The sequence below is a fragment of the Bos grunniens genome, chromosome 3, assembly GCF_055505025.1.
Source record: "Bos grunniens cultivar Pamir isolate PY7600 chromosome 3, Bosgru_T2T1.0, whole genome shotgun sequence".
Classification (NCBI taxonomy): domain Eukaryota; kingdom Metazoa; phylum Chordata; class Mammalia; order Artiodactyla; family Bovidae; genus Bos; species Bos grunniens.
The window spans coordinates 111,212,663-111,356,841 of NC_141167.1; the positions used below are offsets into that span (position 1 = coordinate 111,212,663).

Sequence of the window (144,179 nt, forward strand, 5' to 3'; positions counted from 1 at the left end):
GTTAGTAGAACAAACGGAGAAGGCAATGGCACCCCACTCCAGTACTCTTGCCTGGAAAATCCCATGGATGGAGGAGCCTGGTGGGCTGCATTCCATGGGGTCGCTAAGAGTTGGACACGACTGAGCGACTCCACTTTCACTTTTCACTTTCATGCATTGGAGAAGGAAATGGCAACCCACTCCAGTGTTCTTGCCTGGAGAATCCCAGGGATGGGGGAGCCTGGTGGGCTGCCATCTCTGGGGTCGAACAGAGTCGGACACGACTGAAGCGACTTAGCAGCGGCTGCAGCAGCAGTAGGACAAAAATGACCTTCACCAGTTCACATTAGCCTATTTGACCTGCATGGCTCCTGAGATTGTTTATTCATATCTCCCTAGAAGAGGGTACAACTTCATACCAAATCTTAGAAAAGTAGACCTAACTCACTATCATACTACACGCCTCATCATTCTCTTCCAGTCCATCCCGAGAATGGTTGTAGACCTTGTATGACTGGGAAAGTGCCTTCATGAAGTCCAGTGAGACAGCCAGGGATCCTGCACAGTTTGCTCTCCAGTTTCTTGTGCCATGGTATAACACTTTTCAGTCTCCTCTTTCAGGTAGGATAACAGAAATGCCACTCATCAAAATGTCAGTGCCTGTATCTTTATTGATATTCAAAGCTGAATTGGCAGCCATATCTTCTTCCTAGGATTGTAGAAGTCAGATCTGTAGGCACAAGATAAGCAACTCTATCCTTGACCTTTGAATTGGCTACAAAGCCACCAACCAGACCCAGTAGCCCAAAGAATGACATTTATTAGGCAAAACTGCTGTTGTGCAAGATCCCCTTTTATAGAAAGGTTGTTGTTGTTCAGTTGCTAAGTCGTGTCCAACTAAGTTTGTGACCCCATGGATTGCAGCACACCAGGCTCCTCTGTCCTTTGCTATCTCCCAGAGTTTGTTCTAATTCATGTCTTTTGAGTCAAAAAGGTGGGTGTCCATTACACTCGGCCCCACATGATATTCTGGGAACCTAAATGCAATGGCAGGGTAAAACTGTGGATTTCAGGATGTTATGCATGAATCTGAAACAGAGAGACCCAAAAGACAGGATAGCAAGATAAACTCAAATCAAAGCTAAGAAAACATTTCAGACAGTCAGTATGAAGAACTACACTGAGAAGGAGCCCAGGTTTGAGGCAACAGAAAGGCCATAAAGAAAAAACACATATGAGCCCAAATGGTTTCAAGTGGAGAGAGGAAAACTAAGCCTGGAAGAAGACAGTGGCCTGAGTTCATAGAACCCCTGTGGCCTTGGATTTGATAGGAAAGAGTCCAGTGAAGTGACCAATCCTGCTTACAAAAGGCCTGTGTACCTCAGGTCTTTCGGAGCCACTTGGCACAAGGTGTGCTTCTGAAACTGTTGTTACATCCCTTTGACACTGCAGGAAAAAAAAAAAAAAAAACTTTAGATGGAAGAGGTATTATTTTTTTTTAAGAAATTATATAGAGAGAAATACAGACAATTGAGTACAAATACAGAGTACAGACAATTGAAAAATTGGGTTCCACTCTCAAGTTGCTTTTTGTGTGTGACTTCAGCAAGAGTTGCTTCTTTGGCTCAGATGGTAAAGCGTCTGTCTGCAATGCAGCAGACCCGGGTTCGATCCCTGGGTTGGGAAGATCCCTTGGAGAAGGAAATGGCAGCCCACTCCAGTATTCTTGCCTGGAAAATCCCATGGACGGCAGAGCCTGGTAGACTACTGTCCATGGGGTCGCAAAGAGTCAGACACGACTGAGCGACTTCACTCAATGAATAAATAGCTAGAAATGGCAATAGCTTGGACAGACGATAGTTAGAAATTTTGCAGTCAAGGGAAGAACAGAAATAGATCAATACATCTTGGGAGGCTTAGTAGATAGCAGAAAAATATGCTTTATATGGAGGTGACAGATGTGTGTGTGTGTGTGTGTGTGTGTTAGGCTGAAGGCCAAGTGTCAAAAGAAGTTTCATGTAAGAGTCAGAATAAACAGATCAGATCAGAATTCTGAAGGTACTGGCAAAGGATGTGCTCTGGAGCTAAGGAGACATTTAGCCTTAAAGAAGAAGAGAAATGCCTCATCTTATGAGGCGGAAGATGTACACGAAGTTCATGCATTTTGTATACGCAATGTTTATTCCAAACAGAAGCACTAGTTACCCAGTAAAATATGGTTTCTCCAGGTGGATCATAATTCAAGTAAAGTGTAATTATTGATCTCCTTCCCTAAATCAATTGAAAGCTCGCTCTTTGCACAATGGAAAAAAACAAAAAATGGAGGATGCAGAAGGTCAGGAGCAACCATTCAGGATAAGGATGCCTGAAATAAAATGGCTCAGAAGCAAGTAAAAGAAAACAAAATTGATTGACATATACACACTACTATATATACAATAGATAATTAATAAGAACGTACTATATAGCACAGGGAACTCTACTCAATACTCTGTAATGACCTATATCAGAATCTAAAACAGACTGGATTCACTTTTCTGTACACCTGAAACCTATACATTATAAATCAACTATACACCAATAAAAATTAATTAAAATAAAAAGAAAAATTGATGTCACATTTATCCTGCCAGAATTCTAGATTGGAATGATATTTTGAGCACAGATTCAAATTCCACCACCCACGTTTTTTATATGAAATATTTTATACAGAATGTTTCCAATATAAATTTGAAAGGTTAATATCATGAACACTTGTATACACCACTCAGATTCAAGAAATGTTAACAATTTGCTTGAATTATAAGCATTATGTTGGTGTTTGTTTGTCTGTATAAATTTATTGTCAAGCTACTTGAAACTGGGTTTGATATTTAGCCATTAAATACTTCAGCATACATTTCCTATAAGAAAAATGTCTTCAACAGAGCTTCAATACTTTTATCATCACCTAGGAATATTATATAAAAAAAAAAATACCCTGTTATCATGCAACTATCAGGCCATATGGTCAAATTTCCCAAACTCACCAACAGATGCTTTTATAGTTTTTTTTTAAACTAGAAAAACTTTTGAAACTTTTATAGTTTTTTTTCTTTTCTTGAAACTAGTGAGGTTTTTGAAACTAGAATCCAATCAAGGTTATGCACTACATTTGTCTTATATCTTTTGTCATTTTTAAGCCAGAACAGCCACACAAACATACTGTTTTTTTTTAATCCCTGTGACATGGGCATTTTGAAGAAGTTAGAACAATCACCTTATAAAATTACCACACTCCTGATGCACTGTCTCCTGCAACATTACTTAACATGCTCCTATGTCTCCTGTATTCCCTGTATATTGAAACTAAACTAAAGTCTTGATTAAATACAGATGAAACATTTCAGGCAAGGATATTTCAAAGGCAGTGCTATTGCTTCCAACTGCATCACACCAGGAGCACACAATGTCAAGCCATCCACTATCAGTGACATAGCGTTTGATTCCACCAGTTCTCTCCAAAGCTACAGTGAACCCCCTGCAAGCAGGAAGTAATCCACAAGATGCTACTTAGCCTCATCCAAATATTCTATTTCCGAATAAACTTTCACCTAATGGTTCCATATTCATTGATAATAACTGCTGGAATTTATGATTTCAGGATGGCAAAACAGTGGTGTCTAGTAGTATCATTCCTTCAACATTTATTAGTTGGCAATCTGGAGTACTCACTTCACTTTAAAAGGCAATGTGGCTAGCCACCAGTATTCCACTTTTAATCTTCCTTCTGAGTATATGATGGGTGGATTAGTCAGCTTTTGCTTCAGCAACAAACAAGCCCAAATCTTATTGACTCACAACAACAAACATCCCTTATGAATCTGTGATTTGCCTGTGGCTCAGCTGTAGCTCTTCTGGGCTTTGCTCCAGGCTCCAGATCAGTGTAGTGTGTCTCTCAAACCAGGAGTCTGAAAAAGAAGCAACAGCTCCTGGGGGCCTGCTCTTCTCTTCTTGGATGTTCTGAGTGCTAAAGAGACAAAGGATGAGATGCTTTGTAAAGCCACTGCTCCAGGCCAGTGTGCTGTCACTTCTGCCCACGTGGCATCAGTTGGAGCAAGTCACAAAGTCAGTAGGGTGAAGTTTACTGTGTTCCTGGGGAAAAGGGAAGAAGAAAGTTATTTCCTAAAAAATCTACACAAGCTGCCATTGTGGGATTGCACTTGTCTACCCTCCTAAATTTGGACATGACCATATAACTTGCTTGGGTCATGAAAATATGAGTAGACATATGGTGTATTTTCTAGCACATTCCTTTCCACTGCCACAATAGCATTCTAAATCATTGAGTCTCTGTCATTTTGTATCCCTAAGTGAGGAAGATGTGGATCAGAACAGCTGCTAATCCAAGACGGACGAGGGGTGAAAATGAAAAATAAACACTCTTGTTTCAAGCCACTAAGATTTTGAGGTTGTGGCATAATCCACCTACCCAGACTAACACAGAGTAAAGCTTAAATATTTCCTTTTAATTACTAATTTTCATAATAAGAAGTTGGTGTCCTAAGAATCTCCACTGTAGTAAATAAGCTTTTATTTCCCCTTTTTCTTTTTTTCTTTTATCTTTTTTTGAGTGTCATTACAAACTCAGACATTGATATAATTCAAGCATTATTCTTTTGAGGTTAGTATTGTCCCAAACTTGTCCAGTGAGAGCTGTTCCCTTTTAACAAGACCCCTATTACTCTTTAGAATTTCTTTCCATTATGATGGCATAAGAAATCTTAACCTCACTTTAAATTTCTCCTGCTTCAAAGCTAGAACTTGTCATTTCTCTAAGGAGCCTTGCTTCTTTTTAGTGAACATCGTATTTTAGAAAATAGTACTTGAATGTAGCTGTGCTCATTGCTACTGGAGTACATTGGTTTCTAAACTCTTTTGTTGAATAGAGCATATTCTCAAATTTTTGTTCTCTCCCTGTCTCTCCACACACACATATATATGTATATAGACATAGATATATAATAGACTTATAGATTATACACTACTGCTACTGCTGCTAAGTCGCTTCAGTCGTGTCCGACTCTGTGCGACCCCATAGACAGCAGCCCACCAGGCTCCCCCATCCCTGGAATTCTCCAGGCAAGAACACTGGAGTGGGTTGCCATTTCCTTCTCCAATGCATGAGAGTGAAAAGTGAAAATGAAGTCGCTCAGTCATGTCCAACTCTTCGAGATCCCATGGACTGCAGCCTACCAGGCTCCTCCATCCATGGGATTTTCTAGGCAAGAGTACTGGAGTGGGGTGCCATTGCCTTCTCCAGATTATACACAGATAAATATAAACTGCTGTTGTCATTGTTCAGTCCTTCAGTCCAGTCCAATTCTTTGCAACCCAAGGACTGTGGCACGCCAGGCTTTCCTGTCCTTCAGTATCCCCTGGAGTTTTCTAAAACTCATGTCCACTGAGATGCCATCCAACCATCTCATCCTCTGTTGTCCCCTTCTCCTCATGCCCTCAATTTTTCTCAGCATCAGGGTCTTTTCCAATGAGCTGGCTCTTCATATCAGGCGGCCAAAGTATTAGAGCTCCAGCATCAGCCCTTCCAGTGAATATTCAGGTATGATTTCCTTTAGTATGGACTGGTTTGATCACCTTGATGTCCAAGGGACTCTCAAGAATCTTCTCCAGCACCACATTTCAAAAGCATCAAAGTGATGTCTGCTTTTTCATATGCTGTTTTGGTTTGTCATAGATTTTCTCCCAAGGAGCAAGCATCTTTTAATTTCACACAGATTATATTGTATGCAACACATGCTATATTTTATATAGACTATGTATAAATCATATATAACCTTGTGCTCTTATTGATATTTCCAACTTAGATTAGATATTGTAGGGTTTTCTCCATTACCTTCTTTGTTACTATATTTTGTCTTTTCTCAGACACTGAAAAACTGTGATCCTAATATCATCAACAGTTTTGTTGATTTGCTTTTTTTTTTTTTTTTGGCCATAGCATGCAGCTTGTGGGATTTTAGTTCTCCAACCAGGGATGGGATCAAACCAGGCTCTCATCAGTGAAAGCACACAGTCCTAACTACCAGACTGCCAGGGAATTCCCTGCTTATTTGCTTTATTCTATGACACACATATGATAATTTCAAAATTACAACATCAACAATAAAAACACTGAGTGAAATTTAGGATTCCCTTGAGTTCTTTTTGTCCTCAGAAAACCTGTCACCAAAAGATGGACTCTGTGAGCCAGAGTCCTGTGTGCAAAAGACATTTGAAATATTTCCTTTTGGTGTATAGTTATATGTGATCTATTAGACATGCAATTTGGTTAACTGGTTACAGGTTTTAGTTGAGCAGACAGGATACCTGTGACTTGTCTTGCACAAGGATCCTGGAGCATCTTGATCTGCTGCCTCTCTCCTTCTTTCTGATCACCTGCATCATTATCACAGCTATTGGCCAGTCTTTTAATCCTGAACTAAACTGTCCTCTCCTGCCATGAAGCTAGCATTGAAAAACATTAGGTATTTAGTGCGTATATCCTGTGCTTAGTTGCTTAAGTCATGTCCAACTCTTTGTGACCCCATGGACTGTAGCCCACCAGGCTCCTCTGTCCATTGGGATTCTCCACACAACAATACTGGAGTGGGTTGCCATACCCTCCTCCATATTTAGTACCCATACACCAATGTAATGTCTCTGGTTTTTAATATGCTGTCTAGATTGGTCATAACTTTCTTTCCAAGGAGTCAGCGTCTTTTAATTTCATGGCTGCAGTCACCATCTGCAGTGATTTTGGAGCCCAGAAAAATAAAGTCAGCCACTGTGGTCATGTATGGATGTGAGAGGTGGACTGTGAAGAAAGCTGAGCACTGAAGAATTGATGTTTTTGAACTGTGGCATTGAATAAGATTCTTGAGAGTCCCTTGGATTGCAAGGAGATCCAACCAGTCCATCCTAAAGGAGATCAGTCCTGGGTGTTCATTGGAAGGACTGATGTCGAAGCTGAAACTCGAATACTTTGGCCACCTGATGCCAAGAGCTGACTCATTTGAAAAGACCCTGATGCTGGGAAAGATTGAGGGCAGGAGGAGAAGGGGACGACAGAGGATGAGATGGTTGGATGGCATCACCGACTCGATGGACATGGGTTTGGGTAGACTCCAGGAGTTGGTGATGGACAGGGAGGCCTGTTGTGCTGTGGTTCATGGGGTCACAAAGAGTCAACACAACTGAGCAACTGAACTGATACTTATACTGATACACCAATGTAAAAGAAAACCCTTCATTGTTAGAACTCTTGAGCCAGATCTGAAAGACAGGGCTGCCATGGGTAGGATTGCCAGGGAAGAGGACATGACCACAGGGACGACAGAGAGAATCAGTGGGGAAAAGATGAAGGGAGAAAGCAACAGGTCAAGACAGAAGGTGTACCCTGGAGCCAGAGAGCCACAACTACTGAGCCCACATGCTGCAACTGCTGAAGCACGTGTGCCTAGAACCTGTGCTTCACAGCAAGAGAAGCCACCACAATGAAAAGCCTGCACACCACAACTAGAGAAAGCGTGCACACAACAAAGACCCAGCATGATCAAAAAAAGAAAAAAAGAAGATTGGAATGAGCTCCAACTTGAGAGGAAAAGGACACCAGTGTTGTGAGGATCCTCCAAATAAGGCTGAAAAAACCTGAGTCAGGACTTTCATGTCTGCAGGAAGAATTAGCTGCCTTCCAGTCCAACAAAAGCTCAAATCGGAGGAAATGCACTTAACCCACAACAGAAAACAATAGCAAAAACTGATGTTTATTTAGGAGACACTGTTCTGATGATTTACGCCTCTTGGTACATTTAATCCCTCTGACAACCAGTGGTAGGTCATATGATTATCCTCATTTTACTAATGAGGGAAATGAGGCAAAGAGAGGTTTCTGTAACTCACTTAGAGTCACAGAGATAGTGAGTGGCAGAGTCAGGATTCAAACAACAGAGCCTGGTCCAAACTCCAGCACATCATAAGAATCTCTTCCTCCAAAGCCAGGTGTTTGGCTCTTGGAAAGTTAAGGGATTATTCAAGGCCAGTGAGATTCTATACTGGCTGTATGAACTGGTGATAGAAACTATAAAGTGAGCCCTGCAATCATGGTTTCATTCCAGTTAAGCCACTTAATCCCTAAGTGACTATGGAGTAAGTTTCTTGTTTAGAAACCACAGTTATACCCAACATCATGACTAAAATAACAGGTTAGGACAACTGTTTTAAGTATAGATTGTACTTGGTCAAATTGCAAGTGTACCTGTGAGCACAAGCTGTATAAGTGGGAAAATTATGAGATCTCAGACATGAGTTTGGTGTGATTTTGTAGCCTCCTTTTTTGTCTGTTTCCTAGGTTTCGTTTACTTGCTCTGCATGTGTAACTTTATCCTCCTTCAACACATGGGCTCTCAGTTTCTTTTATATCCAAGTATTTGAACTTGGGTTCCAGGCTCACAACATGGTTTCAGGTTTTAAACAACTCTCTGATCTCCCTATGCTGGCTTTATAAACCCAATAATGACCACAGGGTGCTCCACTGATGACTCTTAAATCTCAAGTGCACTCTGCCACATGAGAAGTTAAGAAATAAAAATGAAACAAATCCCATGGATGTAAAGTGGTGAGAAACTACCCTTCCTCTAGACTCCCAATTTAAAGTCATGCCATTGAAACTTATGGTCTTTACTGTGTATACCTTTTTTATATCCAACACAAGAGTGTAAGGTAATAGCCTGCAAACATCTGTTCTTGGCTCCCATCCAACATCTGGGCTATCACCATGCATTTGAGTCAGGCAGAGAAAAAAAAAAACAAACAAACGAGTGAATGAATGCATGCAAGAATGAAATAACCACTGTTTTGTTCTTGCTCTTTGCTGATGTCATTATTCATCTGAAGATGATGGCAGTGAGAGGGTATCAGGAAAGAAGGCCTGGGGTCTCCAAACGAAGGAAATAGGCTGCAAGCATCAGACATTTTTTATTTCTCCCTTAAGCAGCAGGAGGAAATGAACTACAAGTGTCAGATTTTTTCCTTCTCTATACAGAATTAAAAGGAGGTTTCTTTTAAAATTCTGTGTTGCCATGATGACACCTGGTTCCACCTGAACTTAACTTTTCTCAAACCTTGAGCTAACCAATACATTTTTCTTATGGAAATGTTTTCCTTAAGCTATGTTAATGAACTATGTAGTTACCCTAAACTCTGTCTTTCTTCAAGTCGGTTCCGCTTAAGACTCAGAACCGATAAGGGCTCAACAAACCAGTATGTTTTACTCATACATTGTTCTCCTACTCTGTTTCTTAATGAAACTATATATTTACTTGGAAACCTGCCTTTCTTCAAGATTCATGTCAATTGTTTTATGGCCCGGGATGATTCATCTTGTGCCAATGTTATCTCCAAATGCATGTTATGGGTGAGGGGCCTGGTGCCACTCTGAGTTTTGAGACATTTCCTTTCTCTAATTAGCAGCTTGCTGATAGGTATATGACATACTGCCAAAGGCTAGCAGGGGGACACTCTTCCTGCCCCCTTCTGGTGTCTATGTCAGAAGCTTTGTCTATCTCTTTTATACTTTAATAAAACTTTATCACACAAAAGCTCTGAGTGATCAAGCCTTGTCACTGGCCCTGGATTGAATTCCTCTCCTCTGGAGGCCAAGAATCCCAGTATCTTTCACGGCTCAGCAACAACCTTTCAGCAGGAAGGGTAGAAAGGACCTAGGGAAGAAAGGGAAAGGGCTAAATATCAAGAGAAAAGACTACCTGATCACAATTTGTAGAGAACAGAATAGTCTGGGAAGGTTTGCTATATCAACAGCTGTATTAATCCAGGTAATACCAGAAAACCCAAAAGTCCCAGTGGATTATTTGCTTACATTCCAGTATGACGTAGGTGTTCCTGATAGGGCAGCTCTCCTTCAAGCAGTGACTCAGATGCCCAGTTTCTTTCCATTTTTAATGATAGTTCCCTCCTCAAGACTTGATTTCCAGTATTATCACTGGCATCAGTTTTCAGTAAGCAGACAAGAAGAAAAGGGAGTGGAGAAATCATTTGCTTCTTAACTAGCTCAGCCTGTACGTGACACACATCACACCCATACAACCTGCCATTGGCACCCAGCCCCACCTAGATACAAGGCAGTTTGGAAAGTCTCCTGGAAGACTCCTAGAATACAGGTTACAAGATATAAGGCTCCTGGAAGGGAAGCATGCATTCTTTGTGGGACATTAGCTATCTATGCCATAAGAACTCCAGGAGGGTTAGTCAGGATCCTGTATTGAGAATATTTGCTTAGGGGAAAAGATGGCACTGGGAAAGAATTCAAAGGAAAAAAAAATCACAGGCTGCCATCTCTCAAAACCCCTAGATATGGGCAAAACAAACTATCCTGAGTCAAAATTGTGAAGACAATTACAAAAGACCACTCCTCTCTTCATTAATGCCTTGCCCACCTCTGATGTTCAGACAGGCATTCATTCAGTACTTTTGTGGTGACCCAAAGCTCTTCAGCAATTCTGCTCCATTCTCTCAAGACATTGCTAGGATGGCCAGCTAATCAAGTGCTAAGAGGTACACAATTGAATTAAATTTCATCTTTAATGTAATTGTATTTTTAAATATTTCTTATTTTCATAACCTAAGGTCGCAAAGAGTCGGACACGACTGAGCGACTGAACTGAACTGAACTGAAGGACCTTAGAAACTTTGGACCTCATAAAATGATTTAATCACACTATTACAGTTCAATTTAGGCAAAACTTGACAGGCAGCTAGTCTTTTGGAAGCCCCTAATCATAATACCCAGCCTGCTCTATTAGTGAAGCCAACTCATTAATAAAATAGTAATAAATAATAATAAAATACTAAAACTAATAAAATCTCCATCATTATCATAGTTCCTAATGCTTTACAAAGCCATTTAATATGCATGTATAAATCAAAATAACAGTATGGAAAAGGAAAAACATGCCATCTCCGTTTTACTGATGAGGAAACGAGACTCAGAAAAGCTCAATCACACAGATTACACGGATTTCAAATTACTGAGCAGACTAAAAGCTAAACCCAAGACTAGTTCTGATTCCTAGTTCAGGGCTCTTCCATCATTCTGAGAAAATGAGCCTGTTTGAGATATTCAATATATTGTGCAAATATTGTGATGTTCAATACTTCTTGGGTATTAAAAGGTCTCAGCCTTTCAAATTATCTCCCAGCAGAAATTGGCCTGTTTACCTGTTTTTCAACCTAGTCATACAGTTGAGATGCATTTTCTTATTTTCTCTTTGACATGTATCACCTCTCCATTAATATTCTGATTGTCCTCTTTGTCCATCTTGAGTTTCCACCCATGGTCAATTATCTGTGAGAAAACATGTTTGTACTTTGGTTAAAATGCCATGATTGACATTATTACTTACTTCTCAATCCACAGAAAATGTTCCACAGTATTGCATTCTTCCCAGTCACCCTTGCCAACCTACATCCCGGGGAAGTAATGCACTCTTTCCCTCCTTTTTATTTTTCAGTCACGAAAGCTGATTGAACAAGCACTAAACTAACAGTGTTGGGTGGTGCCAGGAAAGCAAGTGGAGACCTGTGACCTGACCCATACGGTTAAAAGAGGACCGAAGTGATAAGCCAGGGTTCCCTGGCAGCTCAGTGGAAAGAATCTGCCTGAAATGCAGGAGATGCAGGGTATTCAGGTTCAATCCCTGGGTTGAGAAGATCCCTTGGAGGAGGAAATGGCAACCCACCCAATATCCTTGCCTGGAGAATCCCATGGACAGAGGAGCCTGGTGAGCCACAGACCATAGGGTCACAAACAGTCAGACGAGACTGAAGTGACTGAGCACACATGCCTGTAGTGATAAGCCACAAATGGGAGTAAATTTCTCCTCATATCCCCATGCAAATCCAGTCTGCTATACAGCAGGACTTGTGTGTATTTGACAGTAACTATGTTTCGGAGAAGGTGATGGCACCCCACTCCAGTACTCTTGCCTGGAAAATCCCATGGATGGAGGAGCCTGGTGGGCTGCAGTCCATGGGGTCGTGAAGAGTCAGACACAACTGAGCAACTTCACTTTCACTTTTCACTTTCATGCATTGGAGAAGGAAATGGCAACCCATGCCAATGTTCTTGCCTGGAGAATCCCAGGGATAGGGGAGCCTGGTGGGCTGCCGCCTATGGGGTCGCACAGAGTCAGATACGACTGAAGCGACTTAGCAGCATGTTTAGGAGGGGCTTCCCTGGTGGCTCAGCAGTAAAGAATCCACCCGCAACATAGGAGATGTAGGAGACTCAGGTTTGATCCCTGGGTTGAGAAAATCCTCTGTAGAAGGACATGGCAACCGACCCCAATATTCTTGCCTGGAGAATCCCATGAACAGAGGAGCCTGGGAGGCTACCGTCCATGGGGTCACAAAGAGTCAGATACAACTGAAGTGACTGAGCATGCATACATGCATGGACATGCTTAGGAGAAAATCTGCCCCACTTATACCATTTTCCCAGACTCTCTACTTTGTTCAAGATACTCCATTAAATCCTCATCCCTTATCTTTGCCTCTTTTCCACATCCCTAATTCCTTTAAATAATTGCCTCACAATCTCTGTTCTTCCTTATCTTTACTCTCCTTTGTCCGTTTTGTTCTCCAGATTATTTTCTAATTAGTTGTGCTTGAGCCTGATATTTCTGCTCAATGCTTCCTCTCAAAATATACCATATTAAGTCTCTAGAAGATTTTTCTCTAATATCCAGCTGCTCTAAAATTGCAGATGAGCTTATAGGACTGCAGTTAGCAAACTACAGGCCAAATCCAGCCTGTGATCCATTTTTGTAAGGCTACCAAACTAAGAATGGTTTTTATACATTTAAAGATTGTAAATCCACACAGAGCTTCATATTCCACAGAGACAGAAGGGAATCACAAAACTTAAAATAGTTATTATCTGACCTACAGAAAAAGTTTGGCAGCTACTGTTCTAGACTATGAAAAACTTCTAGTCTCTCACTCATTGCTATTCTCAGTAATCTTGATGATTTTTTGAGATTGTCTACCCAGTTTTCAAGTAGAGGACACAGGATTACTGGGCAACCAACTGCAAAAAGGAACCAGAACCTGAGGTCCCTGATATTGTTATTCATGTCCATGACCATTATTAGAAGAGTTTAGAATTTCTTTTTATCTCAATTAATTTTGGGGGGGTATTTGGGGTTTCCCAGATGATGCAGTGGTAAAGAATCTACCTGCCAATGCAGGGGACCCAAGAGATTCAGGTTCAATCCCTGGGTTGGGAAAATCTCCTGGAGTAGGAAGTGGAAATCCATTCTAGTATTCCTGCCTGGAAAATTTCATGGACAGAGGAGCCTAGCAGGCTACAGTCCATGGGGCTGCAAAGAGCTGAACACAACTAAACACACACACACAGACACGCACATATGCACACACGCTGGGGTCATAGAGAACAACTCCTCGATCGTGGTCTTCACATTCCCAGTGGATGAGGGCTACCCTCGAGAACCAACATCTTTCTCTCCAACCAGGGGAGTCAGGGAGAAACGGGTAAGGTGGACCAGCACACAAAACAGCAAGTTGGCTGTCCCGGAGGAGAAAGGCCTGAATCAGTTAGCCTCCTAGGTGGTAGGGGCTGGGTCTCCCCGAGCCACACCAAGATAGAGGCTGATTTGACTCTTTCCCACATTTGAATTACACCTCCTGCCTCTGCTTCTGATCCCCTGTTAGCAGGGTGAGGTGTCACTAGAGAAGTAATGAACCTGGGAGGCTGCAATAGCAGTTTTCCCTGGGTACTGATGGGCGTACCCGTCGTGCTGCCAAGCCTGACTGCTTTCCTGAGACAGATACCAGCGCTAAGGTGTGTGTGAGTTTGTAACAGCAGATCTGAAGAAGACCTCCACTAAAAACTCACTTTTATGAGGGGAAACATGCTCTTGGTTGGCAAAATAGGATGAAATCAAAATAACAGACAAACAACACACTGGAACAAGTTTTATAGTCAAGACCTACCTAACTGTAGGTACACACCAGCTGTAGAACAAGCTAAACTCACATGTTTAGCCACAGGCTGTGAGAGTAGATTTAGAAGACACTTGTAAAAATAGTAGCAACAAGATCAGTAGTAAGATAGAGGGAGAAAGATCTTTTGTCGGCTCAGAATATTGCTCTCACTAGAATGTGAAATGTCCATAGGGTGATTTTCATTTTTTAATAAATGTTCATTAAACCTATGTGAACTGCTAATTTTCAATCTAAAGCTCAGACAGGAGAAGACACTTGTTCAGGACCATATGGTTATAAAGGACAAGACACAGAAGAGAAGAACAGGGAGAGAACAGGGAGGAAAAACACAGATGCAGTTAAACAGGTGTGACTTCAGCTTTCTAGTCTACCACTTAGAAGAGACCTAATTTGGGGTGAGTTACTCACCTCCCTGAGCCTCAGTTTTCTCATCTCTAAAGTTGGAACAATATCTAATTTTCAGGGATTTTGAGAGGACTCAAGTTCATTTTTCTAATGTGATTAGTTAATGGCTGATCCCCTAGAAGGGAAAAGGATGCAGAGAGGAAGCTGTGTGGGTACCAGGTACTCTTACTCCAGGAAACACAGGGCAAAGTGACCTTAGTGTCAGGGTACCAGAATTTCAGGCAGGATGATACTTGCATTTCCATATCCTTTGGGGATGAAAGGTTAGAAAAACTTGCAGTTCTCACTAACGCATCCAACAGTGACCATGGAAATTCCTAGCTGCAAAAAGCATTTCAACTCTGGGGCCAAAATTTCCAACAAAAATGTTTGCACAGCAACCCCCACCCCTTCACTGTGTGTTGGACATTCCAGATCCTCAAATACGTGTGCAGGGCAATGCCCCCTTCTTTTCCTGCCTCGAACTTTGAATCTCCTGTTTTCTGACATTCTCAGCCTCCTAGGAGACCCCTAACCACATCCATGTGTTAAAAGATAATCCTGTCTGAGAATGAAGGTTAGGGAAGAAAAAAATGAAACAAAGGAACATGTACCACCAACATTTCACCCGCCTGAGTGTCTACCCATTTCCTGCACTGGGGCTATCTCTACAGAGAGGACCAACTAATAACGTTGCCTCCAGGTTTGCAAAATCTCTGTTATTATTCATATTTGGATATAATCCTTATTGTCTTTGTTGAAAAGACAACATAAAATTGATAAGAATCACTTTGGAAAGCAAAAAAGTATACCCTGATGAGACTGACTAGGGATATAGTCTATGACTCTGCAATCTTATTCTTAAGTATATAATCTGAAAACTCTTGCACCATGAGATATAAGAATATTCTAGCACAACTGGTTATAACAGAAAAACCTGGAAACAAATTACATGTTGTCAAAGGCAGGCTGTATTAATAAATCGCGGTATTTCCGTATCATGGAGCACTACACATCTATGGACATAAATAAACTGTTGTACCTCTAAGGACGTGGATAAATCTCAAAAAGTACAATGATGACGGAACCAAAGTAACACAAAATAGTGTGTTTCCATATAGTTTAAAAGTAAATGAAGCTAGGGGATGACAGAGGATGAGATGGTTGGATGGTGTCACTGACTCAATGGATATGAATTTGAGCAAACTTCGAGAAACAATGAAAGACAGGGGAGCCTGGTGTGCTGCAGTCTATGAGGTCACAAAAAGTTGGACACAACTTGGCGACTGAACAACAACAACATATTATTATTTAGCAATAAAGAAAACTAAGGGGGTGATTTGTTACCTCTGGAAGTAGGAGAGGGATACCATTGAGGCTTCCCTCGTAGCTCAGTCAGTAAAGTATCTGTATGCAGTGCAGGAGACCCAGGTTCAATTCTTGGGTCAGGAAGATCCCCTGGAGAAGGAATGGCAACCCACTTCAATATTCTTGCCTGGAGAATCCCATGGACAGAGGAGCTTGGCAGACTAGTCTATGGGGTCATCAAAGTCGGAAACGACTGAGCAAGTAATCTCTCACCATTGAGGAGGTTCGCCCAAGCGTCTTCAGAGGAACTGGCAATGTTCTCTTTTTAAGTTGGCTAGTTGGAACTTGAGTGCTTATTTTATGATTGTAATTATGCATCTTAAACTGTTCATATATTCTATATACATCCTTGGCTATGAATAATTTATTTCACAATAAAAAATTAATGTAACCCAAATGTGCATGGGCTATCCCTTGGGTAGCCTCTGCTGTTACTCCACACTGAGCCCAGGAAGCAGCAGTGTCAACTTTGACAAGTAGCACAAATTTTATTAAATGTTCTGTGGAAGATAGATATGAGTGTTAAGTATTATGCAGCACATGGCAAAACTTAATCTTTCCTTTTTATCATTTCCATTTTTCTTTTCTCCTGCACAAATGCTTTCTCTTTCTCATACACCTGTCTCCTCCAAAGCCTTTAAGAAGCCCCATCTAGAAACTGTGACAATCAATTCTTCCCACCACACACAGCCAGGTGTCCTGGCCAGCCTTCACCCCTGCAGCATGATTGAGGGGCAATGATTGATACGGAATTTTGAATCTCATCAAAAAACTATTAACTAACACACAAACTAATTTCAGAAAAGGAAAAGCATAGATGAAGAGGAATCTGTCCCTGCAAAAAAAAAAAAAAAAGAGCTAAAAATCCAAAGAGCAGTGACCTTCCAGGTTTCTATGAAATATTGCCAATTCCAGTTGAGTATCTTGTGTGCTTAGTTGCTTCAGTTGTGTCTGACTCTTTGTGACCCTATGGACTGTAGCCCACCGGGCTCCTTGGTCCCTGGGATTTTTCTGGCAACAATACTGGAGTGGGTTGCCATACCTTCCTCCTGGGGATCTTACCAACCCAGGGATCGAACCCATGTCTTCTGCATCTCCTGCATGGTAAGCAGATTCTTTACCACTGACCCACCAGGGAGGCCCTTGTCTATCTTAAGAACTGGCAAAATTAGTTTCATGCCATGAGAAACAGAATAGGTCTAAGCACTTGTTCACTCATTACTCATGGTTTCACCTCACTCTGCAGTCTAGAAGAATAGAAGCCACTGGAGGTGAAGCCCCACATCTTACCTACGAACCCACCTATTCACTGGCCTTCATCACATCCTTCTTCCCTCTCGAAGCTCATCTTTCCCCTTTGGCACTGGGTGCCATTGTTTCTTAAATCCTAGAAGACATCAAGCCTTAACATTATATTTTCTCTTCAGAAACTCCAACTTTTCCCTCACTCCTGGATTATCTTCACTGGCAAAAAAAAACATAATCACAGTCTCTTCTTAAGAATATAACAATAATCCTTCACTGATCCACACCTCTCCATAACTCCTGGTCCATCTCTCAGAGCTCTTTTATAGACAAACTTTTTGAAAAGTTTGATTCTGGACACACACTGCCTCGATTCCTGAATTCTCACTCAAATTTGTGCTACTGAAATCTAAATTCAGCTCTCACTTCTCAATTAAACAGTTCTTGCCAAAGTACCCATGACCTCCATGTTGTAAAACGTTCAGTGGACATTTCTTAGTCATCCTACTGAACTTCTGAGCAATGGTATTTCCTCTTCCTTGAAACTCTTTTTTGCTTCCTAAAATTACTTTCTCTTTTACTGGCTGTTTCTCTCAGTTTCTTTGAATGGTTCCTCCTTTACTCAAATGCCGAATCAGGGAGGTCCAAAGAATTGATCTGAGCCCTCTTTGTTCTTCTCTCTACATTTTCTTCTCTAAATAGCCTCATCAATTTCCACAGATCTATGTAGGATCTTTATGTGGAGGCCTCTTAAATTTACAAGTGAAGTCTTTGAGCTCTTCTGAGCTTAAAACTCATATCCAACTACCTGCTTCTTTTACCTACTAGCCTTCTCTTGGAAAATTTACACATATCTCAAATGTAAATAGAACACTTATCTTCCTCTTGAGCCTGCTTTTTTATTGAAATATAGTTGACTTACATTTTTTAAAAGTTTTATTGGTATTTAGTTGCTTTACAATGTTGTGTCACTTTCTGCCACAGAGAAAAGTGATTAATTTATATGTATACAGATATCCTTCTTTTTTGGAGTTCCTTTCTATTTAGGTCACCATAGAGCACTGAATAGAGTTTCCTGTGCTATATAGTAGGTCCTCATTATTGTTGTTCTGTCACTCAGTCATGTCCAACTCTTTGTGACCTCATGGACTGCAGCACGCCAGGCTTCCCTGTCCTTCAACATCTCCTGGAGCTTGCTCAAACTCATGTCCGTTGAGTTGGTGATGCCATCCAACCATCTCGTCCTCTGTCGTCTTCATTAGTTATTTATTTTATACATAGCAGTGTATATATCGGAGAAGGCAATGGCACCCCACTCCAGTACTCTTGACTGGAAAATTCCATGGATGGAGGAGCCTGGTGGGCTGCAGTCCATGGGGTCGCTAAGAGTCAGGCAGGACTGAGTGACTTCACTTTCACTTTTCACTTTCATGCATTGGAGAAGGAAATGACAACCCACTCCAGTGTTCTTACCTGGAGAATCCCAGGGACACTGGAGCCTAGTGGGCTGCCGTCTATGGGGTCGCACAGAGTCCGACACGACTGAAGCGACTTAGCAGCAGCAGCAGCAGTGTATATATCTCAATCCCGATCTCCCAGTTCATCCCACCCCTCCCTTCCCCACCTCGGTATCCATTCATTTGTTCTTTCCATCTGTCTCTATTTCTGCTGTGCAAATAAGTTCATCTGTACATTTTTCTAGACTCCATATGTAAGCAATATTATATGATGTTTGCTTTTCCCTTTATGACTTACTTCACTCTGTATGACAGTCTCTAAGTCTATCCATGTCTCTTTAAATAGCACTATTTCATTCATCTTCATGGTTGAGTAATATTCCATTGTATATATGGACCACATCTTCTTTATCCATTCCTCTGTTGATGGACATTTAGATTGCTTCCATGTCCTGGCTGTTGTAAATAGTGTTGCAAAGAACATTGGGGTGCATATGTCATTTTTGAATTATGGTTTCCTCCCTGTATATGTGCCCAGAAGTGGGGTTCCTGGATCATATAAGAGTTCTATTTTTAGTTTTTTGCTGCTGCTGCTGCTAAGTCGCTTCAGTCGTGTCCAACTCTGTGTGACCCCTTGAGGAACCTCCAAATTGTCCTCCATAGTGACTGAACCAACCAATTTACATTCCCATCAACAGTGTAGGAGGGTTCCCTTTTCTCAACATACTCTCCAGCATTTATTGTTTGTAGATTTTTAATAATGGCCATTCTGACCAGGGTGAAGTGGTATCTCATTGTCGTTTTGATTCGCATTTCTCTAATAGTGATGTTTAGCATATTTTCATGCATTTGTTGGCCATCTGTAGGTCTTCTTTGGAGAGATGTCTATTTAAATCTTCCACTCATTTTTGACTGGAATATATATATATATATATATATATATACACTTGCGTGAACTGTTTGTATATTTTGGAGATTAATCCCTTTTTGGTTGCTTCATTTGCAAATATTTTCTCCCATTCGGAAGTTTGTTTTTTTTTCATTTTGTTTATGGTTTCCTTTGCTATGCAAAAGCTTTTAAGTTTAATTTGGCCCCTTTTGTTTATTTTTGTTTTTATTTTCAATACTCTAGGAGGTGAATCAAAAAAGATCTTGCTGTGATTTATGTCAAAGAGTGTTCTGCCTACATGTTCCTCTAAGACTTTTATAGTGTCTGGTCTCACACTTAGGTCATTATTTCATTTTGGGTTTGTTTTTGTGCATGATGTTAGGGAATGTTCTAATTTCATTCTTTTATATGTAGCTGTCCAGTTTTTCCAACACCACTTATTGAAGAGGATGTCTTTTCAACATTGTATATTCTTGCCTCCTTTGTCATAGATTAGGTGACCAAAGGCTGATTTATAGTGTCGTGCTAATTTTTGCTATACAGCAAAGTGATTCAGTTATACATACACATATGCTCTTTTTTCATATTCTTTTCCATTATGATTTATCATCAGATATTAATATAGTTCCCTATGCTGTACAGTAGGATCTTGAGCCTGTTTCTTTCTCTTTCTTCCAAATCTTCCCAAATCAGTACACAGCAATCCATTACTTCAGTAAGAGGCATCCTTGATTCCTTTCTTTCCTTCATCATTCTTATCTAAATTATCAAAAACATGACCAATTTTTATCTTTAACATATAATCTCAAGCCTACATTCTTCTGTCTTTACTGCCCTTGCATGACTCCAAGACAGTACCATCCCCTTCACTGATGGTGCTCCTGCAGCACTTCCTCACTCGTCTCCCAAGTCCTCCCTTCCGAACTCTTAACTATGGGTAACATCTCTGAGTGATCCCACTCCTACGTCTTTCCAGGATGCCTGGCTCATTCTACTCCATCCACATTTAACTGAGCTCCTCCTCTTGCTGTTTCCTCTGCCTGAAGTATTTGCCTCCCTATTTCTCTCCTGCATCACCAACTGGGAGAGGCTTGTTACTCATTTTACCCAGAGTACCTTCACCCATCAGCCTCTGTCTGTCTCTCATTTATTCCCTTTGTGACATAGTAATTACAAATAGTGGCCACCTTATTTACTTTTCTTCTACTGCTTTCCTCTTTGTCAGTCTCTCCTACCTGAATACACACTTCACAAGTATCAGGACCTCCTATGTTTTGTTTATCTGTATGCTCCTAGTTGCTAGCCTAGTGACTGATATAAAATAGTTGCCAGACATAGCAAAGGGAGCAAGATAATGACAAATTCATCAAAAGTACACAATTAAATGACTTCAGTATAAATGAATTTATCGCCTCATGTGTCAGCCATTGTGTCAGGGAGACAGAAATAAAAGACAAGTAAATATGCCACGGGGAACGCCACGACAGACGTACACACAGGAGGTGACAGGCAGACAAAGGGAGGGCACCTGATCTAGATGAGAGTGGGTGGGAAGGGAAGCCAAGAAAAGCTACCTAAAGGGGTCTGACATTTCAGAGGTTGTTTCAAGTCATCGAGAGAGGAAATGGAGGAAGGGCATTCCAAGTGGAGTAAAGATAAAGTGTGCCAATCTGAGAGGATTCTTCTCTATCTAATTCCTCCAGCAGAAGCACGTACACTGAGGGCTGAACTTCCACTCTCTTTTCCTTAACCCCAAACTAGCCAAATGTACTATGCTTCAAAATGTCCTCTCATCCCAACCCTCTGCTTCCAGGAAGGACTGTATTTATTATTTTCAGATACACCTACTTAAAAGGAAATATTCAGCCCGCCTATAAAATGCACAGATTTCAAGCAAAGGTAACAACTTGGAATTCATTATTTGCAGGCAAGTTTGCTACACTGACCTAAATGAGAGACTCGCCTGAGATGACTCCTGCCTGTCACAGTATCTCTTAATCCACACTCAGAGAAGACAGAGAACAACCCAGAACTAGTTCTTGTTGCCCAGGGAGATTTTGGAACCATGTGTTAATGGTTTATGTGGGAAAAGAAGGAGAAGTTTCTGTGGTTGTGCTGTTGAAAGTTTTGTCGAGACTTTTATGTGTTTTTTTTGTTGTTTTTTTTTTAAGAGGACTTCCCTGGTGGTGCAGTGGATAAAAATCTGTCTGCCAATGCAGGGACACAAGTTCAATCCCTAGTCCAGGAAGATTCCACATGCCATGGAGCAACTAAACTTAACAGCCACAACTACTGAAGCCCATGCACCTAGAGCCTGTGCCCTTCACCAAAAGAAGCCACCGCAATGAAAAGCCAGTGCACTGCAACAAAGAGTAGCCCCAACTTGTAGAAACTAGAGAAAGCCCACATGCAGCAACGAAGACCTAGTGTAATCAAGAATAAATAAGTGTTTTAAAAATAATAATAATAATAAATAAATAAATAAAAATTTTAAGCAGGTAAATAGTGAGTATTAGCCAGAATTTGAGTATAATCATTAGTTACTAAGATCTGTGGATTCACAGGAGTCATTTCTGAGTTATGTTTAATTAAGGAGAATTTTAACATGATGTTTTTTTCCACCCTTCTACCAGGATATCCCTGGTGGCTCACATGGTATAGAATCTGCCTACAATGCAAGAGACCCAAGTTCAATTCCTGGGTCGGAAAGATCCCCTGGAGAAGAGAATGGCTACCCACTCCAATATTCTTGCCTGGAGAATTCCATAGACAGAGGCACCTGATGGGCTATAGTCCATGGAGTCACAAAGAGTTGGACATGACTGAGCGACTAACACTTTATTCCCACCCTAAGGGTTTGAAATTATACTGCAAAACACAAAAGTTAAAATTAGAGGGATCTTTAGTAATAATCTTTTTTACCCCTTCATTTAAAATCAGGGAGACTAAGATCAGTAGAGTAAGACTATTCATGTAATCAATGTGTTTGTGGAGGTCAATTTTATGTATCCACTTGAGTGGGGCAGGGAGTGCTCAGATCTTTGGTCAAACATCACTTCTGGGTGTATCTGTGAAGGTATTTCTGGATAAGATTAACATTTGAATCTGTAGCCTGAGTAAAGCAAATTGCCCCTCCCCATGTGATGGGCTCCATCCAATCTGTTAACAACCTGAGTTGAATAAAAGGCTAAGAAACAATTCTTCTTCCCTGCCTGACTGTCCTCAAGCTAGAACATCAGTCTTCTGCCTTGGAATGGAACTATATTATCTATTCTCTTTGGTCTGAATTTCTCAGCCTCCATAATCACATAAGTTCCTAATAATAAATCAATCAATAACTCTCTCTCTCCCTCCCTCTCTGTAAACACACACACACACTTTCTCTCTCTCTCTCTCTCTATTGGTTCTGTTCCTCTTAGAATCTTCACTAACACAGCATCCAGTGTCACTCCAAGGGAATGGCACCCACCTCAATAGCCTCTTCTAACCACTGAGTCCCAGGTCAAACATCACACCATCAGCAGCATTTGCCACCCAGGGCCTGTCGTTTTTCTGTATGACTCTGTGTTCACATGGAGGGCCTGTCCTGAATCTTGCCTTCTCTTTTTTAAAAAAATAATTGAAGTATAGTTGATTTATAACATTATATCAGTTTCAGGTGTGCAATATAATCATTCAGTATTTTTATAGATTATACTGAGAAGGCAATGACAACCCACTCCAGTACTCTTGCCTGGAAAATCCCATGGATGGAGGAGCTTGGTAGGCTGCAGTCCATGGGGTTGTTAAGAGTCGGACACGACTGAGCGACTTCACTTTCACTTTTCACTTTCATGCATTGGAAAAGGAAATGGCAACCCACTCCAGTGTTCTTGCCTGGAGAATCCCAGGGATGGCAGGGCCTGGTGGGCTGCTGTCTATGGTGTCGCACAGAGTTGGACACGACTGAGTGACTTGGCAGTAGCAGCAGCAGCAGGCTTATGATAAAACACTGGCTATATTCCCCGTGATGCACAACATATCCTTAAAACGTACTTATTTTATACACAGTAGTTTGTACCCCATAATCCCCTACTCCTCTATCACCTTTCTCCCTGGTAACCAGTGTTCTCTATAACCTTGAATCTGTTTCTGTTTTGTTATATCCCTGCCTTCTCTCTTGACTTGTCCATTTCCATTAACCTTCTTTTGCCTCTACTGCAACCAGATTCTTTTCCTCATGTAAAACAATACAATCAAATACTCCACACTCTGAGAATAACCTTGTAGCACTATAGATAGTTCACTGAATTGCTCTTAGGGTTTCACCTGCTTTTTGACCCATCTATTAGTTCTCCTCGGATATTGTTTCCATACACACCCAGCTTAGCTCCTATAGACAGAGCTCCCCCACCCCCCGCCCCGCCAGTACCCTAACCCTCCTCCTCTGTCCTGCTTCCCCCCCATCCATGCCCCTCCCTCTTGACTGTAACTCCTGTCATTTCATCTGTCAGCTTTCTCCATGCGTGCACCTGGCTGCAAATTGCTGTTAGAGAAAATCACACAGCTATAAATTAATGATAACAAACTTTATCTGCATTCTTCATGCTGCTCCACAAACGTATTGTGTTTCCTATTCAGTCGACTCTCCACATTTCAATAATAATCACTGCCAGATTTCTTCACTCCTCAGATACTTGACCCCTCTACTTCTGAGTTCACTCTCAGAACAGTACTCATACTCTACTCCATAGAATACAGGGATCCATCAGACAGAAACTCCTTCATCTTTCTAACTGTAGTGGGTTGAATAGTACCCCCTCCCCCACCAAAATATGTCCAGATCCTAACCCTCAAAATCTGTGAACTTATTTGGAAAAAGAATCATTGCAGATGTAATTAAGAGTCTCAAGATGAGATCATCCTGGGTTTGAGGTGAGCCCTACATTCAACGACAGGTCTCTTAATAAGAGAAAGGCAGAAAGAGTTCTGAGATACAGAGAAGCCAACTAAGTGAAGATAGAGGCAGAGAACCCCAGACAAGGGACCCCTTCAGAGGGAGGGAGAGCAGATGCTGCTGCTGCTAAGTCGATTCAGTCGTGTCCGATTCTGTGTGACCCCATAGACGGCAGCCCACCAGGCTCCCCCGTCCCTGGGATTCTCCAGGCAAGAACACTGAAGTGGGTTGCCATTTCCTTCTCCAATGCATGAAAGTGAAAAGTGAAAAGTGAAGTCACCCAGTTGTGTCCGACTCTTTGCGACCCCATGGACTGCAGCCCACCAGGCTCCTCCGTCCATGGGATTTTCCAGGCAAGAGTACTAGAGTGGGTTGCCATTGTCTTCTCTGACACCACCCAGAGTTGGGTAATTTATTATGGCATCCCTAAGAAATTAATAATGCCAACCAATCTGACACCTATCTCCATCCAGACCAGCCCCCCCCCCCCCCAGACCTCTTACAAGAGCAAGGGTGGACACCTCCCATTTATGTCTCCAGGTAGGCTGCGGATCCCACAACAGGGCCTTGTGCTCAAGGGTATACATCTCAAGTCACATACCCTGATATGAATCCCAGCCCCACCATGTACCGTGTGGCCTTGCTACCTATCTGTGCCTCAGTGTCCACATCTCGAAGATGAATCTCGAATTACAGAACTTCTCAGAGAGGCTGCATGCGAGTCAAATGAGATAATGCTCCTAGAACAGTTTCTGTACACAAAAAAAGGGGCACGGCAAATTATTTATCTATTTATTATCTCTGGCTGCCTTCTTAGGGACTAAACTATCAAGTGAATACTTCCTCTCTTGGTTCCTTCAGCCTTTCTTTCTTTATGGGATAATGTCTGCGAGCACTGAAACATTCTCAACCCTTTTCTTTCCAAAGAACAAGCAACAACAGTATTTCTCCCTAACCATACCTCTCCTGCCAATTCCCACTGAGTCCCTAAACTCCAGTTTACAACAGATATTTTCATTTTCTGCACTCACTGCTCCCACTTCCTTGTCCCTTACTTGTGTGTGAACTCACTGAAATTGACTGTGTCCCTTCACTGGACCTGCACTGGACAAGGCCACGTACGTGTCACTAAATCCTAAAGAAAAACATCAGTTGTTATCAGCAATTTTGGCCACTGCTGCACATCTTTTTTTCTTTTTTTTTTAAGCTTCTTACCATTGGCTCTGGCACTGGCCCTCCTGGTTGTCTCCCAGCCTCTCTGGCTGGTCTTCTGTGCTGGCTTCCCCCTCTTTTTTTTATTTTTATTTTTATTTTTTTTAATGTAAATTTATTTATTTTAATTGGAGGTTAATTACTTTACAATATTGTATTGGTTTTGCCATACATCAACATGAATCCGCCACAGGTATACACGTGTTCCCCATCTTGAACCCACCTCCCTCCTCCCTCCCCGTACCATCCCTCTTGCCTTAAAAGATGTGTTCCTCAAGGTTTCTTAGTCATTCTTATTTTATGTTTGGTGAGGTATTGACCACTTCCAAAACATCAATTTACTCTCAACAGGCTGATCATCCTGACTTGTATCTCCAGCCCAGATTCCTCCCCAGTGCTCCAGGCTCATATATCTAATTATTCACTAGACATATCTACCAATACACCTTAGACACCTCAAATTCAACATGTCCAAGGGGGAATACTCACCTTCTCTGGCCTTGAGAATCTACATCTTGTCTAGTACTTGCTGTCTCACTAAGGGGCACCTCCTTTTGTTCAAGCCAGAAAGCTGGGAGCCATTCTGGACTTGTCTCTTCCTTTGATGCCTTACAACCAATTTCCACCAAGTCTTATCTGTTCAACATCTTAAATATCTCTCAGATTCACTCACTTGTCTCCTTCTCTACTGTCTTAATGTAAGCCAATGCCACATCACACATATCTCGAAACTTATGTCCCATCAGGGTTTTCCCTCCAGACCTTCTCCAAACTTCAGCTAGAATAATCTTTCCAAAATAACAAATCTGAGTGTGGCCACCCCTGCTGCCATTCATACACAAACTGTTAAAATTTTTCATTGCTGGTATCTGTTCTTATAATAAAATCCAAACTTCATAGAAAGATTTATCAGCCCCTCCATAATCTGGCTCTCAGCATTTGGCTCCTATCCCATAGCCTTCCTGGCGTTTTGTTGCTCTCCCTTTCCTCCATGGCTTCATACCACTTCTTCAAGGGAGACTTCCATGACTCTCAGCCTTCCAGATATTCCATGACATTCTCTGAATTTCTTTTAGCAGAGGGCTCACCAGAACATGTTGGGATGCTATAATCAATGTCTGCCTTCCACATTGTACAGTGAGCTCTCTAAGGATCGGACTCATGTCTGTCCTGCTCCCCAACATCCCCCCATTGCTTCCCCAAGTTCCTGGCACACAGTAAGCACTTAATGAGGACTGGCTGAGTAAATGAACAAATGCTGCTTTTCTTGTGAATAACTCAGTACTTTATACTGGCATTTCTCTAAATTCCCTGTGAATCGCGATTATTTGTATATGAAAAAAATGACCGTAATTAAGAGTTGACTGAATTAAAGGAGAAGAAGCAACTAAGAGTGATTTATCCATCGCTGGAAGGGTGGGGAGAAAAGGGACCGCTCTTGCATTGTTAGTGGAAATGCAAATTGATACACTGGAGTACAGTGGATACAGTGGAGTACAGTATGGAGACTCCTTTAAAAACTAGGAATAATACTACCGTATGACCCAGAAATCCCACTACTGGGCATACACTCTCAGTTCAGTTCAGTCACTCAGTCGTGTCCGACTCTTTTGACCCCATGAATTGCAGCACGCCAGGCCTCCTTGTCCATCACCAACTCCCGGAGTTCACTCAAACTCACGTCCATCAAGTCGGTGATGCCATCCAGCCATCTCATCCTCTGTCGTCCCCTTCTCCTCCTGCCCTCAATCCCTCCCAGCATCAGTCTTTTCCAATGAGTCAACGCTTCGCGTGAGGAGGCCAAAGTACTGGAGTTTCAGCTTTAGCATCAGTCCTTCCAAAAAACACCCAGGACTGATCTCCTTTAGGATGGACTGGTTGGATCTCCTTGCAGTCCAAGGGACTCTCAAGAGTCTTCTCCAACACCACAGTTCAAAAGCATCAATTCTTTGGCGCTCAGCTTTCTTCACAGTCCAACTCTCACATCCATACATACACTCTCAGTAAACCATAACTGAAAAAGACACATGTACCCCAATGTTCACTGAAGCACTAGTTCATTGCAGCTATTTACAATAGTGAGGACATGGAAGCAACCTAGATGTTCTTCGACAGAAGAATGGATAAAGAAGGTGTAGTACACATACACAATGGAATATCACTCAGCTATAAAAAGGAACACATTTGAGTCAGTGCTAATGAGGTGGATGAACCTAGGGCCTATTATACAGAGTGAAGTAAGTCAGAAAAAGAAAGACAAATATAGTATACTAATGCATATATATGGAATCTAGAAAGATGGCACAGATGAACCTGTTTGCAGGGCAGCAAAGGAGACTCAGACGTAAAGAACAGACTTTTGTTCACAGTGGAGGAGGGAGAGGATGGGATGACTTGAGAGAGTAGTACTGAAACATATACATTTCCAGAGATATGGATATGATATCCATAAATATGATTTCCGTAAAACAGATAACCAGTGGGAATTTGCTGTATGATGCAAAGAACCCAAAGCCAGCTCTGTGAGAACCTAGAGGGGTGGGATGGAGAGAGAGGAGGTTTAAGAAGGAAGGGACATGTGCATGCCTGCGGCTGATTCCTGTTGATCTATGACAGAAACCATCATAAGACTGTAAAATAATTATCCTCCATTTTAAAATGAAATAGAAATTAAAAAAAAAAAACTAATAAAAAAAGAGTGATTTATCCCAGAACTCTCCCATAGAGTAATTTAATTCAAAGGAAAAGAATTATTTGACAAAAACCTAGAAACTGGAAGCAGTTTAACAGTGTTACCTAAAGATCTTGGATAAAAGTTTTGAATGATAATGTATTCAGATTAAGATAGACAATGAAAAGGATACTTTATAGCAGGCTGGTTTCCTGAGGGGCCACTTTGGAAACTATGGAGAAATACATATTTTACTTTAAAAACCTAGAAGAGAAGAATTTGTTATAGGATACTATAGACAACATCTGAATTTGAAGGATTACTAAATAAGACATCTCTTAATCTGGATAAAATTGGACTCTATCTCCTATGCTTTATACACCTTTAACCAATAATCTGCTCCTCACTCATGCCGTTTCAGATAAGTCTGACATTTTATTTCTCTTCTTTTGTATATGGATCATGGATGAGATTTACAGACAACACATGCGCTGAAATGGGATAGATGTGATCTTTGACCAAAATCAAGTCAGAAAAGAACAAAGTTTAATGTCTGTGACTTGATACACAAATAAAAAAGTAAAAGAGTATCTACTAAATGAAGCCCACATGTCATAAGGGAAATGCTGTATGCAAGAACACTGACTTCAGAGAAAAAAAAGAGTTTAGATTTTGCATCGGAAAACCCAGGCTGGTACTGTTAAGTAAGATTTCCAGCAGGTGGCGCCCTGAACCAATTAATGTGAAACACAAGCCCCAATGTGCTGTTAGATACACCTATGCTGTGTGTCTCTCAGTCTTTTCAACCCCATGGACCGTAGCCCGCCTGGCTCCTCTGTGTCCATGAGGATTCTCCAGGCAAGAATACTGGAGTGGGTTGCCATTCCCTTCTCCAGGTTAGACACACGTACATTTTAAGAATTAAAATCACTTACATACTCAAGAGATTGTGGAGTTCCATGCACTCTGTGGAACACGTAAACACATTGTACCTGAACACATTCTTCCACGGGGGACTAGAGTAACAGCATATTATGAAGGCTCACATTAACAAGCCAGACATACAAATATACATATATATGTATGTGAACTTGGATCTGTTTCTTAGAGCCAGTCTGTCTCCTCCAAATTGGTCCTTTAATACCATCTAGTAAATATTCCACCCTCCTGTGCTATATCATCATTCTCTCTCTCTCCACAATCACCAACCCAGATGTCTATGGTCTCTTTAAACACCAACATCCTCTTTTTCCCAATTAGTCTCAGAAGATGGCATGATCACTTCCTTCAAAAGAAGGACAAGGAAGAGGGAGAGGAGGAGGAGGAGCCAGCTCCATCAGCAGGTGGAACTGTCTTATCTTCCAGATGCCAACAAGCAAATCTGCATCTGCACCCATTCTATCACCTTGCCCTGCTTCCTTCCTTCAGCAAGACAGAAGGCAGCTCTACAGGCACCAAAGCGACTCCCTTTTAGCATGCTCTACATCCTATGCCCCTCCTACTTTCTCAGAAACCCTAAGCATCATTTTCTTCTCTATTTCTTTCTCTTGACTATTCGGATTCTCCTTCTCAGTGATTTCCTCCCCAGAGGTTTTTCAAACAGCTCAAGTCTCTCCCACTGACACAGATAAAATGGGTGGACATATAGGTACAGGTTCGACCGTGAGTTAATCATTGCTGAAACCAAGTGATGGGCACATGAGGGTTCATAATACTACTCTGTTGAATTTATTTACATTTGAAAATTTCCAAAGTGAAAAGTTTTAAAAAGAAAAAACAAAAAACACATTCTTGTTTGGCTCTTCCTGTCTTCCAGCTCACCAGCCTTCCTTCATCCCTTCTCAGCCAGACGTCTAAGAGTGGCCTTTCTGTGTTCTCTCCTCATCCTCCCCTCCCTTCTCTCTGCACCCCAATCTGGTTTCTTGCCCTTTTACTCCATAGAAAGTGAAAAAAACCTACCACCAGCTTTCACATATCTTACTCTAACGGATAAGTTTAGTTCTGCTTATTCTTGGCTCTGCGGTGGCACGTGGTACTCAATCAAGTCCCTTCTTAAATGCTCCCTTCCTTTGAATTCAGAAATGATATTCTGGTTTCCCTGCCACTTCCCTTGCCATTGCTTCTCTCTTTTTCTACTGTGCCATTAAACAGTAGAGTTTTTCTTAGCTCATTCTTAGGTCCTTCTCACTCTACTCTTTCTCTTGTGTGATCTCATTCACACTTTTGGCTTCAAATTCCACCAACATGCAGATGACTCCCAAAATTAAATCATTGATTCAGACCCTGACCCAGCTCTTAGCTTCAAAGCACCTCAAAGTTAGAAGCTCAGAGCTGAGCTCACCTACCCTGAACCTGGCCTTCTTGCAGGGTTTTCCTATCTTGGTCAATAGTAGGCAAGCCAGAAATCTTGGAGTCCCCTTTGACAGCTCCTTCCTCTTTGTACCATTGCCAATCTACTACCAAATCCTGCACATTTTTGCTCATAAACATCTCTAAAACCCATCTGCTGCTGCTGCTGCTGCTGCTGCTAAGTCGCTTCAGTCGTGTCCAACTCTGTGCAACCCCATAGACGGCAGCCCACCAGGCTCCCCCGTCCCTGGGATTCTCCAGGCAAGAACACTGGAGTGGGTTGCCATTTCCTTCTCCAATGCATGAAAGTGGAAAGTGAAAAGTGAAAGTGAAGTCGTTCAGTCGTGCCCGACTCTTAGCAACCCCATGGACTGCAGCCTACCAGGCTCCTCCGTCCATGCGATTTTCCAGGCAAGAGCACTGGAGTGGGGTGCCATTGCCTTCTCCCCATCTACTTGTCTCTAACTACACCGCCACCACCATCGCCCAATCCAAGCTAACCTCACTTCTCCCAACGACTACTGAACTGCTATTCAGCTCCAGTGTCTGTCTTGGCACCTTTCCATCCTGTCCTCTGAACAGCAGCTGGAGCAATCATTCTAAAATGCAAAGCTAATCACGTTATTCTTTGGCTTAAAACCCTTCAGTGGTTTCGCCTTGTTTTTCGGATAAAAACAAAACCCCTACAGTCATGACAAAGCCCTGTGGGTCAGCTTCCTGTCTCTCTCCAATTTCATTTCATGCCTCTTTCTGCCTGCCTCTCTGAAGTCAAACCACACTTGCTTTTTAGCCATTTATTCTCTCTCCCACCATGAGACCTCTGTGCTCCCTGTTCCTCTGTCTGGAAAGCTCTTTCCTTCATTCTCTGCCTGGTTATTTCCTACTGATCTTCAGAGTCAAGTCAAGAGACATTTCCTGGAAGAAGCTTTCCTTGGCCCCTCCAAGGAGGTCAGCTCCCTCTATCATAAACTTCCTCCCCTCTATCGTCTACCTCTTCATTCGTAGTTGCAATTCTACAATGTATTTGCGTGATAATCTGTGCCTCTCTTTGTTCATCTTTGTATCCCACCAGCACCTAGCTCAATGCTTAGCACACAGTAGGTGCTAAGTAAGTATTTGTTGAATGAGTAACTGAATGAATGTCCATTCTCGGTCAGGTTTCTGTATACTTAAGCTGTCTCCAGGCTACCTCCCCCAGCATCTCTGAGTGAATACTCAGGGGTCACAAGCTCATTTTTAATATTAAGATATTTCTGTGCTTTTATAACTAGTATATACCAGATACTCATATGTGGGACATGCCAGGCACTATTTTTACTATAAAGTTTGCAGCCAGATAATTATTTGTGTACCTAAAAATGCAGGTATAATGAAGTAAAACCCCAAAACTGTACTAAAATATAGAATAAAGCATAAGACTTCAAAGAAATATTGTACTTGTCAAAAACCACTTTAGTCTCTGCTTCCTGACATCTGGGGGTAAAAAAATCACTCTCCTCCACTGTTAGGGGCACAGTTAAGTAAAAAAAATGTTAAAGTACTGTTGGAAGTTTGTGCATAATTAGAAAAGAAAATAAGCTGCATATTCCTTCAAAATACGTATAATTGGTTCTAAATTGTCTGCTATTTTGGATGGCACCATGCTGCTGCTGCTGCTGTTAAGTCGCTTCAGTCATGTCCAACTCTGTGCAACCCCATAGACAGCAGCCCACCAGGCTCCCCCGTCCCTGGGATTCTCCAGGCAAGAACACTGGAGTGGGTTGCCATTTCCTTCTCCAATGCATGAAAGTGAAAAGTGAAAGTGAAGTCGCTCAGTCGTGTCTGACTCTATCGACCCCATGGACTGCAGCCTACCAGGCTCCTCCATCCATGGGATTTCCTAGGCAAAAGTACTGGAGTGGGGTGCCATTGCCTTCTCCATGGCCCTCCTCAAAAGTGGACTATAGATGTAGCAAAAGGAAGATTATTAGGGGCTGTTAGTGATTCGTAGATGATGCTCCTCCAAAACTCAGGACTGGGCTGGGTCCATGGCAGGCAACTCCCAGGAAGTGCCCTGGCCAGGAACACAGCAGCCAACCTCTGGGCTCTTACCTCCTCCCAGCTCCCCAGGAATCTGTCTGTTCTCTGGACACCCTGGTGCTCATACCTGGCTTTAAAACCCAGCATTTCTCCTAGTTAAAAAGACTTCACGTGACCCTCTCCATGGGGCCTGTGAAACCTTGTTCCCAGAACTGGACTAATGATTCCTGCAGGCTTCTATGCTCAGAGCCCCAGAGAGAAGTCCAGAGCTTCCTAGTGAGCACGGGAGACAGTCTCTTGGTGATGACTACTGTAAGATGCATCATGCATTTCTTACTCCCTCTAGCACTCCACTGTGCCCAAGCATTTTCAAGGTATGGAGACATGTGGTCCATGGCTAAGTCCCCCAGAGCCTCACACACGATCTCCAAGAAACTAGCTTGAAACATTAAATCTGAAGAAGGCTGGTTGGACAAACCATCCGTAAACAAAGGAAGCTAGTGTTTGTTTCTGCACTTATTATGGATCTACCTATCCAGACCCTTTTCCATTTTACCTTATTTAATTCTAGATATTAGTTGGATCTTCTAGAAGAGGAAACCAAGGCTCAAGAAACCTAGTGCATGCCCAAAGATACACAAATAGACAGCAAGACCGCTGATGCAGACCCAGGCCCGTGTCGTCCCCTAACAGTTGTTTCCTCTGCTATGCTTGTGTCTTCAGCTTCTTGTATCATAAGACTCTGTGTCTCGCCCACTGTCCATTCTCTCAGTAGAACCATCACAGGACAACATTACATTACAGAAGCAAAAAGATACATCTTCCAAGGAGGACACAAAGAAGTTTAAAGATGTTCTGTTCCATTACAATTTATAGGAACTGAAAAAAGACATAAACACTGAAATCATGTTTAGGAGAGTAGGTTCCACTTCCTATCGCTTTTAAATGCAAACAAAAATGAACAGCTTTGCTAGTAAGTGGAATCATTGTAAGGACAATAAACTAACTAGTTCCTAGACAAACTATAAATGATCCATGCCAGGCTAGCTTTCCAGAAATGACAGATCACTTTTGTAGGTGGACATTCTTATAAAACCCTCCATTTCTAGTGGTGTCACTTGGGAACCACACCCAGCTGCTTCTAAAAGGTGTTGTGTCCAGCAGACCAGAAAACGTTCCCTTCTCCCCAACACAGGCTATTCTTTACCAATGGTCAAAATTAACCCTTCAACACATAAATCAGATTCCACCACTCCTCTGCTCAAACCCACCAATGACTTTTCATTATCATGAAGGAAAGCTTGATCTACAAGACTTACCACTTGGTCTGCAATAGCTAAGAGTCGGACACGACTGAGCGACTTCACTTTCACTTTTCACTTTCATGAAGCATTAGAGAAGGAAATGGCAGCCCACTCCAGTGTTCTTGCCTGGAAAATCCCAGGGACGGGGGAGCCTGATGGGCTGCTGTCTATGGGGTTGCACAGAGTCGGACACAACTGAAGCGACTTAGCAGCAGCAGCAGCAGCAGCAGTGATTTGAAAATTTGGTGGAGTATTTTTTTTTTTTTTTTTTTTGCTTTGTTTCTGTAATGATTGGGTACCACTGAGTCTGGGTGAACTCCGGGAGTTGGTGATGGACAGGGAGGCCTGGTGTGCTGCGATTCATGGGGTCGAAAAGAGTCGGATACGACTGAGCAACTGAACTGAACTGAACTAGCTACAGAGAGGAAGGGAACCTGGGATTCGTGTGTCCTGCAATATGTAGATGCATCTCACACAAAGAAGACCTGCCCCATATGGTGCACTTCTTTTGAATGACCTACGGAAAGGCTAGTTGCTGGTGTCTGGACCTAAAGTCTATCTCATTTTTCCATATAAATACAGCTTTCTGCATGGTTTCAAATTTCCTAAAATATTCAGGAATGCAAAATGGTTCCTGCTTTGCAAGAATATTTAATTTATTTTGATCATAAATTTATCAGCAAGTGTGTACCAGTTTGGGAAATCACAACACTGCTGATGGTTGATATTCTTTGTGATATTTATAATAGACCTGCACTTTTTTTTTGCATATCTGCATCTATAGTTATTGCATTGGAGGTGATTCTTCATATAGATATAAGACTGCTAGTGTGGCATTTATGTATTAAAATACATAGTGTTTATTACATTTCCTTACATTTCAAAAAAAGGAATTTTATTGATTTGTTTTAATTATACTTATAAGTTGTATTACCTATAAATTCACTGCAGGATAGTAAAGGAAAAGTGAGGAGATGCCAGACTTAACACACCAGGCAGAGCTGGCTGTGATGGGGTGAGTACATCATCCTGTATGACATGCCCCGTATTTTTTTTTTTTAACCACACTACCGTGGCATGTGGGATCTTAGTTCCCCAATCAGGGATTGAACCCACGCCCCTTTATTAGAAGCATGGAATCTTAGCCACTGCACTGCTAGGGAAGTTCCAACATGTCCCATATTAATCTCTGAGCTTGACTCTCTTCATCACCGTCTCCACTCCAGCCACACTAACCTTTGTGCTTTCCCTCAGTCTTCAAGCTCATGCCCACCTCAGGCTCTCTGCTCTTGCTTTGTTTCTCTGTTTGGAATGCCCATCATCTGCATTTCATCGAGCTCTCTTGCTTCATTTACTCTCCACTCACATGCCACCTCCTGGGAAAGTCTTCCGTGACCACCAGGCTTCACATCACTCTTTTATCATCGATTCCTCCAGCAGGTATCTCTACCTACAATTCTACCATAATATTATTTACCTACTTATTCTTTGTCTCTGTCACAGAAATATGCACTCCATGAGGGAAGTGGGAGATGCTATTTTGGATCCCTGTGCCTGGAAAGTGGCATAAAGTGGGTGCTTGATAAATATTTGTAAAGTGGATGAATTCATGCAAGAAGACATTGCCTGTGTTCCTGATCCCTAGGAGCTATGGCTCTTTCTCTTTTTTATCTACATAATTTATAGCCAATCTAAGTCAGCATTAATTCTTTCAAACATATCCATCAAATGCTGACCATATTTCAAGTGGTGAGAATACAATAATAAATAAGATATATCCTGTCTGCACGCTTTGTAATTAATGGCCATTTTCAGCACCTGCGAAGCATTTGAGTCCTACAGTGAAGTGACTTTATTAAAAAAAAAAAATCTACCCATTTCTATTTTATATTCTGAGTACCTTTAAAATGTAATAATTATGATATTCATAAATTTAAAAAATTCTCTCTCTTGTGTTAAGAAAAATGTTGCTAGCACATATATAGGAATTTTTTACCAATTTGGAAAATCTTACCACTGGTCCTGGTGATGTTCTTCTACAAGTTCCCAAAACATCACCCCTCAGAGGCTGAGGGAGCTAAAAGCTGGGTGATGCCTAAATAAGTGGAAGCTTTTAGTTCCCTTCAGTGGTGTAGCCAGTGGGGACCTCTACCTACCTGGCTGAGATGAAGTCACCTACGTAAGGCACACAGGGGCCATGTGCCCTCTGAAGGACTCCACCAGCTAGAAAGCCCATTCCGTCCTCTCTGTTAGGGCAGCACAGGTCAGTACCAGCCCCAGCTGGTGGCATACAGCCACCCTGGAGGTCCCAGGCAACAGCTGATCATTCAGAGCCTTTCATTCCCCTACTCTCTGGCCAGGCACCTTTTCTGCATGCTGAGGAGTGAGACAAAAGCAACCCCCAAACTAACAAAACCTATACACTTGCACGCAGCTCTACAGAGCTATATAGAGCTGTACAATGGACTTTCTCATTCATTTTCATATTTGGAAGATGGACAGTACAATTTTGTTTTAATAAATAAGCAAGTTAAAGATCAGAGAGGCTTGGAAACTTGGCAAAGCTGCAACTTAAACCAGGATCTCCTGATTCCAAGTTAGAAAATGGAAACCATTGTCTAGCTACAATCAGGTTCGGGGGATTATCTGTGGAGTTAAATTCTCACTGATATAGAACTTGACCTGAGGAGCTGGCTACATTGCACCCTGATCAAGCACTTGAACGAATCTCAGTTCACTGCCTACTTGGGCACACATCCCATCCCAGCTCCCACGATTTCATAAAGACTACATTTCATAAAGAATACATTCATAGAGAGCTTCCAGAATTGAGAAAAGCTTAGAGTGAGCCATGATGAATGTATACCCTTGTCCCGAACTTTCACAGTGCTAGAAACTGTTGGCATTCAGCAGCACCATTATAATAGATGATGCAGGGGAGTGAGGGGTGGACTAGAAAGATGTAGGTAGTATTCTGGCTGAAAACTCTGAAATGCCTCTTCTGTAAACTCCTTCCCTACAATCCCCCATGCTCCTATCCACACACACAGACCAATTTTTCCTTTCAGGCCTGACCTTAAAGCAAAAAGATGTAGGATAAACTGAGCTAAAAATAAAAGGCTCCAGAAGGGCTGTCCAGGGATTTCAGGTCCAAAGGCCATATCCATTGGGCTGTCAGGAAAGAGTTAATATCAGAACTGGTGTTCCATCAAAGTAACTCAGGAAGGTAAAACTGTATTGGTTCTTATTGCAAGATTCCTAAGTCCCTTTAAAAGTACCAGACTAACTTCAAAAGAATTTCAGGAGTTTCAGCTTGCTGCAAACGCACACAAGTCCCCAAGCTAAAAAAAAAATTGATGGATTCATTTTGATATTTGGCAAAACTAATACAATTATGTAAAGTTTAAAAATAAAATTAAATTAAAAAAAAAATATATATATATATATATCGGTCTCCTTCCAGAGTCCTCCTGTCTGCCGTATCAATTCCCCACTTCTTAGCATGGATTGGATTCTCCTATCTCACCCCATCCCAGCTTCTTCAGAGCACAAGTGACAGCTGGCCGTGTCCTCTGGTCACCTGTCCAGAGCCCTGGGTTGGAGAGATGCTGACTCCCCAGCAGTCAGGAGGAGAGGTGAGTCTCCTCAGGTTTCCTGAGTTCACCTGAGGTGGAGGTCAGTTCCCGGCTCAGGCGGTTCCCTCTAGCTAATAGACTAGAGGCTGCAATATGAAATGAAGAGAGCCAAACCAGCCCAAAATAGAAAACCAATTCGACCAAGCTCCCAATCTTCCTGACTGTGGCCCATTAGATGAAGTAGGGAAAGAGAGCTGAAGTGGATGCAGGATGAGAGAGCTGGTGAGAAAACTGCTTGCTGGAAACCAAGAATTATGAAAAGAACATTCTGATACAAACCTCAAAGCCTGTCTGGCAAGCAGGAAAGGCTGCAAACTTTGCAGTCAAGACCACTGAAGTGTAAGACCTTGAATTTCTGGGGACAAGTTCGTCTCCTGCTGATAATTAGCATGCTGCTGTGTAGTTTATTCCACTGAGATGAAGAACAATGATTACATCTCACCTTGTAGAGGAGGAAGTGAGTGATGAGCCTTAGCACACACACACAAAAGCCTATCCTTTGGAATACAAAAGGATAGCCGACAAAGACAGCACAGGTCCTCACCCTCTACAGGACCCCATCCACCTCCTGACCCATCTTGGTCAAGGTGAGTGTTACCTTCAAGGACAACTGGACTTTTCCTTATCAGCATATGGGATGATCTGCCTTTTCATGTGCTCAGAGGTAAAGGAATGGAGCCATAGTGGTTTCAAAACCTATGGCCAGGCATCCCAGTCACTCTTTGCCAGTGATTTTTCTGCGAAGCAAAGGATTCAAAGGCTGTGTCAGGCTGAGCGGAGAGATGTAGCAGGCATCTGAGCCTTCGCTAGACAATAGAAAATTAATAAGGGAGGAACAGGGAAAGAACAAAGAGCGAGGAGACAGAAAAAGAGGGGAGGTCCAGGATTCCCAAGGAAAGGGGTTTTCTTTCTCTTCCCAGAGCCCCCAGGGAGGAATAAATATAACTATCAACCTAGCATGACAGCATATAAAATAAAAGAGGTACCTGCCAGGTGACCATCTCTGCCGGGACTCGAACCCGGAACCTCTGGATTAGAAGTCCAGCGCGCTCGTCCATTGCGCCACAGAGACCTCACCACACACACAGCATCAGCACCAGAACTGAAAAAGCACATACCTTCTGCATCACCGAGCCATCTCAGCATCCTGCTCTCTGAGCGGTGGGGGGACAGGGACAGCTGGAAAATCTGGAGTGGAGATCCACCAGCAGGCTCCATCAAAGCTTTTCTCAGTACCCTGGGTCCTGGGGTCCGCAGAGGATCGGAGGAATGTGAAAGTGGTCATTTCCCCAGTCCCAGAATCTCTGATGGAGTAGGACAGAGCGTGAGTCTTTGCTCTTCGGTTCCTCTCCATCCCTAAGGGAGGCAGGGAGACCGTCTTTCTATTCTCATGCTAATTAAGCAGAGTGCACCCAGTCCAGGAGAGAAACCCGAAGCCTTCTCTACCTCCACCCCTCTCCCTCACTGTGGTTTCATCCCAGTCCAGCTATTCTCAGACAGGGGCTGGGCAAAGCTGGGAGATTTAGGAAAACCCTCGATCCCTGAGACAAAGAAGCTTGCCTCCGTAAAGAAACAGTGTGAACGGCAGCAAAGACTGGCAGGGAAACTGGGCTCCAGAAGACGGTACAATCCTCAGCTTTGAGAGCTGTATCTATGGAGCCTGGGAAGAGGGAACGGGAGTCTGATATGATGCTCCTTCAGCATCCTCTAGAACTAAGGATGGGAGTGGAGACGGAGCAGCGGTCTGTGCGTTTGAGAGAGAGACAGAACAGACAGAGAGGGAAGGTGGGAAGAAGGGCACACGGGGGGAGGGTGAGTGTGGCAGCTCTGTAATGAAACACAGATGGTCTTCAAGCAACCCTCCACCAATACCTGCCTCCCTTCCCCCACCTTCCCCAGCTCCAAGTCTGCTTTTCTTTCCTCCAGGTCTGTCTTACTTAAAGAATGAGGATTTCTCAGCTGCTTGGGCTTGCTAGGTGACCCTAGACAATCAAACTGACCATCACTCCATAACCTTACATAAAGACTTCCATACCTACCCCAGATCAAATAAAACAGTTCCTATTTTTAAAAGCCTCCTAGAGAAAACAATGCCACAATCACTGTTTCCACTATGCCAGTCCTTCTGAAAGTCTAATCTAAGTCCTTCTAATCTCAACTTCAGCTCATTTTATCCTATTTGATTACCAGACACATCAGGGGACAACTGGCCTCTGTGTTTCCAATGACAGTACATTGATTGAAAGACTCTGATTCAGTGTTCATGACCCCACTCCCACTCAAAAGGTTACAACTAGAGTAAAGTGCTGGCTCAGAATCCCCTTCTCCCCAACCTCAGTGTGTGCTTCTAGGGCTACAGCTCTGGTCACTGCCCCCTGCCTCCAATTATAGCTCAAGATACAGGCGATGGCCAAGTGAAAAACAGCATGACAATATGAAGGGCTTCAATCAGAAGATCTTAAAGGGCCCTTCTAAGACTGTATCCTAGAGTAATAGCTCATACTTCCCTACCCGTTCCTCTAGCCCCAGTGATGGGATCAGGGAGCAAGGTGATTCAGTCAGGCTAGGATGCAAAGGGAAGAGTCTAACACCTGGGGAAAAGCAGCCACTCCAATCAAGCTTGCCTTTTGTCTAGGGCCTAAAGAGAGGAGCTCAGAAAAGTAAAACAGCTTACGCATATTACAAACCTAAAGCAAGGAGGCACAGGCTGCACCAGTCTTAATACGTTCACCCTAGACAGCTCCAAGAATCTGACACATAGAACTTGGTGCTGGCCAGAGACTGTACTACTTTGAGCGGCCAGGAACAAGGTCCTAGTCAGGGAACTCATGAGGAGGCCCAAGTACTTGTAACGCGAACCTCGATGCTCAGGCCAGCCATGAGCCCCACAGACACGAGGAAAATGAAAGCCTAGGTTATCGGGATACTTCCCACCAGACTCAGTCAGTGCTCTCTGAGACACGACACATCCTCTGCTCTTCAGAGATTGAGCCCCATACCCAAGAAATCTACCAGTCCCGAGATCTGCCCAAATCTTCACTACCTTAAGAGATCATGTGTTCCCCACAACCTGAGTGAACAGCCCCAGTTCTCCAACTTCCTCCAGACCTTCAGTCACCGTTTGATATGTTCGCACTTGGGGCTAGGGCATACATGGATGAGAGATAATAATGACATGGTCCCATCCTCAAGGATCCCATAGGTAGATTCTAATCTAGGAACTACTCTGAAAGACGGACGGGAAAAGATGGAATTGGTCTTGCTGTTTGTTGCTGTTCAGTTGCTAAATCCTGTCTGACTCTTTTGTGACTCCATGGACTGTAGCCCACCAGGCTCCTCTGTCCGTGGAATTTCCCAGGCGACAATACTGGAATGGGTTGCCATTTCCTTCAAACCTGTGTATCTTGCTTGGCAGGCAGATTTTTTACCACTGAGCCACCTGGAAGGATGGAATTAGTCTTATTGCCCAGCAAATAAGGTGCTGATTTTCCAGGTTCACACAAACCAAACAGCCAGCTTCAGTAGCAAGTTATGTAGTTTGCTAGCTTCAAAACTCTGAGAATGTGACTTAACTTCTCAATCTTCCATTTCCTCATTGTAAACTGGGGGCAATAAAAAACGCTATTGAGAAAGATGAGCTGAGACTTCAAGATGTTGTCGCCCTCCTTCCTCTGTCCCATGAGTTATACTTCTTGACTATCTTGCCTGAGTTACCTCCTTCCTCATGAACACCCTTCCTTTATCCCTCCATTACTCCCCACCTCAACCTCTCCCTTCTAGCAAAGAAACACCCCTCCCCAACAAGAGTCTCTCCAGGACTCTTTACACTTATATTCTATATCAACAAAAATATGCTGGACTTTGTCCAAGGGCTTTTATCAAATAAGAAACATTTCTCTGACGTCTATTATTTCACTTTAAATCCATCAATCAGATAAAGCTTCTTGATAAGTGTGATTAATGTCTCTCAATTAGGTTTTTAATTTGAAAATAAGGAGGGAAACAATCAAAGAAAGTGGTAGTTTTTAAAGGGGAAGGAAAGATAAGGTTAAGCCATCAAAATGATTAAAGACAGTACATCTTTTTCTTCTCTAAGCTAAGTATGTCATTTGTGTTTATGTAAACCCTTAAGAAGATGAGTACATTCTCCTTCCAAAAAAAAATTTTGTACTGATTGAATTCTCCAAAGATCTATGACTCAAGCATTACTCATACCTCTAATTGAATGCCACCCTCTGACCCCACAGACACACTGGTGATGCTCATACCTTATTTCATTCATAAAGTGTTGCTGGGATACACGTGATAAATGCCAGAAACTTCTCCCGCTGGCCCAGAAACAAATACAATTAAATCCCACATTCTATCTTGGCCCTGCTTACAGCTTCCGTATACCTATACCAACAAATCCATGTTCTAAATGCTAAAGGATATTAGATGGAGGACAGTGTAACCGTTTGGAGAGTACAGCCTTTACACACTATACTTTCATCTAGTCCCTGCTGCTGCTGCTGCTGCTAAGTCACTTCAGTCGTGTCCGACTCTGTGTGACCCCACAGACGGCAGCCCACCAGGCTCCCCCGTCCCTGGGATTCTCTACTGTCCCGAATCTTATCCATTCATATGAACATGGGCACATTCTCCCAAAGTGGTTTCCATGTACCATTTTCCAATGTCCCCAACAACTATCTTATTTTCTCACCCCTAAGAGTCAGCCCATCTCATTCCTCTTGTCAGCACCTCCAGGGAGGTTGAGAAAGGTTTGCAAGGTCAGGACTGTGGGGCTAGGCCCTACTCTGCAGAAGTTACAGGTGCTCAGTTCGTAATTCCCTACTCTTTACACAAGGCAATGGGGACATACCCATAAAGCAAAAGGCCTTTGGTTCTTCTCCAGACACTGCATCTTTTTTGGGCCTTGCTCCTTGTCATTTGTCTATTTCTCTCATGCATTTTTCTAACCCATGATAATAAAGTTTGTATGTTCCTAAAGCCTTCTATTTCCTTCCTTCTTCAGTCAAGACTTCCCTGGTGGCTCAGATGGTAAAGGATCTGTCTGTAATGCAGGAGACCTGGGTTCAATCCCTGGGTTGGGAAGATCATGACTGAGGAACTTCTATTTTTTTACTTTCAGTCAAGGAGCTTGACTGTAGATTGCTTTTTCCCTCCTCATCTTTTCCCTGTCCTTTTAAGTAGAAAGAAGTGAGATAATCCAGGTAATAACTGAGCTTGTAATCAAGCCAAAGGAGCACAAATAGAGAGCCAATTTTGCTTTAATCACAACAACCGACTTTCAGACACCATTCCGGGTCTAACTCAGTCCCACTTGGGATATCCAGCCCTTTCAAGCTTCCTGGAAAGTAGACCTAGAACCAATCTATTTCAAAAATGGGCTAGACTTCCAAAGGGTACTCAAGGTCACAGTGGAGATACTGAGGTCAATCTCTTGTGGGGGGTCGGGGGAGGTGGTCTGAGGAATGCTGAAGAATCTGGACATAGAATCTCCCCTTCCTGGTTGCTTCTACCTCCCATCATTTTCAGCTGACTAGAAAATTCCAGAGAGTATATCTCCAAGGATATGAAATGTTCTGTTTGGTCAAAAAGTATGAGGAAGCTAGCTGTTGCTGCTGCTGCTGCTAAGTCGCTTCAGTCGTATCCGACTCTGTGCGACCCCATAGACGGCAGCCCACCAGGCTCCCGAGTCCCTGGGATTCTCCAGGCAAGAACACTGGAGTGGGTTGCCATTTCCTTCTCCAATGCATGACAAAGTGAAAAGTAAAAGTGAAGTCGTGTCCGACTCCTAGCGACCCCATGAACTGCAGCCACGAACTGCAGCCTACCAGGCTCCTCCGGCTATGGGATTTTCCAGGCAAGAGTACTGGAGTGGGTTGCCATTGCCTTCTCCGAGCAGTGTCTAACAAAACAAGAGGAAGTGGGCTGACACATCCCACCAGATCTTTCTGGGAATTTGCTGGAAAATGTTCTCAGCTTTACCCAGGTTTTCCTCCTAAATGTGTAATTTCTGGTATTTCCTCTCTAGTTCAACACTCTTCTCTTTAAAATCCAGGCTCTCTCGTGATTTCCCTGGCAGTCCTGGAGTTAAGACTCCTCACTTCCAGTGCAGGGGGTGCGGGCTAGATCCCTCAGGGAACTAAGATCCCACATGCCTCCATTACTAACTCTAAGTCGTCCCCTTCTCATGCGTTCAGTACTAACTTCCCTGTCATGTCTTCCCACTGTTTCTTCTCCTCACCATCTCCACCAGTTTCTCCTTCTTCCTCAGGGCACATCCACCTTAGTCATTTCCTGATTTAAACGCCCTTTCCCCTCTGTGCACACCGCTCCTCACTCAGGTTCATTTCACTACTTCCCACATTCTGCAGCTGCCATTCCCTAATCCTTTCCCACCCAGTCACCATCCTCTGCAAGGCACAATTTCTTGGCCCTTTCCCTATCTGTTCTCATCTCCCCTTGGATCCATCTACTCTAAGACTGTTGCCCAAGCTCACTGTTCCTGGTCTCTCCCATATTCAGCCCATTGCTCCTCTCTGTCTTCGCCCTCCATAACCACTATCCCAAAGGTTTTTTGAGTTTCCCAGCCTCTCATGCTCCTTGACTCTCACTGTCTCAGTAGACTGTCACTTGGCTCCAGAGTCTTGATTTTGTCTTTCCTTCATCCCCAGGCTCTCTTTTTCCTTCCTCCAGATTTCATGTCCCAGATCTCTTTCTTTTCCACCCATCTTCCTAGCCCAGACTTTTTCTCCTTCTTAAATCTTCAGTTTATAGTTCTTGTTCTGAATCTCTCTACCCAGTCCACACAGATCAAGATTTCTGAGGGTTGTCCAGAGTGACCTGCTGGTCCTTCCCTTCCTTTCCATTTTCGCCTCTAGACATCCTGGAATCTTCCTGTCTCCACGACACACCTGTGTCTCTTCTAGTTCTTAGATCGCGGCTCTGTGCACCACTGGCTTTAAAACCAGGAGGCCCCAAATAGGGCCCTGCTAATCCCCATGGCATTTAGTTACCAGAGGACAGGCTGGCAACTAGGCTTCTTAATCTTCATAGTGACAAGGGGCCCTTGATTCTTAAAAGGTCAAATGCTCTAGGCTAGAGGTCAAAGAATTAGAAGATGCATCCTTAAAATGCCAATTACTCTGTAGTCATTGGCCAAGGGATTCAAGAACATTGGTTTTGCCTAATATTAGGAGTAAACTGGGCTTTCTTTTTCTTTTGCCTACCTCAGCTCCACTTCCCATTCAGCCAGGAAGAAACCTTGAGGTGAACACAGCAAAGTAGACTCATAATGGCCAGACAAGAACGGTACTCATCTTTTACAATACATCAGTTTAATTAAACCAAAAAGTACATCCATGAAAGTTTCAATTCCAGGAACTAAATTTGTCCTTATTAAGGACCTTCTGCTTGACAAGCGATTGTTGTTGTAGTTGTTGTTGTTCAGTCACTAAGTGGAAGTGGAGTCGCTCAGTTGCGTCCGACTCTTTGCAACCCCGTGGACTGTAGCCCACCAGGCTCCTCCATCCATGGGATTCTCCAAGCAAGAATACTGGAGTGGGTTGCCATTTCCTTCTCCAGGGGATCTTCCTGACCCAGGGATCGAACCCAGGTCTCCCACATTGCAGGCAGATGCTGTAACCTCTGAGCCACCAGGGAAACCCTGTTTAGTCACTAAGTTGTGTCCAACTCTTTGTGACCCCATGAACTGTAGCATACTAGGCTTCCCTGTCCTTCACTATCTCTTGGAGTTTGCTCAAGTTCATGTTCATTGAGTCAGTGATGCCCGTGACAAGCCATAGCAACATCTATACTATACAGTCTATCCTTACATGACAGTCCATTACTACCTGCACACTGGAAACAGGGTCATGGGAAAGCATTTTACCTTGAGTAAACCAGTTGGTCTCCTCCAGTTTCAGTTTCTCCTCCTTTAAAAAGCGGCAGCTGAATTTCCAAGGTCCTTCCTCGTGCTAACTATCTATGATTCTAAGAGTCATTATTAACAATAGACATAATGATGATAAAAGGATTTTGAACTTCTTATCTCATTTTAGCATCAGAACAGCCCTACATTATGGAAAAAGTGATTATCCTTATGCTCCTTTTACAAAAGAAAAACCTTGATGAAAGACACCAAGCGACATACCCAAAGTCACTTAGCTCAGAAGTGGTGGGGCTGGGGAGCTGTGTTCCGACCTCTGCCACCACTCCACAGGAGGCATCCACTGACAGGCACAGGGTGCCCGTATGATTTGTCCCAGGAAGTGAGATTCTGAGAATTTTTCTCACATTTGTGTTCAGAGGGGGACAGCCTAAGGAAGGACAGGAGGGCCTGGAAATGGCCCCAGGGTAGAGGAGGAGATAGAGGTAGAGGAAGAAGCTATGGCGTTTAGAAGACAGACAGCAGCATGGGGTAAGGCAGCTCTATGTAGGCCCTCCTTTAGTGACTTACTCCCCTTTCAGTTACCTTAAGAAAAACACAGGAAACGTTTATCTGCCGTCCAGATAAATAAAATAACTTGCTTGAGATCAGTCAGTTCGTCATTCACAAAGCTGACACTTAGTTTCAGGTTTCTGACTCCTGCTTTGGTGCCTTTTTTTAAAAAATCAATCATCAAGACATCTTTTAATGAAATACATCAACTAACAGGTAGGTGAAAGCACATTTTAACAGATTCAATCCTTAGATAAAACATAGCACTCATTCATCTCATATAAATGCAAAATTTTAAAAACACTTTTTTTTCCCAGGACTTCTCTGGTGGTCCAGTGGCTATGACTTTGTGCCACAATGCAAGAGGAGCACAGGTTCAATCCCTGGTTGAGGAATTACATCCCACATGCCAAAACTAACACCTGGCACAGCCAAATAAAAAAATTTAAAAAAAATTTTTTTTTCCTTGTAATGAGAACTCTTAGGATGTACTCTTAACTTTCATACATAACAAAGAGCAGTGTTAAATTTCAGTGCCATTTTTATTCCTTTATGGTATCACTGCGGAGAAGACGATGGCACCCCACTCCAGTGCTCTTGCCTGGAAAATCCCATGGATGGAGGAGCCTGGTAGGCTGCAGTCCATGGGGTCGCTAAGAGTCAGACATGACTGAGCGACTTCACTTTCACTTTTCACTTTCATGCACTGGAGAAGGAAATGGCAACCCACTCCAGTGTTCTTGCCTGGAGAATCCCAGGGATGGGGGAGCCTGGTGGGCTGCCATCTATGGGGTTGCACAGAGTTGGACACGACTGAAGCGACTTAGCAGCAGCAGCAGCTGCATGGTATCACTGAATAACTCTTGAATCTTCAACACAGTGGTTATGCATTGGGTATGGGGAAAGGAAGGGAGAGGAAGACCAAGATGCTAAAATCAGTTAAGTATTCAGACTAAACTGATAAATTAGAAAATCAAAAGCATTGAATAAACTCTTCCCAGGACCACTGAAGGCTCCAAATGGAAAATGAGTTTAAAATAATTGCCTCATTTTTAACCTTATGCATCAGTTGAATTTTTACCACATGCTCTTATGACACTAATAAATTTTTTAAAATAGTTTGAAATTAAATTGATAATGCTAAGTGAGTACATGCTAGCTCTTTATTTTCTATATTTCTGGAGTCTATAATTTTTGTCAACCCTCTCCATCTGTAATTACATAGATTCATAAACTCGTGACCATAGAAATTAAATTACTTATCCAAAATTACAAAAATAGACTAACCATTACGGTGCAATTGGAAAACTACAGACTTTAAAGTCGGGGTTGACCAAGGTTTGAATCTCAGTTCTCCAACTTACTATGTGATGATGGGCACCACGGGGCACCTAAATGAACCTCTCTGAGGTTTGAATTACTCTTCTGATTTCTACAATGCACACAAATAATAATGCCTTTAAGGAGTAAATGAGATAAAGGATGAGAAAATCCTCAGCAGACTACTGCCAGGCAGCCTCCATTTTTATAGAGAAGAGCTTAGGCTCAGGCTTTCTTCTCTTACCCCCTACCCATTCCTCAATTGACTTCAACCAGGATAATGCAAAAATGCCCTGCCAAATTCGACAGTCTCACTTCACCTTTCTGCAGCATTTCACACCACTGACCACACCTCTGTTCTCTCAAAAATGTTTGCTCCTCTGGTTTCTGTGACAGACATTGCTCTCTTCTAATTTGCCACCCACTTCTCAGTGCCCCCCACCCCCGCACTTTCTTTTTCAGCCTCCTTCAAGAGGCCCTCCTCTTCCTTCTTAGATATCAGTGTTCTACAGAGGACTGTTTATCAGACAGCCAGTCAGAATGTTTAGCAGCATTTGCATAGTATTAAATAGAAAAGAAATGATAGGCTAGGCTAAGACAGGATGACACAAAAAAATACATCAGAGGGCATCACTGTCTAAAAGGACTATATACTGTTTCATAAAATGTTTTGTTTGAGTTACATGTACATGGATTTGTGAGAGTGTATGTGTTCTGGGGCATAATAAAAACTAATTTTTTTTCTGTGGGTTGTGGTCAAAAATACTGCCCTAAAGTATGCCTTTTTCTCTCCTCATATTTTCACCATGAATGATCTTAAACACCCCCACACCATATACTACCAACTATGAGCTAAAAATGCCCATACCCGTATCTGAAAGCCAGACATCTCACTTGAAAGCCAGGTTGATATATTTGGCTGCCCTGAAATAGCCATCCCTATGTGACTCGCAGGAATCTCAATTGTAAAATGTACAAATCTGAGCTTATAGTTCCCCATCAATCTTCTGCTCTTCCTGTTCCACCTATCTAGCTAATGGTAGTGCCGACTCATTTATTAATTTATTTATTCCACAGGCCCATAAATACGTATCATATACCAGGAAATGTGCTAGGCATTTGAGACACAGAGATCATGAAGATACTGTATCTGCTCTGGATTATGGTGAGAAACAGAAAATAAACAGAATCATAAAACAAAACAAGCTGAATGATTGTGAGGTAGGTCCAGTGTGCTATAATATCCAAAAATATGGGCAAACTAATCCAGGCTGCGAGGCCTGAGTTTCCCAGAGCTGCAGACCTAACCTGAGTTCTAAAGTAAGAACTGTTGTTAATCAGAGCAAAAGAGGTTGGGGCGGGGAGAGTGTATGGTTGTGTGTGTGCTGGGGAAACACGGAAAGGAAGCCACACTAAAGACTTTGGAGGGGAGAGGACAAGCAAATAGATAGCTCTGTGTGCGATACTGCAAGATACGAGGGGTTGCTCAAGTCCAAAGGCTCAGGCAGGGAATGACAAAGAATATGGCTGGAAAGACCACATCTTAGAGACCGTTATATGTCATGTTAAAGGGCTTCGATTTTCATCCTGCAGCAGATGCAGAGGCAGTGAAAGGTTTTAAGTAAGGGAGAAACTATGATTTGATTTGCATTTTTGATAGATCACTCTGGATGTTGCATGGTAGATAACTTCAAGAGGTCACAGCGAGGAGGCTTTGGCAGTCATCAAGGTAAGTTATGATGAGATCTGGACCCCAGAAATAGAACTGATTACACAACAGCAATTGGAAAGAAGATTGATTTGATATATCCTGGGGAGAAGGAACAGACCATCCAGTCACTTAAGCTGGAAACATGGAGCCTGTCAACGCTCTTTTCCTCACCTTTATCTTCCAAATTTAATCAGCTACTGAGTTCTACCAATTCTGCCTCTTCACTAGCTCTCAAATCCATCCCTTACTCTCCATTCTCACTGCTTTTAGTTCCTTTGTTTTCCTCTTTTTAAACCGCGGTGATTTGAAAATGTTAGTAACCCCTCACTTGTCTACCTGTAACCATCCCTTTTCCCCTTCCACCCATCTGCCATGCCACCAACAAGAGCAATTGTGATTTTTCTGGAAGGTGAAACCCCTCAGTGTTCCCCTGTGGCCTAGTTCAGTTCAGTTCAGTTCAGTCACTCAGTCGTGTCCAACTCTGCGACCCCATGGACTCAGCATGCCAGGCTTCCCTGTCCCTCACCAACTCCCGGTGCTTGCTCAAACTCATGTCCATCAAGTCGGTGATGCCATCCAGCCATCTCATCCTCTGTCGTCCCCTTCTCCTCCTGCCCTCAATCTTTCCCAGCAGCAGGATCTTTCCAATGAGTCAGTCCTTCACATCAGGTGGCCAAACTATTGGAGTTTCAGCTTCTGCACCAGTCCTTCCAACGAACAGTCAGGACTGATCTCCTTTAGGATGGACTGGTTGGATCTCCTTGCAGTCCAAGGGACTCTCAAGAATCTTCTCCAACACCACAGTTCGAAAGCATCAGTTCTTCAGTGCTCAGCTTTCTTTATAGTCCAACTCTCACATCCATACATGACCACTGGAAAAACCATAGCCTTGACTAGATGGACCTTTTTTGGCAAAGTAATAATGTCTCTGCTTTTTAATATGCTGTCTAGTTGGTCATAGCTTTTCTTCCAAGGAGCAAGCGTCTTTTAATTTCATGGCTGTAGTCACCATCTGCAGTGATTTTGGAGCCCCAAAAAATAAAGTCTGTCACTGTTTCCATTGTTTCCTCATCTATTTTCCATGAAGTGATTGGGACTGGATGCCATGATCTTAGTTTTCTGAACGTTGAGTTTTAAGCCAACTTTTTCACTCTCTTCTATCACTTTCATCAAGAGGCTCTTGAGTTCCTCTTCGCTTTCTGCCATAAGGGTGGTGTCATCTGCATATCTGAGGTTACTGATATTTTTCCCGCCACCTAAAATCTGATCCCTGCCACTTTTTTCAATTCACTTACTAATATTCTCTCCCCCTAACCCCATTCCATGCCATGCCAAAGTACTTACAGTTCTCTATAATAGAAACCGAAAAAAGCTACCACCAACAACAAAAAAGCTGTTCTAGTCCCATGCTAATACGCTTTGAGATGCAATGCTTCCCCTTTCTAAAAGGCCCTTCCCTTCTCCCCACCCTCACATCTTCCTGGAGGATTGTTTCCCTCCTGGAAAATTCAGCTCAGCCATCTCATTTTCTATCACATTTCCCTGACTTCCCCCACAACCCTACGCAGACTGGATTCCTGTGCAGATGGCTATTGGAGCACCGAGGACACTGTACTGCAATCAATTTTGTTCATGTCTGTCTCCTAAATCAGATGGTGAGCAACTGAGTTCCTTCTACCTCATCAGTCTGAGCAGTGTCTGGCACATGAGAGTTGCTCAATTTATATTTGTTGGGGGGAAAAAAACTGAATAGACAAACAAATTGACTAGAACAGGTTCTCTGCCCCCCTTACCCAGAGATTGTTCCATGGTATCACAATCATTTATTTTTATAATGGAAATATTAGAAGGAAATCCTTAAAATGAGACCTAAGAACTGGAGACGTTTCCTGCTGTTCTACCTCAAAGGGTAGTTGGAGCATTCATCTTCCTCCAGAGTGCCCGTGTTTACATCCAGTCTACTGACTACTGCCCAGTAGATGGTTCCCATAAGCTTAAAGAACATAATTTAAAACAAAACTAATCTTCCTCCCTTCCAAAATACTTCACCCCACAGAAACAGTCTCCTATCTCCACTACTCGTTCCACGCTGCAGCATTTTCTAAGTCCATCAGTCAAAACCCCAAACTGAGAGTGGCCCCTGCCTTCTGACTCCCGGCCCTCCCATCACCAACACCAAACTCAGAGTCTTCTTTCCATTTCCAATACCATCGCCCAACTCAGGACTGTCTGATTTTGTTCCTGGATTTCTAAATCAGCTTTGAAGGACCTTCTTTAGAATAAGCTCTAAAAATAATTCAGAATCTGAAATCTCACTCCCATCCTCCCAAATAATAATTCTCCAAGTTTAATGTGTGTTTGAATAGGAGGGGCACTCATCGAGTGAGTACTATGTGCCAGGCACCATTCAAAGCACTCTAAGTAGATTAATTTATTTAAGCCTCACATCACACAACCCTAGGGGATATGTACTACTATTATCTGTATTTTCCATTCAAGGAGAATAAGATATTGAGAGGTTAAGCAACCTGCCCAAGGACACACAGCCAGTAAGTACCTATTCATCTACATCAACACACATTTTCACATGTTATATGTGAAATATAACATACACAAACATGCCTTTTTAGTTTTTTCTCTTACCTTACACAATAGGGATAACAATATGTGTATTATATTTGCATTTCCTCTTAACAATACATCTTGGTTATCTTTCCTTGTTGGTACATATAAATTCACCTCCTTCTTTTTAACTATTAAATGTTATTACAACATATGACTATAGCATAATTTATTTGACCAATTCACTGTTGATGGATATTCAGATTATTTTCCATTTTTCACTACTGTAAACAATGATGTGATTCTTGTACATAAATCATGGCACTCATGTGAATAGATCTATAGCACAGGTTGGTGGAAATAGCACTACTGGTATTTCCATTTTTAATTTTGATACATCCTGCCAATATATCTACAAAAAAGACTGCACCAATTTACATTCTTACTAACAATAAATAAAGGTGCCTGTTTTCCCAAATGCTTGCCAACACTGGATATTATCCATCATTTTAATTTTTAAAAATCTTGGATTTCTTTGTTGCTTTACCTTGTATTTCTCAAAATTCACATGGAGCAGATCTTTTCAGATGTTTATTGGACAACCATACCTTTTCTAAAAATTCCTACTCATACCCTTTGTGTAATTTTCTATCGAATTGTCTTTTACATTATTTATTGAATATTCTGCATATTAGCAATTTAAAACTTGGCTATGTTATAATTAAATTATCACAATCTGTAACTTACTTTTAAATTTTGCCTTAATGGCATCTACAAAACAATCAATTTTTACAAATCGTACAGTAACCTTCTGTACAGCACAGGGAACTCTGCTCAATACTCTGTAATATTGAGAAATGGGAAAAGACCCTGAAAAATAATAGATATATGTACGCTGCTGCTGCTGCTGCTGCTAAGTCGCTTCAGTCGTGTCCGACTCTGTGTGATCCCGTAGACGGCAGCCCACCAGGCTCCCCCGTCCCTGGGATTCTCCAGGCAAGAACACTGGAGTGGGTTGCCATTTCTTTCTCCAATGCATGAAAGTGAAAAGGGAAAGTGAAGTCACTCAGTCGTGTCCGACTCTTAGCGACCCCATGGACTGCAGCACGCCAGGCTCCTCCGTCCATGGGATTTTCCAGGCAAGAGTACTGGAGTGGGGTGCCGTTGCCTTCTCCAAGATACATGTTTACGTATAACTGAATCACTTAGCTATACACCTGAAACTAACACAACATTGTAAGCCAACTACAGCCAATATAAAATAAAAATGTAAACGAAGAGGGAAAAAGAGAAAATAAAAATCATGTAAACTAGCCAGCCCTTCCTTTTAGAGATTGTGAGTTTGGGGGTCTCACATAGGAAGGTCTTTCCCACTCTGAGATTAAACATACTTTCTATAGTTTTTAACAATTTCTTTTAGTTTTGTTTTATTTATAAAATTTAGCTTGTCAGTCCATCTGAAACTTATTTTTGTATATGGAATAAGGAAGGGCTTGAGCCCACCCCAACTGTCAAATAGATATCAAACTATTGTAATGCCATCCATTAAGTAGTTGAATCTGGGGCACTAATCAGAAGTATAGTGTACGACATAGTGTATTATTCCTCATACACTAAATTCTCAATTGGTTTGTGACTACTACACTCTCTCTTGTTCCTTGAAACTATCTACATATTTCTATGTCAATGCCTCAACATTTTCACTGATACATTTTTTTTCACTTTTTTTTTTTTTAATTTATTTTTAATTGGGGGAGAATTGCTTTACAACGTTCTGTTGGTTTCTGCCGAACAACACCACGAATGGGCCATAATCACACAGGTACCACCTCCCTCTTGTGCCCCCCTCCCCTCGCCTCACCCACCCCTCTAGGTCGGATATAGAGAACAGACTTGTGGGCACAGTGGAGCAAGCAGGATGAAAGGAGAAAGTAGCACTGACTTACATCCACTACCATGTGTAAAACAGATAGCTCCTGAGAAGTTACTGCTGCAATTTTAAAGTAACTTAGGGACAGTGGGAAAACTCACTATCACCTCTCCACATGTTTTTTAAACACTGTGGCTATTCTTGACTTTATTTTCCAATGGATTGTTAGAACTGACTGATCAAGTTCCATAAAACAAAACATTGGAAATTAGCATGGGATTGCACTGAATTTGCAGATTCAGAGGGGGAAAAGAGTTAACGTCTTTGCTGCACTGAATCTGAGGATTAAGAGCAATTCATTCACATAACATTCTGCTTCAAAAAATTTTGCCACTGACATTGGGATAAAGGTAAAACTCTTCAGTATCTGATTTTCATATCCTATCCTCTCAAATTTGGCTTAAAGTCACCTCACTGAATTTATTTCCCTTTACTCTTATCCACAAAGTTTCTCAAAGTAATCCTTCATTACCTTTGCTAGGCATGCTTTGCAATTAGAAGAGAGAGAAAGCAGATATATCTTTTGTCCACACACCTTCCCTCTGAAGCACTGGCTTTGTGGGTCTATCTGCAGTCCACCATCACCCTTCAGCAAAGCAAGCATAGGTGTATTCTCTCTTATTAAAAAGCTCCAATGTTGAGGGCAAAAGGAGGGGATTTCTATGATTAAGTAACCTATGACAACATACTGCTCCTTCAGCATTCCTAGACCAGAAAATTTGGTGTCGAACAGGACAACAGATAACGAGATCCAGAACTTGAAGAGGTCTCGTGTGCATACATACTAAGTTGCTTCAGTCATGTCCAACTCTTTGTGACCCTACGGACTGTAGCCTGCCAGGCTCCTCTGTCCATGGGATTCTCCATGGACATGTTCACTCGTTCAGACAACAGAAAATGAAATGGTCAGATGGCATCACCGACTCAATGGACATGAGTTTGAGCAAATTCCTGGGGATGGTGAAGGACAAGGAAGCCTGGTGTGCTGCACTCCATGGGGTCAAAAAGAGTCGGACACAACTTAGCGACTGAACACATCTATGGAGACATGTTCCCATGTCCACAGAGAATCCCATGGATAGAGGAGCCTGGCATGCCACAGTCCATACAGTTCATACAGATTAGTCCATATAGTTCCCCTGATCCTCCAGGGGAACCTTCCTGACCCATGAATCGAACCTGCATCTCTTATGTCTCCTGCATTTGCAAGTGGGTTCTTTACCACTAGCACCACCTGAGAAGCCCTTGAAGAGGTCTTACTGGCCCCCAAACTTGTAACATTCAGGATACATTTCTCTCAAAATCTCTGACAAGAGTAGATGAATATTAAAAAGCATCAGAAGAGGTTAGAAGAACTAAGATAGTAGTACCTGAAGAGAAAAGACTGAAGATAAACTGAAAAATGCTTCAGAGGAGGTGGGAGGGAGCCAGTTCAGCCAAGAATCTGGCAAGAGCCTGCATTACAACAAAGCAGCCACAGAGAGGGAGCAGAGGACCAGGAATGGCGAGGGGTCCGGGTGACCACACGAGGGCAGCAGACAGCAAGCTAAACAGAAATGCTCTGGGTAAGCATGAACAGGTTATTGGAACCAAACGAGTCCGTATGGCCAAAGTTATGGTTTTTCCAGTAGTCACGTACTTATGTGAGGGTTGGAACACAAAGAAGACTGAGTGCCAAAGAATTGTGGTGCTGGAGAAGACTCTTGAGAGTTCTTTGGAGTGCAAGATCAAACCAGTCAATCCTAAAGGAAATCAACCCTGAATATTCATTGGAAGGACTGATGCTGAAGCTCCAATACTTTGGCCAGTGAAGAGCTGAATCACTGGAAAAGACCCTGATGCTGGGAAATATTGAAGGCAGGAGGAGAAGGGGATGACAGAGGATAAGATGGTCAGAGGGCAAGATGGTCAGAGGGCATTACCGAGTCAATCAATGGACATGAGTTTAAGCAAATTCCTGGAGATGATGAAGGACATGGAAGCCTGGTGTGCTGCAGTCCATGGGGTCAAAAAGATTTCGAGAACAACTTAGCGACTGATCAACAACCTAGACCCAAAAAGCGCTTTCTATTCAGACAATGGGCGCAGAGAAAGATTGTACTGCACACCAGCACACCAGTACACCAGCACACCAGTAGAACAGAGAAATATTCCACACATATCTGCTCTAAGGTGAAGGGACACAGAGAGAGGTAACTAACATGGGTTGAGTTCTTAGCTAAGAGTTTTGCATAAATGTCTTCATTTAATCTTCACGACAAGATGGAAAATAACAAAGTGGGACACTTCACAAGTGAAAAGATTGATCTCAAATAAAGGAAGTGGCACAGTTGATATTCAAGCCCAGGAAAGTCCAACTTCAAAAGCCATGCTTTGCCCTGCACTACGCTATAAGAAGTCAAGAACGGCTCCTTGCAGCTGGACCCAGAGCCTGTTTAACTTCCTTAGAAGAGGACACACAGCCACTCCTGGCCTCCTTCGTCCATACCACACTAACCAGGGTTTCAGGTGGTGAGAGGTAGTGGGGCACTAGTCCACAAAGAAGCCTTCAGACTGGACTCTCTGCTGGCAAATCTCATCAAGTGTCACCCGGCAAGGGAATGCTACTGGACAGGTAGCAAGCTCCAGAATTTCAGGGCATAGAAAGGTCTTAGGACCAACATGGATCACAAGTGATCATGAGTCAGCCAAGGAAGACAGCTTAAAAATCAAGGAGAGCAGAACAATATACAAGAGAGCCTGGAACTGTGTCTCATGTTCAACTCATAACCATCAGCCATGGCCTCTCTTACCTCCTGGGACCTGTTCTGAACTCAACTATCTAAGAGGAAAGAATCAGGGAAGAGGTTCTGAAATGATAAAGGAATTGGCAGAAGGTTAAGAATTAAGACATTTTACCTGACATATAGGAGGTTGAGGAGCAATTTAATAACAGTGTTGCAGCCTCTAGAGAGATGTGTCCTAAAGGCTAGGAAAGAGAAAGAGGTCTTCTTTCATGAACCAGAGGGAAAAGCCTTATGATAGTAGGAGGTTTTTGGTTGTAAAATCAATGTGTCAAATGAAAGAATGTGGACACTCTTCCAGATGTGATGAAGGAGAGAGTCCTCTTCCATGAATTCGTTCAAACAACATTTAATAAGCACCGATTCTGTGGCAGCAACCTAATGTGCACCATCCTTTCGGTTTCTGCCAACACAACTTGGCAGATAAATTGACAGGGTTTCTTTCCTCATGAAGCTTGTATCTACTGGGAGAAGGAATACAGACAACAAATAAACCAAAGATAAATTATTTTTAAAAATAGCAGAAAATGCTAACTGATCAGAGAAGGAATCCACTTCAGTAGTCTTGCCTGGAAAATCCCATGGACAGAGGAACCTGGCAGGCTACAGTCCAAAGGGTTGCAAAGAGTCGGACATGACTGACAACTGAGCAGAGAAGCTAATGGATTACAAGGGAATGGGAAGGCTTCTCTGAGGAGGAGACATTCAAACTGAGACGTGCAAGCAAGAGCAGCTTTGCATAGAGCAGAGAGGGAAGTTTAAGATCAGGAGGACCAGCCAGTGCAAAGGATTAGGGTGGGCATGAGCTTGGTTGTTAGAGGTACAAAAAGGACAAGCTGGGAGTGACAATGTGGCCAAAAGGTAAGATGAGGTCAGAGACATAGGCAAGGGCCAGATTGCCGAGGGTTTTACAAACAAGGTCAGCCATCACCAAGAGGAAGAGTCGAGGAAATTATCTGTTGAAAGATTCAGAGATATGTTTTGGTTTTAAAACTTAACACAATAGACTATTTACAGATATAGTTCTCTCAGTAATTAGTGAGTTCCTTGTAAGGATCCTCAAGCTGTGGGGTGCTGTTTCTCAGGAATGTCAGGACGGAGGCGTCATCTGGGAGCACTTAGTAGCAGTGAGGTCAGGAATTTTTATTATTACCCTATGGAATGAGAAACTCCAGGATACCTGTATTATTTTTAACCAGTGCCCCCACCTCAGGGCTTCCTTGATATCAGGACTTCTCTGGTCACTCAGTTGGTAAAGAATCCATCTGCAATGCAGGAGATCCCAGTTCGATTCCTGGGTTGGGAAGATCTGCTGGAGAAGACATAGGCTACCCACTCCAGTATTCTTGGGAGTACCAGCTCAGCTGGTAAAGAATCCGCCTGCTATGCAGGAGACCTGGGTTGGATCCCTGGGTTGGGAAGATCCCCTGGAGAAGGGAAAGGCTACCCACTTTAGTATTCTGGCCTGGAGAATTCCATGGACTGTATAGTCCATAGGGTCACAAAGAGTCGGACAAGACTGTGTGACTCTCACTTCACTTTCCACACAAGTCTTATGATCAGGAACAGGTGGATGTATCGGTTTCTCTGCATGACCAAGAACTCCATCAGTTAATGTGTAACTTGTAGGAAATTACCAAATTTCCTGAGCCTCATTCTTCACCTGTTAAAATGGGAATGTGAATACCTACAAGATACAGGGCTATACATGAAGACTGAGTGATGTAAGCACATGCAAAGTGCCAGGCACGCAGGAAGCGCTCCATGGATATCGAAGGACGGTGTGACCAGTCACCCTTCAGTATCCACAGGGACTGGTTCAAGGCCCCCACCCCCGCCCCAGGATACCAAACCTGCAGATGCTTACATGCCTCACAGCTGGCCCTCCGCATGGTCAGGTTCCGTATCCCCCTATACAGAGGGCTAACTGTATGTTTGTTGGGAAAACTCCACATGTAAGTGGACCAGGGCAGTTCAAATTTGTGTTGTTCAAGGGTCAACTGTATATGAACTCCATGCATGAATGAAAAGCTAAATATATACATCCAATTCGTTCTCTGCAATCCTGTTTTGAGCCTGCAGAGAGCTCTCTTACCACCGGCAGAGAGCCCGGATCTCAGAGAACAGAGGTGAGATCTGGTACCAAAACCCAATCTCCACCCGCTGCCTCCTACTTAGCCTTTCCTCTTCCCTCCTGCTCAACTAGCCTAGCTATTCAGACTCATGACTACCCCATCCCTTCCCAGCCCTTCCTTCCCCTAAAATGGGAAACAGCACGCTCAACTTTCCTTCCTCTCCAGCCTGGCCTGGAGATGACCCCAGCTGCTTGCTGGGGAGATGGTCTGAGTAATGGTTGCCCTTAAATGGAGGCTGTTTCTGCCAGGAACTGTGTGGAGACCAACCTCATCCCAGTTTGTCTGGATTTTTCAATTTTAGCACTGAAAAGTCCTAGAAAATGCCTCTGGCAAGCTGGGACAGCTGGTCAGGGTACCTAGCCCCTTCTGCATACAACTTAACGTTGCTTGGCACCACTGCTTGGGTCTGTATGCTCCACAGCATTGTCTATGCATTGTCTATATACTGACGTCTGGGTCCAACTACAGTAGCCTGGGGTTATCTCCAAACTACCCCTAGGATGGGACAAGACCACCCTCAGTGGGTCCTACTCAACGTCATGGAGCTGGATTGGTGGTCCCCAGAATGGTCAGGCTTCTGAGTCAAATGCTGTGTAGTCTGCAGTCCACCCATCCACTACGGCTGGAGTTACCACCCTATAATGCAAATCCGGCCCTGACATTTCCCTGCTAAAACCCTACAGTGACTCTTTGTCATTGGGATCAAGAGCAAACTCCAGCAAAAACTCCCTTCACAATCTAGCCACAACAGACGATTCTGTTTCTTGCTTTTGGATATGCTGTTCCCTTTTGTAATACCTTTCATTCCTTTTACAGTTGGCCAACTCCCTAGTCATTTATTAAGGTTTTCTATAAATTTAAGCCCTGCCTCCTCCCCGATTCTAAGATGCCTTAAATATCACTGCACTGTCGCATTTATCACATGGTAGAGTGATTCTGCATTTGCCTATCTTTCCTACTGGACTATCAGTTCCTTGAAGGTAGGTTTCCTGACTTATCTTTGTATTCTCTAGAGGCCAGCACTAGACATGGCATTTTTAAAATATTCACTCTTACTAATGATTCTAATAAGTAAGCCATTAGTGTCAGTTCAGTTGCATCCATAAGTATTATCCTATCCCTGACCCTTGCATTATTCCTCTTAGACAAGATGAGGCTCAAAACCAGGGTGGGAATTGGAGATGGGGTAAGAGCATCCACTGATCATTTTGTTTTGTAATTATAAAAATGAAACCTGGGTTTATAGACTTCTTTTTATAGACCACAACGGAACAGCTGGGTCAAAACAGCCACTTTCAACTAGCACCGTGTACTGCACATAAAAACTCAATAAACTAGAAACGCATGAACTAATGATAAAAGAGTTCCATTCTGGACAAATGATTTTTTTGTCTTCTTATACTTAAGTGTGACTATAAAATGACAAAACCCTTATTTGATTTTGTTTGTACTAACAAATAGACCAGAATGCCACTGCTTAGAAATTTTCTAGGACTCTGGGAACTGCCTTCAGAACCAACATATTAGTCAACCTCTAAGCCATTACTATTACTTAATAGGCAACTCTCATCTTTCTTTGTATTACCCAACATGAACTGTCACTTATCCATAAGACTTGGATCCCAAAGGCCTTTGGCTATTTTCAAAATTAAAAGCTAACCTCCAAGGATGGAAATTTTCCACAACTGAAGATATGCAAAAGGAAATGGCAGGCTCTAAGTCAATTCCAAGAATTACAAAATGTTATCTTAAATAAGTGGATGAAAATACGTGTATTAGAGTCATGCACCTAATTTGGGACACACTGCATCTATATGAACACATACAAACTCAGAGAGTATACCAACGAAGTCAGATTATATACATGTTTGTGTTTCTGAAAAAAAAAAATTGATCAAGCCTGTGTGTTTGTAAATATATCACTGCAGCTTAATTCAGTAGAATTAACTGAGAATCAGCTATTTTTCTCTTTCTAAGCTAAGCACTGGGAATAATAAGATTCATGAAATATCATTCTTGCCCTCCGTGAGCTCACAAAAGAGAAAACATGTAGACAAACTATCACAACACAGGGAAAAAGGTGTAACAGCCGAAGGATATATTCAATATGATGGTAGCACCTAGCGAGGAGTGATTAACTCTGTATAGGAGGCTTCACAGAGTCAACGACACCTAATCAAAGTTTGGATGAATAAACACAAGCACAAGTCTCACCAGGCTTAATGAGATGGGCAATCCAGGTATAGAAAATGGTATGCCTAAGGACATGGAGGCATGAAACAACGCAGAGAGCTCGGGAAATTACAAGCCCTTTGATATTGCTGGGACCCAGGATGTAAGGGGAGGGGTGCAGAGATCTTTTGTTGGAGAGGCCACAGATATCCATGTAACCAAATGTGTATTTTCGTTTGTGGATGATTATGTGTGCCTACTGTCTTTCCCATACACATCAATCGGCCTGTAGCCGAAGCAACAGCGGCACACATACTCATTACCTGATTTTATTTTTGCCTGAATTTATCACATAAAACTTCCCAGGTCTCCACTCATATTTGTTCCATTCCCCTATTATGCTCTCCCCTTTCGCTCACTTCCCCCCATTTGCTAGCTACCTTGCTCCTTTTCCCCTTGTACAGTCGCCTCCCATATCCATCTGAGTCCATCTGTAGTCTTATAGGTCATCCTCCTTTCTAATATCAAGCAACTCCCCTTTTCTCCTTTAGAACAAAGCTCATATGACCTCCTCTCTAACAAGCCTCCTTGTCTAAGTCTAGTAGTTAAAAATTGATGCTGTATAGTAAGACGAATCTGTCTTGGAAACCTCTGTCTCTCATTCTACATCTTTGTGATTTTGGCTTCTCTGGGCCTTGCTGTCCTCATCTGTAAAATAGGGGTAAAGGCATACCGCATGGGGGAACTTGTGAGTGTTAAAAAGGACAAGAAAGAGTTTAGCATGGAACCTGGCAGGTCACTGTTAAGTCTTAGTTGATACAGTAATGTCCGACTCCGTGTGACCCCATGAACAGCAGCCCACCAGGCTCCTCCGTCCATAGGATTCTCCAGGCAAGAATACTGGAGTGGGGTGTCATTTCCTTCTCCATACTTACTATAGCGTTGGCCCCAACGTTCATTTGGGTTTTTTGTAACATTTCATGGAAAACCCCAACAAACTTTTGGGCCAATCAATATATTTCCAGGAAGTCACAGATCATTAGCCTTTAACAATTATTGTTCACGATAAATTCAAATTGTCTAGAGAGCTTCATGTCTAAGTCACATGCATATATATGGTGATTTCACTGGTAGGTGTTTATTTTGACTTTAAGTGCTTCATTGTGGGAGGTTGGACTGCTGTGCTGCAAAACTCCAATGGGAACAATGCCCCCAGGGGTGGCTCAATATGGAAAGTCTGGGGAGGAGAAAAGCCTTTTCCTTTTACTTTGCTCCTTTTAGTTTGATTATTTTAACTCTATAAACACATGACTTTAATGTTTTAAAGTGGCAATGGGATTTCTGGGCAGGGAAAATTTGGGCTTTTTGTTGGCTTGTTTGGTTTCTATTTTGTACCACTATTTATTTTTTTTAAGCTTAACTAATAATATACTCTCAAGACATTCAGTAATTTAGAAGTTATTCAAGTCAAAATTAGTTAGGATTTTAGGAAAAGCCCAATCAGAAAGTATTTGTTAGCAGAAAGAGAAATGAACACCAACAGTGGGTTTGGATTCACTGTTTACAAATTACATAATCTCATTAAACCTTTGTTTCCTCATATCTGTAATGCAGCTAATAATCTCAGCCACATTAGGGTATTTCAGGTATTAAATGACATACCGTGCAAGTAAAGAGCCCAGTGCAAAGTCTGGCGTACAACAGATTCTCAAAAAAATGGTGTGTGTTAGTTGTTCAGTTGTGTTCGACTCTTTGCGACCCCATAGACTATAGCCCACCAGGGTCCTCTGTCCATGGGGATTCTCAGGCAAGAATACTGCCATGCCCTCCTCCAGGGGATCTTCCCAACCCAGGGATTGAACCCAGGTCTTCTGCATTGCAAGCAGATTCTTTACCAGCCGAGCTACCAGGAAAGCTTCCCCCAATCCCCACCCCCCAAAAAATGGTACCTATGATCATTTTTTATTATGAACAAGTTGCTGTCCCAAATTGGTTGCTTACAACAGGTTAGAATTAAGATGCTGCTTAAAATTAACAATTAAATTGGAGTTGGTATTGGGATTAGTAGTTAGAGTCTATAAAAGATTAGGGTTAGGGTTGAAATTGGAATTCAATTAAGGTTAGAATTAAAACACATACAAAGGTTTTTATTAAGGATAGGGTTAATTAAGACTGGATAATAGAAATAAGAAGCAGTATGAGGAATCCTGGTTTGCTTGTGTGGGAGACTAAAGAGGAAAGCAAATGTGGAAGCCTGTGCAGAATTTACTGATAAAGAAAAAGTCATACAGAGGCCAAGGGTTAGAGGGCAAAGCAGAACTGAGCCAGAGTTCGAAGTTTTTCTTCTGCAGGTGCTCTCGCTTCCCTCCTAGATGAATATGTAGTGTTCACCCCACTCAGGCCAAGTCCCTGCCCTCCTCCATCCCCAAGAGGAGCCACGTGGGGAAAGGAATGCCCAGGGCCCACACAGCTGCATCCAGCCCAGAACCAGTGCCAGAGCCACATTCCTCACCCCCAGCCACCCAGGCTATTGCTGAGTGGACAAGGGCACCCAGGAGCCAGCACTTGCCTTCTCTCCACTCCCCTTCTCTGCTCCCCCCAGTTCTCACTGTGCTGACCAGTTCTTGAATCTCATAGACAACCCACTCCAGACTCTGTGCAAGTCTCTGGGAAACACTGATTGTATATCATAGCATTTTACAGGGAAAAGTAACCATAGAGATCACAATCCAACATGGATACTTTTATTTTACCTGTTTTCGGGCTGAGGATAATCCTTGTAGTTCAGGCTTTCTTTGTAAAACTCTATTCCTAGTGAATGGGCTGCCTGTAAGAGGCTGGGTGCCCAGGGACAAAGAGCATTAGAGTGGTTAGAGGTAAGGAGCTATTCCAAATGGATCCATCTGCCTCTGCAGGAGACATGACCCTTTCACTCTGAGACAGCCAGGAGTGAGAATTCCTCAAAGTGGACACTCCCAGAGAAAAACGATTCTCCTTATCCCTCCTGCTCCCATGGGTATATCTGCCTTATTTATCCAATACTGTAACCCCTCTACTCCACAGCTGTGTGAACACAGAAGTCACCTAAGTCCTCTGTGTTTCGTTTTCTTTATCTGTTCAACAAGGGGTATTCATTAGGTAATCTTGAAGGTCCCTTACAAATTCTAATACTCTTTTATCCTGTATTTCTAAAAGCCAATGACTGCTTCCTATTCCCAGACCCTAAAGTGCTGCCAAGATGATGCTGATGATGCAGAAAAGAGAGAAGGAACTAGTAGGAAAAGAGCATTCCAGAGTCTCATTTGCTCATGCTTAATACTCTCCACAAAAGCTCTCCCCCTCTCCTCCCACCCTTGGTTCTCTTCCCTTGCAGTTACAGTAGAGGGTGGGGCCAGACCAGCAGAGTCATTAGAGAATTAAAGGACAGGCAGAAGCGGATCAGCAGAGCAGCAGATGGAAAAGGTGATTAGTTACAGAAGCTTGGGACCTAATCCTACCTCCTAGCGTCCCAATCCCACCCATCCCCACTCTCATTCCCCTCAACGCTAACCTGTCCTCTCTTAATCCCACTTAGATGATCTTTAAAACTTCTAGCTCCAAAGATAACACTCTTTATCCATCAAGACTCTTTAACTAGGATAGCATGATTCTTCTCTGAAGCTTCATTCTCCCTTTGAAAACACACCCACTCATTCCTTTTTGCTGCATGACTAAGTTCACGCCAACCTAATCCCACCTTAGTCAGAAGGTCCATTTTCCCCTGTATCTTCCCTCCTGCCTATCCCATAGCACAGCCTCTCCTCTTTCTTATACCAGGTGTCCTTATTGTATCTTTCAAGCACACTTCTCCTTCCATCTCTGACTCAGAGATTTCAAGGCATCAGAGAACCCCCAGGGAGACAGAGAACCCCAATGCAGCAGGACAGTTTGGAGTCACTGAGATGAGTCAAGGTAGGCAAGTCAGACAACCCAAGGTGGTCAAAAACTGTCTTATAAATAATTTTTAATAACCACCCAGACACTCAAGAAATGTTCAAGAGGTAGGCAGAGCTCTTCTCCCAGAAACCATGGGTAAACTCCACAAACAGAAGAAAAACAGAGGGGCAGCTTTCTGGCTATCCTTAAGGGTCTTCCTGGAGAATATTCTCTCTTGTCCTCTCCACCAGTGACTAACATATATATCGAGCTTTACTGATTACTGGAGAAGGCAATGGCACCCCACTCCAGTACTCTTGCCTGGAAAATCCCATGGACGGAGGAGCCTGATAGGCTGCAGTCTATGGGGTCTTGAAGAGTCAGACATGACTGAGCAACTTCACTTTCACTTTATTGATTACAGGGTACCTTCCACATCCTTGTTCCCTGGTGGCTCAGAGGTTAAAGCTTCTACCTGCAATGCGGGAGACCCAGGTTCGATCACTGGCTCGGGAAGATTCCCTAGAGAAAGAAATGGCAACCCACTCCAGTATTCTTGGCTGGAGAATCCCATGGACGGAGCAGCCTGGTGGGCTACAGTCCATGGGGTCCCAAAGAGTCGGACACGACTGAGCGACTTCACTTTCTTTCCACATCCTTGTCCTTGAGTTACTAGGGGACAGAGACATTAAGTCCATCACAGACAGCTGCAAAAGCTGTCTGAGAGGGGGAAAGATTACTCAAACACTGAAGATTAGTATGGTGATGCATAGTCAGTGCAGAGAGGGGATGGACCCAGAAGTTAGAAGACAGGCACCCAAATCTCTGATCTAGGGACAAAACTGGCCTTCCAGGATTGGCTGTTGTTTTGTTGCTAGGTTGTGTCCAACTCTTTGTGACCCCATGAGCTGCCCTGTCCTTCACCGTCTCCCAGAGTTTGCTCAAACTCACGTCCATTGAGTCAGTGATGCCATCCAACCATCTCATCCTCAGTCATCCCCTTCTCCTCTTGCCCTCAATTATTCCCAGCATCAGGGTCTTTCCCAGCAAGTCAGCTCTTCAAATCAGGTGGCCAAAGTATTGGCACTTCAGTGCCAATATCCAATGAATATTCAGGGTTGATTTCCTTTAGGATTGACTGGTTTGATCTTGTAGTCCAAGGGACTCTCAAGAGTCTTCTCCAAGACTACAATTCAAAAGCATCAATTCTTTGGTGTTCAGCCGTTTTTATAGTCCAACTTTCACATCTGTACATACTACCCAAGACTAGAGGGCATTTCAAAAATTATATTATTCCATGTCCTGGCCAACACTTGTGTTTTCTACTATTGTCAGTCTAATCTTGGATAGATCAGTTCATACCCTTTGAATCTCACTTGCACCTGTGTAATAAGGATTGTATCAAATATTTTCTAAAAAATACTCATATACATAAAATTCTTTGATTCAGAGATTCTAAAATTTAGGAGTGTATACCTAAGAGGTAAGTTGGAGCAAAACTGACTCAGGAGGATCTCTTTCTGAGATCTACTAAGACTCTTCCAGAGATCTTCAATCACAATTTTTAAAAAAAAAAGCAAGCCCCAGGGGCTTGGAATTCTTGAGCCAAGAGCAAGTACAGACACCCTACTGCTCTCATTCATCTAGCATCTGGCCTCAGGGGCAAGAAGCCACATAAGGTCCTTAAGAGAGTAGCTTCCTGAGAATCTGTAGATCACACCATTCACCTAGAATCTTACTCACTAAAACTTGAAAAAGGAAGGACAAGATCCTCTGAAATATAAAGAAGAAACATACTGGGAAAGGTTGGGAGTAAAGTCGGGGAATAGAAAGGATTAAGGGGGAAAACCACTGAGACGCGTTGTAGGCTGCTCAGTTCGGCAGAATCTGAAGGGAAACCGCTGATGTTAGACTGGGAGTAATTTCTTTGAGGGATTGAGGGAAGTGTTGATTCCCATGGCCTGGGGGCTTGCTGGAAGATGCCTTTCAAAGGAAATTGCCTGGGGCCACAAATTGTTGCTGGACGTCTAAGTAGGGGCTCTTTCGTCAGAGGAACTAGGGATGTTAGTGCTTTGGAAAAAGACCAGGGTAACCGGTTACCCATTGCAGAGATGTCCCTGGGCACACTGTTGATAGGGGCACCCTAGGGGCATCCCACTCCTGGGGATCCCCAGTTGCCAAAGGAAAGAGGGCGGGGCCGAGAAGCTCTCGGGCTAGTGGGCACGCCCTAGCCCAGGCCTGCAGTGGCAGCTCCCGCCAGCTGGCCCCAGGCCCTGCCCGACTCCCCTCCCTCCACCTCAAGTCTAGGAGGGGTGGGCGCCGGGTCCCACTGCTGAGCCAGCTCGCTCCCTCTGCTCCACGCCCGAGCCGGGCTGGTGGAGCTCCCGGGGGAGAAGGTGGAAGGCACCACGACGGCGCGGAGGGGGTGCGGCAGGCGGGGGGAGTGGGGAATGCGGCAGCCGGTCCCCCCCGCGACCAGCCCAGCCCCCCGTCACCCCCCCTCCACCTCCAACCGAATGGTTTGCTCCGAGCGCCCTATTTAATCCCCGCGACTGCAGCAGCGCCGGCTCCCTCCCGGTCCCCGCCTCGGCCCCGGGCTCCGAAGCGGCTCGGGGGCGCCCTTTCGGTCAGTGGCGTCGTCTACCCCCCTCCCCAGCTCCAGCCCCTAGGGACCCAGGCTCGCCAGCGCCCTGCCAGGGAGCCGGCCGGGAAGCGCGATGGGGGCCCCTTCCGCCCTGCCCCTGCTCCTGCTTTTCGCCTGCTGCTGGGCGCCCGGCGGGGCCAACCTCTCCCAGGACGGTGAGTGAGGGAGGGGGCGGCGCCAGGGGAGGTGGGGAGGGGCCGGGGCGGGGGCTCCGACCGGCGGAGGGGGCGGAGGGAGCCCGTTGGCTTTGTTTGGAAGCGGGGGTTCGAGTCGCCAGCCGCTCCTGATACCCTGTGTCTGTCTCCGAGCATCCGTGTCTCTGTGGATCGTGGGGTGTGCCGCGTATGCCCCCTCCTTGTACACCGTCGAGTGTGTCTGCGTGTGAAGTCGCAGATTTGGGTCTGTTACAAGCCGCCCGGGGTCTGGTTGTGTTGCTGTCCGTGTGCGTCTGGGTGTGCGCGTCTGTGTTGGTGTCTGGCTGCGTTTCTGTGTCAGTATCTGTGTGTATGTCTGTGTCAGTGTGTGTTGGGGGCGGAGTGAGATTTGTCGCTGTTTCAGTCAGGGCGTGTGTCGGCTGTTTGTGTATGTATGTCTGGAGGGGTTGGGTAGCCAGTGCGGTCCCCTGAACTGCTGTATGCAAACATTCCTGCTCCCCCGACCGTCCCCCCACCCGCGGCGGAGCTCCGAGTGGGCAGGGAAGGGGGCCTGGGTGAGGCTGTGGAGGGGGGCGTGGGCAAAGAAGTGGGGGGCTTCTCTCCGGAGCAAAACAACAACACTGGGCGGAGAGGGCCCCCGGATGGCAGTGTCCCTAACGGTGGCAGAAGCTGGGAAAAGAAACCCAGACGGGAGCGGAGGAGGGGGAGTAGCGGGAGGGAGATTGGGCAAAAGGAAGACTGAAGATATTTGGGGAGGAGGATGCATAGAAAACCCAAAGCTTTCCTGGGCTGAGAATTGATTTTCCAAATTTGAGGTAAGGTGTCTCGCCTAGCCCCCTCTGCTTCAGTCAGGAACTCAAACCTTCTTGGGTTAGTCATGGTAGAGAGCTGAAGGAAGAGAGTGGGGGGAGAACGGAGGCGGGGCCAGGGGTGAGGGGGCTAGGGACCCCCCTCCCGCCCTGGACCGGGCTATGTAGGTCAGCGCTGTGGGGGCACCTCAGCTTTCTTAAAGGTTGCTGACGCTTAATGGGATGGCAGGGGACAGTTTGTAGGGAGACCGGGAAGAGAGGCACAGCTCAGAGCCTCAGGTCCTTGGAGGAGGGAGGGCAGGCGGTGAAGGGACTAAAGGAATGCATCCTCCAGTCTCCGCCGCCCCTGGCAGAGGCGGACTGGGCTGGGGGAGGGGAAGGGGGACCGGGACCTCTGCGGAGCCAAGGGATGTGGGGAGAGTGAGGGGGAGGGTGGTGGCCTATGCCCGGCCAGATGCCAACGAAAAACAGAAAGAACCGCAGGGGAGGAGAAAGGGGAGGCGGCTCCTGGGCGATGGACCCAGTGGCCAGCAGGGATGGGCACAGGGCGGGGCGGGGGTGGAGAAGGGAGGGGTTGAAACTGGGGAGGATGATGTAGAGAATTTCATCTGAAGGAAACAGGCGAAGAGCCAGGGTGCTGGAGGAATACTTGCTCCATCTCGCCTGACCTGCTCCCCAAGTCCTATCTCCATCATGAAGAAGGAGCTTCTGGTGTTATGGGGACACTGGGCAGCTTGCGAGCTGGCTCCTTCTACTCTGTATCCATTCACACTCCCCAAGGGAGTTGCTACCCAAGTCACCACAGGGCAGAGGCCCCATCTCTCCCCTATGTGGAACCCCCCTTCCCCTGGACAGCTGTACTGATGACCCTACTCACTGAGGAGGTGAAGAGAGTCCTGCAGGAGGGCAGGCTAAGTGCAAGGCAAAGGAGAGGTTGCTGGGTGCGGTGCACATACCCAAATAAGGACTCTCTACTAGGCCTTGACTTTCACCTGAAGCCCCTGGCCTTCCCATTCTGCTAGCTGTGTTTAAGAGAGACAAGCGTGACCCAAACTACCTCTGTTTGGCAATGGGAACTGATGGGGCAGGCTGGAACCTCAACAGAACAAAGTCATCCCAGAAAGCTGTGAGCTCTTCAACTCTAGGATATAAACAAACACTGGAGAAGAGAGTAATCTGTGTACTAGCCAGGTCTTTCTTCACCAACTGGACTCTTCTTTCTTAGTCCTGAATTTGGGGGCTCAGCCCCTACTCAGGCTTAAGATTTAGAGGAAAAGAAATGCTTTATCCTTCTAAATATGTATATACCTCTATAGCAGTGGCTTGACGGAAGAGTGGAAGCCAATAAATTTTGAATGGAGAAAGAATGTCTGGAGGAGGGATTGAGAATTTAGAGATGGGTTAGAAGATCTGTTCCCAAAAAAAGAGTCAAATCAAGCATCATTGTCGTTCTAGAGCATCGTCTGTCCTGACAGTGGACATATGTCTGGTTGTAATGTCTCAGGATGCACTGATGCAGAAGAGACATGACCATGTACCATCTTCTATCTAATTCTACTTCCTAGCTTCGGGATCAGAACAGCCCCACTCTGATGTGGGAGGCAGGTCTACAGATTTAATACTCAAGGGTGGCGGTCCTGATGACCATTCTGCCCAGGCTCACACAGAAGGTGTGTCTAGGACCCCTGACTTGGGGTTCCTGAGGGCCCTGGGCAGGGAGCTCAGTGGCAGCACACACAGCTCCCTGGAGTACAGCATACACTTTTTAAGATTTCATCAGACTGAACAGGGATTGAGGCTGGAGAAGGGCAAACAATAGTTATCTGAACCTGACGATTAGTGCTGTGGTTCGAAACTCAGGAATGGTTTAGACATTCTGAGTGAGCCACCTGCCCCTTCCTTCTCACATTTTTTCACTAGTGTTGGCAGAAGTTGGGAGTTCCAGGTTTGGGGGATTACAAGGCCCGTGAACTTAATGTATCCTGTGGTTGTCTCTGGTGAGCTGTTCGACATTCAACACTGTGACCAACGTCCCTTGGTTCTCCTTTTTCAAATTTTTTCCAGCACTCTGTGAGTTGATCTGGTACAGAAACTGACAGGTGGGCAGCTTCCCTTTCCTTCAGATCAAGATACAGCAGTTTAACCTTGGAGTGTACTGCCTCACACATGAACATCTTTCCCTTCCCAATGACCTTCTGTCCACTGCCGTCCATTCTGCAGCCCCCTGGCCAGCTGCCCAGTGTAGAGATCATGCCCAATGTGCCGGAGAAGTCCAGCAGGCATTTGCTCTAGAGCTGCCCACGGATCTGCTTGGCAGACCTACTGCACCCAGTTTCTTTTCCTGGTTGCAGCTGTAGCTGTTCTCGTTCTGTTCTCTTCCCAGTTGCAGCTGGGAATCCTTGGGAAGGAGATGCTCTCCCTTCAGATGTGGCATTTTCTGGCACAGAGAAGCTGGAAGCATCAGAGAGACGCTGGTAGCGTAGAGTTTAGTTAATTCCATACAGAACCAGTCTGTCTGATGTGGGACCCAAGCTGTACATATCAACTGCCTATTCCGGCAGTTACACCAAAGACTCTGTCCTGAGCTCTCCCTGGGGCTCGGCGGCACTGCTGGGCTCAGTAGTTTCTTCTGGCACAGTGGTTTTCTCACTTTTATCTTTAAACATGTGAAGGTTCTTTACCAAATAAATAAAACAGATCAAAGGAAAATTACTCTTTTTGAAACAGAGAAGTAAGACCTGAAACCCTCTCGCCCTTCTTCTTGACTTCCCTATACTTCCCCTAATCCTTAAGGCACAGAGGTTCTGCTACATACAGTTTGAAATCCTCTACCCTAGACTGACAATAAATGAGACAGTTCACTATCCTTAGGTTCTTGTTCTCTCTCTTCCTCTCTCTCCTCTTCCAACTGAGCAAGAAAGGAGGTCCAAATCTAATTTCAACAGTGCCTTGTTGGAGACAGTCACTATTTACTTGAAGAATGACTCATAGTTCTGCAGCCATAAAATTCCACAGATGGCATCTTTTTGGTGTTCTGGTCACTCTGAAACAGCAGACCAGGTCGTTGTACCATTGCTCTGAAAATTCTTACAAGTGATTTTGGTACCCCTTGCCATCGCTGCTTTCTTGGAGTCCAAATAATATATACTGGAATCAAAAGCTTCTTGTCCTTAGGTCACAAAAAATAACCTAAGGAAAAAACCCTCACAGTTATCATCAGAGAAATTATACCCCGGGGGATGAAGCTAGTCACATTCTTTGTTGTTTCCTACTCCAACAGAACCAACTCAACAATCCCTTTTTTGTCATCTATTTCTCAGTAATGGAATTTTACTGAAGAATGGTAATCTAGGCTCCAGGTTTTCCATGAATGCAAGCTGTAGAATGCACCAGTTCCTAACTGACTACTGAATGAAAAAGCCAGGGTATTTGAAAGTTTTGGTAATTATATCTCTCCTTTCATCTTTTATGCTACAAGTTAACACTTCCTGTTTCATCACTGGCTATAGGTCTTTGCACTGGAACATTTTGTTTCCTGGATGAGGTCATGTCCTAGAGACCCATCCATAAACTCTGAGAATAGCAATCCTCATGAGAATGCTTATAAGAGATAAGAGAGAAACAAACCACTAGGAAAAAAAAAAGCCTGGAAAAGCAAGCCATCAGAAAAAGATTCAGGTCCCTAATAACTCAGTCAAATTAAGAGCAAATACTCCATCTAACTGAAAAATAGGGAAGAACCAGTCTGGAGTCAAAGACCTGCCTCTTCCTCTAGAAGCAGCAGTAGAGATGATTTTTTATCAGCTCAGAACCAGCTGATGCTCAGGGATTTTACAACCCAAGTAGAAACCCAATCCAACCCTGTTACAACAAGGAGATCCATCCATTCTAGCACCGAGATAAGAGTCTTGAACACATGAAACGGCTGAGTTTTGTTTTGTTTTGTTTTTTTTTTTACAAAATATAAGCTCATTAAAGCTATATATTCTTCACTGAAGCAATAAGCACTGAAAGAGAGCTATCTGTCCCTTTACCAAAATTTCCCTAAGTCTAAAGAGAGTGGCCAAATTTCCCAACTAACACAAAGACCTCTCAGTCCTGAGGACAATACCCTTTTTACAAGGCATAATCCATTATGCTTTTCCATGTATGATCAGGATTGGACTGGTCACATCAATTTGGGGTGCCTTAGAGCGTTTGACTGATACATGCCATGCCCTTTGTTTGTTGTTTAGTCTGTAAGTCCTGTCCCACTCTTCTGCGACCCCATGGACTGCAGCCCACCAGGCTCCTCTGTCCATGGGATTTTCCAGGCAAGAATACTGGAGTGGGTTGCCATTTCCTTCTCCGGGTCCCATACCATACCTAACGATAATACACATTTTGGCTTCCTTATGTCTAGTGTCTCTGAGGAGACACAGGCTTTGTGGCACTGTTTCCCACATTTAAAGATACTCTAAATGTCATTCATAATTGGTTGCAGCAAATCAAAACTCTCTCCACTACCACTGATTCTTATGTAATTTCTATAATTACTGAGGCTTATGTTGACAAACTCAGTCCAGTGGCGGTCCTCACTTTTTTAGCACCATCTCTGGGTTGCATGTGTGGTAGGTTCAAACAAAGTACTTGAAAAGGCCTTTGAGAGCAAATGATGGGTGTGGCGTGATCCTAGCAGAAACCCTGATGTCTGCTCTTTCTCGTTTGATTGTTTGCGAGCTGGCTGCCTTAACCCATGAGGCGGGTTTTACTGTTCTTTGTGGAACAAACTACAGGTGCTTTGAGCTCTCCATGGTGCTAGCCCCTGACGGGGACACTCCAGGCTCTTCTTGCTGCTCTCCGTGGTCCTGCTCCCCATCCAAATTCCTAATCTCTTTATTTTCCACAGTGCAGCCCTCAAAACGGGGATGGGATTTCCCTCCTCCTACCACAAACACACACATGATCTTGGCTATGATTCCTGACTGGCTCTACCAGCAAGAGGGGAACCAGACCAGATCTGGAGAGTCTCCATAACCGCCTAATCACCTGTAGGAAGGGGACAGAAAAAACAAATAATTCTGAGGCGGAAAAGTGTTATTTGCAATGTTCAGGAGATGAGGGCCTACAGTCACCTCAAATGGCCTCAAAAGAACCAGATGTTTTGCCATACATGGACTCATAGATTTAAAACAGAACTACAAACAGTCATGGCTTAGATTAGACAGCATTGCTCATGTACAGTTACCCCATATACACCATACATGTAGAATGCGAAATGCATCCTACTCAGTTTATGAGCACACACCTCTTAACACCACTCTGAGCCTGACAACCAACCCAAACTGTCCTGTCATGATACTCATTGTCCCTTTCCCCTTGGCCTTAGCAGTAAACACAAAGACAATATCTAGGTTGGCTCCTCAGAATAGATAATAGAAGAATGCAATATGGGAGAGGCATAGAAAATAAATACCAAATCCATGACTCATGTTCCTCATCATTATAACCATCTCGGATAGACTAAATGGCCTTAATGTAACCATCTTATCCCAGAGTCCAAGTCCTTGGCCATATCTCAGAAGATGCATCTTTAAACTGGACTCTGCTACTCTTTTGGGTGATCTGCCAATAAGCTGATGACGTCAAGTGCAGCAAGGAGCCAAGAATGCTCAGCCCCTGCCAGTCTGAGACTAGACAGCCTGTTCCTCCCATCACATCAGAGCTGTACAAGCTTCTCTTCCCCTCAATGATGGTTTCCCCCATCAGTTTTGCATAATAGTTCATATAATAGTTAACACTTATGAATGACCTATACAGAGTGAAGCTGGAGAGACAGGTTTCCAGAATTAATTTCCAGTACCCCCCTTCCATTTCCTTATTTGAAACAAGGAGAAATTTCATTCCTCAAGGACAGGTAATGGAAGTGATTTATCTCCATGAGTGAGCTTTCAAGAAGACAGAATTAGGGTTATGGTAACAGCTGGAGTATCTCGCATCTACTCATCTCCCTGAGCCCCCTGTTCTCATAAAGAGCAGACATGTTTCTGAAAGGATTCTGATGCAGAGATTCCAGCTTTTTTTCAATATGTGTATCATTCTGTGTGAGCGCTTACCTCTGGGGTTCTTTAACCCTCTCATCTCTCTCCATCTTTCGCCCAGAGGTCTCCAGGAGAATGGTAAGAAAGCTAAATAACATAAAGAACTAAAATGTTATTTTCTCTCAGGACTCATTTTTCCTTACCCCAGCTAGACCTACACTAATTGTGTATTGATTGCTAATTATAAGCACCTTTGGCTCATTTACTTCCAGTTCAGGGTCAAGAAAGGTCAGATGTATCACCTCGCCCTAGGGGGGAAAAAAAAAGAAATGAAGGCTGGTATCTCAGCCATTCATCTCTAATTTAACCACTACTTAGCCCTCTACTTCCTTCACACAGCTACAGATATCAGCAAGGTAGAATGGAAAACTAGTCCTTCCAACACCAGGTTTTACTGGGAATATGCAGATCCTTGCTTCTTGCCTTCATTTGTTCTTCTGGGATCTAGCTCTTTACTTCCAATTTGGATTCTAGAATTCCAGCCAAAGCCTCAGAGTGAAAAAGCTTCAGAAGGTGAACTGGTTTATTGAGTTTCTAACTTAAATACCCAACCCTCCTTGGAAACCCAGCAAGAGTCTAACAAATACCTAGATGACAAGTTACTTGAGACTTAGCCTAGCCTGGGTCAGTCTTTGAAGAGCAAAGTTTTTTCATTATCATAAGATGAGAGGACTGTTTTACCATCTGCTCCTAATCATTTGTCCCTCAGCAAATGTAAACAAACCAGTGAGACAACTGGACTCACTTGTTCTTACTAGTTCTTATTCTAGTTCTTAAGGATGAGATCTTTCCAAACACATATATTTCCTCCACTCATCTCATCCTATAATCTCAAACAAATATAAAAACCACCATCACTAGCCCATGGGCCTCACACATTCTCATTTATCCTCAATTGCTGCTTCATGCCAGCTCTCTTCTGGTTTCCAAGCCCTGGAGTCCAGTGTCAGTGACAGATGGACTAAGCTCAGCCCTGGGGAGAAGAGGATTCTGGCCCTCTCCTGGGGAGTCTGAGCAGGATTCTGAATTCTGCTTTGAGGAGAATCTCTGAGTTTAAACCATATGGTTTGCTGGACGTAAGGGGTTCTGATTAATAATGGGCTTGTGAAAAGGGCTCTGTATCTGGGTCATAAGAAAAGCTGTGTTTATGACAGAAAAAAAGGAAAACAGAGATACAAAGAGTGAAAACTAGTCATCGTGTGTGTGTTGAGGGACACATGCTGAAGGGGAAAGAGAGTAACCAGGTTGAAATATATATGCATCGGAATATACATGCATCTTGGGGAACAGAATCGAATGTACATCCACATTAAAGATGAGACACTCAATGATAGTTTAAGGAAAGGAGGAGAACTTTGGGATGGCAGAATTAATGGCCATTTCAGGGACTGTGATGTCTGTGGGCTTGGAGGAATGTATCTGTCTCACAAAAGAGCTAAATTCCCAGGAAGGCACAAAATAAGGCTAATTGAATAATGTGCCACTTGCTGCAAAATACATTTTTAGGTGAGATAAGTGAAGGGAAGAGACTAAATCTCAGCTGGGATTGGCGGAAGAGGGGGACCCAGAGCAGTGTGGGTGTGCAGAGCAGAGCAGTTTTCTCTCCATGTGATGCTCCTAATCACTGCCCTGAACCTGTCATCCACACCCTGACTCTGATCACCCAGTGAAGGGAAACAGTAAAAACAAGTCAGTAAAATGAGAGCCGGCAGAGAGCCAGAATGCTCTTTTGCCTGACTTCTAACAAATTAAAACTTTTTCACAGCATTGTTATCCCACCACACCAAGCCATCAGCCTAAACTATCTACAGTGCGACATTAACAACAAAGGAGAATAAGATACAGCCTGTTGAGAAGGGAACTCATTCATCTGTTCAAACAGGTTTTGTGGCTCTGGACAATTAGGAGCCAGGCTTTGGCACCTGGATGAATATTCCTTAGGGAATCTATTCTTTACTTCTCCCCAATGTTCCTGGGCTTTTCTGCCCATTCCCAGTTCCTATTTTCTCATGGCTAAACATATTTTCCCAGAGAAGGCAATGGCACCCCACTCCAGTACTCTTGCCTGGAAAATCCCATGGATGGAGGAGCCTGGTAGGCTGCAGTCCATGGGATCGCTAAGAGTCGGACACGACTGAGCGACTTCACTTTCACTTTTCACTTTCATGCATTGGAGAAGGAAATGGCAACCCACTCCAGTGTTCTTGCCTGGAGAATCCCAGGGACGGGGGAGCCTGGTGAGCTGCCGTCTATGGGGTTACACAGAGTCGGGCACGACTGAAGCAACTTAGCAGCAGCAGCAGCAAACATATTTTCCAACAAGTTAAACTTAATTATGCTTTCATTTACTCCACACTGACTCTGTTATGTTTCCTTTCCTAAGTACTTTCCTAAGATGGGGCGATTTTTCCCCAATTCTATTACAGATGTGTGAGAGCAATTACATACACTTAGAGAAAGGGTATAAAGTGCCTGCACTTGGCTCAAGGGACATCTAAGAGTTCAAAATCTGGCCTCCTGACTCTCTGTTGCGTTAGAACACAGACCCAGGTCATATCTGTCCTGCTTTCTGAGGATGTGAACATGGTGAGAAGGGAATGAGGAGATGGGGGTGAAAGGATGCTTCTAAAATGGTTCAAGGCTGTCAGCAACTGGAGTGATTGCATGCCCGACCTTAGGGGCTTGCTTGAGAAATAAATGGTGAGAGTCAACCCCCTGCACAGAACCTGTGCTCCCAGCAGCTCTTACAAAGCCATCCGCTCTGCTGTGTCTCATCAACCCTACCCAGCCTCTTAGTACAGAACTAGATGCTTGTCTGGAACACACAGCCCAGTCCTGGAAGGCAGGAGCTAAGGCAAAGGAGGGGCTCTTTTGGGATTAGATCCCCTTCCTTTTTTGTCTCCCAACTGCAGTTCTTGCTACAACACCGTGTTGGCTCCAGAGGGGCTTGTTTGTGTTGGGGGCCAGCCCGGGGCTCCCTCCCAGTGCTAATGCACTGAGAACACTGACTCAATAGCAAATCAAAGCAACAGCTGTCCCCACCTCCTTCTCTGCCACCCACTTCCCAGTCTCTGCTCCTCAGAATCTTAACTAAGTCTCTGAGGGCCCCCCCTCAGCCTACTGCAAGCCCACTTCTGCCTCCAGATTTTTTCTGTCACTAGCTCAAGAATAGGATAAGCTCCTCTGCGGCTTTCTCCCTTCTAGTCTCTGTCTCCCACATCACAATCAGGTTAGCATCCACCAGCTCTCCACACAGATGCTAACACTCACACAGCCCACCCTCCTCATCACCCTTTTAATTCCTAAGGGCACGGAAGCGGCTTCAGCCCCATAGCCTCCTCTAAGAATCGGAATCTGCCAGGAAGATGGTGACATTTGTAGGGGGACATTATCCGCACCTTCTGCTTCCTCATTTCACCCCAACTTCTCTAACCTGCCCAGCATTTAGCAGACTGACTTCCCTGGAGGTCCAGAGTCCTAGGGTTCCTCACAGCAATGCAGAGGGAGATGGGAAGCAGGAAGAGTGGATGTCACTGGAAGTAAAGTCACACTAAATGGTAACTTCCAAATTAGCTAGTGCACAGGACTGACAATGAGAACAGAAGACTGGGGTTATAAACCCAGCTACCACTAACTGTCTGTGTGACCACACTTAGAAGTTTCTAAGCCTCTGTGAACCTTGGTTTTTCGTCTTTAAAACAGAAAGTGTGCACTAGACACTACTTGGGATTTTTATCAGCTCTAAAAGAACCAGTACTTTGGCCACCTCATGCAAAGAGTTGACTCATTGGAAAAGACTCTGATGCTGGGAGGGATTGGGGTCAGGAGGAGAAGGGGACGACAGAGGATGAGATGGCTGGATGGCATCACCGACTCAATGGACATGAGTTTGAGTGAACTCTGGGAGTTGGTGATGGACAGGGAGGCCTGGCGTGCTGCAATTCATGGGGTCGCAAAGAGTCGGACACGACTGAGCTACTGAACTGAACTGAACTGAACTGAAAAGAACCATAGTGAAAGTGAAAGTCACGAAGAATCATAGTGAAAGTGAAAGTCACTCAGTTGTGTCTGACTCTTTGCATCTCCATGGACTGTAAGCTGCCAGGCTCCTCTGTCCGTGGAATTTTCCAGGCAAGAATACTGGAGTGGGTAGCCATTCTCTTCTCTAGGAGGTCTTCCCAACCCAGACATTGAATCTAGGTCCCCCACATTGCAGGTGGATTCTTTACCATCTAAGCCACTAGGGAAACCTAAGAATCATAGACGGGAAAATATTTTGGGAAGAATGAGATGCAAGAAAAGAAGGTGAGGAATTACTGAACTTTGGTAGTGGAGTCAGAAAAGACATCAGTTACATTCTCCTCTGGAAGACTCAAAACTATCTTGGGAATAACCACTTCTGGCCAGTAGGGGTCAGTAGAAAATGACCAGAACATGCAAATTGATTGCAGGGCTTTAGCGAACAGACATAGATACTCATGGCATCTTAAAACGTGGGGTTTTTAAAAAAAAAAAAAAAAAAAAACACTTGGATACGGGAAAACATTTGGGATAACTGTTTTTTGTTTGTTTGTTTTTTAGTGAAAAGAGGGTTAACAACACAATATGCTTTTTGTTTTAACCTCAACCTCACGCCCTCTGCAGGCAAGCTAGTCAACTAGCCAACTACCCTAAAGATCCCCTCCTCCTCATTCAGCCTGGAAAAGCTAAGTGCCACACCATTTCAACACCAGGAAACAAAAGCCTTTCATTTCTAATAACTGCTTAGGATGCAGCCAAAAGGTGTCTGCCAGCCTACAATAATAAGCCTGTTTGAGCCCAGAGTCGTCCCTTCCAAAGCTAAGTCTCTTGGATCACCTAACAGAATAAGACCCCTCGTTCTGTAAAGATCCCTTGTTCTCTTGGCTACACTTTACCAAGCTATGGTGGCTAATCAGCATGTTAGAGACTCCTTACAGCGAAGGTGCTCTTCCCCATCCTGTTCACCATCCAGTTTGACTTATATCCTGTACGCCCCCTGCCCCAGGGAGAGTAAAGCCACTCCCAAAGAGTAGTGACTTCTTTGGGCCAAGAGGCTGTTGGGAGCCAGAGAGAAAGTAGATAAACAAGACTCCAGGAGGGAAAGCCAGACAACAATAGAAATAATGGAGGGAGGGAGGGAACACTGAGAAGCTAAGGTCTCAGCAGCCCAGCCAGAGAGAGGGTGGCGGGGGCAGTGAGCCGGAGAGGAGGCCGATCAGGAGGCAGGCAGCTGAAGCGTGACTGAGCTCTGAGGCTCTGAAGTGGATGTGAGCTGGAGCATACCTGAGCTGAGTGAGGAGATCCATTAGGGGATCATGTTGCCTGTGAGGGGACAGGAGCCTGCCCTGAGGAGCCACAGGAAGGGAAGGAAGTACACTTGAAAAAACATACAAGCCATGATGACAAAATAACTCTTACCTCTATGGCCCCAGCTTTCTTTCATCTGACTGCTCTGTAATATTGGGAATAGAAGCGAACTGGGGACTTGGGGAAGACAAAGTTAAAAAGGAATGTAGAGCAGGAAGTGAGAGAGAACATTTTGACACTCATGCCCTCAAAGTCTTCGACTAGAAAATTACACAGTGACTTCTGCAGAAGTAACAGAATTCCTGGCAACCCAAGAGCAAGCATGAGAAATGAAGTTTAGAGTTCTTTGTGATCAGGATGTTATGCTCTAAAGCTACGCAGGTCAAAGTAACTCCCTTCCCAAATCTTGGAGTTATGGATTAAATCGGGCCTCAGATGAGATTGGTCCACTTTCTTCCAAATGCAGAAGCAGACATTCACTATTAAAGAAAAATATGGCTCTGGGCATAAGGAAAGGATGCAGGCACTGAGTTCTAGTTCTGACCTTGTCATGGCCACTCCTTTCAGTGTGACAGAAATACATGTAAGAATCCACTACATAGCTAGGGTCAGGGAAGAATCAAGAGTGAGATCACCTGGCTGGGGAGCCCAGCAATGGGGGTGGGGAAATCCTAAAAGTGGGTCCCTTCAGCATTCTGGGCCACAGCCCCCAGGGTGTTTTTCCCTTGGAGATAACACTCCTCCACCCACCTGCCACGGTAGTCGTGAGGAATAACAAGTAGGCTGGGATGAAGAATATTTTTAACTCTGGAGTTAGAGAAATGCTGAATCATCACCATTACCATCACCATCACCATTAACTCCTACTCAAGGAGCTGGCGTTCTCTATAATCTGGGAAGTGGAGCTCTGGACCCAAGCACTGCAAGGCCAGCACCTGGTTATGCAGGGGAGCTCTGTTCCCTTGTCCCACTGTCCCAAATGTGCACCTGTGACTTTATATATGGCCCTAAGGCCCATGCAGTGTGGATTCCCAAAACAGACAGGGCAGGGAAAATACATCAACCAAGCAATAAACTTTAAGCACATAAACTTCCCTACTATCATCACTTAAATTGGAAACATAATACATTTTTATTCATTTCAGTTACTCATGTATTTATTCAATAAATATTTATTGAGTACTTAACTATGTGTAAGGCCCTGTACTATGGGTGAAAGACAAAATCACAGGTGTCAATGTATGCTTTAAAAGGCACATTAGTAAGTCTCCAGTTCCCACCTCTGCTCCTCTTAATATGAACAGTCATTCAGAAGGAATCAGAGTGAAAGGGCTACTTTGTCCTTTAAAATGCTGGGAGTCCTGAAGATACTGGATCTCATGGGTAAATAGGCCAAGCATTAGGAACAGCCCCAGACAACTGAGAGCAAACCAGAAGGCAATCTTAGTTCATAGCCTAGAGCCAGAGTGCTACGAAAATGTGAAGGGATTCTATTTTAACCAGACACATCTATTGCTTGCTTAACTAAAGAATCATCCCAGCTCCTTGAGGCGAGCCCCCAAAGGTATGGATGAAGATGCACTAAGGAATCCAATTGAAAATATAACTCAGTCAGTATAAATCATACCAACACCACAAGCTCCCACTTCCAACTTGCCACACTGTTAATTTTTATCGTATTGCAGGTGACTGTTGTGAATATTGTTTAGGTGAACAAACCTTGGCTAGCAATGCAGGAAGGAATATTTCCAACTATACCTTCTGCTCCCCACCACACACACAAAGCACATGCTTCTACAATGGGAGGCAGTGTAGTGAAGATGTGCAAAAAAATGTCTGGGCTTTGTGGTCAGAGATATCTAAGTTTAAAGGCTGCCCTATCTCAGTACTTATTGGATCTATCATATGGAAAAGTTACTTAAATTTTCTGAGTCTTAGTTAACTCATCCTTAACATAATGCATACTGCTGCTGCTGCTAAGTCGCTTCAGTCGTGTCCAACTCTGTGCGACCCCATAGATGGCAGCCCACCAGGCTCCCCCATCCCTGGGATTCTCCAGGCAAGAACACTGGAGTGGGTTACCAGTTCCTTCTCCAATTCAGGAAAGTGAAAAGTGAAAGTGAAGTCGCTGAGTCTTGTCCGACTCTTAGCGACCCCATGGACTGTGGCCCACCAGACTCCTCGTCTATGGGAGTTTTCCAGGCAAGAGTGCTGGAGTGGGGTGCCATTGCCTTCTCCAATAATGCATACTAATGTCTATTAAAGGGTTATTCAGGCTTCTCTGGTGGCTCAGGCAGTAAAGAATCTGCCTGCAAAGTGGGAGACCTGGGTTCGATCCCTGGGTCAGGAAGATCCCCTAGAGGAGGAAATGGCAACCCACTCCAGTATTCTTGCCTGGAAAATACCATGGACAGAGGAGCCTGGCAGGCTACAATCCATGGGGTCCCAAAGAGTTGGGCACGACTGAGTGACTAACACATACACACAGGTTATTTTGGAATCATGAAAACAGAGCACTTGGCTTGGATCATGACACATAGAAGGTAATCAATAAATAGAGATCCACCCCCTCTCCCCCATCTTGTAACCTTCTAGAGCTTCAGCCTCTGCAATATCGACCATCTTCCTTGGTTCATTTCTTCCTAGCCTGTTTGATTTGCTCTTTCCTCTTCACAGGCATATGTTGAACTTAGTTACCCCAACTGAAGATGTTCAACATCTTTGATTCATTTATTAAGGAAATATTTATTAAGTACCTTCTAAGTGCAATATGCTGTAATAGGGCTGGTACCAAATATAGAGATGAATCAGGTATCAACACTACCTGCAGAATTATTATAATTTAGAAGGGAAGCCAAACTTTTAGCTCAAAGTAAAGATTGATGCGTAATTTAAGAAAAGCAGATAAAATGTAACAACAACAACAACAAAATCAGAAATGATTTCCACCTGAGGCAATCAGGGAAACCTTCTTGAAGGAAGTGCCACAAACAAATAGGCTTCTAAGGATGGTTAGAGCTTAGATGTGTGCAGATGGGTGAAGGGCATTATCAACAGAGTGACTGTGGGAAAGTGAACTTTGCTGTAAAGCAAAGGGTTTACAGAAAGAATTCCAAATAGCATCATATGTCTGGGATATGGGCTGAGTGAAGTAAAGAAAAGACAAAGCTGAAAGGCATATTGGCATCAAACCGCAGGATCTTGTAAGCTAGGCTAACAAATCTGGATGTTATGTGCAGACGATGGGAAGTCAGCGAAGGTTTCTAAGCAGGGAAACAACATGACCTATATGACTGGAGCTCTCTCTATCAGTTTTTCTACGTGAGTAACCTGGGCCTCCCCTTTCTAATGGGCTTATGGTCTCAAAGTCTACATTTCCTTCCAGTGACCCTGCCTGAAGAGAACTGTCACTATTTCCACTTCAAAGTGCATGCCACCTTTTCAGAGCACTCTCTTAAGTTCTTTCCAGACTGAACCCATTGAGGGAATTTATGCTGATGTCATAAACGATTGGCAAGATCTAAATCCAAAGAACAAGGCTTTCACAATCCAGGTTATAATTTCTGCCACTTATCCATGTTTCTATGAATAACATTATATAATCACTCATCTGCTCCCAGGAGAGTGGCTATTCAGAATTTATCATTACAGGTGTACAGTTTTATAAAAACAGCAAGAAAACTTTCAGGCATATTAACAGACAATTCTCAAGAGGAGACAGGGGATCATAAGTACTTTGGAGAATTAAAGGGGAAAATATCACCCCTCGCAGGAAAAAAAAAAAGAGCTATTTCTTAATCAGTTTCTTAAAACATAGCAAACCAGACTGAGTTCCTTATAAACCTACAGAGACAATATATCAAGCATATCCCCAACATACCATTTATTAGAGATTATTTGTTTAGTTATCAGACCCCTCAACTAAACAATTCAGTCTGGTTTGAATGACCAACATCATCGTTTCACTTATTCATCCTATGCAGGAAAAAAAAAAAAAAAATGCCAGCAAAATGCAGGAAGAGGAAAGGGATGAATGTAATGTAAGCAAGGAAAAAAGCAACGGAGGAGAAGGCCGAAAACAGCACAAATGAAATAAGGAGCAATAGAATGAAGACTAAATCCATGCTGTTTGGACAGAAGACATGCTCTGCCTGAGTGAGAATGGACATAGCAGAGTGCCAATTGTGACTGAATGAATTACTAGAGGCAATTAAATGTACTGAGGGCCCATGATAGGCTAAGTACTGAAGACACAAAGATGAAAAAGGGAAGGCTCTTGCCCTCTTTACCAACTCAAAGTTTAGATAAGGAGGCTGATAACTAAAGAAAATTGCAATACAGTGGGCTGAAACGTTGTAAGAAAGAGAAGCTGCTGAAAAAGCTTTAAGAGCACCAACCAGCAGGAGACAGAGGACCCTTGAAAGGGGCCCTATTTGTGTGCCTGTAGGTGGGTCACTGAGCCTCTTCAGACCTCTAGAAAGAGACCCTATCTGGCGGCCTCTCTCTCAAGGTTGTTTTGACATGAATTCATGGTTGGAAGTCCACTCTGAAAACTCAAAGTCTTTATGCCAAAGTAAGAGAAGGCTATTTTCTCCATTGCAAAGGTCTGTTTAGTGCTTACTTTGTATACTGGGTACCAATACTGTGGGGTTGAGCACTGACCCCTCTCTGGCTTTCCTTGTCCCTGCACCATGCCAAGCTTTAGCACAACCAATCTGGGTTCCCACTGAAGGACCCACAAACAGACTACTTGGAAAATACCATGAAACACTCACCAACTTCCAGTTGCCTCCATGCTTGAGGTCCACAGAAGACAGCAGGGTGAGAGCCTGGACCCCAGGGTGAGGCTCTGAGCACCCTCGGCGACCTCATCCTGGCCGCCTTTCTCCCATCCTCATCTTTTCTGCCTCTCCTCGTCAGCACTTTCCTTGTCCCCTCTCCTGTCGACTTCTACCTGCTACAGATACTTTTTTCTCTGTTGTACCCCTCTCCCCATTTGGGCATCAGTGCTTCTCCTTTTCCGGAGTAGAGTCAAGTCTCCAAACTCCTGCAGGATGTCTGAGAAAGACTGAAGAGCAACGGCGTCTCCGAAGCTGTCTTTAGAGCCCTCTCCGGAGGCTAGGACGCCTTCTAACACCCTCTCCCTTCCCCCATCTGTCTCCCTTCTCCCCTCCCCCACGCCCTCCGGGCCCTCACCCTCCTTTCCCTTTGATTCGGCAGATCTCTCCCTCGTTCCCTTTCTTCTCGTGGACCCTAAGCCCATTTCCCACTTCTCTTTTTGGCCTGCCACCCATGCCACCCCGTACCCTCCCCACCCCACCCCCACCCATCTTCCTTGGTCCCACCACCCTCTTCTCGTCCTTTCCTCTCCCAACCCCCACCTCCGCTGGCTCCGGAGCCGGCGCGAGGAGGTGACGATTGGCGAAGTTCTGCCGGGACTCCGGCCCCGGGACAAGGAGCAGCTCCGCACTCTGCTCAGCAGCCGATGACGTCACGGAGTTTTGCGTACGTGATTGGCTACTTCCGACGGGCGATCCTGGAAAGATTCTGCGAATTGATTTCTTTGTCCCTCTGCCTCTCAGGTTGAGTTGGGGGAATAGGCCACGGACACTGTACACTACTTCACAAAAGGGTTTAGGAAGAGAGCCGTGACTCAGGCCTTGGGCGTGTGTTGTGCCAGATGAGGGAGCAGAGTCAGTGATATAAAGTGGTGGGTGGGACTGAGGGCGGAGGAGAACTTGAGAATCTAAACTCTGGATAGAAGGTAACAATCTGGGAAGGCGTGGGGCAACTTGCAGCGCCAACTGTGGTCTCTTGTCTTCAGTGCTGAGGGTTTTACCTTGAAACAGAGCTTGGGCTTTGGAAGCAGGCATTTAATTTCTAGTCTTGGTTCTTCTGTTTGTAGGACCTTGGGCAAGTCACGTCATTCTGTCTCCTCTCTGTGAGGTAGAAATGATAATACCAATATGCTTATTTAAGTCGTTTATTTAAAGGATTAAATGGAATTTTCTAATTATTAAACCTGCCATTGTTTTAGTAGAGAATATGGTGTAGCAGAAAGAATCCTAGATCAGAAATGAAGGGTCTTTGTTATCTTCCATGTTTCTGTATGACCTTCACCAACTCACTTCTAACCCTTGTGGGCCTCATTGTCTTCTTCTGTGAACTGGAAGAACTGGACCCGACGATCTCTAAGCTCACTGTTGGTTCTAACCTTATATGATTGACTGCTAAAGCTTAGCATCCTCCTTAATTCACCCTTTCAAACAAGGACTTCACTTCCTTTCTCAAGACTCTAGTTAATTTCTCCCCTTTGTGAGAAGACCACCTTCTCTTAGGTACCCTGGTGAACGTGCTTTTCATAGGGGCCAGTCCTCTCCCCCATCCCCAGCGATGAAAGTACAGATCTCAAACTATAGCAGCTTACATGTAGGGCTCATCCTTGATGGAGACTCTCTCCCCAGGCTACTGGCAAGAGCAGAATTTGGAGCTGGGAGCTCTGGCTCCACTCGACGAGGCCATCAGCTCCACAGTCTGGAGCAGCCCTGACATGCTGGCCAGTCAAGGTGAGAATCAAGGCCCCCTCATCTCAATGTCCCTCAGTTCCCTCAGCCATTCTCAAATCATCTCTCACTCATGTTGCTTCCACCCCGTGTGCTCACTCCCCTCATTACCACACAACTCTTCCTCCTCTCCATCTGACATTTTAGTACTTAGTTCTACACCACCAACTTCTCTGGCACCTACTCTTCCTTCCCTCACTCCAGTACAGAGACCTCTGTTTCCCCTACACCTTTTTCCAAAAATCAAATGATTCTGGGAGGAGTGTATTATGCAGAATAAAGAGGTTCTGGAAGGACACGATTGAGGTAGAACTCTTCAAAAGGAAAGGGACAATGGGATTACTAGTCAAAAATCACTATATGGTGAGCAGTAAATGAAAGACTTTCCAACCCTTCCGTTGAAATATTTAAGGAATATGTCACTTCCACATTTATTCAGCCCACTCAGTCTCTGGCTCGCTAATATCAGAGTTGTAGTTTTAGTTCTCAAGTTAGGCGATTACCTGAGGAGCATTCCAGAGAAAAGAGCACTGCCTTGCGAGTCAGGAGGATTCTAGTCCTAACTGGAACCATCGATCAGCGGCATGATCTGAAGCAATCACTTCACCTACATTGCCTCATTGTCTCCATCTGTAAAATGAGGGGATTGGATACCATGAGCCTTAAGATCCCTGTCCGTCCTAATTTTTATGATTCTAAATGCTAAAACTGCCAGCCAGGCTTTGGGCTCCCTTCTGGAGACAGCCACCCAGAGCTGTTGGTGCTTGGTGTCAACGCTGGCAGGTGCCACTTCACTCCTCAGGGCCCCCTCTGTGCCAGGAGTGCTCATTGAATATTCCTTGAAAATGCAACTCTGGGGACCAAGAAAGATAGGAGAAAGCAGATAAAGTAGGGATAAGGTTGGTGCCATAGGGAGTGTGGGGATTTTTTTTAATTGCTCAATTAGGGAGTGTAGGAAGTATGTTTCTTTGTTTCTGAATCAGAGATGACATTGCTAGTTAAATAACTTAGCAGGATAGAAGAAATTGTGTGGATGTTTCAGAAATCAGAGCTGGAAGGTCAGAGCTATTGGGTCCTAGGAAGTCATTCCTGAAGATGAGGGAATCAATATTGGGAATCAGTCCATGCTGGGGAGCACATGGGACAATATTGGGTGAAGGAAGGAAGTGTCACACAGGCTGAGGGGCTCATAGCTCGAACTGATTGGAAGGTATATTTGGATTCAAAGGCCTCATCCGTATATTATCTTATTATCTTCTTTTGTTTAACTTGACTAAGGAGAGAGGGATTAGAAACCATGTCCCTCCATCATTAAAGGGAAAGCTTTAATCCATTCTTTAAAATAACATCAGGATGGTGAGTTGGGTTTGTATGTTGATTTGGGAAGTGGGTAGCACTGATACCGAGAGGAATATGTTAAGGGAGCTGATGACTAAAGGGAAGTATTGTTGGAGGAATTGAGAAGTCTGTGTCCAAATGTTCCTGTTTTGTTTTTTTTTTTTTTTAATCTTTTTTGTTTGTTTATTTTGCAGTTTTATCAGCTACCTCTTGTGTAAATGAATGTGTAACCCAAGGGCCGACTTGGCCTTTTCTTCACCTTTAGTTTGGGGATTATTAGTTACAATTGCTTCTCCTGTTCCTGCTCTCCTATTTAGGTGGTGGCAGGAAGGTAAAAGAGAATGACAGATTTGTATGTGTGTTTTCAAAGGTGAATGGTAGCACTCTATCAGAAAAGACACATGTGGAATGATATGTGTAGATTTTGAGTGCCTTTATTCCTCTCCATGTTTGTGGCCCTGTCAGTTCATTCAGCAAATATTCAACAAGTGACTGTTTTTCTGTGCATTCAAAGCAAGAGGAAATAAGGTCTGTCTTCCCCTACCCCCACCCTCACCCCTATTCCTTCCCCCGTGATGTGTCAAAAAGAATACAGAGATGTGGGCCTTGGATGGTCATAATTAGATGAGGTGGACTTTAGCCCAGAAATTGGTGGAGGGGTCAGCACTGTGTCTGGAAACTAACCCTCTTCTACTCCTGCAGACAGTCAGCCCTGGACATCTGATGAGACAGTGGTGGCTGGTGGCACCGTGGTGCTGAAGTGCCAAGTGAAAGACCATGAGGACTCATCCCTACAGTGGTCTAACCCTGCCCAGCAGACTCTCTACTTTGGGGAGAAGAGAGGTAGCGTCCTATGAGTTATCTCCCTCCCATGGGCTAAGGAACAGGGCTGCAGAGCTGAGAGGAGATGTCCCTGCAGTCCAGAGGCTGAGAAACATGAAGGGAAGCTATTTGGGGAATCAACAGGCCATGGGCTCCTCCACTGGTTCCAGAGAAACTTCATTATCGTGGCTCTGACCCAGGTCATGCATGGTCCTATAGGGTCCTGCCCAAACTAAAGGGCACCCCAAAGAAGCCCGGAGAGACAGCTGATGACAGTGTTGCCCCAAGGTAGCCCACACATCCAATCTACTTTTCTGAGTATCTCTGAGGCTACTGAGCCCAAGGGCCTAGGAAAGGGACTGAATATCCTAAAGACTGCTCAAACTCAGGAGCAGTTTTGTTTTGTTTTGTTTTTTTCCCCTGCCCCAAACCATGCTAGACCCTTTCTCAGAAAAAAAAACAAAAAAAACTGGCCTGGGATTGGAAGATAAAGATGAAAAGTGCCAGTAAAAGTCTTGCTTCCAATTCTCACGATTTCCCCCAGCCCTTCGAGATAATCGGATTCAGCTGGTTAAGTCTACACCCCATGAGCTCAGCATCAGCATCAGCAACGTGGCCCTGGCCGATGAGGGCGAATACACTTGCTCCATCTTCACTATGCCCGTGAGAACTGCCAAGTCCCTCGTCACCGTGCTCGGTGAGGCTCCCAAACCCCGATGTCTCCACGGCGTGCTTCCTTGCAAACAGATCTCCCTGGGTGGGCCTCTAAAGCAGCCTAGAGCCAAGCAAGTCTCCAGGCATGTTGGGAAAGTTCAGCCTGTATTAATATTGCAATGTAATGAAATGCAAAGTGTGCTGAGTATAATTCTCATCTTTTCTCCTTTACTTACTGTTTGCTCTGGGACAAATCTTTAACGCCCTTTGAGCCTGAATTTCCTAACTTGTAACAAAAGGATGCTAGTGTCTATTCCACTTACCTCCGAAAACTGTGTGATGTGACACAAACCTGAGAAATATGTTCAGTGTATGATTTTGATTTCCAAGACAAGCACCCTCATTGTCTGCATGCTCTCATCTTGACCCCACGTTTCAATTTCCTTCTTTGCTTCCCTGAGCCTCACACTATGTCTGTGGCCACCCAGTTGTGCTTTAGTGCATTGGGTCATGTATCATCTCAGGTACAGTAAATCTCCCACCACTGTATCTTTTCCCTCTGGGGTGGCCTTTCCTCCTGGTCCTCAGGAAGTAGATCAAAGAGGAAGATTATTTCTCTAGCCTTCTACCCATCAGGAACCAAAATAGAACCCAGATATCCTAACCCTCTGAGAGTCCATCCCAGCAGGGAGAGCTGAGGGTGCCTCTCCTTCCTATCCTGGCCACCCCCTGTTCGTGGCAGGAATCCCACAGAAGCCTATAATCAGTGGCTACAAGTCATCATTACGGGAAAAGGATAAAACCACCTTAAGCTGTCAGTCTTCTGGGAGCAAACCTGCAGCCCAGCTCACCTGGAGGAAGGGTGACCAAGAGCTCCATGGTAAGTTCCTCCTGCCTTGGGGGCAATAGGCGGAGGTGGTGCTGGGGCAGCAGGGAGGAGAGAGGGAGAGAGGGGTACATGTCTGTCTGTCTGTATGTGTGCACATAAGCCACGGTGTAGAAGAAGAGAAGGGAATGATAGATACTCTGTGTACACTTGTGTTCGAATGTGTGTGTGTGTGTTGGGGCCTCCATCCTCCCTGTGTGTACATATCCATTTCACAACTTCCTAAGTCTGTCTAAGTCGAGATGCACCATCTGTATGTCTATGGTGGGGCCCACACAATCCCTGCATGGTAGGGCCCACTCTGTGTCTATGTGTGTGTGTGCATGTGTCTGTTTCTGCTCTCTAGGGGAATCTACCCGAATACAGGAAGATCCCAATGGCAAAACCTTCACCGTCAGCAGCTCAGTCACCTTCCAGGTCACCCGGGAGGATGATGGCGCAGACATCGTGTGCTCTGTGAACCATGAATCTCTAAAGGGAGCTGACAGATCCACTGCTCAACGCATAGAAGTTTTATGTATGTCATGGGCTTGTGGGTGAAGAGGATCTGGTATAAGATGGGAAGTAGGGAAAAGAAAGGGCTTCCCCGGGTGGCGCTGGTGGCAAAGAACCCACCTGCCAGTGCAGAAGACTTAAGAGACGTGGGTTCAATCCCTGGGTTGGGAAGATCCCCTGGAGGAGGCAACCCACTCCATGGGGTTTCCATGGACTGAAAAGCCTGGCCGGCTACAGTCCATAGCGTCGCACAGAGTCAGACATGACTGGAGTGACTTAGCACATATGCACAGAGAAAAGAAAAGAGTGGGTGACTGTATATGAAGAACCAGGCACAGATAAGTAAATAGGGGGAAAAAATAAGACAAGATGTGCCAGTGGTAGGCCAACAGTCAGCAAACTTTTTCCAGCAATGGTCAACATTTTAGGTTTCGAGGGCCATGTGGCCTCTGTCTCAACTAATTAACTCTGTTGTTGCTGCAGGAAAATAGCCATAGATCATATGTAAATAGTGAACATAGCTGTGTTCCAATAAGACTTTATTTACAGAAAGCAGTAGCTGGAGGGATTTGGCCCAATAGGTAAATTTACCATCTCCTGGGTTAGGCCAGTGTTATGCATCTAAATTGTAAATTATAGCAGTAACTGTAGCAAATCAGGAGTCAGGAGACACAGATTCTCATCTGCCCCTCCACCACTTCCTAGCCGAGTGATGTTAGGGAACTTAACCCATTGAGCTTGGTTCTTTATTTGGTAAATGAGAAGATGGACATGGATCACAAAGGCTTCCTCTTGGTCTAACATACTATGAGTTCAAGAAAAGAGATGGTAGGAAAACCACTCTTTCTGGCATAATTAGTCATAGATTTTTCCCAGTATTCCCCCCATCTGCCCCAGCTCTATGATTTTAGGGATTCTGACCTGAAATGGCCACTGTCACAATCTCTACTCCCAACCTTTCTAAGATCCTCATCCCTTTATGGAATCTGCCTTGAAAACAGATGGGAAATTTAGCAATTTTCAAAAAGAACTTTTCTGAGTAGAAAAATCAAGGGGAAAAAAAATAAAGTACAAAGGCAGAAGATAATGAGTTACAAAATAATGTATTTCTTGTCCTAACTTTTCTAAAGACTAGGTACTTTTCTCAAAGAACTCAGACCCTTCACCTCTTTCTTATGGAAGATCCAGACCTAACACCACTGCTATTTTAATCAATTGCCAGACCCATTGCTGACACTTGAATGTGAGGTTTGGGGCAGCGTCACTGTCCATTTAGCAGATTCTCATCTGGAAGCAGACAGCCTGGACCCCAGCTGCGGTGACTAGCTGTGAGTGCGGTGACTGCTGACTAGCTATGTCACTGTCACCAAAGCATTTAATCTCAGAGTGGCCCCTGTCTACTTCAGTGAATTTTCATAAGAAGAACTTTGCAAACTTCAAAGGTCTATATTGCTCTAAGTTGTTCCTCTGATTAGTAGTTCTGAGTGTAAAGCCCCTGACCTTGAGCTTCTTGTCCTGGCCCCTGGCCAGAGCTGAAGAAGGCCCTCTCGTGTCTGAGTCCCAAAGACTTCTCTGTTAGGTACCAGACCATCTGGCAGTCACTCTCCAGGGACCCTTTTGGCTTCCATGTGATCAGCAGTCAGTCAACAAATGCTATACTCCAGGCACCACACTGGAGGTTTCTCTGGCTGCGGGGCCCCGGAGCACCCATTCTCTCACCTGGCCTGATTCTCTTTGTCCCGTTTGATTGGACTGAAACACTTTCATTAACCGGTTGTTAAGGTTGGCTCTATCCTTAGGGGGAGCTCGGCCTCTTTATCTGTTGTTCTAAACCGGCATCTGGTTGTATTGTTCTGTGCGGCCATCTGGACCCAGCCTCCTAAGCAGCCCTTCGGCATTGGTGGCAGCTGCCATTATTCCTTCCCAGAGCCATTCTATACTGTGTCAGTGCCTTTTTGTAGCCAAAATATGACCCCCATCTCTTGCTCTTTCCAAGCTCTCGCTTCATTTTTGGACTGGCCCCCAAAAAATGATGCTTTGCGTTACAGCAGTGCTTCCTGTTTAAACTGCCTTGCAGAGAGGATGGAGAGACTGTGAGCTCAATCAGTGATCAAATTCATTTTTTCTGTCAAAAATATGTATTAAGTCCCATTTATGTGCTAGGCACAGGTGATCCCGTGATTCCCCTGCTCAGCTCTCTGTTAAGACATCCCTTGGGTCCCTACTAAGGACAGACATGACCCTACTTCTCCAGGGTTTTTGTACATCCAATGGCAGTAGTGGTCTTTGCTCACAGAGGTAGGGGTAGGGTGGCCTTGGATGCACAGCCTCTTGGGCTCCTAGGCCTTTAGAGGTGGATGCTGACATGCATAACTGAATGGTTTTGAGATGGAGGCAGTCTAAATGGCATGGGAGTTTCACGTTGACACCATTTCCTTCTCTGCAGACACACCGACAGCGAAGATAAGGCCAGACCCTCCACATCCTCGCGAGGGCCAAAAGCTGTTGCTCCACTGTGAGGGACGTGGCAATCCCGTGTAAGAGGATCCGTTTCCTGGACTTTAACACACCTCTGCACATGAAGACTTCACCTCAAGTCTTCCTGTCTCCTTCGTGCTATCTGAGCCTCTCGTTTTCCTTGACACTATCAAACAAGGCCCATCTTCTGTTTCTCCTGCAAAGCAGCAGAAGTGGGCAGGGGCCGGTCCCCGACTGAGCCCCTGAAGTTCCCGTAAGGAACCAAGCCACAGTTAGATACAAGCTCGGCAGTCTCCCTTGTCCCCAGGCTGGGCCTCAAAGGGTCACCTCCCCGTCCCCCTGAGCAGCTCAGTGTCTCTGGCCCCTTCAACTGCTCAAGCCCCCATCACGCTGTCCTTGACTTCCCTGTTTGCAGTTTTGTTTTCTCCTCCTTTAGCTCCCTGCCCTGCTCTTTCCTGAACACTCCGGATTTCTCTGCCTCCACAGCCCCCAGCAGTACGTGTGGGAGAAGGAGGGCAGCGTGCCACCGCTGAAGATGGCCCAGGAGAGCGCCCTGATCTTCCCCTTCCTCAACAAGAGCGACAGTGGCACCTACGGCTGCACGGCCACCAGTAACATGGGCAGCTACAAGGCTTACTACACCCTCAACGTGAACGGTGAGCCCTCCATAGCTCTCGTCCAGCAGACCCCTTCTCCTCTCCTCTGCCTTCTGGTCCTCTGATCTTTCCGTCTCCTGATAGCCTCCCCAGACCGTGGCTGGGAGTGGACTAGGAGGGCAACAGTCCACCACTGGAGGGCCCGAGGACTCAGGCTCCGGGTCCACTCTTGGATGTGGAATAAGGAAAAATCGATGGGATGCTGGACTTTGATCTGCCTTTGTTTAGCAGCGATGACCCCAGTGATACCATCCTTCAATCTTTGCACTCACCTGGCAACAAGAATAAGAATTGTGTGCCCAGCCCCCAGAGTCACTCATGTGTGCGTGTAGAGGCATCTGCCTTTGCAGCAGGGCTATCCTCAGAGTCACTTCTGTGACTAATACAGAATGCATGCTGCTACTGCCATCTCCTTTTCTGAGGATCTTTGACATGCTATAGAGAATCCATGCAGAAAACAGAGATAAATTTGTACTATGCGGAGAGATAGTTAGAATCTTTTTCTCAGATGCCATATCGTCTGGAGAGACTAGATGATGTTCCTTCTCTGAACTTCTTCCCAAAGGTGTGACTACAAAATCCAGCTTCAAGAAAAGTGACAGGCTAGGCCTCTTTATGAAGGGTATTTTTGAAGAGCCCCCCCACCAATAACAATGGGGGTTTCCCAGGTGGTGCTAGTGGTAAAGAACCTCCCTGCCAATACAGGAAGTGTAAGAGATGGGGGTTCAAAAAAAGAGGAAATGGCCTCCAGTATTCTTGCCCATTCCAGGGTTCTTGTCTAGAGAATCCCATAGACAGAGGAGCCTGGCGGGCTACCATCCTTAGGGTCGCAAAGAGTCGGACACGACTGAAGCAACGGAGCATGCAGCACGTAGTAACACTGAGTCCCGCTAGAATCAGGGTTTCCTCACACTAGGGGAAATGTGTTGTCAGGGGAACATCAGAGACTCCCTTACATGAAATGTCCATTAAAGCAGTGTGGAGATAGCAATCAGGCCTCCCAGGGATATGAAACCAGAGGTCTTGGGACTCCAGGGGCAAACCTCAGCAATGCAGGAGCTGCCTCGACACAACAAACAAAGCTATTGTAGGGTGCCGGGAGCAAGGACAATGCACCGAGGTTCTGTGTCTGCCCCCAGATCTCTCCAGACCAACTCTGATGACCATTGGCAGAGAAGGAAAGTTCCTGTGCCCCTGCGGTTGGTCTCTTGCTGATCCCGCCACTCTGTGCTAGAAGCCCAGTCCTCTCTGACTGATCTGCTTCCAGTGCTGACGCCTGGTGGTAGAGTTAGTTACTGCATCTGCCTCCAGGGAGAACTCCAAACCGGGGTTGACTTCCAATTACCTGGAGTGAAATTAAATGGGAGTTATACCTAGAGACACCAACCTGTAATTGATGAACTCAGAGGTCATTTTCGCCGTGCCAACCTAGGCTTTCCTAGGGAATTTTCATTCTTACAGTCTTTGGGATAATTATCTAGAATTGATTTTTAATACAGATTATATCTCACATTCTCTTGGAGGTAGGGGAAAGGAACAGTGGATAATCTCACTGTGTTTCCTCCAGTTTGAACCATCACACCCACTCCTCCTATCATAGGGCCACAGGGACCATTTTCTCCCTCCCTCCCAAGCAGAGCATAAAAACCAGAGCATAATTTTTTTTTTTTTTCCCCCAAATAAGGTGGAGACAGGCAAGGAGCTAAAAAGCTGGCCCAGTCAAGCCAGAGGAGACATAAGGCAGGAGAGGGAAAATGTACGAGAAGTCAATGAGGCATCAAGACCCAAAGTGAATCTATAAAAATAATAATAATAATAATAATAGCTCTCCCATGGGTGAGAGAGCCTTAACTAGAGCTCGTATAATTTTGGACGCATCAGAACTGTTTCCCAGGCGTGCACACGGCCTCCTCAGACCTGTGGGGCTCTGACTGTGACTGTGGCTCTCCTCGGCATGCCTGGCCAAGCCTGTGCTTGGGAATCTGTCCTCTGGAGACACTGCTGTGGAAGACAGATTCTCTATATCTGATGACAGAGACCATCAGAACTGGGAGGAAGAAGTTCAGTCTTTGTCCTTCCGACAAACCTTTGGATGGTGGGGAAGTGAAGATGGAACCCCAGACCTTTCTGATGAGAGGAAGATTGGGTCTTGCTGGAACTCTAAACTCCCTGACAAGAAGGAACACTTTTCTTTATACAGGGAATCACAGTCCACCGTCTATCCACAGTCCACGTGCCTATTCCTGTCTCTAACATTTTTTTCACTGTTCCTTTCCAATATGAAATCAGGACAATGCGTGATTAGGTTGAGAAGGCCCCCTAGAAAAGCCAGCTCAGAATACCAAGCAGACAGGAGGTAAGAGGGTATGGGGGATAGGGAAAGAATATCCTGATAACCCAGAAATTCAAAGAAAGACACTGACAGAGAGAGAGAAGATGGGAAATGATGTAGAGATCAAAGTGTTGATCTTGGACCAAGGTCAGGCTTCAGGTTCACGAACTCAGAAGGTTAAATGTGAGCATATATCTATTTATTCTTGAATACATTTTTCAAAACATGTACTATGTTTCAGGTACTGTGTAAGAAACTAGGTGTAAAGTGAAACATGTCCCTTTTGCTGGATGCTGCTGCTCTGTTCTCTCTGTGGTGTAAGATGCTCCATGGCCTGGTCAGACACGCGGTAAGGCACAGGCTCTTCCCAGATCTGACTGTGTGCTCCCGTCTCCCCCCAGACCCCAGCCCAGTGCCCTCGTCCTCCAGCACCTACCACGCCATCATTGGAGGGATCGTGGCTTTCATCGTCTTCTTGCTGCTCATCCTGCTCATCTTCCTCGGTCACTACTTGATCCGACACAAAGGTCAGAGGCACGAAGGAGCATCAGGAGGACTTGAGAGTGGACAGGGAGATCATCAGGGGCAGGCAGGGTAGGAGCGGGCTGAAGGAAGGGCCTTCGGAGTCTCAGTGAGCTAGAGTGTCCGAAACCCTTGGAGCGTTGGTGGGAGGAAAGAACACAGCCAACCTGTGATAACTGAGCACCGCCAGCCACATAGTCAAGCCTGATCACTTGGTGATCATCCAAGTAAAGTCAGACCTTCCCACTCAGTCAGCTGCTGCTCCCATGCTTCTCTGCTTCCCGGGCTGCTTCCAGACAGAACTGCTGGAATTCTGCATATCCCTCCTGTTTCTTCCTGCACTTTGCTCCTTTTGGTTCAGCCTCGTGTTTTTTGTCCTTTGAGCTCCTCACCCCTTAACCCCATACCATCCCTTTCCTTTTCTCTCCTCTCTGTATCTCTCGGAGAAGGCAATGGCACCCCACTCCAGTACTCTTGCCTGGAAAATTCCATGAATGGAGGAGCCTGGTGGGCTGCAGTCCATGGGATCCCTAAGAGTCGGACACGACTGAGCGACTTCACTGTCACTTTTCACTTTCATGCATTGGAGAAGGAAATGGCAACCCACACCAGGGTTCTTGCCTGGAGAATCCCGGGGACGGGGGAGCCTGGTGGGCTGCCGTCTATGGTGTCGTACAGAGTCGGGCACGACTGAAGTGACTTAGCAGCAGCAGCAACAGCTTGTATCTCTGCCGTCTCTTCCTCCCCTCTCCTCATATGCCTTCCTCTTAGATTTAGCCCTCTGTTATTTCTTGTAAGCTAGCCGCCTGGGTCTTAGTTGCATTGCAGCACATGAAATCTTTTTAGCTGTGGTATATAGGATCTAGTTCCCTGACCAGGGATTGAACCCAGGCCCCCTGTGTTGGGAACACAGAATCTTAACCACTGAACACCCAGGGAAATCCCTGGCCAGCAGCCTGACTCTGTGGACTGGTCAGATGCTAGCCAGATCTCAGCAGCGCTGTCATGGAGCCGACAATGCAGCTTCCCTGTTACCACGATATGAGCACACACGTGTGTATATACACATACACGCACACATATACACACACATACACACACTTTTTTTTTTTTTTTTGGCCTGTGTTATAGATGAGACTAAGAGCAGGCTTCATCAATTCTTAGTAGTGTGTTTAGGTGAGAGATAGCAGCAGCAAGATGCTAATTAGGGCAGGTGGGGAAGAAGAAAGCTCTAGGTAGGAGAAAAGTTACAGAAGCAAGGTGTGGGTGAGTGGGTGGGAAAGTGGACAGGGGGGCCTCCGAGATTCGGAAACTGCTCCTGAAAGAAGGAGCCTCTTCTCTCTCCCCAGGAACCTACCTGACACACGAGGCAAAAGGCTCCGACGATGCCCCAGATGCGGACACAGCCATCATCAATGCAGAAGGCGGGCAGTCGGGCGGGGACGACAAGAAGGAATATTTCATCTAGGGGCGCCCCCCAGGGACCTCATGGGGACGTCTGGGGCCATCACCAACCTGGACTTGTACAGAGCGACCCCAGGGCCGCCCCTCCCGCTTGCTCCCCAGCCCCTCCCCCACCCCCCTGTACAGAATGTCTGCTTTGGGTGCGGTTTTGTACTCGGTTTGGAATGGGGAGGGCGGGTGGGGAGGGAGGGTTGCCCTCAGCCCTTTCCGTGGCTTCTCTGCGTTTGGGTTATTATTATTTTTGTAACAATCCCAAATCAAATCCGTTTCCAGGCTGGAGGGGCACGGGTCCTGGGGTGAGGAAAGCAAAAAAAAAAAAACACACAAACAGAAAACCTGGAGTGTTAGGAGGAGGATGAGGAAAGGGTTAGAGCAGGAAGGAGCTGGGTCAGTTTGGTGGGGGGCTCTCACCAGCCCTCCATCATGAGAGCCTCTTCCTGGATTTCTCTGGGGTTGGGGAGGTTGTGAGCAGGAGGCACGGAGGTGGCTTTTCCTCTGTAAGTCGCCCACCTTGAGCTCTGCACAGAGAAGGTACCACCTGATGCCCCTCCCCCACCCTAACAGGAAAGGAGTGAATGGGGGCACCCCAGGAGATGTGACCTTCAGGTGGCATGCAGCCACGTGGGGGCCCAGGGCTTCCCCACGTGGGAGGATGCAGGTCCCTGCAGGAAGGGCAGATTTGGAGAGAAAGGATGGCAGAGATGGCCCTCTCTGGCCCCTCGCCCCACCACCAGGCCCCTATGGTGAATGAAGCCAGGCCCTTTTCCGTGGAACCACCCTTGGGGGATAGCAGAGCAAGGCGGCCCCTCCTTGCTCTAGCAGCTGTGGGGGAGGCGCTGCTCTGGGCCCTTAACTGCATCTGCTTCCCCGCCCGGGGGCCCCTGACTCTCTCTCGATGGAGCCCTGGACTGTTGCACGGCAACCACTTGTCTTAGGCACTGCTCAGCAACTTCGCCTCCCTGGCTTGTGCTGCCCTCTGCCCCCTCCTGTTCCCCAAGCCCTCCCTCCCTCCCTCAGCAGCCAGGCAGACAGAACAACAAAAATACTAAAAGGAGCTTCACTGCACTGAGCTGTTTCCTGCCCAAACGAAGGGAGTAGTAATGTGTGTGTCTGTGTGTGTCCGTGTGTCTGTGCACATGTGTATGTGAGTGAGAGGCAGAGGGGCTCCTGGGCAGGTGGGGGGCTGCGGGGCATGCGGAGGAGGGCTGTGGGAGCTGACAGTCCCTAGGCAGGCTGCGTACCTCACCTGGGATGTCGCTCCTTCCTGGTATTTCCATGCCAATCCCAGCACCCATCTGTTATGGAGAAAACAGTCCCAGGGTGTGTTTTTGCTCAGTCATCCATCTCATCTCTCCCTGAAACACAGGGCGTTCAACCTCTGCCTCTGTTTCCCCTTCTCGGAGCCACGGAGTCAGTGCCAAAGCCTTTGCTATGCATCCCTCAGGCCTCCCGCTGGCACTGACCCTGGAATGACCGCTGTCACTTCTTGTCCCCATAGTCTGTACCCGGTGCGTTGAGGGCTAGGAGCAAAACCGCCTGTCTCCTTCCCATCTCCATTCCATCCCTGCTTTTGATTTTCTGTCTTCCTTGTGGCCAAGCCGGTTGCCATGGAAACGAGGCCATGCGCCCTCCTCGCCCACCGGCCGCCCCACCTCAGACCCAGGGTGCCCCTTGGCACCCCTCTCACCCTCCTCCAGCATGTCCTGCTGTCCTGGCAACCCAGGGGCGTGCAAAGTGGAGGCAGCTGCAGCCAGCAGGTCTGCCCACCCCCTTCAGTTCAGGTAATACTGTCGTGAATCTTCCAGCCGCTGGTTAGGGCCCTGGGCCCCCTCCTCTTACAGCAGCAAGGCAGCCTAGGGCCCCAGGCCTGTGGGCTCCCTGCCTCCCAGCACCCGCTTTTGGGAAAATGACTCTTCCTCTTTGAGCTGAACCACTCTGTCCATATTACACAGAAGCCATATTTGTACCGGGGGGCGGGGGGAAACGGGCCGTTGTGCTGTGTGTGTCTGTCTGGGGGTGGGGGGCGGGGCAGGGAGCAGGGAGGCACCGTGTATCTTTATAATCTTTCTAACTCTCCTGTGCTGATCTCAGAGGGGCCACCCTCAATATATCTGGATTATCCGTGTCCTTGGGCTGCCTCCTTCTTGCCACTCTTGATCCTGTTGGGATGCGTGTGTGTAAGGGCTGTTCTGAAACCTGCTGCCTCCAGGGGTGGTGTGTGCCTTGCCAGGCCACTCTCTCCAGGGCGTCTTGTATGGAAACGACAGAACTCTTCTGTGGGAGAGAAGAGCGTTCCTTCGTGCCCTTTGGCCAGGTCCTTACATTCCAGTGTTGGGTGGGGTACCTGACTGCTCCCCAGTGTCCTCTGCCAGGCCGTGCTGGATAAAAAGGAGACCTCCGACACCATCCCAGGATCGCTTCAACAGACCCCCAAACTCCCTTTTCAATCCCCTTCATGTTGAACCTGAAGCTGAACCTAGTGTCCCAGGAAAAAGGAGACCATCCCGGCAAGGTGACCATTCCTCTGCGCCTCTGCTTCCACCTCCAACCGCCCCTGAGTGAGTGGGGAGGAGGACTTGGCAGAATTAGCGCTATGACACCCAGCGCCTTGGACAAACGAAGTAGTTTCACCTAACTAACCCTCTGTATCGTTCCAACTCGGATGCTCTATGAGTCACCCTTCCCTGTGTCCAGACTAAGCGTCCCCCAGTGAGGAAATAAAACGCAAGGTAGGAGCGGGTGGGGGGACAAAAGAGCAGAAGTCATGTGAAAATTGGGGTGGTGAGGGGACGGCTCACCAGAGGGCAGAAATGTCCATTTAGGGGCATCCTCCTGCAGGATGCTGGCAAGAAACCGCTCTCCCCACCACAAGACACTTTACATCTTGCTAAGATGCCAGGACAATGTCGCATTTCCAGGACTTTTATATCCCCCAACAGAAATGTGAATAGAGATTGCCCCATAGGCAACAGTCCCATTTTAAACTATGCTATCCCATTGTCCCCCAGAGCCTGCTTTAACTTGTCACATCATGTGTTCCGCTTGGTATGGAAGACGCATTTACTGTGCCCATAGGTGGCTGGGCAAATGCCCAATTGCCCCCTGAAGCAGCTTCATTATACAACCTCTACAACTGCCCCCTAGCCTTCCTTCCTGTCACACCAAAACACCCAGACCCAGAGAGTAGCACACACGCCCAGACACCTAGCACTCAGCCCAAAACCTGGCACTCAGATATGATACACAACACACAGCCATGCATAAAGATAAGTACATTCCTACACCATGAATGATACACAAGGAGCCCCCACCCAAACACATACCTCTCAGGTTGCTGGCATCACATGGATCCAGCCAACAAGCACCACTAACACCCCCTCCCACAAACACGTCACTTTTGAACTATCTTTCCTTGGATCAAGTTCAAGGGGATGGAGAAACAGTGAGAGCCATCAGCTGCCCTTTCCCTCCAATTTCCCAGCACATCTCTTACCACCATCTCACACTTCACCTCTGGCCCCCTCTTCCTTCCTTGTGCTTGGAGAATCCCTTTGTGCTGGAAAGCCCCCTGGCTTCTCAGCCTCCCTTTCCACCTTCAGAAAAACATGGTCCCCACCTTTTTCCTTTCCGGAGTGTGGGTCCTCACCAGCGGACTCCAGTCTCAAAACAGGAAGCCCCTGGGGTCAGTGCCGTAAGTGGTCCTGGGGCTCAGACAGGCAGTGGGCGTGGGGTAAACACTTCCTGAATGCCCTGCCCACCCCATGGCCCTGCCCAGGGCTGATGCCTTCATTAGTCCCTGGCGCTTATCTTGGAACCACAGCCACTGACAGAACTACCCCAGCCCATCTCTCTGCCCGCCCTGCACCCAGCAGCATCATGGGGAACTGTCTTTACCCGGTGAGTGTGGGGCTGAGCCCACAGCCCCTCCCTCTCTGCCTCCTACCACCCCTTCTGTCTGCCCCTTGGGTCTTATACCTCGCTCCTTCTGTCATCTATTGTCTCTTCCCTCGTTTTCCTTGTCCCCTTCTTCTCCCCGTGTCCAGGGTCCCCCATTCTTTGCCTCCTCATTTGTCTCTGTCAGTTTCATCCAGACCTGCTCCTCTCTCCCAGGCCTGTCCACTCCCCGTCCCTTGCTTTCCTATGACTCTTGGCTCCTCCTGAGTTGCTCAGTCTTGTCCTCTCCCACCCTCTCCCCTGCACCCAGATCTTGCAGCCCCCACTTTCCCGCTGCCCTTCTCTCCCTACCTCCTGCCCTCGGCTCCCAGGATCCCCTTCAGAGGGATAGCTGGATGCTCTGATTGTCTCTTTGGGGATGTCCTCCAGGTGGCTGATGACAACTCCACCAAGTTGGCCATTAAAGAGGACTTTTTGATTGACTTTCCGGAGGACTACTATCCAGACTATAATGAGACCGACGTGGAAGCAGCTGCACCCTGCCACTCCTGCTCACTGCTCAACTACTCCTCACTGCCCTTCTTCATCCTTGTCAGCATCCTGGGCATCCTGGCTAGTGGGACCATCCTCTATGCGCTTCTCAGACCTTTGTTCCGCTGGCAGCTCTACCAGGACAGGTCTACCCTGGTGCAACTGGCCGTGGGCAGTGCCCTCTTCAGCATCGTGGTGCCCATCCTGGCACGGGGCCTCAGTGGGGCTCTCATCACCTCCCTGTGCCACCTGGCTCACTTGGTCGCCTATGGCTCAGCCTTTGCTCAAGCTCTGCTAATAGGGTACCATGCCTGCCTGGGCCCCCAGCTGGGTGCAGGCCAAGTCCCAGGCCTCAGGCTGGGGGTCACTGTGGGACTTTGGGGAGTGGCTGCCCTCCTGTCACTGCCAGTCGTGCTGGGCAGTGACACTTCCCAAGGACTCTGCACCGTGACCTTTAGCGGGGAGTGGGAAACATTGCGGTACATACACGCTGCAGCCTGCTTTGCCATATTTGTCTTGTTGCCACTGGGTTTGTTGGGAACCAAGGGGCTGAAGACGGTGCTGGGCAGGGCACCGTGCCCATGGGTTGATGTCCTGTGGGTCTGGTTCATTTTCTGGTGGCCTCAGGGCATGACTCTGGGATTGGACTCCCTAGTGAGGTCCAAGGCCATAGTGGTGTCAACATGTCCAGCCCAGCAGGCCCTGGACATGCTGCTGGATGTGGCAGAAGCCCTGGCAATATTGCACTGCGTGGCTACACCCCTGCTCCTTGCCTGGGTCTGCTACCAGGCCACTCACACCTCCCCACCCTCCCTGCCTCTGCCTACAACACAGACTTCTCATCTGGACACCTTTGGAGGCAAATCCTAGCTCTCTGCCCACCTGTCAACCTGAATTAAAGTCTACGCTGTTTTTATTTTATGAAGCTGGTGGTTTCTTATTTTGTCTGGGGACGTAAAGGAGAAGGAGGAGAATGGAGAGAGAGAGAGACATTTCACACCAGACTTTGCTGTCAGCGTCTGCTTCTCTGGCTGGCTTGGAGAGAAAGTGAATGATGTACAAACATCCTCGGGGCACACAGATGTTCTCTTGAGGTGTGGGGTTACTGCCATCTCAAAGGGCAAGAGCAAGGGGACCAGAATTTGAGGAGAGCAGCTAAATCTTCAAAAAAAAAAAAAAAAAAAGCTAGAAGAGATGGCTTAGCTAGTAAAGGAAGAAGAGATGCTGCTGCAGTGAGAAAAACAGAGAAGAGTGAAGATGAACTGAGAGCATGACTCCTCTCTGCCTGGCCTGTCCAGCATTCCTCTCTGCCTTCTATATGCCTTCTGTCTTCCTGTCGGCTTTGCTTAGAGATCAGGGTGGTGGTGGGGGAGGAGTGGAGGAGAGAAGCGTCCTGGAGGACCTTACTTAGCTCAGGGAACCTAGCAAGATAATTCTAAAGCCACTTTCCAGGAGTCATCTCTCTGAGGCTTATTCCTCAGCGTAGTCCTAATCCCCATGTGTGTGCGCATCTGTCTGTCTAGATCTGTTAGAACCCATGTCCATGTTAGATGCATACATGTCATAACAGATGGGCTTCCCTGGTGTCTCAGATGGTACAGAATCTGCCTGGGTTCGATTCCTGGGTTGAGAAGACTCCCTGGAGAAGGGAATGGCTACCCACTCCAGTATTCTTGCCTGGAGAATCCCACGGACAGACTACAGTCTATGGGATTCCAAAGAGTCGGACACGACTGAGTAATAACAGATGCCTATGTGTATACGTGCCTCTCTGTCAGAGTTTGACTTGCATACTCCTGCGTGAGTGCTCTGCTCTCTCTTTCTCTCAGGCCTCCCCCTCCACCTCATTCTGCTCTCCATCCTTGTTCTCAGGGTATGGAATCAGGATTTGTAACTCACTCCTAACTCAAATGAGTTTTCTTTACCGTGAAGCGTAAGATACTTGATGAGGAAAGGCCTGATCTGGCTGGGCCATCTGCTTGGAATCCCCCAAATTTCCCTTCTAATACCTTTTAGCTCTCAAAATAAGCCATTTTCCCCACACAAATATATCCTTCTGCTTTCCCCACCATACCCCTTTGCCCTGGGGCCTCTTCCCCAAATATCCTCCCTGACTGTCTGGATGCTTCTTCATCACCCTGGAGGCTTTTTCTCAGTCAAGTTTAGGTGATGATAGTAAGGACCATGAATAAGCCCCTCTCCATAAGGGGGATGGCCTCTTTTTTATAATTGTGTTTATTTATTTTTGGCTGTGCTGGATCTTTGTCGCTGCCTGGGCTTTTCTCTACTTGTGGTGAGTGGGGGCTACTCCCCAGTTGCCATGCTCAGGTTTCTCATTGAGGCGGCTTCTCTTGTTGTGGAGAACAGGCTCTAGGGTAATTGGGGTTCAGTAGTTGCGGTTCCCGGGCCCCAGAGCACAGACTAAATAGTTATGGCACACAGGCTTAGTTGGTCCACAGCATGTGGAATCTTCCCAGACCAAGGATCGAACCCATTTCTCCTGCATTGGCAGGCAGATTCTTTACCACTGAGCCACCAGGGAAGCCCAAGGGAAACCAATTTTAATGGCACCAACAAATTCACCCTGTGCCTGAGAGGCCACCAAAAAATGTGTCTCTCCCTCCAACCCAATTAAACACTGGGGAGACTTGAGAAGGTACCTTACATCTATCCGAATCTAGGGATGTTATTATGTTAGTCGCTCAGTTGTGTCCAACTTTTTGAGATCCCATGGACTGTAGCTTTCCAGGCTCCTCCGTCCATGGAATTCTCCAGGCAAGAATACTGGAGTGGATTGCCATTCCCTTCTCCAGGGGATCTTCCCAACCCAGGGATCGAGCGCAGGTCTCTTGCATTACAGGCAGATTCTTTACATTCTGAGCCACCAGGGAAGCCCTGAATCTAGGTATGGCCTGTCATTTTTCAAAGATGTGCTATATGTGGTTTCTCCCCCAAAATCATTTCTGCTTGACTCTTTGGACTTTGGAGATAAGTAGGAGAATGCAGGAGAAGGGCAGAGATGAGTTACAGCATCCTTGGCAGGCGACTTGAAAGGCAGGAGGAATTTTCCTGGGTGGGTGCAGTGACAAATCCTCTCAACCCCCCCACCTCCCGTCTCTTAGCAACCACCAGATTAGCTGCTGATTGGTGCATCCTAAATTGAAAGGCGGGATTTAGGGACCAATTGAGACGGGAGACATACTGAAACAGAAAGAAAGGCAGAGAAAATAGAGAAAAGAGAGATAAATTACAAACCTAAATTATGCTAAGATCTCCAGTCACAGTTTATGAATGTATCCCAGTGTTTTCTTTGCTGTAATTCCCTTCCCAGCCTATTCTCATAGATTGCACCCGCCAGCACCTGACCACTCTCTCAATCCTTCAGGTACTGGCCAACTCCCTTACAAGCTACTGGATTCGGATGCTGACCTAGTTAAGGCGGAGGAGAGGGCATTTTCAACTTGCCAAATCTTCCAGTGTCAACCTGATCCAAAGGAGGCTTAATTTAGGACCACCTGGGTTGTCTTATCTACCTACCCCCTCAGCCATGCCTCCAGGCAGAGATCCCTCCTTGCTCAGCCTGGGTAGACAGACCCTCAGATACTCTGCCCCTCTTACATCTCTTGCAAAGGAAAGGCCAAGGCAGAAGCCTGGAGCTGATAAGAGGAAAGGCTTGGTTGGAGATGTGTCCCCACAACTTTCTCCTTCCCATTCCGTCCCCTCTGCTTTGCCCCAGTTCCCCTGGGTGCTGGCCTTTCCCTGTGTTATCTCCATTGCATTCGGGTAGCTCTTCTGTAAGTCTAGATCAGATCAGTCGCTCAGTCGTGTCCGACTCTTTGCGACACCATGAATCGCAGCACGCCAGGCCTCCCTGCCCATCACCAATTCCCGGAGTTCACTCAGACTCACGTCCATCGAGTCAGTGATGCCATCAAGCCATCTCATCCTCTGTCGTCCCCTTCTCCTCTTGCCCCCAATCCCTCCCAGCATCAGAGTCTTTTCCAATGAGTCAACTCTTTGCATGAGGTGGCCAAAGTACTGGAGTTTCAGCTTTAGCATCATTCCTTCCAAAGAACACCCAGGGCTGATCTCCTTTAGGATGGACTGGTTGGATCTCCTTGCAGTCCAAGGGACTCTCAAGAGTCTTCTCCAACACCACAGTTCAAAAGCATCAATTCTTCGGCGCTCAGCCTTCTTCATAGTCCAACTCTCACATCCATACATGACACAGGAAAAACCATAGCCTTGACTAGACGAACCTTTGTTGGCAAAGTAATGTCTCTGCTTTTGAATATGCTATCTAGGTTGGTCATAACTTTCCTCCCAAGGAGTAAGCATCTTTTAATTTCATGGCTGCAGTCACCATCTGTAGTGATTTTGGAGCCCAGAAAAATAAAGTCTGACACTGTTTCCACTGTTTCCCCATCTATTTCCCATGAAGTGATGGGACCAGATGCCATGATCTTCGTTTTCTGAATGTTGAGCTTTAAGCCAACTTTTTCACTCTCCACTTTCACTTTCATCAAGAGGCTTTTTAGTTCCTCTTCACTTTCTGCCATAAGGGTGGTGTCATCTGCATATCTGAGGTTATTGATATTTCTCCCTGCAATCTTGATTCCAGCTTGTGTTTCTTCCAGTCCAGTGTTTCTCATGATGTACTCTGCATATAAGTTAAATAAACAGGGTGACAATATACAGCCTTGACGAACTCCTTTTCCTATTTGGAACCAGTTTGTTCCATGTCCAGTTCTAACTGTTGCTTCCTGACCTGCAAACAAATTTCTCAAGAGGCAGATCAGGTGGTCTGGTATTCCCATCTCTTTCAGAATTTTCCACAGTTTATTGTGATCCACACAGTCAAAGGCTTTGGCATAGTCAATAAAGCAAAAATAGATGCTTTTCTGGAACTCTCTTGCTTTTTCCATGATCCAGCAGATGTTGGCAATTTGATCTCTGGTTCCTCTGCCTTTTCTAAAACCAGCTTGAACATCAGGAAGTTCACGGTTCACATATTGCTGAAGCCTGGCTTGGAGAATTTTGAACATTACTTTACTAGCATGTGAGATAAGTGCAATTGTGCGGTAGTTTGAACATTCTTTGGAATTGCCTTTCTTTGGGATTGGAATGAAAACTGACCTTTTCCAGGCCTGTGGCCACTGCTGAGTTTTCCAAATTTGCTGGCATATTGAGTGTAGCACTTTCACAGCATCATCTTTCAGGATTTGGAATAGCTGAACTGGAATTCCATCACCTCCACTAGCTTTGTTCCTAGTGATGCTTTCTAAGGCCCACTTGACTTCACATTCCAGGATGTCTGGCTCTAGGTCAGTGATCACACCATCGTGATTATCTGGGTCGTGAAGATCTTTTTTGTACAGTTCTTCTGTGTATTCTTGCCATAACCCTGGCCTTAATCATTTCTCTAAGGCTTTCCTTGGGATCCTGTTATCCCAGTCCATTTAACCCACTGCACACCACCAACCAGTTCCAAACTGCTCTGACTCAGGCATCTTTTCTGCAACCCTTCAGGAATACACTTCTTATTTCCTTTGAACCCTTAAGAATTTAATCTCAGGGATGGCAGGGACTTTAGCTCTGTATGAATTATTGGGTCTCTGGCTAAAGGAAAAATCCTCTCAGGAAGAAGACAGCCAGAAAGCAAGCTCTTGGGAACACACACATACCCTAGGGAGGGTTGCTCTGCATTACTTCTTTATGGAGAGAGACTTATTTCTTAAGGGAAGATGGAAGATCGCATTGATGCCCATAGTTCATTGATTTCAAACTGGAGCCCCTCCCAGAGGATTTCAGAAGCAAATACCTGGTCCTTACATCCTATTTCCCTGAAACCATAGCCCCATCATTACCTTCCTTAAGAAAGAGTCCTCAGAGGAATTCTGATTGAAAACTTCACTGGGATTTCAAACCCAATTCATTGCCAGCTCTAATTGTCAGGGATTTGCATGAAAACCATCGTATGCTACCTAATTATTCTGACAACAGCAGCCCGCCGTCTGGGCACAAGGAGAATCGCAGTTTTAATTAACAAGAATGCACCTTGCAGACGAATGTGACTGTTTAGGTTAATTAACAAGTCCAAGTCCTTCCAAATCATTTCTGCACGTCTTCTAGGTGATTGGGGCAGGAGGGACTTGGGGCATTCAGGGGCTGGCAAGGGGAGGTTAGAAATCCATTTGGCCAAAATGCGTGTCAGCTTTCATCCTCTGTACATCTATTTGGTGAAGGGAAGAGGGAATCACCAAGGGAAAGAGGCTCTTGAAAAAATTGATTTAGGGAAATCTGAGGCATAGTTTTAGGGTGGTTTTAGGCATTTTTATGTCACCCTTAGACTTTTAGAAACCTTGTAGACACAGTTATGGAAAAGAGAGGAAGAAGTCCCGGTAATTCTCAAATATCTCTGATTCATTGTCCAGTTGTTTGCAAACTTGTTGTCTTCCAGAAGATCTCCAGCACTCCCCAAACTGCCATTTCTTCCCACATTTGGAGGTACATTCCTACCCCATTTGGAAGTGTTGGTCAGTTGTGTCTGACTCTTCGAGATCCCATAGACTATAGCTCATTAGGCTCCAATGTCCATGGGATTCTCCAGGCAAGAATACTGGAGTGGGTTGCTATGCCCTCCTCCAGGGGATCTTCCTGACCCAGAGATCAAAGTTGCTTATTCCCTAAGATTTCACAGGTAATGTTCCAAATTTCACCCTCGCCCTCTTCAAGGGTTATTGTTTGTATTTTTTTTTTTTTTCCTGAGTAGTTCTCCACCTCCTAGAAGAATACACTGCATGTGACTCCAAACTGCATGTGTTTGAAGGGCTTGGGTTTTCTCCCTCTATGTCATGCATTATTAATGTATGGAGGAGGAACGTTGCAGGTGTCTTGGAAAATCTGGTGAAAACTGTGAAATCTCTCTTCAGGAAAATAGACTATTCCATCCCAAATTTGATGTTTACTTCTCCCATACTATACTCAGAGCTAAACTCACATGCCTTCCCTCTAACTATAGAGACTTCCATCAGCTCCTCCATGCTCACTAAGCCGGAGGCCCATGGCCTAGGGCACTTTCTGTTCTCTGAACGGGCAAGTCCCATTTCCACTAAGTGTCTTCACACTTGACATCTCTTCTGCCCATGACTCTCTTTCCTGTGCTCTTTCTGTGACTGAGACTTTCTCATCCTTGAGATCTTGATGCAAATCTCACCTCTTCCAAGAATGACCTTCCCTGACATCCAGTGGGCTGTAGCCCCCAGCCACCTCATGCACCCAATGATTCCCCACTAGTTCATCTAGGACGTTTACAGCATGGCACCATGTACCATGCACTGATATGGTCTTGTCTATTTATTGGTTTGCTTACCAGCTTATTGATGATCTACATTCCCCCCACTAGAAAATCAAGCACCAGGAGTGCGAGAACTTTCCCTGTCTTATGACTGGAACATAGAACTCATAAACATATTATGAGAAGTGGTTTCCCTGATAGCTCAGTTGGTAAAGAATCTGCCTGCAATGCAGGAGACCTGGGTTGGATCCCTGGGTTGGGAAGATCCCCTGAAGAAGGAAAAAGCTACCCACTCCAGTATTCTGGCTTCGAGAATTCCATGAACCGTATCGTCCATGGGGTCGCAAAGAGTCAGACATGACTGAGTGACTTTCACTTCGCTTCACTTCAGATGTGAGAAATGATTAATTGTATAAACATAAGGTGTGGTGCCCCACTCTTCAGAGTTTACAGTCCCGTGGGGAAGAGGAATAAGTAAGAAAAGAATTAGCACAGAAGAACTGCCCCCAAATGGAACTCCTCTCCCTCGGTCCCTCAGGCCATACTTTCCACAGCGTGCAAACCGTTTGGGGGCCGAAGAGTTCAGAGGGCCGTCAGCACATGGTTTCTGGAAACCTGTTTTCTGGGCCACCTTTCGGGTGGCTGGAGCTGAGGGTGTCTTTGCCACAGCTCCCCAGCCATGTTGGAGGAACGATGCAGGCTTTCCTTTGCGACAAAGCTGCCGTGGACACCGCGAAGCTGTGGGCCTCAGACAGCCGGGGAGAGCTACCATTCTTCATCTTCTCTTGCAGAGTGAGTCTCAGGAGACTCCCCAGAGTTCTCAGATGGTCTCCCTTTGGCTCGGAACTGAATTAGGAGTCCAGCCACCTCCTTACATGTCATCACCTTCAGTGGGGGCACACACACCCTCCTTGGACCTAGAAGCCATTTCTGTTCCTTGTTGATTTTTCTTTTCCATTCTATCCCCTTCTCCTCTTTAGTTCCAGTTTAGGTGTCCCTGTACCCCAGGCCTTCCCGCCCTCTGAACTCTGCGTCCTTCTTTCCAGTTCTGGCCTCTGTAACCAGCATGCCTGCATTCACTTCCCTGCAGTTCTGCGTACTTTGTCAGGTTAACCCTTTAAGGCACTTGTGTTCAGTCGCTCAGTTGTAGCCAACTCTTTGCTATTCCGTGGACTGCAGACCCCCAGGCTCCTCTGTCCACGGAATTTTCCGGGCAAGCATACTGGAGTGAATTGCCATTTCTTTCCCCATTAAGGCACCTAAGGTTGTATAATTATGTATGAAAGGGAGTGAAACTGTTAGCTGCTGAGTCATGTCAGACTCTGTGCGACCACATGGACTGTAGCCCACCAGGGTCGGCTGTCCATGGGATTCTTCAGGCAAGAATACTGCAGTGGGCTGCCAAGTCCTCCTCCAGGGGATCTTCCTGATCCAGGGATAGAACCTGGGTCTGCTGCACTGCAGGCAGATTCTTTACCATCTGAGCCACCAGGGAAGCCCTGGTAATATATAGCAGTATGTAATCATTATACACTTAGGGGTGTATAATTCATTCCACTTAAGGATGTATTGAGTGCTTTCTAAGTCAAAGACACTGTGAGAGGTCTCAGAGACACATGAGTGAATCAGACACAATCCTGGATACCAGCATCTCTCCAGACCCATCTGGTTCCCTCTGTCCCTTTTCTTTCTTGGTTTTCTGGCTTTTCCAGCCCTCTTCAGAATAACTCTGAACATATCTGGATCCCAGGGCACACAGGAGTTCCACAAGGCCCTCAGTCACATAGACACAGCTCCATCCATTCTGCTGTTCACCAGCTACAGACCCGCAGCAAACCAAAGCCCCTGGCCAATGGGTGGTTCTGTCTCACTGTCACATACAGATACAGAGAAGATACAAAAATAAAGGACATTTTTCCTTCCACACTCTTCCAAAGTGGGTGTGGTGGATTCTTGAAGCCAGTGCAATGAAGGCCAGTCATCCAGAAGAGAAGGGAATGGGTGTGGAGCATTGGAAAAGAAAGCTATTTACAAACCAGTTGGTCATTTTCTCTCTGTGACCTGAGAAAGAGGTGAGGATGAAGTGGACTCTCTTGACTCTCAGCATGGAAGCTTCCAAAAATATGACCATATTTCTCCTCTATATCCACTCCTTCAGGCCCCAGAACTGGGCTGTTCAATCTGCATTCTTGATTGATTGACAGAAGGAGGTCTATGGACAGTTCTGGAAGTGTGAAAGGAGTAAGTTAGAGGGGAGGTCACTGAGATAGAAAAAAATTCTGCAGAAATTAAATAAAATTTCACAGATTAATGCAAAACCTGTGTTTTAAAAAATCAATTGTACAAAAGCAGGATGGAAGAGGCCTGGTTCAACAGAAGTTCTTTTGAAAAAAATAAAAGATTTTAGAGGTTTCACTTGGCCACAGGCTAAAGATGATTCAATAGTGTGCATAGCAGCCAAAACGCTAATGCAGACTTCAACTGCATTAAGAAACACAGTGTCCAGGATGAGGGAGGGCATATACCACCCTCACCTCCCCAGGACAGGCCATTCTGGAAATCAAGGGCTCTGGGAACCACATGTTGAGTCACTAATAAATCAGAGCTCTTCCTAGGGGGTGGCCAAGATGATGCAACTCCAGAGACTATGCCTCTTCCATACAGAAGGGCTAAAAGAACAGGGGTTGGTGGGGGCGGGGCAGTGACACTGGAAAAGTGTAGAGAAATACATAGCTGTCATTGTGTACCGGAAGAGTTGTCCTTGAGAGGAACATTAGACATGTATGTAGCTGTAGCTTTAGAACTGGAAACACAGGATGGGGAGAAATGACAGAGACAGATTTTGACTGAAGGTTAGGAAAGGCTTTCCACGACAGGACTGCTGATTTCAGGGATGGGGTGTGGCACTCTTGACACTGTAAAACAGTAACACGTGCACACGCACACAGTGTGCTCTGCACTGCTCTGTGTTCCCTTTTCACGGTGACGAGCACACCAGATGAGGGCCTTGCTTTTGTCAAGTTAAGGGACAAATAAGAGAGGCAGAGACACTAAGCACATAGATAAATTACAAATGCTGCTGCGAGAGAAAAGAACTGGCGCCATAGAAGAGCATAAGAGGATAGAACTGACACTGTGTCAGCATTTCACTGTTACAGAAAGGACTCAAGCTGAGGCTGGACAGTAATGAATCGTCAGAATATCTTCCAGGGATAGTCCATGCTTTGGGATAGATCCAGAACGAGTCCAGCAGCTTTTCCCCAAATTGGCAGTGCAACAGAACCACCAGGGGAGAGGTTTACAACAGCCCTTGACTCAATGCAAGATATCCTGAATTCAAATAGTTGGGACCAGGAGACTCTGAAAACCCTATGGTGATAGGTTAAATGAAAGAGCTAGACTAAAATGCTTTGATTCCTGTGACTGGGTCTCGCTTGGGATGATTTTAATCTCTTTGCTTGCATCCTCGAATTAAAATCCTCTGGCTCAGAGCTGGGGTGCTTTGGTCTCTTCCAGACCTGGCTCGTAGAACAATGACGGGCTTCTTAGCCAGATGTGCACCTGACCTGAATTTTTCTAGGAGGTGTGTACCTTTCCAGGCATCAATTGCTGCAGAAAAAAAAAAAAAAAAAATTGTAGCTGGTGCCTGGGGTCCCTCTTGTGGTCAGAACTCATCATTTCAGCTCTGCTGCTCTCCAAATCCTCGTTTGGCCTAAGAATTATTTTCTGACACGGGTTCTATGAAAATGAAATGGGCCCTATGAAAAGAAAGCAGAGACTCCTAAATACATATTTTAAAAAGTTATCCACCAGAATTAGTGTTAATAAATAGAAGTGCTAAAGCTAAGCAATTGCTTACCGAATTCCTCTTGCCCCTTGCCATGTCTTCATTCATTTTCTGCATGGACCAGTGCATTTACCAGTTCACCACCTGGAAAGCCCCTTGCCATGTCTTAGATGATCTCAAATTAGATAAATTTAAAAAACCAGAATTGACAACTCCCCAGGAAACCGGGCCATCAATTAGCGACTCCATGGGTCATTTTAATTCTCTGGGAAAATACAAAATGTATGAGAAATCATCATTTGAATAGAGCATTGGATTGAGCTGGGAGACAAAGGATCATGGCATTTTAAACGTGTCACTTACCAGCTTTCTGAACTATAGTTTTCCCACCTGAGAAAAAGCAGAGAATGACACTGGCTTGCCTAGCTTACAGATCTGATGTAAAGATGGAATGAGATGGCAGATGTGGAAGCTGTAAAATGAGTTACAGCTAGGAGGAAATACACTGCAATTAGTATTAAAGAAAATTTTCCCCACAGGCAGTTGGGAAAATTGTCCATTGCCTTCTGGGCCATTCCACCAAAATGTAAGTTTTTACAAAAGCTGTAGTACACATAACAAGCTGGACTGCTGGCACTCACCCCTCTACCCTTTCCTTGTGTCTCCACTTAGCCCTGTGACCAAAGGGCTAACAGAAGCTGTCTGAGACAGTTTAATAGGAAGCTCCCAAGAAGCGTGCCTTCAAAAGAGAGGTTGACCCAGGGGGGCGATGGCAGTGGTGATAATAAGGGTAGTTGCAGGCATCTTGCTGGCATTTGGGCTGGCTTTTGTTGCATTAAAGTATTATTTAGGGCAGAGCACAAAATATTCCTGGATTGCTAAAAAGCAGTGATATCTCCACAGTGTTGTTTATTATACCCAGCCTTGGTCCAGGGACCCAAAAATGACCACATTCTAGTTCTTCTCATATGTTCTTTCCTGCAGTTTCTGTCCCTTGGAACATGACATCTTTTGGAGGCTCTTTTTGGAGGGAGTACTTGCCTGCTTAGCAGCCCCTACATATGTGTGCACACTAAGTCGCTTCAGTCATGTCCGACTCTGTGCGACCCCATGGACTGTAGCCCACCAGGTTCCTATGTCCAGGGGATTCTCCAGGCAAGAATATTGGAGTGGGCTGCCATTCCCTTCTCCAGGGTATCTTCCTGACCCAGGGATTAAACTCAGGTCTCTAATGTCTCCTGAATTGGCCGATGGGTTCTTTACCACTAGCACCACCTGGGAAACCCAAGCAGGCCCTAAGCTTCCTGCAATTTTTTGAGAAAGATTAATATTATGTATTCTACACCCCTGCCACTCAAAGTGTGGGCCGCAAATTACAATTTTGGCAAAACCTGGGAGCTTGCTATAAATACAGACTCTCAGGCTCCACCCCAGACCCTTGGCTGAATTGTAATCTGCCCTTTAATATAATCCCAGGTGATTTGTAGATTTATGGAAGTTTGGGGAGCAGCCCCAACTTTCATGGATATTCAACTCGGGCTCGTTTTCATCCATCATCCCCTATCCAGCACCCCATTCTCAGCAGACAGAAGTCCTGGTTCTCTGAACCTTCCCTTTCTCCAGTCTCCCTGCCTTCCAAACTCCACTTCAAAATTCAGGAATTACCGTGCATTGGGGGCAGGGCCTGCACTTCATTCTCATGCTTTAGACAAAGTGAGAAGAAAGCCACATCCTGGTTCCTTCCCAGGCTCCTTCTGCCCCAGAAATGTAGACGTTCTGCAAATCTTCCCTCAAATGGCACAAGTCTGGGGGCTGTGAGGCAAGGGGGAACATGATCTTTCTACCTTCTTTTGTTCTGGATAAGTGGTATCTCTAGAAAGGTCAGCGGTGAGAAACCATTAGTAAGTCAGGTATGATGTAAGAGTCAGATTAAGGGGCCTACCCTGTGGCCAAGACTCCACACTCTCAATGCAGGGGGCCTGGGTTCGATCCCTGGTCAGGGAATCAGATCCCACATGCCTCAACTAAGACCCAGGGCAGCCCCCCACCAAAAAAATCTTTTAAAGAACAAGTGACTGAGTATCGAGGGGTTGCCAGTCACAGGGTGGAAAAGTGTCACTCCCTCTGGGTAGCAAGGGGACCACACAGGGTTACCCCATACACAGGGGCTGGCAGGCACGTTCACACGTACACAAGGCATCCTCTTTCGTGACACTATGTCTGGGCACGGTGTCCTTTAGGCAGAGGCCATGCTGCCCTATTCCCTCTGGCCAGGCCTCGTCTGCATTTGGTGGCACAGACCTAACCCCAGCAGGCTGTGTCAGAACTATCATGAATGTCATAGATGGGAAGGAGGTGGGAAAGGATGGTGGGGGAAGGCCTTCCAGCCCAATCCCTGCAGCCCACTCCCACTCTGCTGATTCCTGAAATGACTGCTGTTGGAAATCTCTCTCTCATTGGTAAACATTGCCCTCACCCTGATTCCTCTTCTTACATAGATATTCCCTTAAGAGAGGCAATGAGTAAAGAAACAAAGGGCTAGTTACCTTAGCAGTACTGTTGGCTCTGGTCCACAGTGTAGGCCATTGGCTGGAGTTATGTAGGTCCATCTTCTTGGGGCAAGTGGAGGAACTAACATTTCCAGCCTTCTGAAGAGCCCATCATCCGACAGGAAAGCCAAGCCTTAGCATGACCCCTACAGTCCTGAACCTGCCTCTCCAGCCTCACCAGTCATGCTGAGCTCCAGACACAGTGCCCAACTCGCCCAAAGCAAACTGCCTTCCCTTAGGTCCCTGTGCCTTCGCCTGGGGCTGCTCCACTAGACTGAAAAGCTTCCACACTTCCCCTTTGTCTGGCCAGTGCCTAAATTTGTTCTTCAAGACTTGACTCAGGTGTTCCCTTACCTGTCACCATCTTCCATGTGCTCTTAGGCTGGGTTTATGAGTTAGGTGGACCTGATCATGCTCCCAAAGTCTCTTGGGCACAATAGTTACTTCAGTCTGTGTTACTTAACCTCTGTCCCTGTGTGTCACTCCTAGACTAAGAGCTGATGGCTTCCTTATTTTTCAATTTCTATAACCTAGCCCAGTACTGGACACCAAGTATGCATTTTAAATGTTAAATATCTGTTGTATGCATTAACACACGTACAGAGGACAGAAGTTAGGCACCAAAAGGGAAGAATGTAGAAGTTTCTAACCAGAAGTTATGTAACTTGTTCAAGCATAAGTTGTTAGGAACCAAAAAAATCTAAAGATTTGAACCCAGGTCAGAAGGACTTCAACTTTAAAGCCCTTGCTTCTTTCTCTCTTGCATCCAGCTGATGGTAAGTCATCACAGCATAGCCCTCTCACTATATTTTCCATCAGTGAGTCCAGATGTTCAGATCTGACCTCCTGGGAGGGACCTTAAAATATCTCAGGTTCTGCCTTCTTGTTTTTTAGTTGAGGGATGGGGCCCAAGGCTGTGGAAGTTTCCCTGTTTATTGTGATACTGACATCATGGTCTGCAACAGGTTGGGACTGGGAGGGGCTGGGGATGAGGAAGGGGACAGAGAACACAAAACCCATCTTCTCCACATCAGATCATACTGAATCAGTGCAATATATATTGATTGATCGATCACAAGCTAGGTCCCCAAATTCTAAATCCTAGCTATAGGAAAAAGGTGGCCAGGAGAACAAAGGATATGCTTCTCCAGACACCCCTGGCCCCTGGCCCAAAGGGAGAACTGGACAGACTCCATCACTTAAGAGTCCACTTCCTCTGGCCTCACCACAACAGGCTGCATCCAGATGGAAAAACGAGTTAAGAGGCTCTCCTATTTGCATACATTTACATACATTTGCATATCCACACAAGAACACGTAGTTCATTCTCAGGCAATTTTCAAGCAAATGTGATTATTGCCACCTTCAGGTTGTCATGGATAGATCTTGCTCTTCTCACTTTCGTTTTCACCACCCACAGTCCCTGAGCCCTGGATCAGTGTTGTGGGAAGGGCAGTGCTGACAGGTTCGGGAATACCCAGCTCCATATCAGCGGCCTAGAGACGGGCAGCATGGACAGCTCCTTGCTCGAGCAGCCTCTCCTGAGCCCCTGTCCTCAGCCCAAGCCAGTACAGGCTGTTAAGTCACATCTGCTGTGCTCAGACTAAGGTAACAACCACACTGATTGGATGTTTTTGGTAAATTACATATTTTTTCACTGTTCCACCAATGGGGCAATACAATAAAGCCCCTTCTGCACTCAGGACAGTGGACACATCATAGACAGTATATGAATGTAGCTGTGAAGTCAACCACCAGGCTCTTGGTCCCTTTAGAATCTTTCCTCTTCACCATGTAATACCAAGTTCTTGCCCCTTTTCTTGGAGAATCAGTTTTTCCTGCTATTTGGCTCACAGTGGGTTCTTCCCAACAGCCTTTTACTGTTACAGAGGCCCACAAAGACCCAGAGGGGAGCTTATTTGGTCTTTCTGGCTGTAAGATAGGCAGCTGGTGTGGCTTAGAAAACATAGAAAATAAAGGACATGGTCCTTGCTATCCTCTCTGGCAAAAGGAGAGAATCTGAGAAGCAATAGGACATTGGAGCTTTCCTTCTTGCAGTTGGTAAATCAGAGAAAAGATTCTCCTTGCTGGTGATCCCTGTGCATTTGAATACTCAGGTAGCATATAAGTGAAATGAGAAGTATGTTTACTAGTTCCTTAGAGTCAACATTCTCCTATACTAATTTGCTGATGAACTAATCAACAAAGATGTTGTGTGTGCCTCAGGAAGCCCTGAGCTGAACTACAGTAGCTATTTAGTAAATACTCTAATTTTGTTGAATGCAGTAGAGGTACTGTGCTAACATCAATTATGGGATTCAGAAGCTAAAATGTGTACACCCTGCCATCTAGGAACTTAGAGTCCAGGAAGATATTAGAAATATTTTATTCATGCATGCTTGCATGCTCAGTCATGTCCGACTCTTTGAGACCCTACACACTGTAGCTCACCAGCCTCCTCTGTCCATGGGATTCCCCATGCAAGAATATTGGAGTGGGTTGCCCTCCTCCAGGGGATCTTCCCAACCCAGGGATCGACCCCATGTCTCTTATGTTTCCTGCATTGGCATGTGGGCTCCTTCACTAGCATCACCTGGGATGCCCCATTTTGTTCATTTTTAACAATGAAAGCATGGAATCCTATTGATGAAAGCAGAGGCACCGAAGTCAGAGAGCAAAGTTGAATTCCCAGCTGTGTGACCTGGGATAAGTCATAGAACTTCTCTGAGTTGGTCTCCATTGACAGTGGACCAGCAACCACCGATGACATAGGGTTATTCGGAGGATTAAATTGACTGACATATAAAGAACTTAACACATTGCCTGGCACTGAGAATGCTTTCAACATGTTAGCTAAAGTATAAGAAAGGCGTAATTAGGTAACAAAGTGTATGATTTAGAGTTGTACAATTTTTAGAATTAGAAAGAACCTTAAAAATCCTCTAATCCAATGTTTCCCAAATAATGGTCTGTGGACTGTTGCCAGTTTGTGACAGTTTTTTTTTTTTTACCAGTCTACAGCAAAATGTGAAAACAAAAAACGCAATGTAATAGTAGGCTATTCTCTCGTTGGTGTTCAGTTTCCTTTTTTTAACAAGCAGATAAAAGGCAGATGGTAAGAGTGTTATGTCAGTCCTCCATTTATGATCATTACTGTTGTTGTTGCTGCTGCTATAGTTGTTGTTTCATTCGTGAAATTTAAGTCTGAGGCCCATGATGGTATCAGACCAAACTCCAATCAGTAGCATCATCTTATAAGCCCATCTCTGAGCTCTACTTGAACCTTCCAGGGTCAGGTGCCATCCTGCTGGGAAATTCCTTCCCCTTTGAATCCCAAATAGTTGAACAGAATAAACCCAATCCCTCTTGTACATGACGACCCTTCAGATAGTTGAAGACAGCAACCACGAGGGAGCCTGGGATAGTGGGCAGAGCCTTTGGTGCAAACTAATTTGCATGTTGGTTTCCTCCCAGTTCTGTTGAATAGGCCAGGAGTATCTACTGCTGAAGAATATTATAGGGATCCAGAAAGGTGATGTATGTGAAAGGAGTTTGCATATGATGATATACCATGCAAATGTCACATCTATAGTTACTAGGGGCCCCGTTTCCTCCAGGAGGTCTTCATACAGCACAGCATCTACTCTTTACCATCAGTTTTTCCTCCTTTGGACATGTATGGAATGGTTGATGAATGCTGCCCACAAAACATTCTACCCAGCACTGAGCATAATCTGATCAACTATATGGAGTGAAATGAGACAAAGAGCTGAACTGAGTGGTCTTTAAGGGGCTGGCTTCCCAGACTTATCACCCCTTTACCCTACCTGTCCTGGGCACCCTGTGTGCTGTGACTATGTGCTAAGTCATTTCAGTTGTGGCCAACTCTTTGCGACCATAGAGACTGTAGCCTGCAAGGCTCCTCTGTCCATGGGATTCTCCAGGCAAGAATACTGTAGTGGGTTGCCATGCCCTCCTCCAGAGGGTCTTCCCAGGGATCGAACCTGCATCTCTTCCGTCTTCTGCATTGGCAGGACGGTTCTTTACCACTAGTGCCACCTAGGAAGCCCTTGCCTCACAACGGAGTCTTGTTTCTTTTCTGGCCAGCTAAAATCCCCAGAACACTAGAACAGCTATTATTTTGGAACATCAAGAAACTATTTTCTTTTTTTTTTTTTTGGTTTCCACATTATAACCATGTTTAATCTACCTCTTACAACTTAAAAAAAAATTCCCCCTTTGGAGGAAATTGACAACAAAATAAGAGTTTAACAGGACTGCCTTTCCTTTGATATCTGTTCCCATTTTTGTCTCCTCCATGAAGTCCAGTATTTCCTTTTTCTTCCTGTTACAGGAACACCCCCTTCAAAAGCCATATCCAATTGTTATTTTGCCAAAACCTATGCATTCTGCTCTTTACCTTGCCTTCAGTGGCCTAAGAAGAGTTGTGAAGTAGATAAAAGTAGAGCATAGAGGTGAAGAGTGCTGACTCAAGTAAGCTTGCTTGGATTCGAATCCCAACTTTTTGGTTTTTCGATCCTGGGTCAATAACTTTAACCACTTTGCTTCTTAGACCCTTTCTCTGTAAAAACAAGGTACATTTTACAGCTACTTCATAAGGTTCTTCTGAGGAATCCTTGAGTCAATATATGGAAAGTGCTGAGAGCAGCACCTGTCACAGAGCACACCCTCAGTAAATATCAGGCATTAGTATTACTGTCTTTATAAGACTGTGTGCACTTTTAGATTTATTATAACTTACACTTTATTCCTTATACTTTTTGTGCAGGGCTTTATTCAATCTGAGCTCATCAAAGTACTCCTTATGAGGCCCCATGGGTTTTGTTAGCTGCCTACTCCTTTTTTTATCAGGATGACTTAACAGTAATGTTATTTGAATTTCATTTCTTAGAAGTGCCCATACCATTAAACAGTGGAGCTCCTTTATTATTTTACATCATGGGTCAAGAGATTGCAATCCTTTGCTCTGAACTTCCAGAAATCTGCTCTCCTGGTGTCTGGGATACAGTGATCTGAATATTTTATCTAATTTATCCATACACTGTTTCCCAAAAGGAATTGATATGGTTGCCATATTTCATTATAGTAAGAGGCTACCATCTCGTTTATTATTAGCTTTCAGAAACGCTGTAGTCACTTTGCTCCCTGCATCCTATAACATACACATCATGATCCAGATCTTCCTTACTGGTCATAATTAAGTCCTGAGTAGCAGTTCCCTCTCACTGCTTTTTCTACCTACTGAGAGATTAAGTTGTCAGCAAGGCAAGGCAAGAATTCATCAGCTGTTCTGCATGAGACCTCCAGCAGATGTCCTGCTAGTGGAAGTCCCTCATCACCACTAGATCTTGTTTCTCTGCCAATTTTTGCAATTCGGAGAAAAGAGATTAGAAAGATATCTCTGTGCCTATTGCACAAGGACCTGCTTCATCTCCTCTGTAAGAATGAAAGTTCCCAGAAGACTTCCTATTCTAAACACCCTTCCTGCATTCCTGAGACTCTGCTAGATTATTATTATTTTTTTTTTATCAGCTCTTCTCTAGATTTTAGCATATTTTCTTGACATGGAGCTGCTTTGAAAGAAGTATCTGTTAAACACCCGCTTTGGTATCTGACTCTGTTCTCTGGGTCAGAGCACTCACTACCCCTTCACAAAATGTACATCTCATCCAGAACACTGAAGAGACTCTATGATACCTGGGCTCCTGGTAGACTTCTTATCATAGGCCTCTGGCTGATGCTAAATCGTCACAGCCAGTCAGCTGATCTGATGGTTAGGTAAATATGTTTCTATGTGTTTCCCATCTGCATAGTAATTCTTGGTGTCTCAGAAAAAGATCTCCTATCAGGAAAAAAATCATCATTCATAGTAGCAATGATCAATGTTAAATTGGAGTTAAGTTTCTTGAGGGCAGGAGCCAGTTCTCTTATTTACTCCAGTTAGCAAAGGAAGTCAGTGAAACAACAATCATTTATCGAGCGTCTAATATATGTCAGGGGCTTCCCAGGTGGCACAGTGATAAAGAATCTGCCTGCCAATGACGGAGACACAATAGGTGCGGATTAAGTCCTTGGGTTGGAAAGATCCCCTGGAGGAGGAAATGACAACCCACTCCAGTATTCTTGCCTGGAAAATCCCACGGACAGAGGAGTCTGGCAGGCTATAGTCCATGGGGTTGCAAAGAGTCAGACACGAGTGAGCACACACATACACACACTATGTGTCAGACACTTGTTGGCATAAAGAATACAAAGATGAATAAGACATAGCCCCTGTTCTCAGGAACTCAGATGTGTGGTAGAGATAGGCATATAAACAGATAATTGCAACACTTTGTGATAAGTGCTGTATGAGAGATATTGCTCTGCCTATTACTGGACATAGAGCAGAAACACCCAGCCCAGTTGGAGGGGAGTAGAAAAAAATACTGCTTGTTAGAGTAGCTTCCGGTCAGCTTCTGGTGATGTTGAACTAAGCCTCAAAGCTTAGTAGAAAGTTTGTGCTTAGTCACTCAGTCATGTCCGACTCTGTGACCATATGGACTGTAACCTGCCAGACTCCTCCATCCATGGGATTCTCCAGGCAAGAATACTGGAGTGAGTTGCCACTTTCTCCTCCAGGGGCTCTTCCTGACCCAGGGATTGAACTCGAGTCTCCTGAATTGGCAGGTGGGTTCTTTACCACTAACGTCACCTGGGAAGCCCAGCAGAAAATTTAGCAGAATGTAAATAAATGTCACCAGTTTCTTTCTAACTAGAAAGATACCATTGTGGCACAAAATGAACCCCTTCTTGCCCTGATTGGGAAAATGATCAGCCTTTGGGTTTAAAGACTGAACAGGAAAAATCGCCAGATAGCAGTGGAGGCCCAGATCATAACCTCCTAAATAGGTTTTAAGAAAATGTACGGAGCCTGCTGGGGTCCAATGCCCTATTCAGTAAAGAAAATGGAATTATCCTTTGTTGGAGAAGATCTGAGAGAAAAGGGAAGAGGACCTGGGGGAGACAGAAGAGAAAAGTGCTAGGGTCCTAAGTCTCTGAGAGATCAGTTTAGAGAGGAGAGGTCAGGGCTGGGATACAAGAGAGCAGGCTGCCTGGAAGTAGCACCTATATTAGAGAACCACTCCAGCAGTGGCTGCTGGGGACAATCCTCCCGCAAGGGTAGCTGGGCATCCACATCTGGAAACCTGGCCACCCTTGCTCTCTGGGGATTCAGCATCACTGTGGAATCTGGTCTCTGCCTCAGAGAAGCCATTCACAGTTCTTCAGTCAATGCAGTGCATCCAGCACTTGAGGTTTCTCACCTAGGCAATGCTCTTGGAGACTTCAAGTCTGTTTTTGAACCCTTTTTAAAAAAATTGTCTATTTTTAATTGAAGGATAATTGCTTTACAATATTGTATTGGTTTCTGCCAAACATCAGCATAAATCAGCCAAAGGTATACATATGTTCCCTCCCCCTTGAACCTCTCTCCCACCTTCAACCGCATCCCACCCCTCTAGGTTGTCACAGAGCCCTGAGTCATACAGTCATACAGCAAATTTCCACTGGCTATCTATTTTACATATGGTAGTGTATATGTTTCCATGCTAGTCTCTCCTTCCGTTTCACTTTCTTCTTCTCCCTGCCCACTGTCTGTAAGTCTGTTCTCTATGTCTGTGATTCCACTTCTGCCTTGCAAATAGGTTCGTCAGTACCATCCTCTGGTTTCCATATGTATGCTTTGACATATATTTTTTTCTCTTTCTGACTTACTTCACTCTGTATAATAGGCTCTAGTTTCATCCACCTCATTAGAACTGACTCAAATGCATTCCATTTTATGGCTGAGTAATATTCAGGGGGGACGACAATGACAGAGGATGAGATGGCTGGATGGCATCACTGACTCGATGGACGTGAGTCTGAGTGAACTCCGGGAGTTGGTGATGGACAGGGAGGCCTGGCGTGCTGCAATTCATGGGGTCGCAAAGAGTCGGACACGACTGAGCGACTGAACTGAACTGAACTGAATATTCCATTGTATATATGTATATATGTACCAGCTTCTTTATCTATTCATCTGTTGATGGACATCTAGGCTGTTTCAATGTCCTGCTGCAGCTACTAAGTCGCTTCAGTTGTGTCCGACTCTGTGTGACCCAATAGATGGCAGCCCACCAGGCTCTGCCATATCTGGGATTTTCCAGGCAAGAGTACTGGAGTAGGTTGCTGTTTCCTCCAATGCATGAAAGTGAAAAGTGAAAGTGAAGTCACTCAGTGGTGTCCGACTCCTAGCGACCCCATGGACTGCAGCCTACCAGGCTCCTCCGTCCATGGAATTTTCCAGGCAAGAGTACTGGAGTAGGGTGCCATTGCCTTCTCCGTTTCAATGTCCTAGCTATTGTAAATAGTGCTGCAATAAACATTGGGATATACATGTCTTTTTTAATTATGTTTTTCTCAGGGCATATGCCCAGTAGTGGAATTGTTGGGTCATATGGTAATTTTATTCCTAGTTTTTTAAGGAATCTCCATACTGTCTTCAATATTGGCTGTATCAATTTACATTCCCACCAACAGTTCAGGAGAGTTGCCTTTTCTCTGCATCCCCTCCAGCATTTATTGTTGTAGATTTTTTAGTGATGACCATTCTGACTGGTGTGAGGTGATATCTCATTGTAGTTTTGATTTGCATTTCTCTAGTGATGAGCAGTGTTGAACTTCTTTTCATGTGTTTATTAAACTTCTATATGAAATTTCAAGTCTTTAGAACCCTCTGGTCACTTAAAAAGTCCTAGAGGGATTGTTTCAGATTTTCTTCTATCACACTCCACTGGGCAAGGAGTTAAAGAACCTGTACTCAGTGGATGGTCTGAAGAAACCTGGAAACAGTGAAATGGGTACCTAAGGACCAGACAGGTGAGAAGAGCAGGGAGATGAGGATCCAGGCAGAAGGGAGAACCTGAGCTGGCACAGGGAGGAACAACATCGTGGTCTAAGCAGAGGACGGCAGGTGGGAATAACGGTAGCACCAAGTGGGAGGCAAAGAGTGACAGGGGTGGGAGGGAGGAATTAGACTATGGGAACCTTCGTAAAAGAAGTTAGGGAGCACACGTTTCATCCTATAGGCTGTGTAGACACATGAAAAGATTTTGAGTAGAGAAATGAGATGATCTGGTTTGTTTTTAAGATATTGGAGACAAATCACTTTGGAGAGTGTATCACTTCAGTTCAGCTGCTCAGTCGTGTCTGCCTCTTTGAGACCCTGTGAATTGCAGCACACCAGGCTTCCCTGTCCATCACCAACTTGTTCAGATTGTATAGAAACCTGCTATAATCAGCCAGATAAGACATAAGATGGCCTGAACTAAAAAAGTGATGGTAGGGATGGGGAAAAGGGGATGGATCTGAGGAATATCTAGGCAGTAAAATCAGCAGGACAAGGTAGGAGAGAAAGCAAAGAAAGGAGATGGAACAGTCAAGGATGATGCCTATGTCTGTAGTTCAGTTCAATTCAGTCGCTCAGTCGTGTCCGACTCTTTGCGACCCCATGGACTGCGGCATGCCAGGCCTCCTTGTCCGTTGCCAACTCCTGGAGTTTACTCAAACTCATGTCCATAGATTTGGTGATGCTATCCAACCATCTCATCCTCTGTCATCCCCTTCTCCACCTGCCTTCAATCTTTCCCAGTATCAGGGTCTTTGCAAATGAGTGAGTTCTTCGCATCAGGTGGCCAAAATATTGGAGTTTCAGGTTCAGCAGCAGTCCTTCCAATGAATATTCAGGATTGATTTCCTTTAGGATGGACTGGTTTGATCTCCTTGCAGTCCAAGGGACTCTCAAGAGTCTTCTCCAACACCACAGTTCAAAAGCATCAATTCTTTGGTGCTCAGCTTTCATTATAGTCCGACTCTCACATCCATACATGACTACTGGAAAAACCACAGCTTTGACTAGATGGACCTTCATTGGCAAAGTAATGTCTCTGCTTTTTAATATGCTGTCTAGGTTGGTCATAACTTTTCTTCCAAAGAGCAAGCATCTTTTAATTTCATGGCTGCAGTCACCATCTACAGTGGTTTTGGAGCATTCCCCACCCCCCCCCCCCTCAAATAAAGCCTGTCACTGTTTCCACTGTTTCCCCATCTATTTGCCATGAAGTGATGGGACCAGATGCCATGATCTTAGTTTTCTGAATGTTGAGCTTTAAGCCAACTTTTTCACTCTCCTCTTTCACTTTCATCAAGAGACTCTTTAGTTCTTCTTCACTTTCTGCCATAAGGGTGGTGTCATCTGCATATCTGAGGTTATTGATATTTTTCTGGCAGTCTTGATTCCAGCTTGTGCTTCCTCCAGCCTAGTGTTTCTCATGATGTACTCTGCATAGAAGTTAAATAAGCAGGGTAACAATATACAGCCTTGACGTACTATTTTTCCTATTTGGAACCAGTCTGTTGTTCCATGTCCAGTTCTAACTGTTCCTTCCTGACCTTCATACAGGTTTCTCAAGAGGCAGGTCAGGTGGTCTGGTATTCCCATCTCTTCCAGAATTTTCCAGACTTTTTTGTATATATGTATGTCTGTAGTAGTTTGGGTGTGGGAAGCCTGGTGTGCTGCAATTCACAGGGTCTCAAAGAGGCAGACACTACTGAGCAGCTGAACTGAACTGATACACTTTCCAAAGTGATTTGTCTCCAATATCTTAAAAACAAAGCATTTGCAGTGTCTGCCACATAGTGGATGTTTGATAAATATATAAATTCAGTGCACCGTCATGATGATGTTTTTTTCCATCATTAGTAAGTACTATTACTGAAATGAATACTTAATAGGAAGTCAAGAGATTCAGATTCTAGTCTTAGTTCATTCACTGTGTGATCCTGAGAAAGTCACACTGTATCTTCTATGAAATAAAAGGGCTTAACCAGATAAATTCTGAAGACCCTTCCATCTTTGACTTTTCTGGCAAGATGTTGTGGACCAATAGTGAAAACAGACCACAATTTATGACAATGTTTTCTTGGGTAAGTGTACTCCAAATTTCCAACAACTAACTTAAAATGAAATTTTGGAGAAGCCTTCTAATTTAAGCACTGCCAAGACTTTCATATCATTTCCGTTTTTCTCCCTTGGGTATAATTTCTTCAGGAAGATAAGTCTTCGCCTGTCCAAAAAATTTTTAAGAGACTATGACATATGTTTTGGATCTCCTATAACATCTGGTGAAGTGCCAGGGACATTTTCACCACTCAAAATTGACTTGAGCTGAATTAAATTGTGTCTCTCTGTAAGAGTTTGATTCTGATCCCAAACACTTCTATCCTTGAAGTATACATTCATTTGTTCATCCATCCATTGAATCAACAGGTAGTAATAAAGTACAGAACCAGGTGTAAAAACAATAAGGCAATAACACGGAATCTCCCTTGTGGTCTAATGGTTAAGACTCTGAGCTCCTAATGCAGGGGGCCCAGACTGCACTCCTAGTTAGGGAACTAGATCTGCACGCCGTAATGAGGATGGAGGGTTTTGCTTGCCATAACTATGACTTGGTGCAGCCTAATTAATTAATTACTTGAAAGAATAAGGCAGAACTTTGCTGGTCATCCAGTGGTTAGGAATTTGCCTGCCAATGCAAGAGATACAAGTTTGATCCCTGGTCAAGGAAGATCCCATATGCCTCAGGGCAGGTAAACCCCTGCGCGACAGCTACGGAAGCTCATGTACTCTAGAGCCTGTGCTCTGCAACAGGAGAAGCCACCACAATGAGAAGCCTGTGTACAGAAACTACAGAGTAGCCCCACTCACTGCAACTAGAAAAAGTCCCATGTATATAAGAAGATCCAGGGCAGCCACAAAATAAATAAATTAAACAAAATGAAAGCAACAGTTTATAAAATTTAAAATAAAAGAATAAGGCAGCAGTGGTTACTCAACAGGTGAGCAGTGTAGCAGAGCTGATAAGACTTGTGCAAGATTCCATAATGTGTGCTGGGAAGTAAGTGATGCCATATGAAAGAGGAGCAGATAAAGTGATGCAGCTATTTAAAGAAGAGATGAAGTACTTCCAGTGAAAAGAAAGTAAAGGTAGCAGTCTATGTACTGGTTTGTGCCTGGCACAGAAAACTCTATAGTTATAAGCCCTGTTCAAAGGTTTTCAAGCTGAGAGCTCTGAGATTGCTAGTGGAGCCGTGGGGTGTACTGTCTGACCTACTGGGCAGATTCCGTTGAAGTGAGGCTCATCAGACCAGCCAATGGCCAAACTCTAGTCCTTGGTCTCACAGGGAAGCACAGTGTATAGAGAGATCCCTGGATTGGATACTAGAGTACTTGGGGTCTGCTCTCATCACTAGATAGACATTTCTGCATTGGGTGACCTTTGGCAATCAGTCCAACTTCAGCTACATCTTCTGAAGGGTCACTGGACATGCCTCTTCAGTACTGTGAAGAACAGTGGAAGGGATAATGGGAATTAACATTGTGGGTAAGGGTCACTGAGAGCTTTCTGTGGGCTGTGTGTCTGTCTGAAGCACATTCATGTATTCATTTATTTAATCTTCATAGTAATCCTGTGAAGTAAGTGGTCCTTTTGTCTTTCTTTTGTGTAGTTGACATCACTGAGGTAACGGAAACTGTCCCAAGCTCATGCAAGTAGAAGGTAGAATAGAAGGTATCAGACCCAGGTGACATGGCTCCTGAGCCCACACTCATTGATGATTATGCCATGTTGCCTGTCTTCTAGCCTGATAGCACTACATAAATTAGAATACTATATTCAATGTGAGCAATAAAGATCTTCCCTACCCAGGGATTAAACATGCGTCGCTTATGTCTCCTGCATTGGCAAGAGGGCTGTTTACCACTAGCAACACCTAAGAAGCCTTAAAGAAGTAGGGTAATCAGTCTAGACTAAAGGTAAATAGAAGTAGCAACATAGTTAAATAGAAAAAGATGATATTACATACATACATACATCAGCGATATTGTAGGTTCCAGACCACCACAATAAAGCAAATATTACAATAAAAAGTCACAATTTTTTGCTTTCTCAGTGCACATAAAAAGTTATTTTTATATCTTATTGTAGTCTATTAAATGTGAAATAGCATTCTGTCTTTTTAAAAATGTACATATCTTAATTTAAAAAATCTTTTATTGCCAAATAATGCTAACCATCATCTGAGCCTTCAGAGACTCATAATCTTTTAGCAATAGTAACATCAAAGATTACTGATTACAGATCACCATAACAAATAAAAGAATAATGGAAAAGTTTGAAATATTGCAAGAATAACCAAACTGTGATAGAGACCCAAAGTAAGCAAATAGTGTTGAAACAATGAGACTTGTTGCATGCAGGGGTGCCACACACCTTTGATTTGTAAAAAAAATGCACTATTTGCAAAATACAATAAAGCAAAGTGCAATAAAATGAAGTTTGCATACAAATCTTAAGATGTAACTAGTGCTTATACTAGACTCCTGGTAGTTTGTTCTGCTCAGGAGATAAAATTATGAATAGTAATAGTTTACATAAAGTCTTAGCACTTGAAAATCATGCAGTGATTATCTAGTCCAGCCTTTTCATTGAATGTTTAAAGATATGCACAGAAATTTAAGTGCCTTTACTAAGGTCACACTGTTGTCAAAGCAGAGAACATAAAACTATTTAGTGATTGTAGAATTCAAATTTAAAGAATGGAATATTCCTAAAAGCTAATGTTTTAAAAGTTTCTCTTGATTGGTAAAGTGATTGCCTCTTGTCAAGGTATATTTCTCAATAGTTGAATAATCGAACTGCTTCTTTAAGTGAATGCTAGAAATACACACTTTTCTTTTCAGTGCTTCTTGTAGAAGGTAAGGAAATAGAACCTTATTACTCCATTTGTATTATATTACTTGCCTAATGACAAAGAAATTGTACAAATTTACCTTCTTTTACATTCACATTTAGAGGCGGCTACTTCCTCCACATGTATAAGAACCCATCTACTATGGGTGGGTTGTTATTTTCCCATCACAGCCTCATTCAAACAATTTTTCTTCATTTAGCTAGAGAATTTGAGCCTCCTACAAGCACCACTTTGATTGCTCTTTACTTTGGGGGTGAGGAAAACCCTTTTCGCTCACTGGGTTCCATGGTTCTGCTACTTTGGTCTTTGGTAAGTGGTTGAAGCCAATCTGATAAAATGTAAGCTACGGTCCTGGCTGATAATGACTTGCCGTGTGATTCAGATAAGAGCTTTCACAAAAGGAATTCAGGTTCCAGGACAGAGCCCCAGTATAAGCGGAACTCTGTGGAGAGGGTTACAAAACAGAACAATAATAAATAAAGTAAATAATAAATAAATAAAAACATGAGCAGGGCTCCAGTAGAGGTGGAACTCTGTGGAGAGGATTATAAAACAGAACAATAATAAAATAATAAATAAATAAAAACACAAGCAAAACTGCTCTTTGTGGAATGCTTCATCTGTACCAGAAATGTGGATTCTGAATGAGATTTCCTTAAATGCTCTTTGAGAGAGTCAAACAGAGATCAGACAATTTTTTTCTGACTTTATTTTCTGTTTTTAGAGCGTCTTTATATACAGCCCAGGGGACAAGACTGGGTCCCCTAAGGCATTTTCTCAAGTTTTTTAGTTTGACGGAAAAGGCACTTTTACCTTTGGGTAGATCAGAGGAAACAGGGGTCTAAATATTGCTTGCATGCTTATTAAGTCACTTCAGTTGTGCCTAACTCTTTGTGACTATGGACGGTAGCCTGCCAGGCTCCTTAGTCCGTGGGATTCTCCAAGCAAGAATATGGGAGTGGGTTGCCATGCCTTCCTCCAGGGGATCTTCCAGAGCCAAGGAATGAACCTAAGTCTCTTACGTCTCAAGCAATCTTTTAATTCATTAAACAAAGAATCAACTACATAAATAAATATTTATTATCCATGTTTAGGGCTTCCCTGGTGACTCAGATGGTAAAGAATCTGCACGCAGTGCAGGAAACTCAGGTTTGATCCTTGGGTTGAGAGGATCCCCTGGAGGAGGGCATAGCAACCTACTCCAGTATTCTAGCCTGGAGAATTCCATGAGCAGAGTCCATAGGTTCACAGAATCAGGCATGACTGAGCGACTAATAACATGCATGTTTAAGATCCCAGGCCTGAAGAAGGATTTATTCAAAAGAAGATCAAGACCCCCCTCTAGACAAGAGGCTCTCCTAGTTTAGTCTCAGATATGCCTCAGATCAAGGTGGTATGGAGCTGTGGGCTCTATCCACACAGAGAGAGCAGGAACAAGGGTGTGGAGAAGTGCTTTTAGTTTAGTGGCAGGGCTCAGGCCCACAACTACAATTTAGGCAGAGCATAACCCTCTGGCTGCTGCTCAGTGCCCACAAGTTCAGGATGTTGGCAGAGAAATAGGTGGTGTCCATCTGGCCTGGTAGCACATGGTCTTCTGCAGACGTATGATAACGCGGGCGCCCCAAGCAGCTCTCTAACATCAGACTCTGTGGCCTCTAAGTACATTTCCACCACCGTCACAGAAGGCAAGAGGGGATCACTTTTCCAAAGATTAAGCTCCAGAACCCACACCCTTTCCTGTTCACTCCTGCTCTGCCCCTCCCCTACAGCTGCTTCAGAGTAAAGACACTTTAGGACAATACATGCAAAGCTCTCTCCATACGAACTATGTCTGCGTGAATCACAGTAAGTACCGTTTTATAACTTCAGCTTGGTGTTTGCTGACACATTTTTTTATGTGTCAAGCCCTTACTGTCGTCTTTATCCTGTTTTCTAGTTTTAACTTCTGTTCGCCCCCAGCTGGTGGCTCTGACGGCAAAGAATCCGTCTGCGATGCAGGAGACCTGAGTTCACTCCCTGGATCAGGAAGATCCCCTGGAGAAGGAAAATCCCCCAGAGAAGGAAGATTGCCTGGAGAAGGGAGTGGCTACCAACTCCAGTATTCTTTCCTGGAGAATTCCATGGACAGAGAGATTGGCAGACTACAGTCCATTGGGTTGCAAAGTGTCAGACATGAACTAACACTTTCACTTTCCCCCCACCCAGCCTGCATTCTAGTTATTTTTCTTGCTTTCCTGGGCCACTGAGGAAACAATGTCTTTTCCATCTTGCCCCCAGGTCCACACCTCATTTTGAAGCTGACACTATTACCCTAATGCTAAGACTGGCACTATGCTAACCTAATGCTATGCTATGACCTAACACTACGCTATGACCTAATGCTAACATCTGACACTGTTACCCTAAAGTGTTAGATTTTACCCTGGTGAGTCCATCATTTCTACCCCTAGATTTCCCAGGACAAGTTGATAAATGACACATTTTGAGAAAGCCTTATTGTTGCTGTTCAGTTGTTAAATTGTGTCTGACTCTTTGAGACCCCATGAATTACACCTCACCAGGCTTCTCTGTCCTTCACTGTCTCCCAGAGTTTGCTCAAGCTCATGTCCATTGAGTGGATGATGCCATCCCACCATCTCATCTTCTGTCACCCCCTTCTCCTCCTGCTCTCAATCTTTCCCAGAACTAGGGTCTTCTACAGCATCAGTCCTTTCAATGAATATTCAAGGTTGGTTTCCTTTAGGATTGACTGGTTTGATCTCCTTGCAGTCCAGGGGATTCTCAAGAGTCTTCTCTAGCACCACAGTTTGAAAGCATCAATTCAACACTCAGCCTTCTTTATGGTTAAACTCAGAGAAAGCCTAGGGGTCTGGCAAACACAATATGAGTTAACTCCTGATTAGATAAGAAAGCTAACCATGCTAAAGGGAGGTGACCAGTGTTCATGACATTTCATTGGCTGCATCCTGTCTGATATGTTGATTAAATGTGGGGGACATTAGGAAATGGAATGGGTGGAGAGTTTTAGGGACAGGAAAAGCGAGGGCCTGGAACCAGGTAACTAAATCATTTAAAAATATTTATTGAGGACCTCTATGTTAATAACAACAACAGCGGCAAGAGGCACTTCTGAGTGCTTCATCTGTGCCACTCATTAGGTTAAACACTTTCTATGGATTACCTAGTTTGATCTTCACAATGACTATACGAGAAAGAAATGATTATTATCCCCATTTAAAGATAAGTAAATCAGAGTTATGAAAATTAGGTAGCTTGCCAAGGCTTAGAGCCTATATGTGGCTGATCCAGGATTGGAACCTCAGTAGTCTGACTTTAAAGTCCATGTATAAGCTTAATATCAAGTAGGGGATCATGTGTTTTTTGTTGGACTTTCCAAAAAGTAAAACAACAAGACAGTATTTGCTCTCATGTAGTTTACAGTTTAATTGTGCAGAACAACAAATGAATGAATATCATATGTGATAAGATACATATGTATCTTATCACATGATACATTTGTAACTTGTTCATGTGATAGAACATCACTGGACCTTTGGCTTTCTGCCTCTTTCCCCTTCTAGCCATCCTGTAAATGAATACCAAATTAATCGTCCTAAAGAATTGGATCTTCTTACTTCCCTTCTCCAGTGGGTCTTCCTGACCCAGGAATCAAACTGGAGTCTTCTGCATTGCAGGCAGATTCTTTACTGGGTGAGTTACTAGGGAAGCCCCACTTACAAAACTACAGTAAGCCTAAAACCGCCTCAACTGGAACATGTCTCAGAAAGAACTGAAAGGACTAAGAAAGTTTATTCTGGAAAGAGAGGAGACTCAAAGAGAACACAGTAGTTATTTTGACATGCTAAAAAAGCTATGCTTTTGAACTGTAGTGTTGCAGAGAACTCTTGAGAGTCCCTTGGACTGCAAGGAGATGCAACCAGTTCATCCTAAAGGAGATCAGTCCTGAGTGTTCTTTGGAAGGACCGATGCTAAAGCTGAAACTGCAATACATTGGCCACCTGATGCGAAGAGTTCACTCATTGGAAAAGACCCTGATGCTGGGAGGGATTGAGGGCAGGAGGAGAAGGGGATGACAGAGGATGAAATGGTTGGATGCATCACCGACTCGATAGACATAAGTTTGAGTGAACTCCGGGAGTTGGTGATGGACACAGAGGCCTGGCGTGCTGTGATTCATGGGGTCGCAAAGAGTCGGACATGAATAAGCGACTGAACTGAACTGAACTGAACTGAAAAGAGCTATCTTATAGGAAAAAAAGTAATCAGTGGCCCAAATAATTCCCCAACATGTATCCACAGACCCATGGCCTAGAACACCTACCACATGCCAAGGACTATGTTTGGTTTTGAGGATATTACAAAAAATCTTAAAAATAGTACATTTAAAAAGAAAGCCTGGAAACTTTGAGTTATTAACTCAGTGGGCTTCAAGCACTAGGAAAAAGAAGTGTTGGGAGTAATTGGGAGAAATAGTGGCAAAGAGAATCTTGGAACCAGGAAGAGAAAGGCAAGAAAAAAGTGGATCTAGGGCATCTAAAAAAAAAAAAAACATGCATCGTTTGAGGGGGCTATTTATTGGTTTACTTGCCTTTTTAAAAATGATGATTCAGTATAAGGGGGATGGAAAGTTTAGTCTTTGGAGTCAGTCCTTTCAGGCTCCGAATGCTGCTCCAGTTTTCCCACTGTCTTGGGCAAGATACTGAAACCTTGTGAGCAGGCATTTCTTCAGTCATAATCATGAGGATAATGATTCACATCTCAAAGAAATTAAACAGTAGAGGATGTAATAACTGTTTACTTATGTGGGGAAAACCACTAAGTTATTGTTAGCAGCATATATTTTTACTCAACCTCATGAAGACTTGAATGGGAAAGTCATCTTGAAATGCTGAAGTGAAGAATATGAAAGAACAAAACCAGAAGCTGGGTGGGAGGACGGCTTTGTATTATTTGGAACATTTTGAAGATAAATGACAGAAATTTACCCTGAATTAGGTAATTTTTTTAAAAATTCAAAAGTAAATGAATGAAATTGTTCATACAACTCAAAAATCCCATAGCAGGTGAGCACGGCTCAAATGACGTCATCAGTTGTCCTCTTAATCTCTTGGCTCTTATTCTTTTGTGTTGGTTTTTTCTGAGTTAGCCATTGTCTAAATTGTAGAAATAATAGCTGATAGCATCTCTAGGTTTATATGGCCATTAATGCTTATATGTTTGAAGCAGAGAAATCTCAGAGGTCATATGAACCTCTGAGAAAAAAACTATCCCTGCTGGGACCATGTGCCCATCTTCGAAATAATCATCATTTGTGGTGGCAGGGGAAAGCAACTCTGATGGCCAACCATGGTTATGGGTTCCTATCTTTTCCAAGGTTGTCTTTGGTGAATACTCCAGGTTGGTTCATCAGAAAAGTCCATCCCCTGCACATAGACGAGGGGTAGGAATTTTATTTCCAGCAGGAGGAGAAAAAGATAAGAGGGGATAAAATCCAAAGGCATGGAAAGGAGACTGAAATTCAAGATATATAAAAAGGCTGTTGATGTTATAGCTGACAGTGAAGTAAAGCCAAAAAGAGTATGGCTTCTCATCACCTATGCTAATAAGCTATACTTGATAGTCAAGACAATTTCTAGTGTCAGTAAGATTATTGTTCTGGCAAAGGGATTCTGCCTTACACCTCATATTTTAGAGGGACTCATATCATAAATGTAGCCCAAAGTGGACATTAAAAAACACAGGGGTGCTTATACCCTGAAGATCTAGTGTCCAGTGATAGCCTAAGGACAAACAATCCTAACATCTACTCTTATGACTGACACTTTTTACTTCCCCAGAGAAATGCTGATCCACACCTCTTGCCCTTTGTCCTCAAAATAAAAAAGCAACTGTGTCCAAATATTATTAAGTTGGTGGGTTATGGCACTGAGGTGGATACAGCCTGGAATGAGAAGAGCTTTGAATGGCAGACAGAAAAAAACAAATGAATTAACTTGTCAAACTTGTCCTCTCTGACAACATGAATGCAGTAAGTTCTTGTATAAAAGATGATCATTTCCCAGTAGTGCCAATTGTCCATTTTGTTGCTTCTCTCTGCATACCAATTTGTAGTTCCACAGAGATTCACTGACTAGCCCAGGTTGCACATGGCAGGTGAAAAATGCTTTGCTTGTTAAGCAATTTACAGTACTCTTAAGTTTAGACATCTGTAGTCAACAAAATATAAATAATATTTAAAAAACAAGGTACTGATTCTTTACATTGGCAAATAAATGGACTCTGATCTCTAGAATTGTAAATAGTTTTATTTCATAAGTTATTAAATATGATTTAAAGTTTCTTCTGTTAGATAAACCTAAAACAATTTAATGGAAAATGTTGTATTTATCAATTATCATTCATATTTGCCTTTTAATTTTAACATATTTAAATACTTTAGGAGAAAATTACTTTCTTGAAAATATAAAGGTTATTTTGTTTGGCAAATCTTCTACATTTACCTTAATCTTCATTTTTGGCAGAAATATGCTCAAATCTTGTACAGCTTTCAGGAGGATTTTTTTTAATTTAATTTTATTTTTTAACTTTACAATATTGTATTGGTTTTGCCATATATCAACATGAATCTGCCACAGATATACACTTGTTCCCCATCCTGAACCCTCCTCCCTCCTCCCTCCTCCCTCCTCCCTCCCTGTACCATCCCTCTGGGTCGTCCCAGTGCACCAGCCCCAAGCATCCTGTATCATGCATCGAGTCACCAGTCCAGGTTCAATGCAGGAGGATATTTTTTTAAAAATTTAGGTTGGTGAGAATGGGTACAAGTCAAAAATCAAAAATGTGATAAAAATTAATAAATTTGAGACTGAATGGATAAAGAGAATGTGAGACACACACACACACAATGGAATATTCCTTAGCCATGAGAAATGAGGAAATTCTGCCATTTTTGACAACTTGGATGAAACTCGAGGGCATTATTCTAAGCAAAATAAGCCAGACAAAGAGACAAATACTGTACGATATTGCTTGTATGTGGAGCCTAAAAATCAAGCTCAGAAATAGAGAGAACAGATTAGTGGTTGCTAGGGGCTGGGATGGGTGGGAGAAATGGGGAGATATTGGTTAAAGGACACAAACTTTCATTTATAAGATGAATAAGTTCTAGGGAATCTATTGTATAGCACAGTGATTAGAATTAATAATGCTGTATTGTATACTTGAAAATTGCTGAGAGTGGATCTTAAATGTTCTTACCACCAAAAAGAAATGACAGTTATGTGACATGATGGAGGTGTTAGCTAATGCTATGGTAATATCCTTTGCAATATACAAATGTATCACATTAATGTGTTATACACCTTGAACTTACACAATGTTATCTGTCAATTATATCTCAATAAAGGAGCAGGGGTAGCAAGAAAAAATTTGGGTTCATAAAGGAAAAAAGCTGAAAAGAAAAAAGAAAAAAGGATAATCTATTTAGAACTTCAAACAGTGAAAATGAACATATCCTGACATGCATGACCCACATAAAATTTGTCATTATGACATTGAAATTTTATTAAGGATTTAATTATTTATGAAAACAATACACAGGAACAAGAAAACTACTCTTATCAAGTCTGCAAGTTGAACAGGTGAAATGAAATCCTTCCATTTTCCTCCATGTCCCTTACTAAAAGGAAATTAATTACTAATACATACAATGAGAATGAAAAACAGAATTACTCAAGTCAACTTACGATTTGGAAATATTAAATGTTATTTTGATCTACCCATTGGAAGATGAAGAAAATTACATTCATTAAATTGGCAAATTTCATGGCTGAGGAATACTAAACTTCTTGCGTTTTATTAGATGAAGACTTTGGAAAATAGTCATCGCTTCACTTTGACATCATAAAAATATTTTGAACAAGGCAGAATTCAATCCAAATTAATACACCCACTCCAGTGTTCTTGCCTGGAGAATCCCAGGGACAGGGGAGCCTGGTGGGCTGCCATCTATGGGGTCGCCCAGAGTCGGACACGACTGAAGTGACTTAGCAGCAGCATGCCAGATTTTTAGCCAAAATTCAGAAGACTTTTGGGTGCCATATACTTTGCATAGTTTAAACTTGTCATTTAAACATGTTGAAGACATGTCCTCAACTGTGCCAGTAGAAATAACATTTGCTGGAACAATTCAAAATTATATTTTTTCTACATCTACTAAAGATAGCTTTTTTTTTTTTCCCAAATGCCTATCAAATTCACGTAAACTACTGTTGAATGCATGGTGGGAACATTACTGATCATTGGTAAAACAATTAAACTCAGGTTAAGCAAGGAAAGATATTAGAAGAGTTAAATGAAACAAAAGAAGATCCTTAAATAGTCATGACCTTCAGCTGAAAATAAAATTCAACTTGTGTTATCCATAGTTATTTTATAAGAAATCTTGTATTAATTACATGAGCAAAAGCTTATGAACAACACCATAAACAGTAAACAAGTAATATTTTTAAAGGGTAAAGAACTGATTCAAATGTATTCTTTTTAATGGCTGAGTATACTCCATTGTGTATATGTACCACAGCTTTCTTATCCATTCATCTGCTGATGGACATCTAGGTTGCTTCCATGTCCTGGCTATTATAAACAGTGCTGCGATGAACATTGGGGTATACGTGTCTCTTTCCCTTCTGGTTTCCTCAGTGTGTATGCCCAGCAGTGGGATTGCTGGATCATAAGGCAGTTCTATTTCCAGTTTTTTAAGGAATCTCCACACTGTTCTCCATAGTGGCTGTACTAGTTTGCATTCCCACCAACAGTGTAAGAGGGTTCCCTTTCCTCCACACCCTCTCCAACATTTATTATTTGTAGACTGGATTGCAGCCGTTCTGACTGGTGTGAAATGGTACCTCATAGTGGTCTTGATTAATCAGTTCTAATGAGGTGGATGAAACTGGAGCCTATTATACAGAGTGAAGTAAGCTAGAAGGAAAAACACCAATACAGTATACTAACACATATACATGGAATTTAGAAAGATGATAACAATAACCCTGTGTACGAGACAGCAAAAGTGACACTGATGTATGGAACAGTCTTATGGAATCTGTGGGAGAGGGAGAGGGTGGGAAGATTTGGGAGAATGGCATTGAAACATGTAAAATATCATGTATGAAACGAGATGCCGGTCCAGGTTCAATGCACGATACTGGATGCTTGGGGCTAGTGCACTGGGACGACCCAGAGGGATGGTATGGGGAGGGAGGAGGGTTCAGGATGGGGAGCACATGTATACCTGTGATGGATTCATTTTGATATTTGGCAAAACTAATACAATTATGTAAAGTTTAAAAATAAAATAAAATTAAAAAAAAAAAAGGGTAAAGAAACGTTTCTCAAAATTTTAGAGAAAATGTTTCCTTCTGTCAAAAGAAACTATGTGTGAAATATGCAACAAAAATGATATTCCAGCAAAGGATTATCCCCTAAAGTGATATCCCCTAAAAGGGTTATAAAGATGAAATAAAGAAATTTCCTGAACTCTGAAGGCTAATATTCAAATATTAAGAATTCTAGTATTAATTTCTACACAGACTATTTTAAATCCATTAGAGATAATAGTATAGTCTCAATTAGAGAAATGATTCCATATTGCCATTTTTCATTTTCTTTATAATATTCCAGCATTGAAATTTTTGAAAGAAGAACTTAAGTAATATTGTATGGATCAAGATATCATCTTAAGAGGTAGCAAAAACTTGTGGTAAAAGTGATAGTAATTTATATGATGAAATTTAAATATTTTGTAACATACTATGTGATAGAGATAATTTATTAATTTGACATTACTTTTGAACATAATAGCTAAAATTTATAGCTCATTTTTAAATTTTGCTTTAAATATTTTCCTATCAGTTTCAGTTGGTAGTAACTCAGAACAGCAAATTTTCTACAAATTGAAATTAATAAAAGCTACTTGAAAGTGAAGTCACTCAGTCGTGTCCAACTCTTTGCGACCCCGTGGACTGTAGCCCACCAGGCTCCTCCACCCATGGGATTCTCCAGGCAAGAATACTGGTGTGGCTTGCCATTTCCTTCTCCAGGGGATCTTCCCGACCCAGGGATCGAACCCAGGTTTCCCGCATTGCAGGCAGACGCTTTAACCTCTGAGCCACCAGTGAAGTCCATTGACCAAAGCTACCTAAGTACTACAATAACTCAAGAAAAATGATCTAATTTGGCATTGCTTTTAATGTGAAAGTATTATGTGAAATAGCTGTGAAAAGAAGACAAGTGAAAAGCAAAGCAGAAAGGAAAGATACACCCATTTGAATGCAGAGTTCCAAAGAATAGCAAGGAGAGATAAGAAAGCCTTCCTCAGCAATCAATGCAAAGAAATAGAAGAAAACAATAGAATGGGAAAGACTAGAGATCTCTTCAAGAAAATTAGAAATATCATAGGAATATTTCATGCAAAGATGGGCTCAATAAAGGACAGAAATTGTATGGCCCTAACAGAAGCAGAAGATATTAAGAAGAGGTGGCAAGAGTACCCAGAACTATACAAAAAAGGTCTTCACGACCCAGATAATCACGATGGTGTGATCACTCACCTAGAGCTAGACATCCTGGAATGTGAAGTTAAGTGGGCCTTAGGAAGCATCATTACGAACAAAGCTAGTGGAGGTGATGGAATTCCAGTTGAGCTATTGCAAATCCTAAAAGATGATGCTGTGAAAGGGCTGCACTCAATATGTCAGCAAATTTGGAAAACTCAGCGGTGGCCACAGGACTGGAAAAGGTGAGTTTTCATTCCAATCCCAAAGAAAGGCAATGTCAAAGAATGCTCAAACTACCGCACAGTTGCACTCATCTCACACGCTAGTAAAGTAATGCTCAAAATTCTCCAAGCCAGGCTTCAGCAATATGTGAACCGTGAACTTACAGATGTTCAAGCTGGTTTTAGAAAAGGCAGAGAAACCAGAGATCAAATTGCCAATATCTGCTGGATCATTGAAAAAGCAAAAGAGTTTCAGAAAAACATCTATTTCTGCTTTATTGACTATACCAAAGCCTTTGACTGTGTGGATCACAATAAACTGTGGAAAATTCTGAAAGAGATGGGAATACCAGACCACCTGATCTGCCTCTTGAGAAATCTGTATGCAGGTCAGGAAGCAACATTAGAACTGAACGTGAAACAACAGATTGGCTCCAAATAGGAAAAGGAGTGTGTTAAGGCTGTATATTGTCACCCTGCTTATTTAATTTATATGCAGAGTACATCCTGAGAAATGCTGGGCTGGAGGAAGCAGAAGCTGGAATCAAGATTGCCGGGAGAAATATAAACAACCTCAGATATGCAGATGACATCACCCTTATGGCATAAAGTGAAGAAGAACTAAAGAGCCTCTTGAAAGTGAAAGAGAGTGAAGAAGTTGGCTTAAAGCTCAATATTCAGAAAACTAAGATCATGGCATCCTGTCCCATCACTTCATGGCAAATAGATGGGGAAACAGTGGCTGAATTTATTTTGGGGAGCTCCAAAATCACTTCAGATGGTGATTGGATCCATGAAATTAAAAGACGCTTACTCCTTGGAAGGAAAGTTATGACCAACCTAGACAGCGTATTCAAAAGCAAAGACATTACTTTGCCAACAAAGGTCCGTCTAATCAAGGCCATGGTTTTCCAGTAGTAATGTATGGATGTCAGCTGCTGCTGCTGCTAAGTTGCTTCAGTCGTGTCCAACTCTGTGCAACCCCATAGACTGCAGCCCACCAGGACCCCTGTCCCTGGGATTCTCCAGATAAGAACATTGGAGAGGGTAGCCATTTCCTTCTCCAATGCATGAAAGTGAAAAGGGAAAGTGAAGTCGCTCAGTCGTGTTCAACTCTTAGCGACCCCATGGACTGAAGCCTGCCAGGCTCCTCCATCCATGGGATTTTCCAGACAAGAGTACTGGAGTGGGGTGCCATTGCCTTCTCTGATGGATGTGAAAGTTGGACTATAAAAAAAGCTGAGCGTCGAAGAGTTGATGCTTTTGAACTGTGTTGTTGGAGAAGACTCTTGAGAGTCCTTTGGACTGCAAGGAGATCCAACCAGTCCATCCTAAAGGAGATCAGTCCTGGGTGTTCATTGGAAGGACTGATGTTGAAGCTGAAACTCCAATACTTTGGCCACCTGATGTGAAGAGCTGACTCATTTTAAAAGACCCTGATGCTGGGAAAGATTGAGGGCAGGAGGAGAAGGGGATGACAGAGGATGAGATGGTTGGATGACATCAATGACTCAGTGGACATGAGTTTGGGTAAACTCCAGGAGTTGGTGATGGACAGGGAGGTCTGGCATGCTGCAGTTCATGGGGTCGCAAAGAGTCGGACACGACTGAGTGATTGAACTGAACCAAAGTGATTATGTGAAAATATTGATAGAAGATATAATTAGTATTTTTTCTGAAATGAAGGCAATAAAAATTAATTTTTTGAAATAAATATATATTTTCTGAATTCTGCATCTCTTTCACTTCTTTAAAAAATTTTTTTTTACTTTTTAATCAAAGGATAATTGCTTTTCAGAATTTCATTGTTTTCTGTCAAACCTCAACATGTATCAACCATACGTATACATATATCCCCTCACTTTTGAACCTCCCTCCGATCTCCCTCCCCACTCCACCCCTCTAGGTTGATACAGAGCCCCTGGTTGAGTTTCCTGAGCCATATTCCTGTGGAATCCATATTGCTATGGAATTTCCACAACAAATTCCCGTTGGCTAACTATTTTGCCTATGGTAATATAAGATTCCATGTTACTCTTTCCATGCATCTCATCCTCTGCTCCCTTCTCCCCATGTCCATAAGTCTATTCTCTATGTCTGTTTCTCCATTGCTTCCCTGTAGATAAGTTCTTCAGTACCATTTCTCTAGATTCCGTATATATGCGTTAGAATACGATATTTATCTTTCTTTTTCTGACTTACTTCACTCTGTATAATAGGTTCTAGGTTCATTCACCTCATTAGAACTGACTCAAAGGCATTCCTTTTTATGGCTGAGTAATAGTCCATTGTGTATATGTACCACAGCTTCTTTATCCATTCATCTGTCGATGGACATCTAGATTGCTGCCATGTTCTAGTTATTGTAAATAGTGCTGCAATGAACAATGGGATATATGTGTCTTTTTCAATTTTGGTTTCCTCAGGGTATATGCATAGGAGTTGGATTGCTGGGTCATATGGTAGTTTTATTCCCAGATTTTTACGGAATCTCTATACTGCCTTCTGTAGTGGCTGTATCAATTTACATTCCCACCAACAGTGCAAGAGCATTCCATTTTCTCCACACTCTCTCCAGCATTTACTGTTTGTAGACTTCTTGATGATGGCCATTCTGACTGGTATGAGGTGATACCTCATTGTAGTTTTGATTTGCATTTCTCTAATAATGAGCAGTATTGAGCACCTTTTCATGTGTTTGTTAGCCATCTGTATATCTTCTTTGGAGAAATGTCTGTTTAGGTCTTTTCCCCACTTTTTGATTGGGTTTGTTTTTCTGGTATTGATTTGTATAGGCTGCTTGTATATTTTGAAAATTAATCCTTTGTCAGTTGATTCATGTGCTATTATTTTCTCCCCTTCTGAGGGTTGTCTTTTCACCTTGCTTATAGTTTCCTTTGGTGTGCAAAAGCTTTTAAGTTTAATCAGGTCCCACTTGTTCACTTTTGTTTTTATTTCCATGACTCTAGGAGGTGGGTCATAGAGGATCTTGCTTTGATTTTTGTCATCAAGTGTTCTACCTATGTTTTCCTGTTTTATAGTTTCTGGTCTTACATTTAGGTCTTTAATCCATTTTGAGTTTATCTCTGTGTGTGGTGTTAGGAAGTGTTTTAATTTCATTCTTTTACATGTAGCTGTCCAGTTTTTCCCAGCACCATTTATTGAAGAGGCTGTCTTTGCCCCATTGTATAGTCTTGCCTCCTTTGTCAAAAATAAGGTACCCATAGGTGCATGGGTTTATTTCTGGGCTTTCTATCTTGTTCCATTGGTCTATAATTCTGTTTTTGTTCCAGTACCATACTATCTTCATGACTGTAGCTTTGTAGTATAATCTGAAGTCAGGAAGGTTGATTCCTCCAGTTCCAATCTTCTTTCTCAAGACTGCTTTGGCTATTTGGGGTCTTTTATGTTTCCATATGAATTGTGAATTTTTTTGTTCAGGTTCTGTGAAAAATGCCATTGGTAATTTGATAGGGATCACATTGAATCTGAAGATTGGTTTGGTAGTGTAGTCATTTTCACTATATTGATTCTTCCTACCCAGGAACATGGAATATCTCTCCATATGTTTATGTCATCTGATTTCTTTCATTCAGTTCAGTTCAGTTCAGTCACTCAGTCATGTCCGACTCTTTGCGATCCCATGAATCGTAGCATGCCAGACCTCCCTGTCCATCACCAACTCCCGGAGTTCACCCAGACTCACATCCATCGAGTCAGTGATGCCATCCAGCCATCT

At 44.3% G+C, this 144,179-nt stretch overlaps 2 protein-coding genes, 1 long non-coding RNA gene and 1 other non-coding gene across 12 annotated transcripts; 2 read left to right on the forward strand and 2 right to left on the reverse strand.

Annotated features, from left to right (window-relative positions):
* Positions 1-325: 325 nt before the first annotated feature.
* Positions 326-85,960, reverse strand: LOC147376808 (uncharacterized). Of its 6 annotated transcripts, XR_015161229.1 has the most exons (5): positions 74,205-84,286; positions 38,646-38,883; positions 11,251-11,377; positions 9,893-10,015; positions 2,142-4,113 (listed from the first exon to the last, which is right to left on the reverse strand). It is a non-coding gene; the product is annotated as an uncharacterized LOC147376808 (long non-coding RNA). The 6 variants fall into 6 exon arrangements; XR_015161230.1 differs by lacking the exons at positions 9,893-10,015; positions 38,646-38,883; positions 74,205-84,286 and adding exons at positions 326-1,425; positions 84,293-85,949 and having other exon boundaries at positions 3,694-4,113; XR_015161227.1 differs by lacking the exons at positions 38,646-38,883; positions 74,205-84,286 and adding an exon at positions 84,293-85,960.
* TRNAR-UCU (transfer RNA arginine (anticodon UCU)) lies at positions 38,526-38,599 on the reverse strand. Its single transcript has one exon. It is a non-coding gene; the product is annotated as a tRNA-Arg (tRNA).
* CADM3 (cell adhesion molecule 3) lies at positions 67,067-98,792 on the forward strand. Of its 4 annotated transcripts, none has more exons than XM_086393521.1 (10): positions 67,067-67,300; positions 85,982-86,083; positions 88,121-88,261; positions 88,785-88,937; positions 89,637-89,774; positions 90,127-90,297; positions 92,722-92,812; positions 93,240-93,409; positions 96,143-96,268; positions 97,613-98,792. In XM_086393521.1, the coding sequence occupies exons 1-10, from the start codon at positions 67,219-67,221 to the stop codon at positions 97,729-97,731; spliced, it is 1,293 nt and encodes a 430-aa protein (XP_086249647.1). In that variant the 5' UTR covers positions 67,067-67,218; the 3' UTR covers positions 97,732-98,792. The 4 variants fall into 4 exon arrangements, with proteins under 4 accessions (XP_086249647.1, XP_086249649.1, XP_086249650.1 ...); XM_086393524.1 differs by lacking the exon at positions 67,067-67,300 and adding an exon at positions 85,074-85,281; XM_086393523.1 differs by lacking the exon at positions 85,982-86,083.
* A 2,751-nt stretch (positions 98,793-101,543) lies between these two features.
* On the forward strand, positions 101,544-103,073 carry ACKR1 (atypical chemokine receptor 1 (Duffy blood group)). Its single transcript, XM_086393526.1, has 2 exons — positions 101,544-101,624; positions 102,051-103,073. The coding sequence occupies exons 1-2, from the start codon at positions 101,604-101,606 to the stop codon at positions 103,020-103,022; spliced, it is 993 nt and encodes a 330-aa protein (XP_086249652.1). The 5' UTR covers positions 101,544-101,603; the 3' UTR covers positions 103,023-103,073.
* Positions 103,074-144,179: the final 41,106 nt, after the last annotated feature.

What these genes read in the sequence shown, in the direction of transcription:
- CADM3 (XM_086393521.1), top strand. Translation starts at nt 67,219, where the DNA reads ATGGGGGCCCCTTCCGCCCTGCCCCTGCTCCTGCTTTTCGCCTGCTGC. An exon ending in TGACATGCTGGCCAGTCAAG is followed by an intron (nt 86,084 to 88,120) that starts GTGAGAATCAAG and finishes CTACTCCTGCAG; the next exon opens with ACAGTCAGCCCTGGACATCT. An exon ending in GAGGGACGTGGCAATCCCGT is followed by an intron (nt 92,813 to 93,239) that starts GTAAGAGGATCC and finishes CTGCCTCCACAG; the next exon opens with CCCCCAGCAGTACGTGTGGG.
- ACKR1 (XM_086393526.1), top strand. Translation starts at nt 101,604, where the DNA reads ATGGGGAACTGTCTTTACCCG. An exon ending in TGGGGAACTGTCTTTACCCG is followed by an intron (nt 101,625 to 102,050) that starts GTGAGTGTGGGG and finishes GATGTCCTCCAG; the next exon opens with GTGGCTGATGACAACTCCAC.